At 43.2% G+C, this 144179-nt stretch overlaps 3 protein-coding genes, 1 non-coding gene and 1 pseudogene across 6 annotated transcripts; 1 reads left to right on the top strand and 4 right to left on the bottom strand.

Moving 5' to 3' along the window:
- The first annotated feature begins 6703 nt into the window (after window positions 1–6703).
- On the top strand, window positions 6704–22885 carry LOC118206514 (annotated as a pseudogene).
- Window positions 22886–26937: 4052 nt separating this feature from the next.
- On the bottom strand, window positions 26938–59318 carry ep400 (E1A binding protein p400). Of its 3 annotated transcripts, none has more exons than XM_035436196.1 (54): window positions 59124–59318; window positions 56765–58101; window positions 56283–56396; window positions 55932–56016; window positions 55509–55628; window positions 52838–53241; window positions 52441–52743; window positions 52156–52341; window positions 51497–51637; window positions 51305–51383; window positions 50634–50692; window positions 50467–50521; window positions 50231–50320; window positions 49421–49528; window positions 49075–49268; window positions 48805–48982; window positions 48578–48714; window positions 48039–48208; window positions 47684–47858; window positions 46897–47033; window positions 46561–46747; window positions 45104–45273; window positions 44404–44600; window positions 43109–43360; window positions 41304–41477; window positions 40846–41001; window positions 40181–40278; window positions 38950–39251; window positions 38579–38781; window positions 38202–38371; window positions 37241–37437; window positions 36603–36714; window positions 35917–36180; window positions 35278–35355; window positions 34830–34964; window positions 34683–34727; window positions 34418–34571; window positions 33783–34018; window positions 33500–33673; window positions 33189–33236; window positions 32916–33052; window positions 32717–32773; window positions 32487–32565; window positions 32193–32387; window positions 31957–32002; window positions 31729–31835; window positions 31031–31232; window positions 30448–30575; window positions 29777–30001; window positions 29055–29172; window positions 28839–28957; window positions 27851–27994; window positions 27661–27735; window positions 26938–27370 (listed from the first exon to the last, which is right to left on the bottom strand). In XM_035436196.1, exons 2-54 carry the CDS (start codon window positions 58067–58069, stop codon window positions 27062–27064), a joined length of 9333 nt encoding a protein of 3110 aa, XP_035292087.1. In that variant the 5' UTR covers window positions 58070–58101; window positions 59124–59318; the 3' UTR covers window positions 26938–27061. The 3 variants fall into 3 exon arrangements, with proteins under 3 accessions (XP_035292087.1, XP_035292088.1, XP_035292089.1); XM_035436197.1 differs by having other exon boundaries at window positions 33783–34015; XM_035436198.1 differs by having other exon boundaries at window positions 41313–41477.
- LOC118207151 lies at window positions 37748–37878 on the bottom strand. The gene has a single exon (XR_004761320.1). It is a non-coding gene; the product is annotated as a small nucleolar RNA SNORA49 (small nucleolar RNA).
- Window positions 59319–59740: 422 nt separating the features above from the next.
- Window positions 59741–63039, bottom strand: LOC118237471 (tRNA pseudouridine synthase A-like). Its single transcript, XM_035436199.1, has 6 exons — window positions 62883–63039; window positions 62008–62262; window positions 61734–61871; window positions 61450–61552; window positions 60653–61350; window positions 59741–60422 (listed from the first exon to the last, which is right to left on the bottom strand). The coding sequence occupies exons 2-6, from the start codon at window positions 62215–62217 to the stop codon at window positions 60390–60392; spliced, it is 1182 nt and encodes a 393-aa protein (XP_035292090.1). The 5' UTR covers window positions 62218–62262; window positions 62883–63039; the 3' UTR covers window positions 59741–60389.
- A 1626-nt stretch (window positions 63040–64665) lies between these two features.
- Window positions 64666–97814, bottom strand: ulk1a (unc-51 like autophagy activating kinase 1a). The gene is given in 29 exon segments (XM_035378550.1): window positions 64666–68419; window positions 68565–68700; window positions 68960–69117; window positions 69757–69875; window positions 70220–70398; window positions 71138–71325; window positions 71429–71554; window positions 72363–72478; window positions 73493–73686; window positions 74011–74306; window positions 74707–74778; window positions 76153–76307; window positions 76651–76776; window positions 78523–78612; window positions 78855–78915; window positions 79493–79646; window positions 80096–80184; window positions 80613–80663; window positions 80848–80930; window positions 83080–83138; window positions 86312–86413; window positions 86614–86687; window positions 88462–88635; window positions 91065–91101; window positions 91754–91786; window positions 96257–96298; window positions 96415–96453; window positions 96456–96509; window positions 97143–97814. Coding segments are annotated over 29 exon segments (3153 nt in total). The 5' UTR covers window positions 97233–97814; the 3' UTR covers window positions 64666–68363.
- Window positions 97815–144179: the final 46365 nt, after the last annotated feature.

Below are 144179 nucleotides of genomic sequence, written 5' to 3'. Positions count from 1 at the left end.
TTGTTATTCAAGTTTAAAAAAATTGAACTGTGGATGGTCATTCATGTTAATTCTATCTGAAATTGTAGCAATGTTAAAACAAATCTGGCATTTAAATACTTTTGTTGGGAACCTTCTTAAATGTATTTTACTTGTATAGTAAATAATGTTTGTTTTTTTGGATGAAATGTTTTTCTGTGGTTGGCAGAACTTAAAACGATTACATTTTTAAAGGCTGTTAAGGGAACATTCCTATCAATGTTTTATTAAAATCAAATGTAAATCTTATCCTAAAGTTCTTCCTATATTTAGTGTTGGTTGACATTCTTTTCCTGATGTAAGCTGTTTTTTTTCTTGTTTTTTCTCCCCCCCTGCAATAGATTGATGGCCTGTCCATGCTGTCCTGCCTCTCGCAGGGATAGGCTCCAGCATCCCCTGTGTCCCTGCTCCGGAATAAGTGGGTATAGATAATGGATGGATGGATGGATTAGCCTTGATTTTAGATGTAGTTAAAAAGATCAGAGACCACTTAAACTAAGTGAGCTTTTATTTGTCTATATAATCTGTCACAGCTCAGCTGCAAATCTTTTTTTTTTTTCTATAATTTGAAGGCAGATTGTAGTAGTTACAGTAAAGGAACCACGTGGCTCTTTACTGGCCGCACAAATAAGTCTTGTTCTCTTTGTGTTCCAAAGAGCTATAGTCAAAGCTATAGTCAGCAGTTTTCAGAATGATATTTAAATATTACTGTACCTATTGTTTTCAGGGGCTAGTTTATTAAGCCAAAATGGGAAACTAAAAAGGGAGTTTCTGATTTTCACAGGCCAGCCTATAACCCCCTAGACATTTATTTCGCTGCATTTTATTTTATTCTAGTGCAAAGGGGCTGACATAACTACTTAGAAGGAGGTTATATAGGTTTGTAAAGCTTCTGCCTATTTTGGTACTGGTACCAAATGGGTTTATGTACTCCGTATTTTCTTGCACTGTCCACTGTGTATCCAGTGACTTCTTTGGAAATGAGCATAGACTTACGGACTATTTTTCATTAGAGTCGCTGATCATGTACTCAATATGCCAGTCTAATTTAATGCACAATGTGGCTGTAGATATGTGTATCTGTTCATATCAGCTTTAAATAGCCAAATCTGTACCAGTGTCAAACATTCTTGTAAGGGCTTCTTGCAGAGGACTGTTCTAGAACCCCAGGCTTGCAGGCTGTCTTAGGGAACTTCGGCATTGGCGTGATTTGGCCATGGATCTTTCATTCTCGGCTTGCTGATTCATCCCCAGCATTCCTGGCTGACGAAGTCACCCCCTCCAGCAGTGGTGGTGTGCATGTTTAAGACTGAGTCCCCATGGGTTCCTTCCGCGTAGGCTGAGGCAGCGTGACGCTCCCACATAAACATCGGGTCTACACTGTGTGATCCTGCTCCAGGTCTTCTGGCATCTGTGTCATGCCTGAAGAAGTATGACTAACAAGTCAGTATGCCATAGATTTTCTCATGTGCCTTTGAAACAACGTGATGTTTCCTTTGTTGCATCTGGGTGTATATGCTTTAGTCCCTGGAAGCTGAGTTATATTTTGTAACCTCATATTGAAATGGTTCTAATTGTGTGGATGTTTTTTTTTTTACTCTCCCTTAAGTTATGGAGTTCTTCAGCAGTGGTAATAAATGCACAGGGGACAGGATATGACTGATTCTGACTTCCTGCGTATACTGGGTTACCTGATACAGTATTTGTCTTTGTGGAGACGTGTTGTCATGTAATGTTTCTACCCCCATAACCTTCCACAAATCAACTAGGAATACTTGGACTGGGGGGAAAAAAGACTGTGAAGGACCATGCATAACAATAATGTCAGATTCAGCCAGACTTTGTTTTTTGAGATTGCGGAAAAAACATTATTACTGAAACACTAAATTTTACTGCAATTTTAAATCTACTGTTACCCAATTGTCTCCATTTCCCATTAATTTTCTTTGTTGCACCGCTTAAATACATTGACAATACTTCCTTAATTTAAATGGCTTTCTTTTATAGAGTGTACATTCATCTAACTGAGGTATAATTGCTTGGTCGAGCAGCAGCAGTGCGAATGCCTCAGGAGCATACTGAATAGCCTAGAATACAGATAGCCTGAAAGCTTCTTCCTGGTTTTCTTTCTTTTTTTCCATTTTTTTTTTCATTTTAATCACTTTCGTTTACTGTCAGATACTCCAGTGGTAACTATAGAAAAGGATCAAAATATAAAATAAATACAATGATGAAATTAAATGCTCCTCATGCTATGAAACTTTTTCCTGGCTGTGCAACAAGGTTTGTTGCATCAATGCCAGAAAATAGGTCCATTCAAGGGCAATACTAGGCAGAAACAATCTTTTTAGTAATGCTGTGAGCATGCACTCTGGTGAGATTGACATGCTTACAGCACTGCAGGCTAATACAATCACTCAAGCTCATCACCAACCAAATTAAGTGAGATTGAGAAGATGCACTCTCTTTTTGTCCATTTAATACAGAACAAAATCACAGAAAATGCGGAACGGGGAATGAAAATGGGGAATCAATGAATGGAAGAAGAAAATTAATATCCAGTCTCCAAACTTCCTGTCAGTGTTGTTTAAAAAAAGCATTGTTTAAGAAGAAGAGAAAGATTCTGCTCTTGGTTCTGATAGTGGGTGGCTGCAGCTATGAAGCCGCAGAGAAGCAGAGGGAATAAAGAGCTAAACACTGCCACACACGACAGCACCGCCGCTGTAGCATGGCATTGACCCTGTACCCTGGGAAACTTCCAGGGAGACCAGAGCTGTCCTCCTTTGTGCATGCTATGAATGTGTATGGACAAAGTTAGCAGAGGCAGTCCAAACAACTGTGCGAATGAATAAATGAATCGCCACCTCTGTCCTTGGTCCATCCATTGGCAAGATTGATGAGTGTTAACTTTGCTGTCTCCCTTATCTGTTTGTTTACTCTGTTAATTCCCTTCTGCCTGACCAAGCATGGAATGACCCTTCAAATGTTTGCCCACACTAACAGTGTCCTGCAGCATTTACCATGCTGTCTGTTTATTTACATTTCAGAAATACTTTGAACAATAATTATGTTATAACCGAGTCTGTTTGAGTGTGTCTATCTGTTTTTTTAATTTTTCAGATCCCTAACTAGCTTTATGCAGTCCCTGGCTTGCTATCAAAGGCTTTAAAGTATTTGAACTGCACAGCAAGCTCTTCTATGTGATGCAGTGGGAGAATACCACCAGACATTCAGTAAAAATCACTCAGATTCTTTCTGATTTTCTGTAGAACTTAAATTTGTGTATACAACATATAGGTAATGTATTATTTGCTTGAAATGCAAACTTCACATCCCAATTTATAACCAATATCGTGCAAGTAGTTGTACCATAATTTAAGAAAACTAAGCAGTTCAACTTTGGAACATAGAATCATGAGCTTTAAAACTAACCATGAATCAGAAAGTTCTAGATGCAAAGAATATATTCGTAAACACCATGATTTGAATCAATAAACTATCATTCTAAGGTAAGAAATAAAAAAGGTGTATTTAGTAAAGTTAACTGAATGCCCATCTCACCATCACAACATTCTTTTTTATGGGAGGTTGGTAGTACAATACAGGAAAAAGATTATTTTGTAATATGAACTCAAACAAAAGTATCACTTCCCCCCCCCATATGTAATCTGTAAAAATCCATGCAGTACAATAAAATAGCTTGCCCACAGAAATATGAAGCAATGTAAATAAATTTTTCACTTACTTCAGAATCATTATTATTTGTCTTACAGAAAGTGTTTCTTCTTCAAGTAGTACAATTTAGAGCCGTTTTTGTACACTTATGTTGCCTAAAGTTCAAAATAATTCTATGTTTGGAATGGATTATTTTTAGCTACATCTTTGTTTAAACTAAAACATCCATGTAGACCTTCCTTTTGTAATGTACAGAGTGTGGGCCTTGGCAAATCTCAGATCTCCCAGTTACAGTTCTTTGTTGCTTTTCAGCTACTCTTGACTTTTATTTTACAGCATAACCCATATGTATGTGGTCTTTGTGGCCACATACTGTACCAATAATATCCTCCAATAATGGAACCTGTCTTCACTATCTTTTCCAGAAACAAACATTTTCACACAGTTATTAACAAACTCGTTGATATTTTGAAAGGAGTCAGAACCCACTGAGGATCTTTTGAGAACAAACTCATCACCGGAGATTATAAGCAAATAAGAAGTTAAGGAAGGCTGAACATTGAATGCATCCTCTGCACAATGTCTTATGTGATTTTCAAACATGCACAATTTAGCAGCAACAGTACATGTAGTGCTTGATTATCCTCTTTTGTAGTGTTGAACCTCTCTCACGGTTTATAATGGAATACTGGATTCGGATTCCTTCGGTACACATATAAACCTATAGAGTATACTGTACATACACACCTTTCCCGTGGATGATCCTGTTACAATCTTGAGTTTCCGGTGGCGATTAAAGGTTTCACACATAAGGTAGCAGAGAATAGTATTGAGTCACCTTATTTTATGCCAGTTTTATTTTTTTCCCATGGTCATTTGGTAAAATGACACAAACACATAGGTTCAGCTTCTTGCTATTGTGCTTGTGAATTACATTTAGTAGCACTACTCTTTATTTGGCTTTTTTTTTTGGTTTGTGCTCATTTTGTAGGTAACAACATGGCATTCTCAACTTCATAACCTTTCATCATATCACTAGAAGAACATAAAGCTGGAAAACTCTGAAGTGCACTCTGGTAGAAGATGTGCTATATAGAGCAGTGCTTGGCAGGCATTGATAATTGAAAGTCATTTTTCGAACCCTGGAGACTGCTACTTGCTCCATCTTTTATTTTTTAAAGCATTGCCTTTGCTTCAGTTCTGCCTTTTTACGATATCTGCTCTAACATGCCATTCCTCTTTTCTAGTCTTTAGTATCCCACTATTTTTCCAACTTTTTTATTCCCTCTGAAAAATGGCAATTGAATAATGGTGCTTGACAAAGTGTATGTAAATGCCATTATACAAGATAACGATTGATTGCCTGGGAACGATTAGTGTGGGTACAGCTGTAAGAAGGCCATACCCCAGACCAGGCTATCAAATTTAAAAGGTCATTGAGGGGCAGGAAATGGCTGACAGCTTTGCAAGGTTCCACAAATGATCAGACAGGGAGAAGAACACAGAGACATTTGTTCTGGGGGATCCCTATAGGGATGCAAAGGGCAAATGGAGGGAGTGAAGTAGCCCCGGGAAGGTAAATAAGGAATGCTTAATTAAGTTTAATGCTTAATTTCCTCCTCACTGTATCTCTTTAGCTGTGAGTGATTTATACCCCTGCGTCCAGTTTGGTTTTTCTGTTTGAATGCTTATGGATTTACATTTCCTTTAGCATTTGCACTGATGCCTGCGTGGACTTGGCTGAACAGCCTACTATGTCCTTCTCATGTGGGCTCTGTCTTCTCACTTGCTGTCTCTCTCCCTCTGTTGTTCTCTCTCACATACAGTTGCACGCACACTCATGCACACATACTCTGTGAGACAGATGGACAGAGCCTAAGATCTTGTGGGTTTTTATCCAGCACAAAAGGTTGCAAATCTCTCAGCTCATGAAGCATAATCTGCAAGCCTCTTATTAAGACGTCCTCCGGAGCAATGAAATGATACCGGAGACCATTTTAACGTGCAGTGCAAAAACACACCCCTGCCACTCTAATCTGCTGTATAAACACTGTAAGAAGCTGCAGATGCTCAAGAGAGTTTCTCTCATCACCATCAGACAGAGCATTCAGGCTTTCACATACTCAACCTTCATGAAGGTAATAATGTGGAAATTCTGTTCATACTACTGTTTCTTGCTTGTGACAACAGAATAATAACCCTGGCCTGTGGGCAAGTAAAACACTGGTCAGTCACAGCCTGGTACCTTAGAATCTTCTCCAAGCTCTACTGGTGTTTGTCACTTACTTACCTCACTGTCGTGTGGTGGAATTTGCCCAGTTATCACACGTTTGCAAGATTATTTATCCTTCACAGAACTGCAAAGTTTACATTAGACCAATAGTGTGAGGAAAATGGTTGAATTGGATTTTGTGGGATATGAGAATTATTCTATTTCTGAAGCCTTGGATGATGTTCTTTCGGCTACCGCAGTGGAATTCACACTCCCACTTCAATAATAGAGACCCTCCCTAGTTTACATTGGGGCTTTACCTTAAAGTGTTCACAGATTTAAGTAAAATAATGCGACAGTTGCACAATGCTTCTCTCCCAATACAGGATTGGTTGAGCAAATTTGGGTACCTCCCACCATATAATTAAAAAATAATAATGTTGCACCAAGAAGGGAATTTTTAGCATTTATAATTTTTTTTTTAGAGAATAAACAAGACCCCAAGTTTGTATTGCTGTAAATGGACCAAAACAAGCAGTCATATTAGACTGCAACATCCACCAGCCCTTTGGCTGGCTTGGGGCTTGCACCTTCAGCTTGAAGCTAGGTTTGGTTAGCACTTGTATGGGAGTTTTCTTGGGAGTTCCAGGTTGCTACTGGATGATGTGTGGGGCGAACATTCCTTTGGACCATTCAGAAATACAATGTAGTGCAGTGAAAGAGGCACAGATCTGTATGAGATACCATATTTCAGAATAGATATTAAACTGAGGTACTGACTGTAGTAGTAAAGGTCCCATGGCACTTATCAGGAAGAGCAGGATATTCTCCAGTGTGCTGAAAAATTCATAAATTGGCTCTCAATCTGGCCATCTAATCATCCACTGGTGTAATTAACTAAATAAATCCCTCCTTATCAACCCCAGTTGAAGTGCAATAAGAGTTCTGGTGATGATAGTCTTTCCAGGGTTTCACTGAGGTGGGTGCCACACCTTGGTGGTGATTGAGTTACACCTTAGCTGTAAAATGTTTTGAGATCCATAGAAGGTACAGATATAAATGCAACAAATCCTCACCGTAATCCGTCATATCTGGTCTGGGCTAGAGGAGAGTGCTGAAAACAGTGGGATTTGTGTGCACAAGGTTGAACTGGTGTTTGTTTATTTGCTGATCCTCAGATGAAGATACTCTTGTGCTGATGAAGACTCCTCGCTGCTCTCTGCCAGACGTCTCAGAGCCAGAATCACATTCAGGCCGGCGGAGACGTTCAGTGCCCTCCCAGACCAAGTGGAGCAGAAGACATCTGTCCTGGAGGTAGGCTCAAGTGCAAATCATGATGATGTACTGTATAGGTTTGCAAATGCCTGAACTCTTCATTGGCTACTGTGTGAATAAATAGGTTCACTCTGTGGGCCCTAAGTTCACAGTCAGTGCACAAATGTAAAACCCTTGCACTAAATCAATATGATGGCAAATATTAAGGCATGCCCAACTCAATTTCTGTAATATAGTGATTAGAGATGGTGCCGCACCTGTAGTGTAGTTTCAGAACAGCTTGGTTTCATTACGGCTAATTAGATCAGCTGTTTTTTTTTCTATTTAATGCCAGTGTCTTAATGCTACAGTGAACAGGAAATTTTGTTATGTCTGATTTCTTTGTCAGGAGCTACAGAGTCACCAAATGTGCATTCGTGGCACCTCGAACAAACCTCAAATGTTGTCAAAAGAAAATTGTTGGCAAATGATGTCAAAACAGTCTGTCAACCAGAGGAGAATGATGCAGTGTTGCTGTAGTTTATTTTTAGTATAATTTGTTAAAGCTGTATTACTTAACTACATTGCTTTTATTTACCAGGCTATGTAAGTAACATGGTACATTTCCACCACTTCACCTCTATTTCATTGACAAATGTGTGATGTTCTTCAGCCAAAGGTTGGCCCACCTTGGTAGCAGTAGAGACGTGCAGTTCTTTTTAGCTTGTTCATTATATGCTTACGGTATTGCCACATGCCACAGCATCCAATTATGTGCTCTTTTCAGTTGCACTGAAAGCTAAAATGCGTTTGGGTCATTTATGGGCATGGCATCCTTTTCTGTGTGGGAAGGGGTGCGCGTGGCTACAGAGCCTGTGGTTTGGGATCAGATTCACCAGAGTGTTTGTTGCTAGCAATGTTGAAAGAAGGTCAGACACAGTGAAGCAAAAAGACGACTATCCCTCAAGCTTTGGATGATATTCATTAGGCTAATGAGCACCGTCGGCTCATTCAAGAACCAGAGTTAACCTTAGAATTGCTTTTGCTCAGTGGCATCAGCTGAAGTTCACCAAGAGAATGAAAAGTGACACGGAGTTGACTTGTTTTCTGTTGGACCTGCAAGAAACATTACTTCTAGCTATCTAGCTTGCTACGTTAGTAGCTAAATGACTGAAGTCGAGTACTTGGAGTGAGTATTCAGGATTGAAGACCTCCTTGATTGTAAACACAAGGCTGAAAAATCTTGCATAGTACACCTTTAATATAATGGCACGACACACACAGTTTCACACATTTTATATCTTGAAAATCCTATCTGTAGAGAACACTTTGAAATACATAAGCACTGCAAGCCGCAGTAATTATCTCCTTGAATGTCATAAACGGTTTATGTTGCAATTTGCACTTCAAATTTTAGCAGGCTATCAAGAACATATTGATTGGCCTTAGCTACTCCCCTGGCCATTAAAAAAACTCAACGGACATTAATTTGAGCAACAAAATAAAGTGGAGCAGTGTTTTGTAATTGATACCGTAAAAAGATATTCCTTCTGAAGCCTTAAAATTGTTTATATGGGGACTCCCTTGTGACTAAGGTTACCATGAGCTCTACAGCATTGGTTTGAAACCGGGCTAAGTCATTAGGTGACTGACTTGTGACTGCAGTGCTTGGAGAGGCACAGCAGCAAATTTCAAATATGGGAGAAATAATTTTGTTTTTTTAAATAGAATGATATACATTCCTAAAGGTGGGATGCTTTTGTTACTAAAAGCCTCTGAAGGTGTGTAAATCATGGCTTTATGAAACAGCAGCTTTGTAAAAATCAGAAAGTAGTTAGCATATAAAATGTCTTAAAAATTAATTATAGAAATATATAATTAACCAGCCATTATTATTACTTATTAAATGGGATTACCATGCAAAATAAGATGAAATGAAGTTTGTGAATGTTTTTTTTATTCTTCACCATTAACTCATACATTTGGGAAAATATTCTAAAAAATACATCTGGATGGACTGAGAACATTCACTCCCAGTAGAAAATAATGAATTTTATTTTTTTTGGGTTAAAGACCAATTGAAAGCAGAAATTAATTTGCAGAGATTAGTGGTGAGACCACACCCTTCTTATGATATCATAAACCCTCACTACTTTCCGGTGTACCAAGTGAGTCTTATCCAGCTCATTGTCAATCTGAACATGTTTTTCGCCTTTATTGTAATTCAGACAAGAGCCAGAGTTTGTTAGCTGTCATGCACTTAACAGTGAGCAATTTCTCAAACAATAAAATCTTTGCTGACTCCCAGGAGTTAATTATATATTATACCAACATTTTGCGTTATCAGTACGCAGCAGTTGGCATTTCATTAAGTACTTTGTTTTGTCTGACATGACAAAAACCGCGGTGAAATAGCTTGGCTTTAGCCGAGTGACATGGAGCAGTCGAAGGCAGTGAGCCAAGATTTGGGGTCGGGACCTCTGCTGATTTGAATCACATTTACTGCTAAACAGCCTGCAGACATAAAGCAGACAACAGTTGAAGAGGGAAACTTATTGTGGTGCGGATTAGGAGAAATAAATGCAGGGACAAAAAAAAAAGTCTTTCGGAAGGAAAAGGCTTTTCTGCTTGTCTGAACATCCATGTTAGATGTTAGAAGTCCCTGGAGCTGAAACATGCACAAGCCCTGGGCTGGGATGATTAATTAGATAGTGAAGAAGAGTCAGCTGCTCACCTGTTCAGATATGGGCCCTTTACGTTGAATCCATTCATCAGGAAGGGATGAGACTTGAGAACTTAATTAATCTACATTACTCATCACTAATGAGGTCATTTCTTTTTATGGTTTAACTGTCAAAACAGAAATGTCAATTGTCCCACCGGAGGTTGGGTGTAAAACAAGCCGAACAGGTCAACTTCTAAATTTGGACAGTTATGCATCCACCTTTCAGAATGACACAATTAATTAGTTCCTGTTTACCACCCTTTTGCAACCTCAATCCTAGAGGAATATATCCTCACAAATGTAATCCTAGGCCTGTGAGCACAATGTGGACAGGTGGCTGTTGGGACATGATACTTAACTCTACGTTTCCTTGACTTTTACTACAAGCAATATAGGCAAACCTGCTATTTCATCCCTAAAACAGATTTCAAGGTACTTTTTTCAAGGGTGACATGCAATTATCCATCCATCCATCCATTATCTATACCTGCTTATTCCTGGTAAATGTCACGGGGGGTGCTGGAGCCTATCCCAGCGTGCATTGGGTGAGAGGCAGGAATACACCCTGGACAGGTCGCCAATCTATCACAGGAGGCACACACCATAAACTCACCATTCACTCACACACTCACACCTATGGGCAATTTAGAGTCTCCAATTAGCCTACTGGCCTGTCTTTGGGCTGTGGGAGGAAACCGGAGTGCCTGGAGGAAAGGGCATGGGGAGAACATGCAAACTCTGCACAGAAAGGCCCAGGCTGGAATTCGAACCCAGGACCTTATTGCTGTAAGATGACAGTGCTACCACCATGTCGCCCCCGACATACAATTATGTTGTCATTATATTAATTTAATGTTGGAGCTTCGTCCATTCGTACAGAATTTCTCCTGGGGTTATATTAGTATATATAGTATTTTCTCTGAAAATATTGTAGTGAAGGACAGACCAGGCGGATCACTGCTTTGAGCCATTGTGCTTGTTTATTAAGCAAATGCAGCTTCAAACATAAACATGGAGTTGTAGAACTGACCACAAACTCTGGCTGCACACCCTGTTTTTAAACACAGACTGCAGCATCTGCCTTATTTCTTAACCTCTACATCTTTGATTGTATTAAAGTGCAGTGAAAAAGTATTTTCCCCCATCCTTATTTCACATTTTCATTTATTTAAGGAAGAAAGTTTTCAAACACTCATATCACCCACGTGAAAAAGTAATTTAATAGCAGGTCACTCCACCTTTAGCAGGAATAAAGGCACTCAAATGCTTCCTATAATTTGATATCAGTCTTTCCCATCACTTCTTACGCCCACTCTTCTTCACAGAATTGCTTTAATTCAGACAAATTGGTAGGTTTCCGAACATGAGCTGCTCGTTTCAGGTCCTGCCACAGCAACTCAGTTGACTAGGTCACTCCAAAACTTTAATTTTGTTTCTTTTTTGCCATTAAGATGTGGATAATGTGGAGTTACGGACACTGACCTTAGCTGAGGCTAGAGAGGCCTGCAGTTCTTTGGGATCTTTTGTGAATTGGTTGATTGGGTAACTAAGGGATGAATTACTTTGTCATGTGGGTGATATGAGTGTTTGATAACTTTTTTCATTAAATAAATGAAATTATGATTTAACTGTTTTGTGTGACAAACCACAAAACAATTGTGAAAAATATGCAATAACAGAGGAAATCAGAAAAGGGGCAAATTCTTTTTCATAACACTGTAGCTTACACTAAGCAAGTGCTGTGTCATTGTTCACTCGGTTCTATAAAAGGGTATTGAAAGCTGAAGCTTTCACTCATTGGTCAGTGCTATAGCCAGTTATGCACATCACTGCACTGAGAATAGGAAGCTCTGCTCAGAAGGCCTTCTTCAGGCAACCTTTGACACGGTAGCAGTCAACATGCTTTTGCTGACCCTCGACAGCTAGAAGCCTGAGAACTAAGATTAAATGACAAAACTAAGATAAAACATTTGCGGTTCAGCTCTTTTTTTGTATTGTTAGTCAATTCTGTGGCAAATACAGGGCCAGTTTGGAATAATAAAACAAGAACCCAGTGGAGTCAGAGGGAATGACCAGTTAGTCATCCATAAAATAGGCCAGTCTGGGACTTAGACATTTTTTCTTGATGATAAAAATATTCTATAAATACCCTTTAATAAAAGCTGAAAATCTTAATTTTAACCACATTTTACAAATGTAAAAGTGTGGAGTACTGAGCCAAATCGAGAAAAAATATCACAAAATATTATGGAGCTCACTATGTACATACGTATATGTGCTTGTTCTCCCAGTGATTCACACTGTTCTGAGCAAAGATGGCAGAGAGGAGTTGAGAACTTAGGGACGCCCCCTTATGCACCCATAATCCTCAGAGATGTCCACCCCTGCCGGATTCTGTGAGATCTAAGGGCAACATTGAAGAATGTGTGTGGGGGACTGTGGAAAGAAGCTCACTGCAGAGTTTATATCTGCCACTTTTAAAAAGCACCATGACCTGTCAATCAAACCCCAGTCTCAAAGGGATAGGATGCCTTTTGCAATACAGCTTACTCTTCACTTAGAAGATTTAAAGCACACACGCACAGACACACACATAAATATGCATATCCATGCCCTCCTCAATGTCTGCCCAAAGACACTGAGTAGGACCTGTCAATCTCAGGACTGAGAGAAACTGTGGGAGGCTTGGAAACAATGGCTGCTATTTCATAACACACTGAAATGAAAGGGAGACCTTGAGTCATTGTTATCTTTGTAGTTGCCAGGTTACTAAAGCCCGTGTTCCTATAATCATGCATTCTGAGCATCTCTAATGTAAGAAGGATCGGTTAAATCTCTGTGTCACGTTTTGTTCCCATATAGAGGACAGTTTATGTTTCATGCATGGAACTTTGCAGAAAGATCCCCTAAATTAATTTAGCATTAATCTCCTGTTGATGTCAGGGGGCTGCAGTTGTCCTTGAGTGTATAAAGTTGAAATGTTATTTATTATTCTACCCCCAACTCACTTCTGTCTGAACAACCTTGAATCATAAGGGGCATGGAAGATGAGGATGAAATGGAAGTATTCCAATATTCCATATTTTGTGCAACACCATAAAAGCACAGATATGGAGCTGAATAAGTAATTCTAACTGCTTACCAGTAAAAGTCATTTATATAACATCCTTAGTTTGGTCATCACATCTTTTACATTGGATAATAAAACATTTATAAAAAATGATTTGAACATTTTTTATTAGGATGCATGCATTCCTGAGAGTCTCACCAGCTTGGCCGGGACACGGTGCGGGCCCTGATGTACTACGCCCTGAAGGTTTGGAGCGACGTTTCGCCCCTCAACTTCCACAAGGTGGCAGGCAGCGAGGCAGACATCCAGGTCGAGTTCACCAAGGCCGACCACAATGACGGGTACCCCTTCGATGGACCCGGGGGCACCGTGGCACACGCCTTCTACCCAGGAGACCGCTTCACTGCAGGGAACACACACTTTGATGATGATGAGGACTGGACCTTCAGATCACCAGGTTACCTTAAAAAAATTATTTAATAAGGGAAGTCGGAAAATGCATCCACCTTTCATTCGGAAAATAGATTATCTTTTAAAGTACCAACATGTGGGAAATAGGCTGGGTGGAAAATACAAGGCTTGTGTGTGATGGGGGCATTGTGTGTATTTGGGAATACCATCGCCAAATTCATTATTACTATTCATTTACATTGTTCTTGTCAAGTTTGACGATACTGATGAATTGACTTATTGAGTGAATTTATTTCTGCCATCTTTACAAGAGAGCAGTTTTTGTTTGACTGATGTATCACTGAATAAATGATTGCTGATAAAAAAAAGTTTGGATATTGTTCTAACCAGTTGTCTAGTTCTGAAACTAACCAATGTAATTGTCCAGGTATTGAATTTAAATACGAAACACCCAAAATGAAAACTGATCAAGCAGAGATATTTAATATTAATGGGGAACCTCACTGACCACACCCACATGTTCCCTGTTTGGGGTTAGCACAGTATGGGATAGCACACAGACACTGATGTATGCATATGATGACATATTTATTTTTTTCCAGTTTAGCAGCAATTCATGGAAATGTAACAGTCAGTCTTAAACCTGTTTTAGTAAACTTTCAGTGAGGTATTACATTTTAGACTATTTTTATGAAGTAGTGTCACTACAAATGAAAATGAATTATATCCAGTGCTTGTTACATCCTGCTTCGTATTTTACTGGTATTGAAAAAAAGACAGTTTCATATTCAAGATCACAAGTTTTTAATATCAAAATAAATCTGCTATAAGAGGTTAAGTAGATTTTCATCTGAGTTGGAAACAAAGAGAAAATAACATGTTTTCATTAAAATGCAAAGTTTGGTTCTTTCCCGAATACAAAGTATATGACCCATTTATGACTCTCTCCGTGTGTGTGTGTGTGGGTGTGTGTGTTTGTCTCTCCTTTCTCCTCCGAGCTTCCTCAGAACATGTACAAAAGAGCATGGGTTAATATATTAGGGCAGTTAAGTCAGGATAATTAAAAACTCTTTTAACTAAGACTCATATTTCATTCCTCATTATGGGGAAACATTCCAAAATGAAGCGCTCACTAATGCCCTTTAAAGTGCACATTTCAGTTATACATTTATTACTGATCCACCCGAATCCTGACACTTGTGGCTTTGTAATCTCTACTGATACTTCAGCTGGCCTGGTCTATGCTGTAAAAGAATAGCACCTTTTCGCAAATCTCTCTTTATCTGACAATATGTTATTCTTCCTGTTGTTCACCGACCAAAAAAACCCAGCTGTTTCCATGGGATGGGACAGGAAATCAGATTGGACAGCCTCCATCTGGCAGATTTAATAGGCACTGCCAGCACCTCCTCTAAAGTGTATATGTGGACTCATAGGCATTTGTCAATTCTAATTATAAATCTAATTCTGTTCTACTGCTGGAACCAAAAAAAAAGTTGTTTTGTGTTATAGACAACATGTTGAATTCAGATCACACTGCTGATAATGGCTGTTGCTTTATTTACTCAAGCAATATTTGATTTTACTTGTGCTTTGTTGAAATAAGAGGAAACAAACTAAATCAGCTCATTGCAAACCCATAATATTCACTTTGGCTGTCTGCAGAGGCAGTTTAACTGCTTATGTTTCGAATTGGTCATATATATTTTGAATTTGCCCAATCTGATCACCACTTTCCTGAGAAAATAGTGATAAAGCATTTCTGAAACTTGGGACAAGCATTGTTTTCTCTGAAAATAAATTGGCTGCCTTTAAAATAAATTGAACACTCATTTTCCTGACATTGCCTTAGTACTTAGTATTGCAGATGCCCATGGGATGGATCTGTTTGTGGTGGCCGTGCACAAGTTCAGTCACGCCATCAGCCTGGCGCACACCTCCACCATCGAGTCCATCATGCGGCCGTACTACCAGGGCCCGGTGGGAGATCCGCTAAAGTACAGCCTCCCCTACGAGGACAAGGTCAGTGTCTGGCAGCTCTATGGTAGGTGCAGCCTGTCCTCCTATTATATGAAGCATGCATGTGGGGATACTATACAGGGGTATGAAGCAACAGAGGTTCTATATTTTCGAATGGTGCAACATTGGTGCAACACAGTAAGAAATGCAAATGCGAACGTCTGTGTTCTGTGCTCTTTTAGGGGTTTTCAGCCATGAGTGGTTGAAACGGATTGTAAATGTGTCATCCATGTTCCACTGAGAATTTATTGCTCAAATTTGACAGATATCTGTCAGTTAGTTTCAAAGTTACAAATTGATGTAAAATGCGGCTGAATGATTATTATGTTATTTTGTGAATTGTCTTTTTTTTTAGTTTGTTGGAAAGCTAAGCAAAACTTGGCAGGCTGTTATGTGATGCTAGTTTTTTGCGATGTGAAGTTTAGTTATATGATATGAATTTATGAATTAATCAGTTACTATACATTTTCAGCATAAAAGTACATCTATGTATGCAAGTGATGTAACAAGTGAATACAGTTTAATCATAGATCACAGGAGGAAAAATATATTTAGTACAAATTGCACAGTACATACACAACTTTTATGAAGATAATATTTTTCCTGTTTGAGATTATTTAAATCCTCAGAAACCCAAGTCATCAGCCTGCTGGGTGGTGACTGCATTGTGTGAGAAAGCAAGCCACTTAAGGTGCAATACTAAACAGAAAAGAGTCATCAGTTGGAATTCATTGTCTTGATAGACAGGCAAGAGTAATCTCACTGGAATGTCGCATCTTTTTTTGACATTGTCAGCCCTACTGTAATTCATAACGTTGTGTAGAATATTCGGAATGTTTGGAACTCAGGTTTATTATGGATGTTTCAGCAGGATGGATGAAAAATATTGTGTCATTGTGTATGATAGTAGTGGATTTCATTTATATTGTATTACTGATTATCACAAAGTGCTTTACAGGAAAGGGCTGGAAACTCACCAGCACTAATAGGTAGCACACCCCTACGTGATTCACAACAGCCATTTTGCATCACACTCATCATTAATTAGCTCAGGTGAAGAGGGAGGGATTTATTTAGTTAATTAAACTGGTGGATGATTGCATAGCCAGATTGAAAGAGTCGAGGTTGAGAATTTGGCCAGGACAGCATGGGACCTCCGAATCTATGTATGGCCTTAGTACCTTTAATAACCAAGGGGAATTAACACATATTATTAAAAGACAGCACCTCCTGCAGGACAGTGCTCCCATCACAGCACTCAAGAGATTTATATTGCTTAGTCCAGAAGAAAGACTGACCCTTACTGGCTCCACTTCTAGCAGTGAGGTAGTTTCATAGAACGTCTTCCTTCCTACGTACTAGAAAAGACCAGATCTGAGCTTTAGCCATCCCTCATGTAGGAAATAGTCGCAAGACCATATCTGCTGGATTCGCAGTGGCATAGCTAAGTTGTGCGCTAAGTTTGTAAGGGCTATGCAGTTCTCCTATCAGACAAGAGGTACAGATGGAGTTCCATTTGTGACCCTCTCTAATGAAGATAAAGTGCCAGCTTTCATCACTCAAAAACAGTAAGCCCTATAGGGACTCTAAGTCCTTATCTACTCCATACATACAGCTGGGGCAACACCTTCCTCTGCTTGTCACAACACATGCACTCTTATAAAAAGAGTTTGTAATTACCCATAATTCCTTGTGGGATGCAGGCTTTCCTTTCCCTGAGAGCCATTTGTCTTTGCCTGATAGGCACAGGAAAGCTCAGATTCAGCTTGATCCATTTATATATCTCGGTTTTAGAATCAATTAAGGCATGTGTTTAATTGACTTTCCCAGTAGGGCCTCTAATATGCTTATCACTCTGTGCAGTTCCTCATTATAGGAAGCTGATATTGGTACATTAGTAGGCTGGAGCAATAGAAGGGCCTAGGGAGGTTCCTAGAGGAAATGGACCACATCCCAAAAAGTGCATCCTTAAATGGCTGTATTATTGAATTTTGGATCCTGTATGAGAGAGAGAGAAACACTGAAACAGTTTTGTTTTCTGTACTACAACCTGATGCCATCAATAGCACATTCATTTTCTTAAGATCTTACATGACACTTTAAAAAAATCTAGGGTGGCACACAGTCAGAGAATTAACACATTTTGCTAAGGAAACTAAACATCAGATTTACCTGAATACATTGTGAATGACCTTGCTTATGTATAGTATGCAAAATACATCCTGCAGCTCAGATTCCCCCATCTTACTGGACCTCCCTGAAAACAGGCCAATCGTCCCGTGAGTAAAAGCCCATGTTTGGATCCTTCCCAGCTCTACAGAGACACTACTGCACCCACACCTCTGCATGGCTCAATCCTGAGCATTAGATTAAGTGTGACAAAGGTCCCTTTAGATGGCTCAATTAATAAAAACGAATGAAAGTGCTTATTCACAACCGTGCACTGTCATCATATTTTTTCTGCTTTCTCCATCAGTATCCTCGCCAGTTCTAAATGAGTCATGAGCATGAGGAAAATGGAAGTTGAATTCAAAAAAGCCTTTGCTGAAAGTGATAAGAGTTCAAGAAAAGTGCGACTAGTTATATAAAATATATAAAATTTGCAGGCGCACACACACACACACAATTAAAGATTCATTTATAGCAATCCAGTTCCTGGAGATCTACCATCCTGTATTTTATTTTATTTCAACCCTAATTTGGCAAAACCTACCAATTAGCAGTTCAAGGAGAACTCCAGCTGTTGAATGAGGTGTGCTTTGTTAAGGTTAGAATGAAAACTGACAGGAAGGTAAATCTCCAGGAACAGGATTGAGCAGCCCCTACACAACAAGATAAAGATAAATGTCTAAGTATGTCTGTCTCCATCTCAGGCCGGCTGCTGATGCCACAGACAGACGCACCACTTGGATGCAGTGGCCCAAATTTGCGGAGAAGGCTTCTTTTTCAAAGGTAAAGAGTCCAGGGGGAAATCATGGGGCTGCGATCAATATTAATATCGGCTGTGCGCTTTGCACACATTACGCCCCCCTTCGCAGGGTTCCTAAGTATTGTGTCATTGCAGATGGAATCCTGTTCCGAAGCCGTCAGTGTAATGAATGCTGTTAAGTGTTCTGAAAATCAGGGAGAGGGGGAAAAACCCATAAACTGAAGTTGGAGTGTCACTGTTCATCTCAAATAATGTCGCTCCCAGGAACATGAAATGTGATGTCAGGGGTTTGTGGTGGAGGAAAGAGTCACGAGCCAAGTCCGTGTCACGATAACCAAAACATTACTGCACGAAACAGTAAAGCTTACACAACCGTCGACAAATTAGCATACACTGTCCATTCACACTCCAGGGAAATATGAATACTATAAAACAGCGCTACTCAACACCAGATCCTACGGGCTGCAGTGTCTGTAGTATTTACTCCAACCATCCACTACACCACCTGATTTCACTAATTATTTTACCACCTTGGGTCAGGAAGCAGTGGCAGGTGCTGAGCTGAAGACTGAGGGGGCAGAAAACGAATTATCGGTCTCAATCTTTTTCAGACATTTTCCCTGATTAACAATACGATTAATGCATGAAATACTCAATACCATCAGATATAGCCAGTTCTCCTGAATTAGGCTATTAGTTGAGTAATACAAAATTATTTTTGCATCATTGTACACATTTTATCAACATTTAAAATTGTGGATACATCATATACTGTTCGTTTTCCACAACCACACCATATTCATGACATCTGCAACGCAGATCTTGGAGCTGGAAAGCGCTACTATAACAAAATGGGATGTAATGTAATGTCCCATTACTAGGGAGCCATAGTGGATAGGGTTAAAAAAGTAATAAATGCACACTCCCAACCCAATAACTATGCTTACCTACTAGTGATAATTTGTGAAGCCAACCTTACCTAGTACCCGGAAGAAGAAAAGAAAAAAATGCCAAAACAGCAAATGAAAATCATCCAGATGTTATTATCTTATTCTGGCATGTGGTAATAATGAAGCAAAAATAATTTCAATATGCACTCAACAAACAAGCAAAACTCGCATTGCAAAATACCTTCTTGCCAGCTGACCACATTGCTTATAGTAATACTTTGGCCAAAACATACCACCAAGCAAGGTGACCATTTATTGTTCCTGGGTCCGTCAAGACAAGTGTCAGTCATCTGCAATCAATTAGTCTCACAATCAGGCTTTGAGAAAAACAGACAAGGGAGGAGGAAGACACACCAGTGTGCAAAAGGATGTAACAGAAGGCCTGCCTAACGAGGTCATTAACTACCCATTTCCTCTTGCGAGATAAACGACATGCCTAAATTGCTTTAAAAATAACACTGTATGTTTTTGTCCTGAAGTGATACATGGTTATTTTCGAGTTCATTTTCTCTTTTCCCTGTTATTTTCTTATATACAATTCAACACACCTTTGCTTCAGTCGTATTGTCTGTTACATGGTACAAAAAGGATCCCATACAAGAGAGAATTAATAGGAGCGTTTAAAGCTGAGAGAGGCAGTTCCCATAACATTTTAAATGAGTAAATACCCTGTTGTCAAGGCATTGAGAAAGTTATTGCACTTTTTAATTGTGTGACATTAAGAACTGTGGTTAGTCAACCAAGATAAAACTTGACATTGCCAAACTCTCCAGCTGTACCTTGACAGAACATGAGCAAAACCTCAGGATCACATCCCAGCAAAAGTGCCACCTCCTTAGCAGGAACCCCCAGGCTGTCTGCTTGGCTGATTCGCCCAATTGACGGGCCAGCCACTCTTGCCCAAGGCAGCCTGATGTGTGCTGGCCCCACATATTGTCTGTTTTCTCCCTGGTTACCTCAATCACAAGGGCAGCAAAACAAAAGACAGTTCCAACAACAAAAAAAGAACAGCACAGGACAAGAGCAAACACCCACGTGTTTGTTTTTCCCGCTCATCTTAGGGAAGTACTTCTGGCATCTGACCCGAGAGAAGCATCTGGTGTCTCTGTGGCCGGCCCAGATCCATCGGTTCTGGAGGGGCCTGCCAGCCAACCTGGACAGCGTGGACGCTGTGTATGAGCAGCCCGGGGATCACAAGATCGTCTTCTTTAAAAGGGTGGCATTGGCAGAATGTGGGCCTTTCACCTGGGTTTAGGGTACCGAGCAGATTTTGCGGATCAAATTCCTGCTGGTCCTGTGGACATTGCAATTTAGTCAGAGGCCACACTGCCCACACACAACAGTCGAGTATCAGGTCAATCTCAGCAGTGCAGCTCCGTTGGTCCCTGCATCAATACCCTGGGTCAGAGATAATGAGTCCAGATTTTATTTCTCCATGGCTGACAGGCTTTGAAAATGACAGAAAAATATCACGCTTTTAGTTAGTAATACTCTTTACTCATTGTCAAGCTGCAACCAGGCTTGTCTATCTGGGTCAGGATCCTTGCAGCCTTCTATCATGATTTTGCAACACCGACCCAGGTCAGCTCAGCCTGCTAGTATCAGTGCAACTGGTTGCAGCAGTGGAGTTACATGACTGTATAGCTTCTAAGACCACCAGAGATAATGTAAAACTATAATCAGGAAAAAATGAGCATGCTGTTGTCAGCAAATAGCCTGTGTGGGATTAAAGTGAGTTGTGTTATTACGTGATGGGAAAGCCCATTAACTTTAACTCATACTAGCCTGGTTTCAGATCTACAGTGGAACAGGGTTTAAGTAAAAGTGCATGTCTCTAACCTTTTCCTTGACCTGCATTATCAGTAGTCACGTCATGCTTGTTGTGCTTTGTACACTGACATGCATGACTAATCTTCAGGATGAAGTACTGGGTGTTCAAGGATAACAACATTGAGGAAGGCTACCCCCTGAACCAATCAGTGACTTCGGCCTGCTCCTAGAGGGTGTGGATGCTGCCTACATCTGGCTGCCCAGTGACAAGACCTATTTTCTTCAAGGGCATGATGTGGGCTACCCCAAGGAGAGGATGTTGAGGAAGGGAGTCACTCCACAGCTAGATGACGCCATGAGGTGGTCTGATGGTAAGTGCCTTATAGTCTGCACTGTAACTTTCTATCCACAAACAGAGCTACACAAAGCATTTGGAAGTCATTAAAGGCTTTGATGGGTTTGTTTCACTGATTCACTGACAAGTGTCAGGGATCCTATACAACACAATAGTCAGAATCCAGCCCTAGAGCTCCACAATGTTTGATAGTTTTCAGTTTTTCAGCATCAGTGATTCATTAAAGTTATTGATTGGCCAATGAATCCACACACCTTGTTCTCGAGACCTTTATTGGCCATCAATTGAAAGGAAACTAAAAATTCCAGCAAGACACTGCAGCCCTCCAGGCCTCGAATTTGACACCCCTACCATACAAGGCTTGTTTGGACAAGTTCCCTTTTTGGATTAAATTATTCCAAAGCCTTTGTAGCACTTGCACAGAACTCAACACAGCGATTGTTAGTTTTCCATCTGTCCCATCATTTGACTGTCTCTAGATGAAGGCATACTTTTACTGGGACATGGATGTAGAGTCCCTTTAGTACTTCCCTGGGGTGGGAACATTTGGTTCAGACATTGTCTTGCATGAGGTCAGGTTTAGGATTAGATGTAGTTTAATTAATTTTGTTGAATTAGAAGGGAAATGTTGCATTCTCTCCCTTGAGTTATGAAATAGACATCATTTCCAGGCAGGTCTTTGCTGTACCAGCAGGGTCACCACCTCTATGTAACATATGCAGATTTCTGAAAGGTTTGCACAGCAGGGGCCCCAGGCTCCTGGCCCCATTGGAGGACCCTGTTGCTCAGCCAACAACCAAAGTCCTAGTGCACCAAAAACAATCTAGAAATTGCTTTAAAAAGAGAACCCAGACATGTATTAGTCTAAATTATAAACTAAAGCACAAACTAACATCCAACCCCAAAGAAAACTCTCCTCAGCCTCCTACTGCGGGACTTGTTGGGCCACAGGCAGGTGGAGGCAATCAGGCAATTAGGTAATTAACTCCACCTGCGCTACCCAAGCAAGCAGAGGCAGGGAACGTAACATGTACATATGTGGACTAATGAAAAGCGTATCACTTTATTGTTATAAATTTCACAGCAGTGTAATATATTGCAGTATCTGAAAGCAGCAATAATTTGATATGTTTGCCTGCATATTGTGAAGCGTCGCAATATCTTGATAACACGTTTTGTCATTTTCTAAATTCAATTTCGTTAAGTGTTTTTCTCTCTACCTCTATTCCAGGCGCCTCCTACTTCTTCAAGGGGAAGGAGTACTGGAGGGTGGTGGGGAGTGACATGGAGGTGGAGTCAGGATACCCACGGCACATTAGCAAGGACTGGCTGCTGTGTGCTGATAGGCAGTCTGATTATCTGGCCCACAAACTTTTTTCAAGGCAAGTTCAGTGTCACTAAGCGAAAGACCTGAGAGGAAAAGAAGTCATTTGTGCATATTCGATTCCTGCAAACTCACGCAATAATAACTGCAACAAAACTATCGCATTATTCAGCTTTTTTTGGGGCCTGCACTTCACAGGTCAGAATAATTATATTGATATAATTATATAAAAAGATTTACTTGCAACAGTTAGTTGCAATCGCCTGAACCTCCCCAGAGTATGAGAGTCAATAGTGAAGCAATATTTACTGAAAATGACTTCAGATATTTATATTAAATTACGTCATATTTGCAAATTGATCGTATTTTGAAGGTAAAATAATTGCTGTGGTATGAATAACAATGTATAATTACAATAGACAATTTCACTGATTAAATCTTCAGCCATTCATGGGGGAAATGCTGTCAGTGTTTTTAAAAGCAAAATGTGGAATTCAATCCACTTCAACCAAAGTGATAATCAATCTTTCCTTCCAGTTCTATCATTTGAAACTTCACTATTCACAATGATTTAGTACAGTGATGAAAAATACAAATCCAGACAAATACACTACTCCGTGATATGAAAAATAAATCATTCTAGCCATTGTTGATCTGATCACTCTGAATGCTTTGACAGGACTTGGCAACACTTGTGTAAATAACCACTTTACTGAGCATGTCTAGATTCATTAAGGCAAAGTGCACAAGTGTTACCTGTGTCCACTCCATTCCCTGGGCTTCTGTGGTTTCCCCCTCAGAAAGCCAGGCCCACTCATACCCTCATCATGAAGTTCTACTAGAAAAGCCATTTCAATTAGAACACATACATTTTTTGTCCACCACCACTTCTCTTTTCGAAATGGTTGGAAATCGGCAATGTTTCGGTTTTATGTAACGTTCTTTTAGAATCACATTTCACATTTTACCTCCGGCTTATTGGTTACTACTTCATCTAAATTTAGAATGCGTAAGATGTTTTGATCCCTTCGTCTCTGAAATGCTTTAGTAAAGGGAATGCTCATCATTTGGATGACAGAAATAGCACTGCATTCATCAGAAACTGTACATACGGTACCAATAAATGTTTTGAAGGACAAGAGGACACCTACTGCAAACATTTAGAAAGCAGAAAAGATGTAATAAGTAGTCAGAGTTTTTATGCAGTAATTCTCTTCAGAACAACCCTTTGATATTTCTTGTAGGTTGAAATTGCAAAAAATGACATTGCTAAAAGCATTAATTCCATTAAAAAGAAGTCACTGAGTATACCATTAGTGTGATTAAATGCTATTTTGAAAGACCAGGAGGCATCCCACAATAACACTCAGCATTAGGAGCAAAGGGAATTTAGGGCTAAATAAGTATTCTTGTGCTATTATGCATAGGCAGCATATTGCAGGCATCTCATGTGGTTGCGCAAAATTAGTCTCTCCTTGTTGAAATAAAATGTAATGCACTGCTTAAAATAGAGCAAGACAGGTAGCCGACAGTGGTTACCCACATAAATACAGATAAGTCGACTCATTTATCTAGTCCCGTTTAATTATTCACCTCTGAAAGTCTGGAACACCTCAGTTTGACAAAAAACTGGCATTTCATGTGTCAATATGGGGATGTGTTTGGTTATAGACATTAAGAGTAAAAATACTGGTATAAAAAAATACAAAACTTGTATTTTTATTTATTTTTATTTTTCCATAGATTGCGTTGTTGCCGTTCTCGTTGTTAGTGTTAATCAGTTTAACCACCAGGGTCCAGGTTGAACTATGCGGTTGTTCCCTGTACTTGGACCGGTACTTCTCTCTAGGGGTTTCGTCATACTTGTTCCTGGTTATGGTTATACACTTTGTTGTACGTCGCTCTGGATAAGAGCGTCTGCCAAATGCCTGTAATGTAATGTAATGTAATAAAGGGTGTGCATACAGGACATTGGTCGAATGGAAGAACTGAGAACACGTGAAGCTGTTGTCCTACCTCACTGAAAAGCAGCACCAGCCCAGCTGTAAGACATGGAGGGCTGGATCGAGGAGTCGTGTCCTTTACTTGGTTGCACTGCTCTCGGGAGTGAATGAAAGTTTCTCTCCCCCCCCCCCACCCCCCCACCCCCCCACATTTTTCATTTCAACAAGGACTGTGCCACAGTGGATGAGCCTTAATCCATTCATCTCCAGGGGGAGAAAAGCTTTTGTAGAAATAAAATGAAATCAAGAATGTCTTCTTATGCTGCGTTAAATCCAAAGTCCGGAAAATACTACTGATTATATAGTCAGTAAAATGAATCTGTGCATGAGCACTACAGTGGTGATCTTATATATAAATGCTTAAATGCTTATAATAGGATAAAAGAACAGAAAATAGAGATTTTCTTACTGAAACATGCTTACTCTTGCAGTGCTTGATGGCATGGAAGGAAATTACACTAGTCTGTGTGAACAGATATTATCCAACGGTGTGTTTGTGCCATTTAATCACAGCACAGCAAGTTTTTCCTGTGTCAGTACACTTTCCATCCTCCATACAAATCTAACACTACCTGGAGCAAGTAACTATGCAATCTGTGCACCTGATTGCATGACTTCATTCACAAAAATCCCCAAACTATCTGAATTCCATATGAAGGGCACAGTCAAGTCTATTGACCTTCATAATAAAAAAAGAAAAAATATATAGAAAATAAAAAACTGGTTTTAATTCCCTGTTAACAACGATATATGAGTGCAGGAATGCCATGTCACACCGTGTATAAAAACAAACACTTTATTACAATTAGATTGGAAAAAGAATGAACACGACTACTTTACAAATACAAATGTCTTTTTCAATAGGTTATTTACACGTCTTTCAATACAGCGATAAAATACACGACGATAAACGGAACACTTGACTTTACTACCTGTTTTTACAGCATATTCATAACGTACAAAAGACACCAGTAACCATAATTGATAACAAAATGCGTCGTTTTATAACTGAAGCTTCTGAAGTAAAAAAGGAAAGGGAAAAAAAAAGGAATCTTCCACACTTTTTTTTCATTTATGGATTGTGATCACTGGGCAGTGGGCCTCAAAGGCCCATTTCAGAAAGGTGAGGGTAATTATTTTCATAAATTCCATACGGTAGCATCACAGTATAAAAGTACATTGTCTATTACTATTGTTCCATCTGTTCAAAGTCACTTTTTGAATGCTGATCCATCGCGACTGGATCTTTTTGCATTAGACAAACCAGCTAGAGACAGCCAGGGTTTTTAATAAACCAGGATGCAAGGGTATCTAGGAGCTGCTCACCAATTAAATTTGAGTGTGCTTCAATTACAGACTAGTTAGAAGATGAGTCCGGATACCTACCTCAACTACCTTTATCTGTGCTGTTCTGTGGAAGCTGTCAATGCCATCGCCCGACTGTTATGGCGGCAAAATGTTTCATAACCGACCATGATTAAGTAACTGAAAGGGACAATGAACCACTGTGACAAAAATAAAAAGTAAAAAATGAAAAATGAAATTACAATTTTAAAAAATCTGAACAAAAAGGCAAGATGAAGCCAGGGCTAGGAAAGCGAGCCTGGGGGTGAGGGGTGGGGGGGGGCGTAATAAAGACACAAGACTTCACATTTATTCCCTTCCCCAATTCCAAATTTGCCTATACCCCGCAGGTATCTGCAACCAAGACCACCCATGGACTTGCACGTTTTATATTACACTTTTCAAAAAGATGATCTTATTGGAAAGAAAGGTAGACACTGTCATTAATGCTGAGCGCAGCGAGTGGATGACCTCGAATGTGGTCAACTCCGAGGTGAGCTTGGCCTTCGGCACGAGGGGGGAAAAAATTTGCCATCGTGTAGATGCCGCCATTACAAAGACCTGCGGTTCTACTGCACTTCACTCTCGTCCTCCCCCCACTGTGAGGCCCTCCCCCCCCCTACCCACACACTCAGCCCTCCCTGCAGACACAGGCAGAACATTCTGGGTTCGCCCTTCACTTAAGGGTGCATTTCTGCTCGGGGACAGATGAACAGCACACAGGATAGAAGGGGCCCATTTCTTGCATTCGATTGACTGTGTATGTGTGTGTGTGTGTATGTGTGCGGGCAAGTCTGCATTTCCATGGCACCCGAAGATCAAATACACTGATTACAGAGAGGAATGTCCCCATTTCACTGTATTTCAGAGAAATACCTTGGTGAGCGTGTGTGTGTGTGTGACGTTGTGAGAGAGAGGGGATGAAAGACAGAAAGATAGAGAGAGATACACAAGCTCTGTGGCTGGAGGCTTCATGGTGGGGACCGCACCGCGCCGGTCGGCCTAGCTCCCCCCGCTGCCGCCGCTGGGCTTGGCGGGGGCTTTGACGCGCATGGCGGCCCCGGAGCGGGCCTGCGCCTTGCCCTGCTGCTGCACCGGCGAGTCGGCGGAGGCCGTCGCGGGCTGCTGCTGCGCCGGGCTGTGGGGGGGCGGGGTCTGGATCTGCGGGGAGGCGGCCGCCGCCGTCACCACCTGCTGCTGGATCAGCTTCTGCTGGACCACCTGGCCCGTCACCGTGGCGGGGGGGATCACCTGCAGCTGGGCGGAGGGCACCGTCTGAGACAGGGACACCGTCTGAGGCTGCGCTTGGATCTGCGGGCCACCAGGGGGGGCAAGAGGGCAGAGCGAGAGGAAGGAAGAACAAGGGGGATTTTTAAGATGGCTTTTGCATGTATACAATCTTTCCAACTTATCTCCTCAGCTATAACATAAGGAAAGGTAATAAAGTCAGAAAGACACCCCCCTTCCCTTCAGAGCAAACAAAGCCAGAGGTCAAGTGAGGCAGAATGTAGAGATATCGCGGTAAAGCAAGGGCGCTTTTTCGGAAGATTTTGGGATTTTTCTCGAAGGTTCCGGAAAATCCTTGCTGGGCGAACGCTTACCTGAGATGCAGACACTATCTGCTGGATATTGGCCACAGTGGGTTGCTGTTGCATTATCTGGGGAAGCTTCGCAACCTACAGGATAATTTTGGAATGACACTCAATATTAAAAAGAAAAGTTACACACATTCAGCTTCCCGATATCTGGCTTTGTCTCGGGCACGGCCGTCTCCCGGGGTTACGGGCCTACCTGGATCTGCTGGGCCCCCGCGGGCTTCTGCGCCTGGGCGATGGTGGTGGTGAAGAACTGGGTCTTGATGCCGGTGGCGTAGGTCACCTTCTGCTGCTGCTGGGCGGGCTGAGGGGTCTGCACCGTCACCTGCTGCGTGGCCAGCTGCAGCCCGACCGACAGGAAGCCAGGGGTCAGGCAAGAGTACGAGAGCAGCCATTTTCTCATACGGAAGGCCCTTTACACTCAATACTGGACATAGCTATCAACACATTTCACTTACATTACAGGGTACTGTTTTTACACTTATATACAGTGAGTTCATACAGCCTCATAATGGCTTCCTTGACTTTCATTGCCACAACTCTGGTTCTCATGTTGGCAAACGCCAATAACAGACTCCTATCGAAGGCTATCAAAAGCCTAGAATCAAGACCAGATGCTGAAAGCTCTCATATCTGCACTAAGAAAGCAATTTAATATATCTGACTAATCAGAAACACCTGTGACACCTTTTGTTCCAAGCATTATGCCCCAAAATGGGGGGACTACAAATAAAAAGTGCTGTAAATTTTCTGTGGAAAAATCGAAATGTGTAAAAAATACCCTTCAATAGAAGCTGAGACTATGCACTTCAACCATATGTGAATTATTTGATAATCTAAAATTGGGGAGTACAAAGCCAAATTAAGAAAAAAATAAATATGTCTTTGTCCCAAACATTATGGAGCCAAATGTATACATTTTTAAAATTATTTGGGGGTACAAAAGAAGACTAAACTGTTTGCAGTTTAGGGAAAGAACTAGACATTACCAGTAATGACAATACTTTCGAGAAAAGGCGAAAAACTAAATAAAAATAAGTAAGAAAGAAATGAACAGTTGGCACCAGATCATCCTGGCTTGAAAAGCCTTATGAAGGAACACCACAGCAGCTGTGGCTCTCCTGCAGAGGGCATGGGCCCTGGAGAGCAGCGGTCTTAGCGGAGAGCCCCCCCACCACCCCCACCTTCTGCTGCACGGTGGCCGCGCCCTGCTGAGGCTGCACGGCTTTCTGCTGCGCAGCTGCAGCCGCCTGCTGCTTCTTCATCTGCAGCAGCTGCTGGACCTGCATCTGAGTCACCACTCCTGTGGGAGGGGGAGGGGAGAGAGACAGAGAGACGGGTCAGGGGCGGGAGCACTGTGGGGCGGAGGGGCGGGGCCAAACGAGCGTTCGGGGGCCCACCTGCTTTCTGCGCCTGCGCGATGGCCATGGTGACGGGGGTGGAGAGCACCGGCACCCCCGGGGGCTTGGTGAGCGGGATCTGCGGCGGGGCAGGCTGGGTCTGACCCGGCACTCGCGCCTGGGACAGGAAGACGAGGAGCGTCAGTGTCATCCAGTCACAAACAATTACTTACAGCTTTACTGACATTACACACTTACTTATACTTACTTTACTGACATTACAGACTTACTTACACTTACTTTACTGACATTACAGACTTACTTCACTGACATTGCTAACTTACTTTACTAACATTACAAATTTACGCATACTTAAACTGACATTTTACATATACTTTACACACATTACAAACTTACTTATACTTCATTTACTAACATTACAAACTTCACTGATGCTACAAACTTACTTTTACATACTTTACTTTATTGCAAATTTACTTACTTTAGCTTTAGAAATTACTAACACTCACTTCTAGTAACTTTACAAACATAAAATCACTTAGTTACTTTAAAATGACAAATTACAAACTTTACTTAGAGTAACCTAGCTAACATTACACATTTACTCAGTTACTTTGCTAGCATTACAAATGACTAACATTCACTTGTAGTAACTTTACTAACATTGGCGATAGTTGTTCATGCCGAATGCATTTCTGTGGCTAAGGTCAGCAGGCACGGCTCAATGGAGCGGTTGGTAGCGCCAGCCTCCAGTCACTCACCAGTCGCGCCACCGGCAGGTTGGCCACGGTGGTGCCCGCCAGCACGGCCCTGGGGGCGGCCACGGCGGTCAGCTGGGGGTTGGGCTGCGCCGCCTGGGCGGGCTGCACCTGAGCGGCCTGCTGCTGCTGCGGCTGCTGCGCCCCCTGCTGGCTCTGCTGCTGCGTGGCCGCTGCCACGGCCGCCGCCACCTGCTGCTGCTGGAGCTGCAGCTTCTGCTTCTGCAGCTTGATCAGGTCATGGAAACACAGCGACCGCGGTCAGGCCGAGCAGAACGCGAACGCTACCGACCGCGCCGGCCTTCCCCACACGTATGACAACCGAGAACCCTGGAGGTTGACCGCTTGAACGAGCGCTCAAATCAAATCTTGCATCAAAATCCCTGGAACTCTATCCTCCCTGAGGACTCTTGTACATGTACACACACACACACACACACACACATACACTCCACACAAAAACAATTCAAATGGCATTAGTGCCGGCCTATGGAAAAAAAAAAACAAAAGAACCGGGCGCAAAGTCAATTTTCCACAAGTACCGCAACGTGCGTGCCATCGGCACTTCCTGCCCACCGGTTCCCTCTGAACGACGCAGACGGGCGTGGCTACGGCCGCCTCCGCAGACACGCGATAAACGGAAAAGCTCCGCCGCTTCCTTCAGGAGGGCCTACCTGCGGGGGTTTGCCCACGGCTTTGATCTGCGCGGGGGTGGCCTGCTGCTGCTGCTGCAGCTGCTGCTGCTGCTGCTGGCGAAACATCAGGTGGGCCGGCGTCATGGGCTTCCCCACCATTCCAGGGGCTGTGGAGAAACGCAGCGGGTGAACAAACCTCTCTCCGTATCCAACATCCTCGAGTGAACGGAAAGCTACATGCACAAAGAACACAAGCCTGAAAGCAAAGAATATCGAATTGAACTGAAGCGTCTGGTATGTTTTACAGTAAATGCAGCCAGCAGTCAAGAAGGCCAGACCGCCAAGCAAGACGTCACCGCAATATAGGACTTAATTAAAATGAATTAAAACAGGCTTCAAGTCTTAGTCCTGAATGCAAAAATACCCGCTTTGTAACAGACACACAAAACAGACAGAGGCAACCGTCACCACCTCATAATATCAAAGTAAAGTCTGTTATATCCGTTGGGGAGGGGCTCTCTTCATTGAAAGCTCATAGAAACAGAGCTTTGGCCAACCGGAGCAAAGCGGAGATGATCAGAAGCGGCGAGCTGCGAACGGCGGGCCCTGTCCACGCGCGTACCTGCCGTGACCTGCGTGACCAGGGGCCGCGTCTGCGTCTGGACCGGAGTCAGGCTCGTGGGCACCACCATGGAGGCCGTCGCCGGGGTGACCACCCTCATGCCCTGGCCCGTTGCTATGGCGACCACCTCGGCGGGGGCGGCGGCGGCGGGCACCGTCCTCTGCTGGGCGTGCACGACCTGCGCCCCGGCGGCCCCCGTGGTCTGTCCGGGACGGGGGACAAGAGAACATTTAGGAGACTCCAGCTATAATGACAAACTGCGCTCATTCTAGAAAAGCAAAGTTAAGCTGAAGTAACATGATTTAAAATAAATAAAGAATACGACTGAACAGGCTGAAACTTTAACTGCAGCGCTGCAGGATTCAATTACACTTAACGATTCTGGAGTTCTTCAAGAAACTCATCTGTATGGATTTTCCTCCTTCATCAAAGCTCAAATATAAATTCAGATGTTCGCCCTGTGAAGAGCGTTTCGCGGTTAAGCTTTGAGAATCTTCAAATCAATAGCGCTGGTTTACAAAAAATCTATATAAAGCCCAAAGAAAAGACGTGTGCGTGTGTGTGTGTGTGGTGTGCGTGTGTGTGTACATGTGCGTGTTTTGTACGTGTGTGTGTGCGCGTAAGCGTGTTTTTGTACATGTGCGGGTGTGGTGTGTGTGTGTGTGTGTTTGCGTGCGTTTGTGTGTACATGCGCTTACCGTCAGGGCCCCGGGGATGACGGGCGAGGCCAGGCGCTTGTTGGCCTGGAAGGGGCTGGGAGGGACCCCGGCCACTGTGTTGACCACCACGTTCCCACCGACCGTGGCTACGGAGGAGAGGAGAGCAGCATGTGGTGAGTCCGACCCTAACCCTAACCCTGACCCCAACCCTAACCCTCCCCTAACCCGCAGGGTGCCCCCAGAGCCAGGGGCTGCCCCGTCACTCACCGGTCTGTATGCTGGTCCCCACCACGGCCGTCTTCATGGCGCCCGTCTGAGGGAGAAAAGGCGGCACAGGGGAATGAGCCGGGCGCACTTCCTTCGTTCAGACACACTCTTACGACGCTGTGCCGATGGCTTTAACGCGCTTGTGTAAAAGGGCTTTGAGCTTCAGACTGATAGGGCTGCTAAGTAAATAAACCCGAAGAGGCAGAGGCAGGGGGGAGGGGGGTGCGGAGCCTCACCAGGACGGCGGGGTTGGTGACGGCGGCGGCCCCGGCGACGGCCTGGGCCTGCGGGACTCCCTGGGGCTGCGCCTGGCCGGCCGCCGCGGGCTGCGACTGCTGCTGCTGGGGCGTGGCCGGCTGGGCCTGGGGGGTCCCCGGCTGCGGCTGCTGCTGCTGGGCCAGCTGCTGCGCCCTCTGCTGCTCCGCCAGGGCCTGGGGAGGGGGGCAGAAACATTGGAGTTAAACACCCCTCTGTTACCTCGGCAACCGCTAACCAATCGCTGACGTGGTGCTCGGTGCGTCTCCACCTGCCTTTTTCTCCTTGGCGATTCTCTCGGCGCGCTGGGACGCCACCTGGATGGGAGGGAGCGGCTTGTCGTAGCTGATCCCGCTGCAGGGGATGAGAAAAGAGCGCTGGTTCAGATAAGGCCCACAATCCATTTTATTTATTTTTTTTACAATGGAAAACTTCACCACAAAAAAGGGACCAAAAATAAGCTCGAAGAATCACGTCCTCTGCTGATCTAAGAAGCTGAGCTTACCTCTCCGCCAGGACGGAGGCGTGTTTCGGGTTCTTCTGGAATGGATTCATACCCAGCCTGGCAACAAAAACAGAAAAACACGCTTGGTAAATGCATGGCCATTCCCCGCTGACCAATGGAGTTATTGGAAATGGAAATGCTGCTGCCCCTAGTGGACGGATGACGCATGTATCGTGCGAGCAGGGGCCCCTGTGCTTACAGTGGTTTGATGGGTGGACTCCTCTTGCTGGCGATGATCTTCATCAGCTCGAAGCGGCTGTTGTAGAGCTGGATGTGGGTGGAGTTGTCGTCCTGGGTGTAGATCTGGCAGGTGCGTAGCGGCCGGCTGTTTTTGGACTGTTACGGAAGGACGTGCATGAAATGAGAGCTCAGAAATGACAGAGTCCGAGACATTGAGCTAAAAGGACTTCTCATGGATCTTTGATACAGGTAAAGCAGTGAAACGGGAGACTGAAGAGACAGCGAGACATACCTTGTAGATGCTTTTGGTCTTCTTCTTCGGGTTCGCTTCATACACCAACTGCAACAGAAAGACGAATAAGCATCAAGAAACACAAATTAACAAAAATAAAATAGAAAGAACATGCCAAGGTGAACTAAAGAAAAATGAATGCACATATGATTTATTGAGTTTCTCCAGGGCTCCAGTAAGACTAGGAAAGAGCAAACAAGGAAGGTGACCCATGGGAGGTGACCCATGGGAGGTGACCCAGGGGAGGTGACCCAGGGGAGGCTCCACGACAGCCTCCCGTGCCCCTCGCCCTCTGCCCTCCGCATGCTCACCTTGCCCTCTTCCCGCGGGATGATGACGTTCTCGTATCGGTTGCGGCACTGCTTGGGCGAGCGGTAGATGCGGCTGCAGGAGTTGACCACGTCGCTGACCAGGTCCCAGTTTGGCGTGTGTGCGGGAGACACGATGGTGAGGTTCAGGGGCAGCTCCAGCAGCTGCTTCACCGCCTGAGAGGGGTAGAGGGAGTGGTTTTAGGGACGTTTCTAAGGGGTGATGAAACAGGCGGTGATGACGCACTTCAGAAGGCGGCCTGAGGGGGCGTGGCCAGAGCCTCACCTGCAGCAGGGCCCAGTCCTCGCTGATGAGCCACTCCGGGTTGTCCTGCCCCGCCTCCATGGCGGGCTTGACCAGCGAGGGGAGGGGCTTGGCGAAGGGCGCCTGCTGCTTCAGGGAGATGTTCTTCTTCTGGTCCTTTCCGTCGCGGCGCACCTTCAGCATGCTGGCCTTGTCAAAGAGGGAGCGTGGCGGGATGACCGTCTCCCCGTGCCCCTTCTTCTTCTTCCTGCCTGCTGCTGCGTGAACACACAGACACGCACACACACACACACAACATACATAAACACACACACACACACACACATACATGTACACACACCACGTAGAAAAAAAACATGAATTGAGCACACGCAGACAAAACGGTGACAGAGAGCCATTAACACACCTAAGCACTCGTAAACCGCAAATAGCCAGCTCAGAATGCCTGTAATAATCACTGCCCTTACCATTAAACGCCCAACAGTAAATCTGCAACAGCTGGTCACAAAAAATGAACAGGGGCTTCCAAATACAAGCTATTAAAATAATATAAAAATACAGGAGGGATCACGGTGAAAATTGGCCCATTAAGGCTTCCCTAATGTGCTCCTTTTTGATTATAAATGCACATCGGGGTACTGGAGCGGCAGCCGTACCAGATGGATCCATTTTGAGCCGCTTGTGCTCCTTGCGGACGTAGACGGGCGGGAGCTTGGACTCGGGCATGGGCACCGTGTCGTACATCAGGCAGATGACCGAGTCGATGTAGATGTCGTTGTCGTCCTGCGGGGGCGTCGGCGGGGTCCACACCTGCGCCCCGGAGCGAGGTCAAGAGCGTGTTAAAAACGCGTACGGGGGGAACGCGTGTACACTTCCAGGGTGGAGGAGCAAGAGTCGAAGGCCAATTAAAGGTTCACCTACCGGCATTATTTCCGTTTGGCCGTCTTCGCCATCAAAGACGTACTCCTGAAAAACGAAAAAAAAAAACGGTTTGATACCTTTTCTCCTGATCCTATGAACAAAAACACAAGGACTGTTAATGAGCTGTGTGAAGGAGAGACGCATTACCATGTTGTAAGCGTCTTCTCTGGTGTAGGTGAAGAGATCCTCCTCCTCCTCCAGAATCAGACGCTCCTCCTCCTCGGCCTTGAGCTTCTGCAGATGCTGAATCTCCCAGCATTTCTTTGCGCAGTCGATCCGCTCCTGCGGATCACAAATCAGTCCCAAACGTGCTTTAGCCGTCTCGCTTTTCACGGCCAAACCGCGTTCAGCGCTGCGAGAGAATCTCATAAAGTCCCACAATTCCCCGAGCAACTGAACTCTCAGACAGGCTGTTCTCAAATATCTCTACAAATTAAACCCTCGTGGCTTTCAACACATCTTCAATCTTTCTGATATCCCGAGCGATTTCACCACCAATGTATTTACCCCCATCATCTCATGCACCTCACGTAACCCTTGAATAAACAAAATGGCCGCCCACACAAGACGTCGGATGCAATGCATATCTTCTTACCAGTGCGGCCTTTTCTTCATCCTCACTCACATGCAGATACTCCAGGTACTGCAGGGCGTATTTCTCAATAGGAGTCAACTGGTTATGAAAGGGGAAAAAATAATAAAAGCCACGCATCATTAGTGTGCTGGAGGCATCTCACACACACACACACACACACACACACACACCGCGTTTCCGCCGAAACTGAGCGAGCAGCAAAATCCCACGTCGCCGAGCTTGTTATCGGTCGGCAGGGCAGCGTGATGGTTATGGAACAGGGATTGTAATGGGTCTTGTAAGGTCGCGGGTTCGATTCCCAGTTGGGGCGCTACCATTGTACCCTTCAAACAAGGCAACAAACCTGAATCGCTTCAGTTAAATATTGATGAGCCGCACGTATAAATGCAATCTGTAACATCTGCTGAATGCCTCAAGGTAATGTAATGTTCCCAGGGTGGGAAATCAACACCGACCACCAGCCAAATGCTGGTAAAACTCATCTGTGGCTGCTAAGTTTGTCTACCAGCCACTTTGGCAGGTAACCACCCATCATTTGGAGGTTCTCTTCTATTCCAAACATCTAGCTGTCTGGTAAGAGTGAAATTGGCTGGTGAATTTTTAGTTGTTGAATAGTTAGTTTCCCGCCTGGAATGTTACCTGCTCCATCACAGCTGCCAGCTCCTCCATTTGGGATGTCTCCGCTTGACCTCTGACCTCCTCCTCTAGGTCCTCCTCGTCCTCCGCGTGGCCCGCCTCTTCCTCCAGGGCGTCCTGGCTGATGCTGTTGAGGGCCTGGATGTACGGACGGGCCACTCGGGGGGAGATGGTCTCGGAGGGCGAGGGTTCCTGGTGCAGGACCACAAACTCCTCCACCTTCTCCCCGGAGCCCGACTCCACCTCGAACAGGTCCTGGATGGTCCGCTGGAAGCACACAAGCCGCAGTCAGGCTACGGGCGCGGCTCCCATAAGCTCCACTCACTCGCAGGTCCGACAGTCAGAGCAATTGAGGGTGAACGTCTGACAAAAAAAAACCTAATTGCTAATTGCTTCATTAATTAAAACCCATCTGTCACCGCCATAAGGAAAGTCAGGATTACAGAACGCTGCGAGCCACCTGCCCACGGCCAGCAGGCCAGCTGAATGCAAGAGGGGAGAGAACGAGCTGTTCCTGTATCCCCCACGTCAATGCCGGTGTCCAAAACTGAACTCAGGTCCCGGAGCGAGGGAGGGGAACGTGCCTATCCATCCCAGGACATGCAGTTTTAGCACACCAAACTGGATGCAGTGTAGTGCGTGGTATGTAAAGCAGAGGCTGTGACTGGGTTGGGGGCGTGTTAGCGTACCTGTGTCAGGAAAGCCAGGGTGTAGTCTGTGCCCTGAGCAGCCACCTCTCGGATCAGGTCCTTGGTCCCGTTCTTCAGCAGCTTCTCCTCTATGGAGTTTCCACTCTCCAACCTGAGCGAAAAGGAGGGAGCACCGCACCATTGTTAATTCTCTATTATTCTTCCCGATTTGGAAAAGCTCCTTCTTAATTAAGACGCTTCCCATGACTGCAGGCTACCACCCCTCCCCCCCGTCAATTAGGGCCGTTCAGTCATCCGCTGCCCTTCATATTTAGCATTCTACCGGCTGAGCTGCCCGGTTACCACGGCTGCGGGCTGTGCGGCTAACGCGTCAGACCCTAACAGACCGCAAGTATCCAACTGACCAGAGGGGGCACTACTGAGCAATGAGGTAGGGGATACCCTGCTAACTGAAATCCTGCCTTCCCAGTGGGAGGCATGGATAACACCACATCAGTCAAGACAGGAATTATGACGGCAGTGACACACTGGACTCTGCCTGAATACCCAGTACGTGATCTTAAAAGATTTAAATCCAAAGGATTTATGGGAGGAAATCACTTCATATCTGAATCTTACATTCTAAAAAACTATTTGAACCAAAGCACAGAAAGAAATAGCCCTGTGCATGGCGTTACCTGTAGATGTGGATGTCTTTGGAGCGCCCGATCTTGTCGCACCACTCCTGGGTGCGGGCGTCCATGCTGGGGTTGAGGTCGGTGTCGTAGAAGACGATGGTGTCGGCGTCGAAGACGTGGCCCACGGCCGAGCCGCAGCGGTTGGTGAGGATGGAGCAGAAAACCTGCCGGTTCCTGTTGAAGCGCTTCATTTCCTCCTAATACAGCGAAGGGGGGGGGGGGGGGGGGGGGACAGAGCCGCGCACTTCAGCAATTCAGACTACGGTATTATACACCACAGTTGCATTGATTCAGTGCTTGTCCTTCATGCTACGCTCGCTGCATTCATTCTTTTACCATCGGCACGATTCGCTCAGATGCATCACTGAGCTAGGATGAGGGAAACAAAGGAGGAAGGAAAAACAGCAAGAGAAAGTTTACAAGTGCCTTCATGAGCTTGGATACAAGTTCATGAACAAGGAGACAGTACAGAGGAGGAGATGGAGATGGAGAGGGGAGAGGGCGCCCCCTGTTGGCTTCTCTTTAGGCCCCAAGTGGAACACAGGTGTCCACTGAGGAGGGAAGAGAGCCCAATACTCTATCCCCTTTAAGCCAGAGTGCTTCACTGCAGCAGAAGATACTGGTGTTAGATGGGGAAAGCGAAATACAGTGTTCGGGAAAGCAGTATGCGGAGTGTTAGGTAAAGCAGTATGCTGAGTGTTAGGTAAAGCAGTATGCTGAGTGTTAGGTAAAGCAGTATGCTGAGTGTTCGGGAAAGCAGTATGCTGAGTGTTAGGTAAAGCAGTATGCTGAGTGTTAGGTAAAGCAGAATGCTGAGTGTTCGGGAAAGCAGTATGCTGAGTGTTAGGTAAAGCAGCATGCTGAGTGTTAGGTAAAGCAGAATGCTGCGTGTTTGGGAAAGTAGAACGATGAACGGTAGGGAGAGCAGAGCTGTGGGCTCAGGAGGCTTGGGAGCAGGTACCTGTCGCTCCTCCAAAGGCAGGTTCTCGTGCACTCGTACGTAGGGGAGCTGGTGGTGGTCCAGGAACATCTCCAGGATGTCCAGCATCCTCACCATCTGGGTGAAGATGAGGACGCGCCGATTCTCTGACTTGAGCTTGTGCAGCAGCACAGCCAGGGCCTCCAGTTTACCTGGAAACGCACACACGTCATTCCACACACATATACCACACACACACACATGGCCCTATCTCCTCAAGCAGTAACAGGGACTCCAGCTTACCTGGGAAAGCACACACGTCATTCAACACACACACACACACATACATATACAACACACACACACTGCCCTATCTCCTCAAGCACAGTCCCAGGGCTGCCCAGGCCCGCCCAGCTCACCTGAGTCCATCTCCAGCAGCTGCAGGTCTGGGAACTGGAGCAGGCGGCTCGAGGCCAGGCGGCGGATCTCGCTGACGTGGGGGGCCGAGGCCCGCTGGAGCCGCAGTCTGAACGCCTTCTGCTCCAGGCTGAACTGAGGCGCGGGATTGGCCGCGTACAGCTGGGGAGGAGGGGCCACCGCAGCAGGGACCACGCAGGAGAACCTGGAGGGGAGAAGGATGCAGCAGGCAGCGGGGTTACCAAGGAAACCAGAGACGTTTGCACTTCTAAAGCGGCACTCAGGCTTCTTTTGACATCCCACTTGTGTCACACCCCTCCCACTGAGGCAACCCAAAAGCAGCGCGGAAAATGGGCGGCCGCGCCCCCGTTACCTCTTAGCCAATTGTTCCGCGGCCTCTTGCTGTTGCCGGGCGGAGATCAGGGCGGAGCGCAGGTGGGAGGTCGAGGAGACGCACGCGCGGCGGGCCCTCAGGCAGCTGTCCCTCCCCACCCACCTCCACCCGCCGGGTCCCAGGGCGGAGGAGGGGAGGGGCGGCCTGTCGCCCTCGGAGACGCCGCAGGCCTGCAGCAGGTCGGTCCCGTACAGCACCCCCCGGGCGCAGCGCCGCTCGTTGGCGGCGAAGAGCCGATTCAGGCGCTCCTTGGTGAGGCGGTTCCTCTCCTCGGACGACTCCTACACACACAGCGAGAGGACATTCAGAGTGCATCAGAACACACACAGCAGTCCTGAGGACTCCTACACACACAGCGAGAGGACATTCAGAGTGCATCAGAACACACACAGCAGTCCTGAGGACTCCTGCACGCACAGCGAGAGGATATTTAGAGTGCATCAGAACACACAGCAGTCCTGAGGACTCCTACACACACAGCGAGAGGACATTCAGAGTGCATCAGAACACACACAGCAGTCCTGAGGACTCCTGCACACACAGTGAGAGGACATTCAGAGTGCATCAGAACACACACAGCAGTCCTGAGGACTCCTACACACACAGCGAGAGGACATTCAGAGTGCATCAGAACACACACAGCAGTCCTGAGGACTCCTACACACACAGCGAGAGGACATTCAGAGTGCATCAGAACACACACAGCAGTCCTGAGGACTCCTACACACACAGCGAGAGGACATTCAGAGTGCATCAGAACACACAGCAGGCCTGAGGACTCCTACACACACAGCGAGAGGACATTCAGAGTGCATCAGAACACACACAGCAGTACTGAGGACTCCTACACACACAGCGAGAGGACATTCAGAGTGCATCAGAACACACACAGCAGTCCTGAGGACTCCTGCACACACAGTGAGAGGACATTCAGAGTGCATCATAATACACGCAGCGGCCCGCCAAGGGCAATAATCACTTTCTTCACGCTGCTGAAAGATGCAATATAGATATGCTAAACTGAGAAAAATGCAGGCTTTCCATTTTCATCTATCAGATACAACCACCAGTGCATTTTAAAGAGCCATGGCAGAAAATCCATATAACCGGTACGCTTGCTTGGAGTCTGGAAATATCGGCTTAGAATACGCAAAGCGGCAAAAGATCGGTGTTTTAAGAAACCTGGGAGGCAGGTGCGGATGCACAGTACCTGTGGGACGACGGCAGGTGTTGGCGTGGGCTTGGCGTTGGTGCCCTGGTCTGCAGAGACCGCAGTCGTGACAGTGGCTTTTGCTACAACCCCAGGGGCTTGAAGAGGAAGGGACAATACTTTAGAAGAAAACAGGTTTTAAAACAGTCAGCTTGTCACAGAGTATGCACCACTCAAGGCATATAGGTACACGTTTTCCATTTAGACTTAATTGCCTTGTACCAATCATTTTATTTATTTTAGTTTCATTACATCTTTGGAGTTCGTAACATTTAGCTTTATTGGATAGTCTCTGTCTGAGATTACAGCAGAGAACTCAAATATTGATGGTAAGAGGAGTGCCAGACAACCAGCCAGCACTCGAGCTGGGTTCACTTCATCTGCTTGTCAATATCAGAACACCCAATGCACCGCTGGCCTTAGAGTAAGGAGAAAAGGGGCTCATTTCGTCCACTCTAACTGAGAGGCATGCATGAGAAGACACAACTGAGTGGCTTTGGAAGAACAGACAGTTCACCCAACATAACATCGCATCGCTTGCAAACACTGAAAACTACACTGTCTGCAGTAAAAACTGTTAAGCAGCATCAATAGCGTGAATTTGCGGTGTTGAGTTTTGACAGGGCGTGCCCCGTTGCAGACGGCCGACCTCCTGGGTCACTAACCTTGCGGGGCGGAGGAGGTGGCCGGGGGCAGGGCGCCGGGCGTGGCCGCCGTATTCGGGACGGGCAGGGTCTGGGGGGGCACCGTCTGCATCACCATGGAGCTCGGGGGCTTGAGGATCTGCTGGCCGGGAGCCGACACGATCTGCAGGATGTTGCCTGTACAGTGCGCACGACACACCACAGACAGACACGCAGAGACACAATTAAACAGCTACTTGTCACAAGGAAACTCGCCTTTCCATCGATTAATCACGCGTGAAGCGGAACGAGTTCACCGACTAAAGTCAAAGAGAGTCAATGAAATAAACACTATCGAGCAATATGCTTAGTTTAGCACAGTAAATTCCCTGTATGAACTCTGGCACTGTTCAGACATACTGGCTGGGTGAAACTAAGAGTGTAAGAGTGCAGGAGGAGGAAAGAGTGAAGAGGGTGCGGTGGATCTGGGGGTACATTACCGAGTGTACCTTGGAGCTGCAAGGGCTGGCCGGTGGTGAGCTGGCGCAGCTGGCTGGGGGACAGGGTGAACTTGTTGCCCTGGAACTGCAGCGTGACGGGCGTCTCTGGCTGGGAGATGCGGTTCTGGCTCCCCGCGATGGAGGCCAGCTGGGCGATCTTCACCACGTCGCCACCTTCAGCGGGGGGGGAGGAAACACACACACACACCGGTCACGTGGGGGCACGCGGCGAGGGGAGAGGAGAGCCGCTCTCTCACGCACACGCACACATACAAGCACACACACCGACCCGCGTTTCAGTTAGTGGAGGGGGTGAGAGAGCAGCCAGACATGCAGAGTCAGAGGGTGGGTTATACAGGAGGCAAGATGCTCTCCGAAAGAAGAGGACAGTATCAGTACCTACCCTCTACCCACCCCTGAAAGGAATAGGGTGAAAAAAATAAATAAAAAGCAAAAAAATGAAGAAAAAAATAAAATAAATAATAATAATAATAATAATAAAATAATAAATAAAAGCATCACTTCAGGTGAGTCAGAACCCTGCAATAAACAGATCTTCAGTTAGCGCAGTGAATTGCACTTAACTGCGTTTTCAACAATGCACGATTACCATGGTTACACAGTGGCCTTGTAAATGATTTAGGGAAACCAGATTTGCAATGCATGGCTCACACTGTAATCATAGGTCAATTCCGGTTCTCAAAATGAGTCTGATTTCTGTCATGTGACTTGTGCTTTTGAACAGGGTTCCTTTCCCTGTTTCTCATACAGTACGGACGGGGGGAGTGGTCTCGGGTCGAGGGAGTGGCACATCCAACGTGCTGGGCAGTGCACACGGCTCTCCGTTCAAACAACCAACAATTGGGGAGGGAAACGCCACAAGACAAGTGGGTGGGAGGGCGGGGGGGGGAGAAAAAAATCTTTAAAAAGAGACATTACAGAGCTTGATCCTGCTTGATCCTCAGGAAAAGAACAAAGCTTGAGGATTAGTATCCTTACGGGAGAAACGGTCTGAGAGAAAAGACAGGTGAGTAAATGAACACAACGGAAATGAGAAAAAGGTTTAACAGCAGACCTGGAATCTGTGGACACATGCAGAACTCAGAGGAGTGAGAGGGTAGGGCTGTCGGCAGGATGCTGCTCAAGTGGTTCTGGTACTGGTCCCTTTGGGCTTTTGGCCCCATCACAACCTTCACTGTCAAACTTAAATGGTGCTTTAGAGCATGAGAAAGGCCTTGACAAGCCTTTCTACTGAAGGAAGGCATGTTTGCTAGGCAAATTCATCACTATGCTCTGTATTACCATCCGAAAATAAAGACAATACACAAATAGCACAGTGTTCCCAATCTATTTCAATAACACTAAGGGTACATTTCAAATTTAAGGAAAAAAATATTTTATATCTGTGCAGGCACCACATGCTTTTTCAGCAAATACCAGTCTCCAAAGACTTTTGGCAGTGGGCTTGGAGTGTACGCCAATGAGCTAGTCAATGTATTGGCAAACTGGCATCACTAGGAAATTGCATAAAGCTAGCGACTTAACGATATGCCACTGACTCATTGTACAACCTTTGGAATGAACCCAGATCCAGAAACAGATAAACGCAATTTCCATCACTTGTCAAGATGGTAATACTGTCCAGAAATTTGGAGAATGGGGGAACCCTGCTGGAACCAAATGGCAAACCAGACCGAAACCAGACCAGACCCACCTCAGCAGCGTCCCGGAGAAAGCCCAGCTTTTTCCCCGTTCCGGTTGCGGTTTGTGCCAGGAGTGGGAGGTGTGGAGGGGAGGCCACTTACTAGGCAAGCGTGCCTGGGCCTGGGGGGTAAGCACCAGCCTCTGTGGCAGCAGGCTGGGCTGGACGGCGTGGGCGGAGCCCTGGGGGGGCGCCTGCGTGGGCCTGGGCACCTGCACGGCGGCGGGCGCGGCTAGCCGGGGCGTGGCGCCCCCCGCGGCCCCGCCCAGCCCCAGGCCGGCCGCGGCGGACGGGGTCATGGCGGTGCTGCTCGCAGGAGGGGCAGCCTGGGCTTTCTGTAAGGCCATCCCAGCCACTGCGAAGGACAAGGGGGAGGGTTGGGGAGGGGGGGTTGGCTTGCTGTTAGGTTTTTGCCAGGGTATCCACCCTCTATTGTGCTCTTAAAGCCTTAACTGGGCTGGGTTTAGTTTCATTTGTCTGGTTACATTTGGTTCAATCGCGCGATGCCGCAGGTAAGACCGTAAGACGTTCTCCACCCTGTGTGAGTTTAATTCTCCACAGATCAGGACAGACCCACAGGGTAACTAAAGTGGTTGTCATATGCACTTTTAGGAATAATCAGAAGAAAACACTCTCCTTATGGCGCCACTGCCAAACAGAAAAGAAGCATTAAACACAAAGTTCTGCAGATAAAACAGGAAAAAATTACGTAAAAACATTCTGCCAAAGAAACGATTTTAGTAACAATGGAAAGTATATATTCTGGAAAACAAAAGAAAAAAATGAGTAATACAAGCTTACGGTCTGCTACAAAAAAGGATCAGTAAATTTGCCAAAACATACAGAATCCGGAGCAGTTGTTCTTCCCTATAAAAAAAAGCAGCTCTCTCTTACAAAGTAGTCTGCCAGTGAAGCCCTCAACAAAAAAAATCAATGAGTCACTTAATGGAGACAAACATTGAATGATACAAAATGTACAATGTTTACCATGAAATAAAAGCACAGAAAAAAACACAGCCATCAGTATAGAAAAGGAGATAGCAGAGGTTTAGGGAAAACTACAAGGTATCGTCATTATTGAAGAGCGTGCACATTTCAACTGACGCAGAAGAATGATGACATTAAACTGCAGTTTGGGGTGCAATCAACTTCAAATGGATCTACGCAGATCCGTGCTGTAATAATAGCAAGAGCTTCTCTCTCTCTCAGAGTGGAGTTTTCCTCTGCACCAAGGCATACCTCTAAACTCTCATTATCAAGATTAATCTGTGGGGGCGGGGTTTCCAGGGAGCACAGCACACTGGCGGCGTTAAAGCAAATCTGTGAGTGAATTCGCAAAAACCACGGCCCGTAAAAACCAGCAGGGGCATGCGAGGGGTCATGCGGGAGCTTCCTTACCCTGCGTGGCGGTGGTGGAGGTGGTGGTGGCGGTGGTCAGGACGGGGGACTTGCCGCGGGCCTGCGCCGGCTGGGACGCCGTGGCGGTGGTGGCGGCGGACGCCGTGGTCGGCGTGGGAGTGCGCTGGGCCAGGGTGCTGGACAGCGGAACCGTTCTGCCCTCCGGCTTGGTGCCGTACTGCACGGGCTGGAACAGCCTGCCGGGCCACAAACACACAGTGACACAGTGATCAAGCCACGGCACTCACGCGCGTACAGGCAATGCCTGCATAAATCAGACTTCCACTGCTAATGCAGCTTTGCCTTGAGCGACCCACCTAACATATTTACAACATATACAGCAATACATGCACGCACACATACATACATACACACACACTGACCTCTGTAACATTTATGACAAAGAAATCTTTTTTTCTTGATTTGGTTACGTACTCCATAATTTTAGATTTAACAGAACAATTCACATGTGGCTAAGATTATAAATCGAAAATTGTGGAGTAGAGCCAAATCAAAAAAAATGTATGTCTTGGTCCCAAACATTATGGCGCTCACAGTATATAAACACACATGCACACATACACTGTATACAGCACCATATACAAGCAGGTTGAGACAAAGAGCTACACAGCAGACATTTCACTCAATTGAGAAGATGGAGGACAGGTGCGGAGCTGGGGGAGGAGGGGGGTGTTCAGACCTCATGGGCTTGATCTTGCACTGCTTTGGCCTGGCCGGGGGGTCAGGAGCTCCGTGGATCTCCTCCATCAGCTGCCGGGACAGCTTGAGTTTGGGCACCGCCTCCTCCGTCTCGTAGCGCGTCAGCCTGGTCTCGTTACTGACCAGGTCGAATATGGACAGGTCCACCGTCTGGGGAAGAGATCAAACGGAACATTCAGCACGAAACCAAGATCAAACTGAAACTCTGATGTCAAAGAAAACTGAACAGGAGAACATTAAAGGGCTCTTTCTCGTATCCAGGTTACGCCAAGTGTCTTACTTTACACTGGCTGTGGAGTAACAGATACGCCAAATGAAAAACAACACAAAACCGTTCTTCAAAAAAAATCAGCACCCTGCTATTCTTACCTTAGCTATTTAGTAATGGGGATGTTCATTCAGGGACACGGACACAATTGCATGGTACATTAATGTGATGCATGCTAAACGAGCCTAATATTAACTACTACCAACTACACTGCATGTACTAAAAAAAAAAAAAAAAAAAAAAAAAAAAAGTTAGAAACTTAAAACTAATTTTATAAAAACGCCATGGATTATATCAAAATATACTATACTGTAATTGTCCTGCTGAATGCATTTATTTGTTTTTTTGCCAATTAACATGCCTATGTGGCTTCACCGGTGGACTGAACAATCTTACATTCTTACCCTGGGGGCACTGCTGTGCTTTCCTTTCCCTGAAAAAATTCTACTTTGAAGTCGGATGAAAAAACCAATAACTGGAAAAATGCACTTTAAAAGTTTTTAAGTTATCTTCAGCTCAACGATCAGTAAAAAGAAAAAGAGAAAAAAAAAAAAACTTCAGATGGTGCTAAAAACGTCCACACAAAAAGGTCTCGGCAAAAAAAAAGAACAATCGCACAGAATATCCTATTCTATGTAACAGACAACAGAGAGACAGAGTGAAAGGTGCATTCCATAATCAACCAGCATGTCCGTCATCACCGAGGAGGCGGACCACAAAGACTGATCGATTTGTGTGGAGACACCGAAATAACACGATGGACAGCTATGGATTCCGGTTGACAGCAAAAGTAAAGTAAAAGCACAAGAAAGAAACTTGAAATGGAAAAATATTGACATTTAAACAAAAGAAAGAGAAAAAAGAAAAACATTCCACTGAACAGCGAGCATGTCGTTAAAATTCAGGCGCAACAGGCCGAGTTAAGAGACTGCAAATGAGGACAACCCCAGTGGGACTCCTGACTGAAAAACTGGTAACACGAATTAATGTTAAAAACATTTAGGCTATGTCAGGTCTAATCAAAATCCACGGGTGGCCATGCCAGAGAAATAAACTTGTACAATACTAAATCTCAATTTAAACCGAAAACCCAGTTGACTTGACCTCCTTACAGAAATGAAAAGCCAAGGTGGGAGATGCTAAGAATTTTGGGTGGCTCCGCCCCTTACCTTCCACGGGTCCCGCTGGAGGGCGCCCAGCACCAGGGAGGCGGCGGTGTACTCCAGGGCCTGGGACACGTACGTGCTCTGGGCCTCCCGGGCCTGGAGCAGCTCCGGGTGGTTACAGATGCGCTGCAGCTGCATCAGGACCTGCAGCACGCTCACAAAGTGGCCCGTCTTCAGGGCCTCTTGGGCTCTGGCGGGAGAGAGGCAGCGCATTGGACACTCAAACGGGCAAGCAGAGCCAATGGCGGCAGCAGGCAGCTACAGCCCGGGAGCCTCAGAGGAGTTTTGCTCCTCCTGAGCTTGACTGTAAGGTTAGATAAATTAATTCAGAATATTCACCCTGGCTGCGTCATGACGTCCTCGTACAGGCTCTTCTGTCGGTTGGACAGACGGCACTTGAGGATGTGCTCGTACTTCTTGGGGAGCTGCTTCTCCACGTCCCGTTTGGAGCGCCTCAGGATGAAGGGCTGGATCATCTGCGGAGGAGAGCGGGAACGAGAGGATTCACTGATCTGAGAACAGCCTCTCACCGTCACTTTCAGAGGAGCACGGAACTATTCTTCTCATCTGGCGCGCAATGACGCAATGACAATATCACACATTCAGGAAGAGCACAACCCGCGCTCCTGCATAATTCACACTTCCAAGAAATAACACGCACATCAAGGAGTGACCAAGAGCAGATGTCTGTGAAAGTGCAAGTGAATGCCAGTGTAGAGCCAAAGATTACACTAGCAATCTTAGCATCAGAAGTGCCACTGGACACAAACACCAAAACAAAGTGCCATAAACTGAGAGTGGCATTAATATCATAACTGATCAGAACAAGTCTGTATCATGAAATGCCCCCCCATTGCAATTCATCATGAAGAGGGACATACAGGCACTATTCACAATATGTAAGACCTCCTAACCTTTTGATGCTTTTCAAATGGAAAAGTCAGAGTAGACCTAAAAACATCATACACCATGTAGGAGGGCACATGCTAGTACACCTCAGTGAAGGAGGGAACAGGCTAGTACACCTCAGTGAAGAATGAAACAGGCTAGTACACCTCAGTGAAGGAGGGAACAGGCTAGTACACCTCCGTGAAAGACAGTCTGGAGTGTGAGCAGATTGACCCACCCTATGCAGGCGGATGACCAGCTTGTGACAGTAGTCCTGGTTCTGGTCAGTGCCGGCCTTGACGGGGAAGTCCAGATATGGTCGCGTGATACCGGGGAGCAGGAAGTGGATCATGGTCCACAGCTCCTTCAGCGTGTTCTGCAGTGGCGTGTTGATCAGAAGGAGCCTCTGCTGACTGGAAAAAGGTTCAACACACTGTTAGTTCAAACTGAAACTTGGTTTTAAGTTTGATGATGCATAACCACAGAAACAGGATGCTGGTGTTATTCCATCATCATGTGGGCATTGGGCCTCCTACAGCCTTGCAGTCAGTGAGCAGAGGCTTCTTTGAATGGCAGGGACCTGCTCCACGCACCTCTTAAGGGAAAATATGGCATCCCAGTGCTTCTCCGTCATGTTCTTAATGAGCTGCACCTCGTCCAGCACCAGGTGCTTCCACCTCCTCTTGAGGAACTCCCTCTGGTCCTTCAGCAGCAGCTTGTAAGAGGTCACGCACACGTGGAAGCTGTTGGGCTCCGACCACCACTGTGGGCAAAGAGGCACAGTATGAATTAGAGGCACAGCAGACTTGACCACAGCAAGACAAGCAAGGTCAGAACAGGTCTTTGGCCTGCTCACGCCATATTCCAAACCGGCTCTGATTCACGATGGCCAATGTACACACGCTATCACAGTCATTATTGGTGCACATAAGCTACAGCTGGATGTTAATCTTCTTCAATGCGATTAAGTTTTCTTGTAAATGAACCTGTGTCAGGGCAGACTAAACCGCAGACAGGCAATTCCTTGCGTTAAAAGCATAAATGAACCGAACAACTTGTGTATCTATGTCATGGATCAGAAACAACACCAACAGCAACAACAGTACCACTAAGGAACACCCGAAATAGCTACCTTTCTCTTAAACCTGCGCTCCTTCTTGCTTCCGAGATAAAGGAGGATCTTCAGCCCGGGGCACCAGCGCTTGAACTCCATCTCCCAGCTCAGCATTTTGCAAGTCCGCACAACCACCAAATGGGGACCCCAGATTCCTACAGCAAAGAAAACAGGTTCCAGTACCGATAACCGTTTGGATTAATGGTGGAAGCAGGACATTCCTCCACATTGTAAAGCCTACCCACCTTCCTGACAGGCCAAGTGGGCCAGAAATGCCACGGTCTGCACGGTCTTCCCCAGACCCGTCTCGTCGGCCAGGATGCCGTTCAGGTGCTTCTTGTGGAGGTTGACCAGCCAGTCCACGCCGATCTGCTGGTACTCCCGCAGCGCGCCGTGCAGCAGGAAGGGGGCGGGGCTGCGCGCCTGAGGGACAGAGATGTGGGCGGAGTCAGCCACACAAATACCGTACAGTAGCGTTCTACCCGCGACCCCGGGATCGGAGCCGAGAGACTGACCGCGTTGATGGTCCTGGAGCTGCCTTTGGGCAGGATCAGCTCGGTCGCCGCGGCCACCTCGGCGATGTCCCTCTTGGGCTTGCCGTCGGCCCCGGGGGAGGTGACCTTCTCCGCCCCGCGATACTGCTCCACGCTGAGCAGGGAGTCGATCAGCACCGCCTCGTGCGGGCTGTCCAGCGGGGACTCCTCCATCTCTGTGTGTGGCCAGGGAAGCCCAGAAATTAGTCTCACAGACAGGTAACTGGCTTCTGTTCTCAGTTATACCGCACTTCCCTGCTGGTGTTTTTAGTGTAGTGATTCTCACTACGAGTGACCCTCCTACGGGTAAATGGCAGCGGCCGCTCACCTTCGTCTTTGTCCTCGTCGTCGCTCTGGGAGCTGGGCTGGGGCCACTCAAAGTGCTCCGCGTAGGCACCGGCGTACTGCTTCTTCAGCGCGTCCAACGGCATTTCCGCTGCAAGGCAAGGCAGGATAGGGGGTGAAGAAAACTCCTACATTCACTACGCAAATGCCATGTTGCAGTGCCGTGAAAAAGTATTTTCCCTCTTCCAGACTGCTGGTATGATGTTCTGACTATGATAAGCTGCGTTTGCTTAAATGGCAAACATAATGACATAATGGGACCCATGTCCTCCAAAAAGTTATATTGTTGACTCCTTTCACCATAGAACACTATCCCAAAAGGCTTGGGGATCATCCAGGAGCTTTTTTGTAAATGTGAGCATTGATGTTTCACTTGTTTAGCAGTAGTTGCCGCTTTGCTACTCTCCCATGAATCCCATTTCTGCCCAGTCTCTTCCTTATTATGGAGTAATGAACACTGACCTTCGCAGAGATTAGAGAGGCCTGCAGTTCTTTGGACATTTAGATTTAACAGCGCTGGCTGCCTGGCTCAATCAGATTCAATCAACAGAATCTAATTATCAAGTAAATTTGGTTAATTGGTTGATTGAGTAACTAAAGAGGCAATTACTTCAAGGGTGATGTGGGTGCTTGCTAACTTCTTTCATTAAATAAATAATTTAATATAAATAAAATGCATTTTCTGTTTACTGAGGATCCCTTTGTCTCAAGATCTGAAACCATTCAGAGTGATAAATATGAAATAATAGAGGAAATCAGGAAGGGGGCAAATACGCTTTACTCTATGGTGTACCTTCTTTAGTGAGATCAGCCAGCTCTGCCTGCTGGTCTCCCACTGCCTCCATGGCCTCCTGCTCCTCTATGGTGCTCTCCTCGTCCTCGGCTACAACCCAGGGAACATCACCGGTCACAACTTGCCAGTGTCAATGTAAACCCCTCCCCCAGCCACAGTAAAGGGCACTCCTCATGATGAGCAACCCCCCCTCGCCCCCCTCCAAACTAAGACAAGGACACATTTGCTGCATGTACCTTCTTCATCCGTTACTGAAGAACTTGCTTTCCGCTTTCTGCTGGTAGATGACTCCTGTTAAACAAAGTTCATGAAATTACCCACATATGCAGGGAATGTTTAAATTTAAATATGTATCTCACAGAAAGAACAGATTCTGCATGCAGGTGAGAAAGAAGGCTCTTACAGCGCGGGCTTCGTCTTCAGGCTTCTCCCCGGGGGTCTGTGCCGATTTCACGCTTTGTCCTGCAACACGTTTAATCAATAACTCATTACGACCCAACCAGGGGCTGCTCTTAAAGGCTCTGCCTTACCCATAACTGCTTTTCAGAAAACCTGCTCACAATACCAGATCGCTGTACTTAATTAACCTTCCATTTACCAGCTCTACCCCACATATGCAGTCTGGTCCAACTGGGTATTCCAGTCACAGATGATTGAAGTTTACCAAGATAGCGGGGGGGAGGTCGAGAGGGATATTATGTAATCTGCATTATGTTCGGTCTGTCTGTTCCCTTTTATTTGTTGAACAAAAACAATCTGATTGCAAAAAAAGTTTAGCAAGCTAGCAACTCAACGTACTGGCTTTTCTCTGCAAATAATGCAATGACCACTTCTCCCTCAGTGGCCATGATGCTTCGTCTTGCAGTGTTCATCTATGTCTGACTGATTGAATGATTGATTGATTGATTGATTGATTGATTCATTCATTCATTCATTTTTGAACAATCCAATATTTTCATTTTGTGTGATGATAATCAAATTAATGGTGAATTACATTTTACTGTCTGTAAACAGATTTTCATTGACTCCATAAAGAAAAACCGAAAGTTATCAAAGCAATAATAATGAAAATACCTTTATTTGTCGCTCTTTGCAGGCTGAGAGTTTTCCGCCTTTTCTCATAAATTTCAAACCGGAGTTTAATCTCAACAACCTGGAGAAGGAATGTAGGAACGTCTCATTCAAGAATGGACTATTAAACAAACGTCAGTCAAAGTAGAGCTGCTAAACTACTGATGTATACCCTGTGGGGGAAAGGTGGAGTACCTGCTCGATGTTGGACCAGAAAAACTCCACCTCCCGGGCGATGGTGCTGGCGATGTGTCGCAGTCGCACCTCTTCCTCTTTCTTGGCCCTTTCCTCCACCTGCCTCTGCTCGTCATGGTAACGGGCACAAGTGCGCACCAGCTGGGGAGACAAACAATCAGCCGGCCGCTTCCCATATACTCCCCATCCTGCAGGCCCACTATTAGCTGGAGCGAGTGTCACCCTCTGGAAATGAATCTGGATCTGCATCATTAGCAACCAGTTATTGCAGGTTTTCGCTTCATTTTACAACAGAACAGAAATGACTGCAGTCCATGAATGCACTTCCATTTACCTTTGGTCTCGCCTTCCATCAGAAACTAAATTTATGCTAAAGAAACACTTTAATATGGTCAACATATTAAGCAAATTTTTATTAACAACCATCTTTGTATCAAGCTGGATATTTAATAGATAAACTGCATGTTAACAGCAAATTTCCACCTAGTTATTGACCCTCAAACCAGTCCAGGGGTCACCCTGTCTCTCTACCAATGCCAATCTCATTCTGAACGTTTTATTACTTTATTCTGGCCTGTCAGCAGACTGGATGATTGACACGAGGGGTGAGTTTATGAGGGTTTGTTTTGACATTCTTTCACTGGGACGCAACCCCCCACCTTCTTGGCCGCGGCCATCTTCCACCTCCTCTCCTGGGCAAAGTCAGCTGCCATCCACTGCATCTCCTCCAGCAGGTAGTCCCACTGGGACTTTGGCCTGGAAGCCTCCAGCAGCTTGGGCAGCCGGCTGGCCGTCCACTGCCCCTCCTTCCGGAGCTCGGCGATGCGCTGGTGCACCTGGTTCTCCTGGGGACGACAGTCACGGTTAAGGACGAGGCCCGTGGCGGGTGGGCGTGCGCTAAGACCACCTCCCCCCCCCCAAACGTGCCCATCGGCGCGCCTCACCAGCTTGGCCTGCTCGGCCTGCTTGTCCTGCGCGCTCTCCTGCGTGGGCTGTGCGGACGCGGCCTGGCCCAGGCCCGACATCTTGAGCAGGGGGTTGGCGTTGGCCCCGCTCAGCTTGGGCTGGGCGGCCGGGGTGGCGCTGGAGGCCGCCGGGCGGCCCGGGCCCACGGGGTGGGAGACGGGGTGCGAGGAGGCGGGCGCGGCCACGGGGGCGGGGGACATGGAGGAAGGCGGGAGGGAGTTGGCCACCAGCCTCTGGCAGGGCTGGGAGAGCTCGGCTCCGGGGCGCACGAGGGCCACGGTCTGGAGTGCAGAAGAAAAGAGGTTCAGGGGCCAAACCGGTGGCGCACAGCGCTGATGTACAGGTACTGAGACTCACAGGGAGAGGGGCGCTCACCGCCTGTCCCGCCTGCAGGGTGGGCTGTGGCTGCTGCTGCTGCAGCTGCTGGGCCTGGATCTGGATGTGGAGGCCCGACTGCATCTGCTGCTGCAGCTGGGCCTGCAGCTGCGTGTGGGGGTTCCCCGCGGCCAGCAAGGGCGCCCCGGCCTTGGCCTGGGCCTGGAGCTGGGCGGCCGGCTGGGCCTGCGCCTCCACCAGCTGCTGCTGCTGCTGCTGGGAGAGGGCGAGGGGCAGCCCCGCCATGGGCAGGCCGCCGGGGGGCAGGCGCCCGGGCAGCTGGGGCGGCGGCGTGTGCAGGCTGGCCGCGTTCTGCACAGGCGGCCCCTTGGACGGGTCGTACTGCTGCTGGTTCTGCTTCTGCCCCGCGATCTGGACGGCCTGCGGGGTGGGGGGCATTCCTCCTGCGAGGAGGGGGGGGGCAGGGGGGGTGAGGTATTCGACCGAACAGAAGGAGAACGGGCAGAAGAGGGAAGAGGAACGAGAGAGAAAGAGAATAAAGAATGATGCGCGACACGTCGGACGGCGCGCCGCTGCCCGGCTCCTCCCCGCCTCTACCGCGAGGGTACGGACCCTCCCCTACGAGCAAGGCCCAGTCGCACGCTGCGAACCAGGCCTGTTCTCATGGAGGGAGAAAAATGCGTAAGTGAGTAAGACGGGGCTCCTCGGCGATACTCCCACGCTACTGCAGCCGAGTTCAAGAGACGGCTGCAGGAGAACAACATGGAGAAGAGGTGAGACAGTGCTTTACTCGAGCCTGGCGCTTCCGTGCCGAGGCCCTTTGCTAGTCTACATCAGCGTCTGCCCCCACCTTACCGCTGCCGGATACAAAACAAATGTGTCTTCAATCGTTTCGTAAGGAAACAATTATCCAGAAGAGCATTGTGGAGAAAAATAACGATAATAATGAGGGCTATAAACTCCTAAGGACTGATGAATATGCAGTTTATCTGGATTTATGGTATGAGCTTTATGCTACTTTCGGTTGCAACGTAAGCATCGATCATCTATGCTGTCAAGCAATGGCAACTGTGACAAAACCCTGGAGTAGAAGAATCAGGACTTTCAGTCATCTTTTCCAAAGTAAAATGCAAATATCCAGTGCCCTGCTTAGGAGTTCTTTTTTGTGCAAATCAGCTTTTCTCCACCAGTTAATTATGCAGTGAAGAATGCGTTTGAATAATAGTCTACTACAGGGGCAGAGAAGTAGTTTATGAAAATTTTCTCACAAGAAATGACTAATGACTAAAGTACATAAGAAATGACAAATGATAGTACCTAATATAATCTGTATGTCCATTAAATAATAGCACAATCATTTAGTTAATGAATAATAACCCAAAAGAAAACATCCATCATAAAATGTTAAGGGTATGCGGTTAGATACCGAACAGAATCATGCATGGGAACACATCAGCAGAACACAAAACAAAAACACATATTGGAATAAAATAAAAGAAAAAAAAAGAAAAGAAAAGAAAAATAGAAAAAAGGGAAAAGGAGGAAAGGAAATGTGGCACAGTCACAAAAACACCACATGATTAGCATGCATGGAGGAGCAGTGTCATTCTTGCTGGAAAATTGCATTTAGGTCCTTCTGTAAGGATTTGAGGAGCACAAAACAGAGATTTGCGAAGCGGATGGAAGAGCAGAGCAGACATGGGGTTTAGCAGGCAGCAGGCCTGAGCAGAGCTGTGCAGACTCAGAAGCGCCTCCCTCAACACTCGCTGCCGACACCTCTGACCTGAACGCCTACGCGAAACCGCCTCGGACCGTCGCGCGACCGCAAACCCGGGGCCGAGACCCCCCCCGCCCCACCCCCACGGTCCCTGACACCGGTGAGGGAAAGAAACCGAGTCAGAATGGACTGGAATGCGATGGAGACGGACCATGGCGGGGGGGGAGATAAACCAACAGAAGATGAAGGATGAGCACAACACCACGCCACAAGACTGGCCTGCAGGACGGCAGAAGGGAGGGTGGGATGCGTCCAGGGTCCTTGGTCCACACAATGTCATGGGTTGGAAGGAAAGGGGAGGGGCGACGAGAAGGGAAGAGAGTCGGAAATGCGGGGAGGTGAGCATGAAGATGGGGGCTGGAACAAGAACGAAGAAGTGGGCCGACGAGCCAGCAAACGTGCCCCCTCCATCTGAAAGCGCTCTCTTTCCGGGCGATTTCCCTCGGCCGCTCGTCCTGATCGTGTGTGCGCGTCGCCGAGAGACGCTCACGTCGCGGGAGAGTCCGTCCAAACAAAGAAGGTGAGAAAACGCCAAAATAAGACGTAAAGGATGAAGCGGATGATCGGTAAAACAGAAAATGGGGGGGAAAAAATCCTAAAAACATGAGCTTCGTCCCTTTTAAAAAAGCTACTCCTTCTCCTTCTCTTCTGACTTGAGTTTCTTCGTTCCCCCGAGTCCCCTTTCTGAACAGAACGAGGGCAGTCAGAGCTCATGCATTCTGACCCTAAGCCTGGACTCGTGGCTGCCTCCCGGCGACTGGATGACGTCGATGCTCTCCGAGGGGCGTAACCGCCATTGGTCGTAAAAAACAAAAAGAAAAAAAACTTGAAAAAACCCCCCGGCATTCTGTTAACGTCTGATTCGATATAGGGTCGAAATACTTCCAGCGGCATCGAACAGAACACAGAACTGCCTCGTAGTAGCAATCCTACCTTGCGCAGTCGGCATAAGCTGTTGGAGAGGAACCCCAGGTGATCCTAAAGGAGCTACGCCAGGATGCTGGAAAATCATCCCGTGGCGACCAACGTCAATCCGGGGCCTCTTAGCCTGATCTGGGATTTAAAACACACAATACCCTCATAACGCAAAACACTGGGCAACAGAGCAAATGACCTTTCTTCTGCACACCATTCAGAGCTCCCCCTTTCCACGGACCGTGACCTTCCACACAGAAGCGCTAGTAGGAGATGCCGAATATCTAAAAGCAGAAGCAGTTTAAAGGACGAGAAGGAGAAAATAAACCGAAAAGAGACAAAAACCAGAAACGGGGAAGGAAAGAAAAAAAAAAATAAATAAATAAATAAAAAATAAAAATAAAATAAAAAAGCCACCAGACTCCACCGCCGTCGCCCTACCTGCTTGCGCCAAAGCCTGCTGCCTTTTCATTACTTCTATGTCCACTGGTTTTGTGATGCTCGTAGCGGATGTTCCCTGGTGTCCCTGCAAAACAAAGGTTAACCATAAAGGAAATGAGACAGCAGAACACATTTCATACACCTAGACATGTTGACCAAAGCTCGGGGCTCCAACCTGAACAGAGAACATAAAGAGCATTTAAAAAACGGGGGGAAAAGTCCAATAACTACATTTTCCAAAATGGTTCCAAATATTTTAAATAACACATAGACTCCCTTCACAAGACACAATCCTGTCTATTGGAGGGAAGCACAAATGGGTCACAGGGCTATACCGTCTTTGGAACTCACCTGGAATTGTTGCTGTTGTTGAGCAGAGAAAGCTGCAGACACGTTCGGAGGGAGCTGCGTTGCTATGGCAACCGGCGTTCCCGCTTGACCATCTTTCCCAGTCACCACCTTGACCTAGGTTTTTCCCACACGGAGCCATTAGACACCAAGACAAACACACATTCTCCATCATGGATAAAGTTTTTGAACAGCAGAAGAATAATTACGCCACGGTCACATTGCAAATCATTACTCTAGGGGCGACTTAGATTTGCAATTAACACATTCACTCAACCTTTAAACGGTAAAATAGCCATCTCCCACCTATGACTACCAACCACAATGCTGATCAGAAGCAATATCCATTACACTGCACACTATCCAATTCTCTGGAGCGTGTCATTCCATTTTCTAATTTACATGTTATTCAGAACAATAGAATAATTGGCTCCCAGAGCATAATGAGTATGGTAACAGCTGCGAAATAATACTCGGTCCATTACCTCGTCGTTGATGACCTCAGATTGCTCCTCTTCCTCTTCTTCCTCGAGGTCCAGGTCATTCTGTCTTAGGTATGTAAAGAGTGGCACACAGGGCTTCTTCTTGAAGGCCAGATAGTCCATCATGTTGCCTTGGAGGTGCTGCAGGAAGAAGAGCTCTATAAGGTACTCCTTGAAGACGTCTTTAAGGCCCTCCATTTTCTTGTTGTGGTGTTCCAGGCACTGTTTCCTCAGCTGGGCCACCTCTGGATTAGAGGGCGCGATTTCCTCGAGCTTCTTGGGCTGCTGTTTCTTGATGGCGCCGACCACTGTGCCCGTGGGGGTAAGAGGAGGATTGGAGAGCCCCTGGGGTGGATTGGTGCGGGACGGACTGGAGGGCGGCATGGCGCTGGGTATGCCAAAAGAGGCAACGGCGGCTGCCCCGACGCTGGACACCATGCCTTGGGAGGGAATCATGGGGCGTGCCAGCTGACCCTGGATGATGCTGCTGATCTGAGGGGGCAGGTTGGAGGTGGTGATGTGGCCCGGGCTCCCCAGGGTGGGCAAGGCCGGTCCGCTGCCCACCGGGCTCTGGGGACCCAGGTGGTGGATGGTGCTGCCGGTCTGGGAGTGGGGCTGGGACAGCCTGCGCTCGCGCACAGAACCCGGGACGCCGGGGGACGTCAGCTGCACCTGGCTAACCGTGGTGGGAGCCAGCTGGGCCAGACCCGCGGCGTCCTGGTAAACGAAGTAGCTGCCGCCGGTGGGGCTGCCCAGGTTGATCTGCCTCACCGGCATGCTGGACTCCACAAAACGCGTGGGGCTCTGCCCGCACACGGCCAGCCCCGCCCCAGAGGCCCCCGGCCGCTGCATCCCCTGAAGGGCCACGGGGCTGTGCTGCGTGGGGCTCTGGGGCTGCATGGGCTGCGGCAGGGGGGAGGTCACCTGGATGTAGGGGGAGGAGGAGGTGGGCTCTAAACGCCACTGAGAGGCTGGGTGCTGGAAGCCTGGAGAAGCTGGGTTCTGCAAGGGCAGAGGGGTGAGGGTTATTTGCTGGTTGCCTGTCACCATCTGGCCGACATTCTGAAGGGTGATGTTCATGTTCTGGCCAGTAACGGGAGTGCGGCTCATGATTAGGTAGTTGGGGGACTGTGGAGCAGAGGGGCTGGCAGCAGGGGCGAAGGATGGTGCTGGGGACTGGGGCAGGTTGACTGGCCCGGGCTGCTGCTGAGCCACTGCTGGGGTCTGCTCCTCAGCCTCTGATCCTGTGAAGGACTTGGATCTCTGAAGTTGCCTCTGCACGTTCTGGGGTCCACTTCCATGGTGCATTGTGAACCCCAGTTGTTAAATCAAACAATCACCTGTACAGGAGACAGTATCGTGTCAAATTACAACTACATAAAATATATGGCTCTTGTCAGATTTTAGCGAAGCCTGCCAGCAGCAAATGCAACTACGGCTCAGTCCGTGATGCAAGATATTGGGCAAAAATACGTTAATACAGTCTAAATGCATTTATATTGCATGACCATGTCGTTAAATGACTTAAATGCGGCTCAGAACAGCTATATAATGCAAACTCAAATTTGGTTAGCTATTGTGTTATGGTGACAGAATTCAAACAAATCGCAGAACAGTCGCTAGCTAATGTCAGAAATAACGTAAACCCCGACAGGCAAAAATAAAGATAACTATGACCATTTAACGACAGCCGCATCACAACAAACTATATAACTATATATAGTAATACTATATTACATAAACAATTAAATATTAAAACAATAAATTAACTGGTCATGCAGACAGCTTTGTTAGAGGTATCTGCTCCCGCTTACTAACATGCTAACGTTGCTATCCAACTCATTGTTAGTTAGCCATCATACAACACACCGATTAAAACACTAGGCTAGGGGAACTAGCTAGCTACAATGCAGCGAACTCGTGGATATCTAGCTTGTTTCCGCTTAAACTGGTAAGGTTATTCAATAAATAGTTAGGCAACTAACTTCTTAATTACTAGGCTACCCTGAACACCAAGCCTATGCTGCCGGTTAATCAGAGCAAACGTTGGCTAGCTAGCTACTCTCGTTCTCGTCTTCGGAAAGGGATCGCAAGGCCTAGGCTCATAACGTATCCTACTTGCTAATTAGTAAACTGACGCTAAACATCGATTCGAATGCCAAATCAAAGAGAAAATAGTTCATGCAGATTTTAGTTAACCAGAATTGTAAACTAGTTTGGTCGGTTCCTTCATGAGTTATTACGACGGTGTATTCAAAACACTAGCTAGCTAAGATTCGAACCTAGACAAGACACGCCGCTCCGCTATTCCATTGCGCCCGACAATACCAAAACACAACACAGTACGTTCACACTCACTTACAGGATATGCAGGTCCCACAGCCGCAGCATCCACCACAGGACGTTCCTCAAACCCCTGGAGACAAATTACAGTATGCTTCTGCACTATTATAGCAGTGCTAGACCTGATAATTATATTTAATGCTTGGGAGATATTGCATTTGGAAACATGGCGGCCGCCACCATTTTTTTCTTTCAATTCTTTCAAGAACCGGAAGTAGTTTCATGTTTGTACAGTGGAAACGCCCATTGAAAAGAGTGACTTCATTAATGGCCAACCATATTCATTGAATTCATTACAATGAAACGTAGCCAGACGGGGTGTGGGGGCAATTAGGATTTGGTTCCTCTGTTCATTATGGAGAACCCGTTCAAAAGCGTATCTTGTTTTATGAATACGACTAGGCTTCGTTAATGAGGAATACAACTGCATTAAAGAAAAATCTATTTAAAAAAAACCTGTAATTCTAAATACGAACACATTTATAAACGTATCTGCACAATTGTATGATTATTAAGAGCATTAAACCGTTAAAGAGAAAGGCAAATTACAATGTTCTCAGATAACCAAACGTGAAATATTGTGAAATTACTCATTTGTGTCTTTCTTAATGAAAACACTGAGAAGACATAGAACCATTCTTTTAAATGAAAATACTTACATGTTTATTTAAATGCTTGTACGGAAAAACTGTTCTTCCATAAATTCACACCATTACCACTTATTAATATGTTCTATAATGCAAGCCCAGGCTACTTAGACTAAAGAGCTTTTCAAAATCATATAAACAGCACGAGAAAGTTTTTTTTTTTTATCCCCACCAAAGCCCCTTACAAAAAATAAATATGAATGGACAAAAAGTATTACATTTAATGCAAAAGCATCATACGCAAAAAGCTCAGAAAGATGAACAGAAAATAAAAGATGCAACCTTTGGACCATGTCTAACTTTTTGCATTTTTACATCCACAATGCATATGGAGGAATTTGACTGAGTGTTGTCAGCAGCATGAAGTCACATTTGGTAATCATATACGTTCTGATGTTATGCCATTTCCTTCTACCTCCAGCAGAGTCAAGAACCATGTTTTAATACCATAACTGTAAATAACAGATCCCTCTTTGTCAAAATGATAAAACAATCACTCTTCACATGAATAAAGCACCTGAGTATTACTAAAAACATTTTTTATGAGCAGGTATGGAGAACTAATTCTTCCACAGCAAACAGCAAGCCAATGCCTTCTTCGGGAGCAAAAGGTGTCTGTCCACAGTTTCATTGGACATTTAGTCTGATCCATTTCCATCTTCATCATCATCCTTGAAGAAAGACAAAAAATATTGCACAAAATTATGTATATCCATAAATCAGTACATCTTGACAAATGCAGTTAGTTAATTCACTGTATACATTTAAACTGAGCACAAACCAAAGTAAAACACTTCAGTAAGGGACTTGCTAAGAACATAAAAGGTGCAAAAATGAACTAAGGTTGAGACCTGAAGTCCTTGGGTTGGCACCTGAAAGGAAAACTACAGGTCCCACTCACCTGTGTCAAGTCTCTGTTACCCTGAGGCTCTGTCACAGTGGCCTCAAAGTCATGGATGCCCAAAGTTTTCATCCAGCTCAACATGGACTTCTCCTCTTGCTCTGTATCCACGATGGTAGGATAGATGTGCTCCTCCTTGAATGCAGCAATTAGCTCCTCCTCGTTGGTCCAGTCCAGGGGCTCATGGACTCCGTCATCCCCAAAGCGCTTGTTGTACTTCTCAAAGTGCACCTTCTCCAGAACCAGGCCCAGACCTGGAGCCTTCGGAATGTCCACTTTCTCTTCACCCCAGCTCCTCTCCTGAATGGACTCCTTAGCGTAGCCCTTCACTACGGCGATCACCAAGCCAATCATCTTACGGATCTGATGCATCATGAAGCTCTGTCCCTTCACCTTGATGACGGCAAACTCCATACCCTGCCGCTGAAAGGGCTCCTCACAGACCATGTCCATGATGCAGCGGCGGGCGCTGGGGTCCCGTGGGCCCTTCTGGGAGGTAAAGTTGTGGAAGTTGTGAGTGCCCTTGTAACACGAGAACAGCCGGTTTACCCTCTGCAAGGTTTCCTTATCCAGACAATAGCTTCCATCTTCATGGTCTAGCTCTTTGGGGGCAAAGGCAATAGTCGGAAGCATGTAAGAGTATGTCCTGGCGTCACACTTGTTCTTGGAGTTGAAGCCACCAGTTACTCGTTTAAGCCCTGGAAACACATGCACTCGTTTGCAAGAGAATTCTCTGCAATATTCTCCAGACACACAACTTCATAAAATATCCAACATTCAAACATGAATAATCTCACCCAACACCCTGATTTGTGATGGTAGATGGCTGTTGATTTTGTCCAAAATGTCATCTATTAGCCAGAGCTTAAGTGACACAACTTGGCCTGCTGCAGACACTCCCTGGAAAGAGAGACCATGGTGAGAAACTACCTTCTGAAGATAAACAAACAAAAAAATCGAAGTTACAAGTTATAAGAATCAAATATTTAATATCTTCGCAGAAATTGCACAACTATTACATAACATTGCATGCTCCGATTGCCAGGTTTCTGTTTGTGCCGCTGAATGGTACGTGCAGTACCTTGTCAGTTCTTGCACATCTCTGAAAGGACATTTTCTTCATCTCAGCTCCATGATTCTCGGGAATACACCCAGCCTTGACCAAGGCCATGACTAACTCATCTTCGATAGTTTTGAACTGGGTTGATCCAACATTTCTCTACAAGGACACATGTCCACATACAAAGGCAGGCAAGAGAAATAAAAATATGAGATTAAAGCTCCTCACATTGCAATGCGACAATAATTTATCTTAAAAATAAATGAGATGAAATTGCTCAAAAACATGTGCCCACCTGCATGCCATAATAGCCTTTGCCAGAGTATGCAAGGAGCAGTACCACTTTCCTCTTGGGAAATTTCCTAACGTCTGGCTCATCTGGGTTAGCTTTCAGCTTCTTCCCTATGTGTTCAACATCCCCCCAGTTCCCGTTACCCTCAGCTTCTCGCTTTAGCGTCTCGTCCGTATCGGCCGGTGGTTTGATCACAAGCTGCCCTTCGTTCATCTTGCTGGTCGTCACACGGCAGCGCAGTCAAGCTAACGCCAGCAGCTACATTTTCCAGACCACATAACATAGATTAATTACCATAGTCTATACCGTGTAACCACCAGTAGTGCTGCAGCTACTCATATTCTGCAATTTCATCAACTAGCCTTGGGTTCAACGGTTCAACCTTGAAAGATATTTTTGTAATATTCGTTAAATATGAATCCCCCCCATAATGTAAAAATTGCAGATACAGTATCGATAACGGTCTTCTTAGACCAACACAGACATAGCTAGATGCTAGCTAACGTATCCATAATATTTACGGATAGTCGGGCACAATGGGGACATTATTTCCACTCTTTCGCCATAGCCAACGGCACAAAAATACATCAAGTCGTGGGACATCAACAAGCCAGCTGGTTTATATTTACTAATTTAGCTCTCTTGAGCACTTCCACCAGATTCGTCTCTATAACGTTAACCGGCTATACACGCTTCCTTTCCTTCCCCTCCTAACTCTCGACATACATTATTTCTTGTAGCTACTAGCTTCTTGAATTAGTAATTCACCTGGCTTTTGCAAGCTGTGTATGTAGATAGGAAACCCATTACACTACGGAAAAAGCAACATATGCTATTGATATATTCAATGAGGTAAGACTCAAAAGATGGATAGTTACCGAGCAATCTCCTGGAGCATTTCACTCAATCCACGTGAAAAGTTTTCTTCATGAACTCTAACCTCTCTTAGTTCTTTTTTTAAAAGAACTATCGCGATGATAATAACGGCAGGGACGAGAGAACGCGAGAAGTTGTGTCGATGGTAGTAGATGGAAGCAATGAAGCTTGAACAACGTTTATAAAAACACTTATTGGAATGAAAGTGAAACCATCACTATTTGATGTGTTAATAATTTTTTATTAATGCGGCCCAGTTTCCATGGTTATGTTTTCGATGGTCAAATTAAGAAAACAATGCATAATAACTATGTCAGTGTAAAACAGTAAACTCGATTTGTTGTTCAATTGAAGAGAAAAAATCAAATGTTAAATCGCAGTGTTGTTACTACCACATCAGAACGGCGCAATTCACAAGACTTGGGGGTAGGTCAGGGGTTAAGTGTTACATGGCTACATTTATTCATACATTCATTGATGTTTTTGAACACTGCGACGTCCACTCGTTGCTGATGCTCTGCCAAGGTTGAGACATTGCTAAAATGAGAGCCATGTTTGTTGAGGTTTGATATGACTGCAGTTAAGTACTATACTTTTCATATTGTGTGCATAGAGGAGCAGAAGCTTTAAAGATCTGTGCTCAGAAGTACAGGGGTAAAGGGGTCCCAGACATAGTACAAGTTTATTTATTTAAAAAAGGGAAATGTACCAGATTTCACCATTTCTGCAGCTAATTTTCATATGGAGTTCCAGGGCAGGTTGCAAGCACTTAGCATCATGCAGCACATAGCAACACATTGAGCAGATAGTGCACATGTAGCAGTGCATAGCACCACATAAAGTGCAAGCAGCATACTGTAGCATACACAGCTCAACGCACAGCATACAGCAGACATCTCACATCACATCTAACAAACGTGGAGCACTGCCAACACAACATCCGAGATAGTAACCACACTGGTCAAGAGCATACAGAAGGTGAGGAAGGCCTCTGGTACCGATGCCAGGTACTGTGTCACTCCCTTCATGAAGATGATGGGCCTGCGTGCTCTGGGCCTGACTGCAGCATATAGGCTAGCTGGGATGGGGGATCCCAATATACAGTATATTGGGCACTGATGGACGTCCAGGGTGGGATTGCCCAGGGATGGGCTGACCTAATAGAGTTATAAGGTCATCATGGTGTTTTTAAGATCTAGTCAAACTATAACAGGGGTGGCCCGACCCTGGACCCAGAAACAATCAGGACTAGTGTTACGCACACATCTCTGAGCAATAGACAAAAAGACACAGCTTGGATATATTCTCATATGTGTCTAGATCAGGGTCTATCTGAAACAAACAGTGTTCTCAGGAGAATTCAGGACCTCCTCCAGGACAGCTTTATGGTGCACTTTGTAAAGTGTAGAAGACTGGCAAGAGAGAAGTGGGGGGTGGATCACTGGAAAGAACTGATCATCTAGTGCACCCCCCCCCCCCCCCCCCCAAGGTCACCCATGCCTGCAAACTATAAACAGCAGCATATCTACATTTTATTATAAAAATGCCTGTTTTTTTTGTTGTTTTTTTTTATGGTGCTTGTATGAGTTAAAATGGGGGACCAACAATGTTTGGTTGGCACTGTATATGATGCAAAATTTCAAGAGGTATAGGAAATGGTTTGGGATTATAAGTGATGTCTTTTTTCGTAATAGTTTGAATTTTCTTGATAGAAGATTTGTAAAATCCAATAAGACAATACTTTTATAGCAGTTGGTTTTTAATATAGAAAGACATGTGCTTCACTCAAATTTCAAACCTTTATTTATGTTGCACTTTCAAAGCAAAAAGTTACAGCACACATTTAAAATACGTGTTTTTTAGTTTTGTATTGTTTGTCAGTAATATGTTACAATGTTCTGGCAGCATGTGAACAGTTGCAGAACATGAAAGTCAGTATTCTAAGAGATGGGGTGATTATCCTAATGCATTTCTTATAGTGTATCTATAAAGCAATAAATACTAATTTACAGACTATTTACAGTACAAGCAATAAAGAAAGGTTAAGGTAAAATATACACTCAATGGCCAAATTTTTTAAAATATTTATAAGCACAAAAGCAAAATTTTCAAGTAGTATGAAAATATATACATTGGTTTTGGTGAACTGTAAACCATTTACAGAGAAGCATGTGTGACTGTCCATAATTACATTCATTTACATACAGCAACAGTGAAGAGGAAGATAATTTTGGGGATGCTACTGCTAACTGGTGCAAAGCAATGAACTGGAGCATCAGTTGGCAAATTCATACTCCCCTTAAACACAAGCTGACCCAAGCTTTCATTCAAAAACATTTGAAACCACAGCAGCTTTCCCTCCTGCTACACCACCTTTGCTTTGATACTGCTTGATGTATATCTTTGTTTGTGGACATATTTAATTTCTTTAAGATTTGTGTAGCCCAGAGATTCTGGTTCGCATCACCACACCAGACTTGCACACAAACACACCTGTATTTCATTTTGCATGTTTAATTTGAACTATGTAGCAACAACCAACCGCAATCACTCTTCTCACATACATTCCCAGTCCTACAAAAACATCCATCCAATTTTGGCTGCAGTTAACTGAAAAACAAAAACACATCAACCATTAAAACACTCAATACAGGTACAAATACATGTCATTTATATATTTAAAAAAAACAAAAATTTTTCAGTGTACATTTTGTTTTGTTGACTTTGAAAAGGTGCCTTTTTGTGTTTTTCCTCCATACAGCTTATTTTGAATTTTTCTGTCAAGATATAGGCAACAATCAGGTCAATAAAAATAACAGGCAAAAGAGTCAAAGACAAGTAAAAGCACTCTTGCTTAATTAAAAAAAAGCCTTCTAAGAATGGAGGAAAAAAATTCTAAAACTAATTTTTGTAAGAGCATACAAAATGAAAATCAGATGAGCTCCATCTAAGTATACTTGTTTCTTTAAGTCTTATTCATACAGTACTGATTCATTCACTAGTAGTAGTGCAACGATAAATGCAGAGTGCTCTTTGCTACCCAGTGTGCCAGCCAGGCCGCGTGGCTGTTTGGGCACAGCAGGCCCGGGCTCACTCGGGTAAAGTCTCTGCCAGTCCCGGTCTCCAGCGTGCATATGGGGAGGGGTCGGGGGACATGGCGCATACCGCACTGGGCTACATAGTCCACTGAGCCAAAAGTCGACTCGTGTTGCAATCCCCAAGGCTGCTGTCAAACTGGAAACCACACCCCCTTCATACAGGAGCCCGCCCAGATTGTAGGTAGTGTCGACTGATAGGTGTCAGGAGTTGGCATCGCGAGCAAGAGCAGTCATTCTGACAAACAAAAGGAAAGTCTGTCTCCATGGAAACTTCCTGAGATATGGTCCAAGACTACAACAGCCATTTCCAGTGAGTCCCCCACTGAATGATCAAGTTTCAATGTCCATAGTGCTCACGTCTCTGGCAGTGGTAGTATCTGGACTACTCATTGACATTATGCAATAAATAAGAAATGGAATTAAAATATTTCAACCGATTGAAGACAACCTAGGATTGTCCATGAGTCAGGTTCCAGACTTTGGTTCAAACATAGCCTTTGTGGCACAAGGTCGTTAAGGGATTCTGACCCCTAACTGTTTTGTTGCCTGCTCTACACACGACCACTTCCTGTGTAAAAATTTCTTATTGAATTAAAAAGTGGAAAAATGCAAACATAGGAAAGCAAAAGATAAGCAACTTTGTGTTGGATAACACAGGATCCTCCCCCTTTGATTAGCCTCAGACACACTTTCTGCAACTGTCGGGCAGAGAGCAGTTCACTTGGTGGCCGGCCTGAGGAAACATATTGAGGAAATGGAGTTGTTACCCTTTAAACATACACAATTTTGCGAAATATAAAAATATTAAAGTGCTCCTCTGTTCAAACGTGGCATAGGGAGTAAGAACACTAAACCAACAAAAAAGGCCTCTTCCTTTGTTTTGTCTTCAGATATTCAGCTGGTCATTCATGTAGGTTTGTGACCCTTCTCTTTCAACACATTTTTCTGCTAAATATTCTAATATTGAAATGCATACATTCAAGCCTGTATCTGCAGAACTCACCAGATCACTCCTATTCAAGATTTACAGGGAACAGTGGCCTTGCAGTTAAACGTATTTTGAATGTCATGGTTACTTGGACAAGGTAGGCAAGTCCAGTGTCTATTGGTCACAAAGTTTTTTTGTGACTTTTCCTTGTAAGAAGAATTATATTTACTTTGAGATTTGTTGGTGACTGATTTATCTTAAAACAACAGGGTGCTACATATGCTACTGGGGCCAATAAGTGTACATAAGCACTTATTGCAGTTGGTACAAGATGCAGGGATGTAACAAATAAATGTGTAGAAAGGAACACCGACGGAGTGGTGAAAAAAGAAAACGCTCACAATATCCATACTGGGTTTTCAGCAGTTCATGTGTGTTTTCAGCATCACAGCCGTTACACAATACTTTGGTCTAAAATTGGGATTTTTGACCCCAGTCATTCAAACTCCAACTCCATAAATTAATATATATGTATATATAAATATTTTTTAACATACTGGTTGTCTACAGCCATATGGCATGTGTCTATATTCTGCTGGACTCTATTACGCAGTAAGCGTACCTCTTCATTCTCCCAAGTTACAAGAGTCAAATTACTTTGAATAGAAGAGTGCAAGTCATTTCTTCAATACCATGCACTCAGAGGTATGTTAAAAGAAAAAGGGAAACTCAAACTTGGCCTTGCTACACTGGAAATTAATACGGGTGAATGGAGTTATGTGCTCTTGTAAGTGAACCAGGGACATGGTCTATTGCCTATTTACAGTGGGCCATTTTGTCAAGCACTTCTCCATCCTCGCCCAGACCCTTGCCATTTAACCACTGCAAAGGTGCAGTGGTCTTCAAACGGCATTCATGGTACAACTTAAAAACTGATCCACCTCCTGTTCTCCAAAATCCTCTTCCGTTAACACACACACAAACACGGGCCTTGAGTTCACATGGATTTCACTCAAATCAGACCTCTTCAAAGAGCTGAATCACAAATGCACTGAGAAAGCAGATGCTCCGGCATGTTTGGCAGCTCGGCTCCCAAAGGCAGGGGTCAAATGATTGATAGGAGCGGAGATGAAAAACGATGAGCAAATGCAAAAGGTAACCATCGGCGGATCATGAAATCTTTGAGGATTCTCAGAGCAGAAGCCTGGATTATCCCACAAGGGCACTGACAAGACAACTTTTCAGTGCCAACCACAGAAGTTTCAGCCTTGGTCCTCCCCCCTCCAGAAGCTTGAAGATTCAAAAGTGTCAAAGGTCTGAAGTGTATGGAAGTGTAGAGGTCTGACGTGAAGGCAGGAGAGGTTCTGAGACAGCAGAAGGAGGGGGGTGCCGAGGCTGAGGTTCTGACCCAGGGGGCAGGACGCTCCACTGACGGCTTGGCCTCAGCCCTCCAGTCCTCAAGCGCACAATCCGGACTGCAGGGCAGACAGCCGACGCTCAATACACAGCTTACCTGCAGAGACACACACGGCTCATTTAATCAGAGAAGGCTGGGAGACGTCAAACATCTAACACTATCGGCAGCAGAGAGACGCGATCGATTCATTAGTACGCTACAGGCTACACAGCGACAAAAGCTCAGAACCGGCGATACTCACACTTGCTGATGTTGCTGATATCCGCCTGCTCGGTGATGATGAGGGACAGGCCCTCCATCAGCAGCAGGGCTTTGTGGTAGCGCTGGATGGAGGCTTCGCCGTGGTGGAACATCTCGTCCAGCGCTGCAGACTGCACCTGAATGTGTAACGTGTGAGAGAGCTTTGAGCAAGAGCTGGGATACACACTACTCTGCTCCACAGTGCACAGTGTACTTAGAAACACCGAGAATATAAACAATGCAAATCGACCTCATCAGACATGCTGAGTAAAGTTAGACCCTTGATTTACAGAACTTGGGAAGGGAAGAGAGAGACAGAGAGAGACAGAGGGAGAGAGGGGAAGCGGGAGAGAGAGAGATTCTGGTTCACATGCAGTAACAGTAACAGAACCCTACCATCTGCACAGTGTGGCTGTACACCAGCTTCTCGGCAGTGACGCTATTCATGCGGTCCATCAGGCGCTGCTTGTGGAGGAAGAAGCGCTGCAGCCGGACATTCAGGCAGCGGCACGAGGTCACACTGGATTTGTAGAGCTCGTTGAGCTTCTTTATCACTGCACACAGGACAGAGATCACAACACAGTCAGGAGAGAGGTCACAGCAAGTCAGGAGAGAGGTCACAGCAAGTCAGGAGAGAAAAATCGCAGCAAAGTCATGAGAGAGAAATCACAGCACAGTCAGGAGAGAGATTATCACAGCACAGTCAGGAGGGAGAAATCACTGCACAGTCAGGATAGAGAAATCACAGCACAGTCTGGAGAGAAAAATCACAGCACAGTCAGGCAAGAGAAATCCCAGCACAGTCAGGAGATGGTGATGACAGCACAGTCAGCAGGTAGAGGTCATGGGGCAGCCAGATGACAGACACAATTTACAGTCAGTAGAACAGTACCCAGCAAGACAGAGATCACAGCAGCGTATATTCAACAGCAGGAAATCACAGCACATTCAGTGAAGAGATCAGAGGGCAGACTATAACAGTCAGGGAAGATGGGTATAATTATAGCCTGCAGGCCGAGTGTGGTTGAAGTGTTATATCAGTGACATCATATCTACCATGTTTTAAACACCCCACTGCATTCAATCAAAATTTCCACACATTTTCCTGAACTCGCTTTAAATCAATGGTATAATTTATACATAGACGTGGGGTGCATAGGGGCTTGTCTGAGGAGGTTTTTCCAGGTGCTGACCTTGTTTGACAGAGGAGGAGGGAAAGAGCTTGCCCTGCTTTATGCCTTCCATTGCGTTGTGCAGCGCAGAAGACAGGAGCTCAGCCGTCTTCATGTACAGGACCAGCTGCTCCGCATAGCTGAGACACACACAGACACGCCTGACGTCAGACACACAGATACAGGAACAGGCACGATGTCTCTCACACACACTCTGCAGGTACCGACTCTGAAGTCCGAGCAACAAAAACAGCATTGAACAGAGGAGGGCAGTGGTCGTGGTCATGCACTGGAAGCTTTCATTCACTTTGAGTACAAACCAAGCCTGAGAAATAACTCCAGTAAATCACAGGTACAGTAAATCTTGCACGCAGCAAATTGTCAGTACTGCAAATCCTGAGTGTAGGTTGACATGACTGCCTCCCAGGATCAGGAAGTGTAAAGGAAGCTGGAGAAGACGTGGCCATCTGGCTCCGCCCCTCACCTCCACTCTCGGCTCAGGAGGCTGATCTGGTCGGCCACCGGGCTCTGCGGCTGCAGGAAGGAGGCGTCGGGGGCCTCGCTGGTGTCCATCCCGCTGCCCTTGGAGACGGCGATCTCCATGACGCAGTGGACGAAGGCCAGCGTGAAGCGCAGGCTCCTCAGCATCTCCGTGTGGTCCTGCTGTGATTGACAGAGGTAAACACATAAGAAGGTAAACACATAACACCATGCCAGAGATTCTACAGGTCCATAACATACTCTGCTCCATATCTATAACATCGCCTCCCCCCACTGCTGATGCCTAAGCAATGTGAAACATCTCATGAACATTTATGAAGGGGCAGGGCCAAGTACGCTACTGCGGCAATGAAAATTGTACACTGCAAAACAACATAGCACTGCAGACTCCTGTAAACAAGTGTAACCTCCTGTCGACTGGAAGTAGAGGAAAGAAGGAATGTAAGAGCTGGCCATCTTGGTTAGTCAATATCAGTGATGTTCATTCCTGGTCCCGGACAGCTGCATGGTCTGCTGCTTTCTGTTGCTCAGCACTTAATTGATCAAATAAAGCAGTCAATTACAAAGTTAACTCACCTCACCTGGTTTCTTGGGTCTGAATGGGTTGCTGACACAATGGCAAAAACAAAAACCAGCAGACCCTAAAGCTCTCCAGGACCAGGAATGAAGATCACTGGTCAAGATAATTTTTGTCTACATTTTCACACCAAGGCTAGAACCCATACCCTGTTCTACTGCCCTCTGTCCCACACTAAATTATGACGTGTCTTAAACAGCCTGATTACGGTGACTGATACCATGGTGCCAGGCGTGATTTCAATACAGATCTTGCGCAAAACAAAGCAAGACACTTAAACAACCTTAGATGATTTTAAAGCGGGAAGAATCTGTCTCCCCTCACCTCCATCAATGTCTCTTCTGGCAGCTCGGGGGCCTCGAAGGTGACCACCCCTTCCAGGTTGGCAGTCACCGGGTCAGAGAAGCCAAAGCGTGGACTGGAAGGACCCTCGCAGCCTTCCGCACACATGCCCGTCATGACCTGGCGACCAGTGAAGGACCCCGCCGAGCTGACTGAGCTGGAGGAGCCTACTGCAGGAGACAAACGGGGGAATTCAGCTACACTCTCAAAGCATTTTTACATAAAGACGCTAAAATAAGTAACAAACAGGCTCACCACTTGAATTCATCCTACCTGAAAACATTCTGGTACGAGTGGTTTGAGGTGGCGTGGTCCCACTAGGCGGGGAACCAATAGTGAAGACCACAGGGACTGGGCTGCCTGAACCAACTGCCATTCCACCTCCACCACCAGGGGGTGCTGTAGGAAGTGAAATGTTACTGAGACCAGGATGGATGAGGGATGACTGGAGTCTATGGTCAAAAGGGAACTTCTTCAGTCATTGCCGTTGGTATTTCGCTGTTGGCAGCCTTTCATGGGTTTTAATGAACGTAATAAAACATCTGACATCAGAGTCAGCTCATAGAACAACCCCGCCATCCCTCTAATAAATTCAATTCAATGAGACTCATTAGCGTGACACATATAAATAAATAAATGCATAATCCCAGTCAAACTGATTTTAAAAATTACCACTGAAATGTTGAGTTTGGTTCATTGTTTACCATTTTCACAATATATAGAATTTTGGGAATAATTTGTTTCCTGTTGAGCTACTGTGTGTGCGAAGCAAACTCCTGAAACGTTTGGGATAAGGAGAAGCCAAAACGCAATTCTGAAAGAATCCCCAAAAATCACTAAATCAGCCTTTGACCCTGGTGGCCATTATCTTCCAATCTGACTAAAGCCATTCATCACATTAGGGTCAAGCTCATGGTTATTAATTGCATCATCCTGCTCTCATTTCAGCTCTGGCTTGAACAACAATAACAAAAAAAAAAAAAAAAAAAACTGCATATTTGCTAATTATTGCCAATTCTAAAAGCAGGTTAAACAAACAGTGACCTGTATAGATTAGGGGCGTTATCTAATCTGCTAAAGTAGCGCTGGGTGTTCTCACGGCGCAGAGCGCAGACGTGCTCGTAATGCAGAAAGCAGGGGGGGGGAGGGGGGGTCGTGGGACGCTCGCGTGACCTAGCCGCGCCGGGCCCCCCCCCCCCCCCGTTACCTGTGGTGTCCATGGGCTTCTCGGTGTTCAGGCTCTCGTTGCTTCCTCCTTCCGCCAGCTGGGGACCGAAGGCGGCCTTCAGCAGCATGTCCGACAGGCGCCCGGTGCTCAGCGACCTGGGGAGGGGGGCGGGAAACGGGGACAGCTGCAGAGGCCCGGACACACCCGCCAGACAGACTGCCGGATGTCTACGGGCCTCCTCACAAAGGTATTCTGTGCACCGACAATAAGCCTCCCAATGGGCTTCTGAAGAGAGCCTGTCATGGTACTGAAAGGTCGGGGTTGTATATTTATAATGCAGCAGGATGTGGGGGTAGGGGGATAAGTTTGGCTGTCAGGGTCAGCCATGCCATACCGTAGCCAAGAACAAAACCAAGTTCTATTGATCATGTTTCTGCCAGATCTACTCAAGGCTGAGTCAGTGGCCATGGTGCGCTTTATTTTATGCGCATTGTTTTTCTGCATATACTACAGAAAATGCGTGGGGTGTCTTTCCCCTGGACCTTCCTTTCTCTCCCAGAGGGGGATGTCAGAAGCAAAAACAAGTTTTCTGACATCTCCATGGTGCAGCATTTGCATCTGAGAGCCTCACCGCAGCACCTCTGCTTCACAGGCCACCCCTTCCTCTGGGCCTTTCCTTCCTCTTGATGACAGAGCACAATTGTCAGAAAGCAGCTGGAGGTCTAGCTCCATCCCCATTCTCATGCGCAGAGAACGCAGAGGGGTCTAACACAGGGCCTTCCCAACCTCCCACGTTCGCCAGCTTTCCGGCAAGACGGAGCGCTGAACGCTGAAATTCGCTCACAGTAGCGGATGTCTTTCAGGTAACACCCCTGGATTTGAACATCTGCCTTTTTCCTTTCCCAGTGGGACACTTCACTTGACAAAGATTCCCTTGCCCTAAATATGGTCTTTGTGGTGCAGTTAATACATTTATGTGGGGAGCATTCAATGATATGTGGGATATTCTTCCTTTATACATGATGAGATAACTTAAAATAACTAAACTAATGTGTAATATCAAGATCAGTTTATAGTTTTTAAAAATATATTTTAACTCATATAGGAATGTTATGCAAGTACAATAGGAAAGGTATAGGCTTTCCTTGCTGGGAGAGGCTGGCTCTTACCTTCCAAAAGAGCCCTTGTTCTTCTCCGTCGGTACGTTGCAGGGGCCGGGCTGGGCCCCGGGCAGCAGCTCCAGCTCCTTCAGGTCCGGGAGCGTCTGGTTGCGGCTCGGCGTCAGAACCAGACCCTGCTGCGTCAGCAGCGTGACCAGGTTCTGGGTGCTGGCCGGCTTAGGGAACTCGAACGGAGGCATGTCCTTGAGAAGAGGAGAGGAAACGTGAGCGCGGGCAGCCCGCCGCAGAGGCGAGGGAACCGAAGCATGGTCCCACTTTAATTAAACACCTCGACCTGCTGTCTGAAAACCACACGCCGTGCTACGCTCACCCGAGAGCAAACGAAAGAAGCCATTTTACGTGCCTCAATATTTAATAAGGTCTGACCCAACTGCCTCGACGCACAAGACCGGAGCGCAAAAGTACTTTCGGTGAAGTAAAAAGAAGAACATGGGGTCCAAAGAAACGCGTATGAGGTCTGAATGAGACCTGAATGCCCAAAGACGCGGCAGCGACTGGGGACGCACCTTGGTGGGGGATCCCAGGATGGTGGGGAGGGGGCTCCTCTGCATGAACTCGGACAGCTTGGGGGACGAGTGGAGGGGGCGGCCGGGCACGCCCGCAGGGGGGACCTGCAGGGGCTGGCTGCAGGGCCGCGGAGCCGCCGCTGCCGCCGCGTCCCAGGGCTGCTTGCGGATCTTCTGCCGGCAGCCGTGCGCGACCTCCGCCAGGCAGGGGTCGCTGTGCAGCCGGGAGCCCAGGCCCGGCCGGGTGAGGAGGGGCTCCGGGACCGAGCCGCGCCTCAGAGCGCCGCGGGCCGCCCCTGCAACCACACCCACCGGGGGAGGGGGATTAACGCCGCTGCAGGTAGGAAACTTTCAGGCTGTGGAAACTTTCGTTGTTTTCTGTTCCCACACAGGCAACGGGGTCACTACGTGATAACGAAGCTAGCCAAGCCAAGCCAAGCAGGGCGAGATCCCGCTGGCACCGCTCATGAGAAACGGGAGGAAAAGCCCCCGGCACAGCAGATATAAACATCGCTTCACACGACCGCGGCGCTCCACCGCTGGCTTGCCCACGCTAAGCCAGAGTGAATGGAGAGAGCGTGCTACGCGCCGCGCGACTCCACCCTCAGGCAAGCTACTACAGAGCTCCTAATGCAAAGCTAACGCAGCAACGTGACAGGGAAACCCAACCACCACCTCCCTCCAGCCCCGGCTCACCTGCTCCCTGCAGCCGGCCCGTCGCCGTGCCCTGCGGACAGGGCTGACCTGGCGTCTCCGGGATCGTCCCCACTGAGAGAGAGAGAGGGAGAGAGAGATAGACAGACAGAGAGAGAGACAGAGAAGGAGGGAGAGAGAGAGAGAGAGCGACCGTGTGATCAACAGCCCCAGGTGTTCAATTAGCGCACCCACTCCCGCTACCCCCAACTCACAGACGCACACCTCGCCCTGTGGCACAGTGAGGTGGCCCCTTCCCCACCTGCCACGATGATGAATGGGTACAGTGCTCTGGCAGGAACAGGCCCCTAACCCACCGGCTCCACACCCACTGTTGCCATCAATCACGCCCGCCCCCGTTTCAACGTTTTTCCCCCCCACTCCGGAGAAGAATTTGTTGGCATATCTCGAGAGTAACGAACGATCCGACGGAGCAAAACATGTTCCGCTCGCCGACATTCCTGGGTTTCGGTTTGAGGCATGTTGCTGAATTGGGCTGTCTTCAGCCCCTGCATCGCAGCGAGCCTTGTAGCCAACGAAAGGCTTCTCGGCCAGGTAGAGTCACGTGATAATGTTCCAGGGAAACGTGATTTGTCTGAAAGGCATGCTCTGGCGAAGCACACGATGCTTGAGCACCACTGATTAATGCAGGTACGCGTAGTGTACAAGTAACTGGCCAATAAAATTACGTCATTTACAACCTTTGCAACCCATACAACTATTACAGTGTTTTTTTTAAATAAGTTTTGGGTCACTGTGTTTCGACAAGTTAGCACACATGCCATAAACAGAAGATTTTAAGATCTTGGTACAAAATATCAAAAGGCAACAGCCAGTGGAACATACATTTTTACACTGCAAAAACCAAAAGAATAAGGCAACCTTAACAAGCATTTTAGTTTTATATTTAGACTTAAAATCTTATGTCTATTACTTTTTTACTTAAGACACAAAAAATTGCAGATGGAGTGGGACAGTTTGACTCATTTCATGATTTCCCAATGGAGAAAGTGAGACACTTTTACTTGTCAAACAAAAAGTAATTTAAAACTAGCTAATATTTTCTACTTGACAGAAATAAATAAGACTTCGTAAGACTTTTTTTTGCAGTGTATATGCACATATTCCCTGTTCCCTGAGTAAAGCAGTTTGGTCGCAATAATGAATTTGGAAATAAACATGGCATTCCCCAGTTGTGAAACCTCGAATTCCAAAACAGAAGCATATCAATTTTATGATAACGCCAAGTAGACTCCAGTCAACCTGTTTCACTTTAACATTTAAGATTATTCCCCAAGAGGCTGGCGTGAGATCCGGTAATCTCCGGCTTCGCTTGTGGCTTTATGAAAGTATTCATTTCTTTATCCTGCTCTTTCCTTGAGAAACGTAAACAGAGCACGACAATACACGGCAAGAGGCCGGTTCATGCAGAGTCCGGGAAAGTCCTACCTTGAGGGGAGGGCTGGTAGGGTCTGCACCCGCCCACCGAGTGCCTGCGGACGACGACGCCCGCCCCTTGGTCTCCTGGGAAGGGGGGCGAGGCGCCACTCTTCGCGAAGACCGGGAAGCCGCTGCTGCAGCACCTACGTAGCCCAGGCGCAGTCCTGCGATGGACAAGGGTGGGGTCAGCGTTTCACACGGGAGGTCACGCGGGTGCCCAACCAATCACGTTCTAGCTCAGTTAAGGCTTGGGCGGTTTCAGCATAAATTATGGAAATTCAGCAACTGAGGTCATGTGGGTACCCAAAAAATTGCAGATGGAGTGAGGCAGTTGGACTCATTTCACGATTTACCAATGGAGGTGAGACAATTTTACTTGTCTCAAACAAAAAGTAATTTAAAACAAGCTAATATTTTGTACTTGACAGAAAGAAATAAGACTTAAGTGCTTGAGGAAGAGGATGAGGAAGAGTGCACGTGCATGCGTGTGCACATGCGTGCACTGACCTGGGCGACCCCTGCTGGCTGGGGGACTGCAGGTTCTGCTCCATGCGCTGGTAGTTGTGGATCTGAGTGGGGACGGGTACGGCAACAGACTGGCCATAGTTACTGGCGGAGAAATCGGGGGTCCTCCTGCAGGCAGCAAGCGAGAGAGAAATACGATGACGCCAAGTCTCATTACATGACCCCTACGAGGTTTGACAATGGACAGTAACCAAGGTCTGTGCATGTCACACTCAGCTATTAAAATGATTTAATTGTTTGGCCAAGAAATTATCTGTTGACATTGCTGTTTGTTTGTAGCAGTTTGTCACCTTTGCTCAGGCAATGGAGTCTAAATTCATACCAATAAAACACCTTGAAATGAAAGGTGAAATTTATAGAGAGAAAGAGAAGGGAAGAGCATCTCACAACTCCCACGGACACATGGAATGTAAATTAGAGACTGACATTTCTCAATTAATTCCAGTTAATGCTTTCTCTTTACGGAGAACCTTCACTTCCTCTGGGACACAGTCTACCCACGTCACATCACTGAGGGTCCAGCTTTCCTCAGGCTTTGTGAAATTTGATACCCATGACACTCAGAGTCAAACCAGACAGGAAGTTGGAGGGGCTGACCTCACCCCAGTCTTTCAAAACACCGTTATTTACCATTTAGTGCCTGTTTTGGAATTCCCAGCTGTATCTGTAAGCACGACCCATTTCTTCAGCCCCTTCCTTCAATTAGGGTGACCACAAACAAGCACGAACATCCTTCCAAACACACGCTCAGCCAGATTCTATGTTTATTTACTCTGCAGTCTACCAATTGGGCTGTGCAGTTCCCCACTGTAGAGACAGTACAGTGCAATTGCATGCAGCTGTAATTAGACATGCTGTAGGCATCCGCGTTCTCGCTCTAGCGTGAGCTGAATCTCACTGTAGCTGCGTTGGTGAACATAACTTTCACAAGCCATCTGCACCGAGGACCCGCGGTAACCCACACAGTGCGGTTCATTTACCGAACACTTACAACGAGCATCATGCTCATATGAGCCTCTTCGGTTCTCAGACATGTGAGGGAATTAAAGAGAGTGAGGTAGGTAGGAGATCTGTGTTTACTGATCCTGCAGGGGAAATTTCTCATTTACCTCTCAAGCCCATGTTATTAAAACTGACAAATAAAGTATGAAACCCCTATTTTCCCTGTGCAAGAGTATTAAAACAACGAGAGCTGAAGCACATCTCATTAAGTCTCCCATAATAAACAGAAATGGAATAAAATACAGGTCTTTTTATTTTCATGTTTGGCTTGAGGGTTTTGAAAGTTTTACTTCATTTCAACACATTTTATTTTAACAGTTTTATTACAAAAAAATAATAATCTCATCTCCCCTCTCCTTGTTTGGACTCGGTAATGAGCTTTTTCTGTTTTTCTCGATGTAGAACTACAGATTATGACAACACCAAAAATATAAGCCTGATTCCAACCATCTCCAAACGTGCCACATAATCTAACACCCCTGGAAGGAACTGTAATTCCAACAAAAACTATTAAACAACAAGCGGAAATGAAGGTCTGATCAGACTGCTTAACACATCAGTCTTATTTTGCTTCATAAATAGAAAGATAAGCTCTCCACTGTGAAACCTGGAAGTAGCAGCAAGGTGCTAAGGTTGAAGCCCTGGCCTTTATTAAGAGGTCTGACTCAGACCACCAGGATAACGGATTATCCGATTAGAGGATCGTGTCCTCACCCAAAAGCCAGGAAGGGGACAGGAGAGGAAACGGATGAAATGCTGCCACAGGAAAGGTCACGCCTGGCACAGAAGGACAGCTGTTCCATACCCAACCCCCCACCAAACCCCGCTGTTCCCCACCCCCTCTGTTCTTACCCTGCTGGGCTGGGAATGCCACTGAAGGAAGGAGAGGGGGGCGGGGTCTTGCCCTGACTCCCCACGCCACCAGAAGCCATCAGAGAGCTCCTGCTCACATTGAGAAAGACAAAAAAAAATACGTATATAAAGCGTCAACAGTGCAATACTGATCTTCATAAGACTAGGGCAGGGTAGTAATCCTGCAGTCCTGGCACATGATACAATACACATCTCCCTAAAATATAGAATTCATACTCATGTTATGTCCCAAAGGCCCTTTGAATAGCGCAATCGGGTTGAATCCATGTGGGCTCTTGTGTCTTTAAGGGGCTGTTCCCTGACCCACTCACCCGCTGTACATCAGGCTATCCTGCACTGGCTTCCCAACCGGGGGCTCGCAGGCCAGCTCACCTTAAAGAGAGAAAGAAAATAAGTAAATAAACTACACATACAACTACGCCAAATCTGTATCGTTTATCTGTATCTACATTTTACTACTGCTAACCCTGTACAGGCAGGCAGCTAGGAGGCACTCTGAAAAAATAATTGTTATTGATTAATATGGCCTGACACAGAAATCTTTGAAGATTTCAGAGCGTGTCCATTAATCTGTTTTGTGTACAGGAAAACGCACACACTAGCTCGGTATTGGGTTTGAGTAAAAATCCTTTGATGCCGCTGCAGGGACTTGTAAGGACTACAGCTGCATCGATCACAATACTGTGGTGAGCACAATGAATAGCGAAATCACGCACATAATCCCTGCAGCACGTGTAGGAGCATTGTGGCTTGCACACAGGACCCAATGGCTCACTTCAGAAACCTGACAACAAACACTGTACGACGTAGCGCTGTGACCACCCAGAAAGGAAGTACGTTATGGAACAGCACCTCTCGTAGTCACACGGTAGGTCTGCGCAACAGTGCGTTTGTTCGGCGTGTGACGCGCAATCGAAACTATCGGGGCGCGTGAGTCGTGGCGGCTTACTGGGGAACTGGGCGGGCACCATGACGAAGTCGTCCGCGTCGCTGGACGAGTTCTTGCTGCTACTGTTCCCCGCAGAGTCCTTCAGGTAGCCCGGGGAATCCTGGGTAGGCGATGTCGGCGCCTTGCCCCGGAGCTGCTGAATCTCTCCGACTGACTATTAAGTTAAAGGGGGGGGGGGGTAGTAGGTGAGGGAGGGATGGAGCAGGGGCAACAACAGCATTGTCAATCTGACTGTATTTCCACCTTCTTTCAACAATGAGAAAACAGGCGGTTGGGCCTGAGTCACTGTGGTCTGGAGGCTCTCGCCTGTAGCCGTTATCTCTGCGGCTGATGTTGAGTAAGCACAGCCTCCTAATGGCACGATCATAATCTGAGCTTAGACCTTATCACCGCAACTTAAACAATAAACAGAGCAGCAAGGCAGCTGTTTTAAATAAACAGCTCCACGTCACAGCAGGGCCGCGGACAGTTAATCTATAACAGCGGGGAAAGAGCTGAACGCACGAGCCACCGCTGTGTTCAGACATGAACACGCGCTCGCACCCACACAGCCAGGTGTGAGGCTGGAGGGGGGGGGGGGGGCTCTGAAAGAGGGGTACCCACCGGAGGGGAGGCCAGGTGGGAGGTGGAGGAGCTGCTGCAGGAGCTAGCTGATCCGGAGCTGGGATATGAGGGCATAGGCACAGGAACAGCTGTGGAAGAGAACACAGACACAGACACAGGCACACAGACACAGACAGACAGACACACAGGCACACGCATAGCAATGCATCAGAATTCAACGACACCTAGTCCTACTCATGCTCCAGCAATCAAAGGGTGAACAATATGCAGCCAATAAATGCTGTTCTAATGGCAAAGACCTCTCTGTGGACTGTTATGCAACTGGACAGAAGGGGCAAAGATAGTGAAGCCATTGAGTGTTCTGGGTCACAAGGTAACAAACCTGCCTGAACGAACAAAAAAAAAAAAAAATTGTACCGTTTCAGTAACTTCCAGCTGTATAAACAAACTATAAATAAAGTAAAGATGGAGCAGATTTGGCTGCCTGCTGGGTTATCAAAGTCGACACGTGAAGGCATTTTTTGTGGTTAACACAAACACTGGTCCTTTCACTCACATTTTTTCACCGTCGAACTTGCCTCGAGGAAAGGGTGTCGGAAAAACTCATCTGGAATTTAAAAAAGGGACGACAAGGTAGACAACAAGAACCAGTAAGTCAAACACAAATTCTGCTTTTACGTGGTCAGGAAAAATATACTTAAAGGAACTAAGGACTGAATGCAGGACAGTAGATCATAAGTAATACAATGGGGAGAACTGTAATGAGACGGCGCTCGTGCGCCCGCACTGACCGAAGTCCATTCGGTCTTTGTGGTTACGCTGCAGAAGGCCCTGGAGCAGACGTCGCAGGTGGTTGGACGTCTCCCGGGGAATGCTGGGAAAAGCAAACACTCAATTATCTACATGACTACATAATGTCAATACGCAATATGAAAAAGCAATAAAGCCCGCTTTGTCTAAATGTCAGAGAGTACATTTGTGGCTAATGAAGGCTCTCACAACCCGGGAGCACTAATTACACCATAATTGAAAAATGATTTATGAAGCAATACCCAAAAACTCTCATGTGCATCAAAACACATACACACACACAGCACGCACACAGGCTATGGAACAGCTTAAAAACCATTCTAGTGCTATTTAAATAATAATGCCATTAATGTCCTATTAGTGATGGTGTGTATTCGGGGTAATTATTCGCCTAAACCACAGAAACACAAATATGAACACACATTTCTTCACACAAGTAATGGAAACACATGCACATGCACACAGGGTATATAACTGTCTAAAAACTATCCCAGAACCATTTTAATAATGAAGATAAGAATCCGACTGATGTCCCATTAGTGGCAGAGTTTATTCAGGGTAATTCTTGACATAAACTACCCAAACACACAAATAGGTACACACATTTTCTCACACAATCAATGGATGTATAGACACACACACACACACACACACACACACACACACAAATTCATGCGCATGCACACACAAGCAATAAGCCCAATCTTTAAAAATATCTCCGGTGAAGGAAAGGAACAGCGGTTACAGCTGTCCAGTCCATAAGGCAACACAAAAGAAAAGGCAATGATCATTCTCACTTTCTGCAGCCTGCGGCCAGCTGGGTCTAGAAAACAGCCACACACACAGAGAGCCTCCCGTGCAGCAGGTGCTGTGTCATGTCTAAAGGAGCGCGCTTGTGCATGTGTGTTCACAGGAGTATGTGTGTGTGTGTGTGTGTGTGTGCTAAAGAAGGGAACTGACTGACATTGAGAGTCTCACTGCTAGCATATGGGCCTGTGCTATGTGGGTCAGATGAGAAGCGACAGTAGCACAGGGCCTCGAAAGATCCGTTATAAATAGAGCGGATAAGCGAACACCATGTCCTGGCTCGCATAAACAAACATTTCCAACTAACTATCTAGGGGCATTTCAGACATCGCTTAAACTGCTAATACTCGCCAGGTACCCGTCCTTAAGAAAAAAAGAGATAACAAAAGGCAACATTCACTCTGAGAAACTATATGGCTTTAGGTTGGTTCACACATTTTTGAATAAGCTTTGAGCTTAAGAAGTTGTAATCATAACATCTTAGTCGTATGTCATGGAGACGTCTAGTTTTTGCGAACACTAGCAGTAGCGTCAACAACAGGTGTGTTGGTCCTCTCACACACGTGTGCTCAGGCTTACTTGAGCGAGGTTGCAGTGATCAGGGGAAGCCAATGATCGTTTCTAAGTGACCGTTTCTCATCTGAATAAACGCTCGTGTCAACAGGAGCTCCAGCAGGCAGGTGGCGTGTGGCCGCGTGCCAAGAACAGGACAGGGCGCCCCGCGTCACTGGTGATATCACGCACTCAAATCTGCCTCCTCTGGCTCGACACCGAATATAAATAAATTACTGAGTGTCTGCCATTCTTGGCGGAGGTTGGGGGCCGAGGGCGGGAGCGGGGGAGGAGGAGGGGTCTGCCTGGGATCCGTTTCCAGCTCTGAGAACTCCACAGGCTCGGCAGGAGGAGTCACACAAAGTAGCAGGGGCATGTGTGTGTGTGCGCGCGCGTGCGTGTGTGCGAATGTGTCTGAGTGTGTGTGTGCGCGTGCATGCGTGTGTGTGTGTGTGTGTGTGTGTGTGTCTGTACACGTGTGTCTTTGTCTGTGTGTGTATGTGTGTGTTCATAAGTGCATGTGAATGTGTGTGTGTGTGTGTGTGCGTGCGTGCACGAGTGTGTGCGCTTGAGTGTGTGTGTGCGCGCGTGCGTGCGCGAGATGTGCATTCGCGTCGGCTTTGTTTCCCTCGAGGTGAGCCGAGGCAGGGCTGCACAAAGCCACGCGTCAGAGATAAGAAGCGCGGACGACCGCGAGCGGCGGATCGTCAGGCGGGAGCGACGCCATTGATCACACGAGGGCACACGGAGGCTTTCAGAGAGATAAAGAGAGGAAAGGCAGGGAGGGCGAGCAGAAGAGAGGGAAGATGGAGGAGGAGGAGGAGGAGGAGGAGGGAGGGAGATGCAGAACTTACTTGGGGCTGAGGTTTTTGTTTTTCTCGTAGAACAGCCGGAGATCCTGTGGGCTACTAGCCTGTGGGACACCAAACAAGACATTAACATTATTACAGGCAGAAATACAACTTCTCCACAAGACAGACAACACATTGTGCATTCCAAATATCCTGCTCCCAGGCCAATGCCAAGCGGAAGCATTAGTTAATTCACAATGAATACACGATTAATCCATTTGTTCATAGTTAATTCATTTTAACGCACAGTAATTAAATTGCCATAATATACTCTCACTCTGGAATTACTTTTTTCATTTATTGTTTCCTCAAGCAGAACCAAATAAGCATGTTTTGATTAGCTTGATCGATATAAAAATACCTCCTTCATAATAACAGACAGATAAGCATGCCGGCAAAGTAGAGCTAGTAAGCCGTTTTCCTGGCTCAGACCCTGGGTCAATGAGTTCTTTTCCTACAATGACCCAGATTCACAGTCAGACTGTGAAAAGTGTAGTTAGATTTTGAAAATCCACTGCTAGTCGCAAACATATTTGCTTTTGTGAGTTTTGCAGAAAATCTGCGTGTCCATGAAATTCTCGCTACATTTCTCTATACATATCGTAAGTTATCCCTGATAGCCAAAGTTTGCGGGCACACGCGTGCGCGCACACACAGACACACACACCACACACACCACACAAACCACAGACACACACAAAACTCTTTGGCAAAAAGGGCACTGCAAATTCATCATGCACAGTCTTCAGCTCTACTTTGATAGCTTCTGGCACAGATTTGCAAGGAATACTTAAGCAGATGAGCCCTCAGAGGAACACATTTGCACAGGAAGCTCTGACGGTTATTTCGCTACAAAGCTGTATTATTAAAGTTTGGGCCTATTTGCGCATGAGATCTCTCATTGCAGCCACTCCTCGATCACACTAATATCCCTGCCAAGAGCAGGGCCAAGTTACATAACTTAAATCATATCACTTAATATTCTACTCAATCCTAAGAAAGGGCTCCAAAACAAAGACTCCCGTGTATATCGAATAAAGTTAACTGTCAAACTTTTCAGAAGACCAGGTAACGTAATGCTGTCAACAGCTGGCTTGTGGGAGACAGAGGAGGGAGTGGTTAATGAACTCCTTCCGTGGTCAAAGCCCCATGTTGAAATTTGGCAGGGTCTGCCATCAGTGTTTGGGCTCTGAGCTGACACACAGCCAGGAAAACATCTCCATGACAACGGTTTTGCAATCCTGTTTATGGCAATCTCGCAGACACCGGGGCTGGTCGTTTCTTCAGCGCAGACGTTTGTAAACAAGGTCCTCCATCACAGACAAACGCATTAGTCTTTTATCTTGGAATAAGGAGGCATGTGGGCCAAACATTGCGGGTTCACGTCCATGTCAAACGTCTGAGGGAACAGGTGTAGGGGAGACATTCAAAAGGAGATCACAAGCTGTTTTTTTTTTTTTTTCAAGGATGTTTTGTAATGAGGACCGAGACATCCTGTCTCTAAAAATGTCTCAGCTGTTAAATGGAAACACCGAAGCTTCATGGCTGTTTTAACACGAACAATGAGCCAAATAAAGCCGCAGCGACTGCGCAAAGAACTGGCAGTCATTAAAAGTATTCCTTTAATTTGTTATACGAGAGAATTGGGGATTAAATTTCCCTCTTCATGGGAACACATATTCACGTGAGCAGGTGGGGCTGACAATTTGACAATAGCACGCTAATCAAAGAGGAGGTTGCGGGGGGAGAACAGCGCAGATTAAAATAAAGACATTTGACCGGCTTGACATTAAAGCCTCAGACACCACAAGCGCGGAGACATTAAGAGGCACCGGTGCCTGATTCTCCGGGGCACTGCCAGCACTGCCGTCATCAGTGAACTGCCTAGGCTTGTCGCAGCGTTCGGTTTAACCGGTGGCATATGGCGTACAAGCCTACACTGGTACAGTTCTCTACAAAACGGTCAGTGCAGGGATTTAGTAATTCATTTTTAAATGAAAAGAAAAAAAAGGTGCATTGGCAGAGCAATGCTGTCATTATTAAATGAATAATAGCACATTATATTATATTCATATAATACTGAAAATTGTCCGAAAGTCAGTTCTCCCCAATCCGGTGAGTTATAAATAATTATTTTTTGCATCACAACATTTTACCAACATTATTTAAAATGGATACTGTTCATTCTCCATACTCACACTAAGAATATTGATGGAAAATGTGCAGATGTTGTCATTTAAGCAATCTTAAAGGGCAGGTTTTGTTAAATAATCTTTTTTGCAGTTTGTGCTGAAAGCCAACATGGTATCTGAGTGGTGTATATTTCTTTGTTAAGTGTGCTTACTGATTAAAACTAAATTTCCCAAATTAAATGTATCGTTTAACCTTCCTAACATGATGTGAAGAAAGAAGCTGTGTGCTTCCCTGCCAGTTGATTATTCTGATTGTTAGCTTGTTCATCACAGAAAATTGATGAAACCAGGTTGAGATCAATCAGTGATCAACAGTGTATTAGAAGGAAGTAAGATCGGTCTCAAAATACTAACACTGCGAAAAGTCTAGAACTGCTTTTCAACTCTTCAAATATAAGAATCACTTTCACTGCATTTCAAATCATGAGATATTAACAGCTGAGGGTTTTTATCAAAAGATCAACACTGCATGCCCAGGCAGACAATAATGCTATTCACCTAACAGAAACCCAGTATAAATGTCTGGAACTTCAAAAGAGATTAAACAAATCTCAACAGGGAGATTTCACAATGACAAGCTCAAGAATAAGACATCTCTTCAAACCTGCCATCTCCATCACCCTTGGTGGCATACTGGTTCATATTTAATTTATGTTTATATATAATTAAAGAGAAAACCCACAAGCACAGTGGACTTGGGACAGCATTTAAAAAGGCACAAAACTGCTATATGCAATACATATCTACCAAAACAAGTATTGGGATTATAATGTGTTGTTTGTTCTGGCTAAAATGCAAGTTTTCAGAGAGTACTACATGTACTTCAGAACCACATCATGACCCAATGTGTACATGACATGTTTTTTTTCTGTGCACTAAAAAATATGACAACAACACTAAAACAGCATTATCTGACCTGACTGACAGACAGGTAAAACTGTGTCCTTTAGGCTTATCTGCACAAACACACAAGCACATCAAAAACCAGCCGTGCATCAGGGTTTGTTTGTGTGCACACATCCGCATTTGTTCCATGTGCTCACCTGAAAGGGGGCCTTCCCGGTCAAGCACTGGTACACAATGGTTCCTATGCTCCACAGGTCAGCTTTGGCATCATAGCTTTGGGACATGATCACCTCAGGTGCCTGAGGGAGGGGAGGGGAAGGGTGAGGATGTGACACAAGCCAACAGAGCTGGACTTTAAAGCTTTGCAGCATAGCCTAGTTCTATAGGTCGAGTTAACCCCATTCAGCTGGAAATGGGCTTAGATTACAAAAGACAGGAGGCCAGGCCGATCTACTTTAAATCAAACCCGCAAATTAAAGTGGCACAGGAGAGTGCTTACCATGTACATGGGAGAGCCACACAGTGTGGCAGCCATCATGTTGTTCTGTAGATAGCGTGCAAATCCAAAGTCAGCTGAGGATAGAAATGACAGACAGTCATAAACCACGAGGTGCATTGCAGGTTACACATTCAACAGAGACTGTTCTACAAGGCACATCAAATAACTCGCTGGTATCACATTTTATGCCCCTGTAATAAGAAACTTTCTAGTTCAAATTCTACCTGGGGCATTGCTGAGGTGAACTTCAATTGCCTCCACATATATACATCAATTTGAATAAACAGAGGATACATAAATACGCTAGCTATGCAAGTCGCCCCAGATAAACCGGCCTGAAGAGTACATAAATAATGTACCAAGGCTGGCTTCTGTGCAAGAGGGTGTGTTTATTCTGATTTCTGGCTGACATTTTCCCAGGAATCAGGTCCTCGGAATGACTCCATGATCTCAGCAGAGAATAAGGAACTGGAAGGTTGTTTTAGCCGCGATAAATTCCTGTCTGGATGTGGACCTTCTCCAAACTGCTAGGGTAGCACAGCTGAATTCCAAATGGGGTGCTCCTTGTCCTTCAGGGTCACGCTCAGTGCCACGCCGAAATTCTAGCCCAAAAAACAAACGACAAACAAGCACCCACTGCCAAGTACAGGCGGGACAGGCAGAGAATTTGCCTTCAGCCTGTATTTACCTTGAACCCGTTTCTCATCGTTTGGCATGATGCAAGCCAATTTGAATGCGGCCACTCATTATCAGCTGCCTTGGCTTTTAACTTCAGGGCATTTAACACGGTTGCACTGCCTTTTACGCTCTGCAGATGAAATCATTTTACACACAATTAACTAACCCACTGTCTCTAGTGTAAACAAATGATTCAGTGTGCAACCCGCGTGCTGTTATTGGTCTTTAATGATTTTATGTGAAGTGCACCAAAGTGACACCACCACATAGCACATTCAAGTCAAAAGGAATCTGTGGCCGACCAGTGATCCTTACTCACGGTTGCTATTCGTGAAAAACAGGTTTAAGATAATGTGTTCAAAGGCACGTTCCCTAACCCCTCTTCCCCTATATGGAACTAAGCCCCACCCAGCACCTGCCAAGTTCACCTGCAATAACACCGAGACGGAGAACATTATCTACGCCTGGGAGATGGGAATCGCTCCAACATCCACGTAGGAGGAGACCGGTTTCATTTAAAAAACAAGGGAAGGGCCACCCAAACACGCTCTCTGTAATTATGTTGTCTGCTTAAGTCTGGCCGCCCACCCTGCACAATCCAAATTCCCTAAGAGCCAGGAGATGGCAATGCTGAAGTGAAATATGAGGACCTGGCTCCCGGAGGAACCCTTGGAACTGAAGAAGCCAGCACACCTTGCCTTTCTCCACGAATAATGGCTGATGGGATTACTCCGTTCGCAGAATCATTATGTTCAGCTGAAAAAGCCTCCTGCCCACTTAAGCATCTCGCTTCACAGTGGGACTTAATGGTCACTGTGCATGAATATTAACATCAATTATCTCTCTGTGCATGAAGTACAACATAACTTTCGATTTTAATCTGTAGTAGTAGGTCATTTATAGAACACTTCCCTTAATTTCCCATGCAAATACACCCCAGGAGAACAAAGCCAGGCTTCTGAAAGCTTAAAAGATTTAATGTGGTTATGCAACAAATTCTCACATAAGTTGGTTTAATCTCCCTATTGGGTAGTTAATTTCCATCAGCAAATAGGCACAGGAATACACACACACACCAGGACACACGCACATATGCGCACACATGCACATGCACATGCACATGCACATGCACACACGAACGGAAACACAGACACAGGTGTGAACACACACCTATCTTGATGCGGGTGTTGTTGGGGTTGGATTTCCGGCTCCCGGAGTAAGACAGCAGGATATTCTGGGGTTTGAGGTCCCGGTGGATGATGCCTTTAGCGTGCAGAACCCTCATGGCACCAGCAATCTGCTGCAGGAAGACCCGGATGGTATCCTCACTCAACGTGCCTTTCGCTGGGGGATGGGGCGCACGGAGTCATGTCAGAATGGCCAAAGACCGTCAACCATGTTCCAAAATGAACCCCAAGTCCATTCACACATTCTCCTTATCACCTACACCCATTTCACCAAATATCACCACGTCACCAAAACAGTCACAAGACACACGGTTTATTTAGTGAATATGAACATCTAACATGTGAAACACATTGAAATTTCAAAAAAAGAGGTCACTAACTACAAGTCTACAGAGAAATCCTGTTCACAAAACAATCCCATGCAAAATTGTTATTTGTCATCCTAGCAGACCGATTCGCATGTTTTCTGGCCATGTTTGCCAGTAGAAGGCATAACCACCATACCAGCCTACTAGTGGCTATATGTGGGGATGTAAAGCACACGATTTAATGCAAGGAAAATCTGCACTGGTTGGACACCCCCCCCCCGCCCCCCCCCAACTGTCAAGCTAACCCACTGCCTGCTTGGTGGTTTATGATCCTCACACCCCCACCACCAAACACTACACCTCCACACTCGAAGATGCTGTTCTGTCGCACTGTCAGGTGAAATCTCATCCCCATGTTTACTTCTAAAGAGGTCTTCTCAGAAATGGAAATAAACCAGGCACAGACAGAGTGAGAGAGAGAGAGAGAGACAGAGTGAGAGACAGAGTGAGAGAGAGAGAGAGAGAGAGAGAGAGAGAGAGAGAGAGAGAGAGAGAGAGCAAGCATGTGTGTGTGACAGCAAAAGATTACTCAGACTTTCAGAACTCACTAACCCCAAGCCGAGTTTAGGCAGTGCAGGCTTTAAATAGAAGGGCGCCAGTTATGAGGTGTTTCATGAGTGGAAAAATAAATTCTCCCACAGGCAGTGGGAGCGAGAGTAACCTCCAATGTCCCCAGCACCTGTCTTGACACAGTCTCTTTTTCTGGTACTGTTTATACTGCGGGTGTGTTCTCACTCTAAACGCCACACAGCATGTATGCATCACCCATTAAGACCAAATGTGATCACATCCCCAAATGGTGCCCCACTTCCCTGTCACTCGGACCGAACCCTGAACTTCCTCCTACAGCCCCTCCCTAACTGCTTAAAAGTACACTCGGCATCTGTACAGGGAAACTGTTCCTCATCTTCTGAGAATACCAGTTGACAAATCCTTTCTGGAAGTTTCTCCAGGTTTCATCAGGGCTGGTACCAAGAAGATTTGGCCGGTTTCTGAGTATCGTTTAAACAGTAAATCTAATTTCACGCCGCCTCAGAACACTGAAACCAAACGCAATGCTTCCATGAACCAAAAAAGAAATGGCAAAACTTATTTCCAGTGTTGACACAGAGCTCGAATGAGGAATTCTGCACGAGGCTGGAAATAGCATTTAGGATATTAATCATTAGCCCCATCTTCATGGTGTAGGACAACAAGTACCCCTTAAACCAGGTCTGAGAATGAAGACCTACGGTAAACAGTTCAATAATTCAGCCTCACACATTGATTAAAGAGGCAATATTCTCTGAGTGAATGCGCAACACATTAAAACACATTGTTACTCAAGTTAAGGCGGGGGTGCCTATGGGTCAGGTGCAATGTCCCCTGAATTATCACCACCCTTTCTCCACAAAATAAAAAGTACCTCAGCTTAAACAAACATATTTTCAGAAGCTGTGTTTTTCCACAAGTGAAAAGGCGGACCGTACGAACAGAAGGCCATTACAGGACACACTCTAAAAAGAGGAATGAAGTCAGGGTTCTGCTATGAGCGAGCTGCCAGTTCTCAGGCCATCTAGTTGAGTAGGTAGTGCCATGCTAGCGGCATGGGAGAAGCTAGCAATGCAGCACAATGAGGTCAGGGCTCTGGCCTGTAAATTTTATGTAGCCTCACTGATCCAAACCAGGTAGCTTTACCCAGTAAGGATGTTTCCCATCCACTCTGTGCAAGTGGAGAAAGTGGAAGGGGAAGCATCATTTCCTGTCTGGCTGGGGACAGTGACAAAGCACATAAATTTACAGCGGTGTTGACACTTCGCAAGGAGACACCACATTTCCCTGCTTTCCTGATTCAAGCAACGCTTTCAAGACATTTTACTCCCTTTGTAATTTTAACTTAATCCATGGATTAATGCCAAATTAGGTTACACAAACATTCAAGACACAACTCCCACAAGGGGAAGAGTGGCAAAACAATTGGAGGCTGTGTTACAGGGTCTTCACTGGAAGGAACAGGACATCACACAGGTTAAATAACCACAAGCCTGTTACACAAATAAACTTCCCACAAGTTCCTATTTAACAAACCCTTTCTTTCAGACACCCCTGTATTCCTTTTCATTACACTACATGTAGAGATATGAGACCTTAAAAAGTCATTTGAGTTTTTCCCAAGCCTTCTTGTGCAAAGGCTCCCAGAGAAAAAAAGTGGTCTTAATACATGAAACAGCCGACTTACAGTGAAGGTAGTCCGCCAGGTCTCCCCCGTTGCAGTACTGAGAAAGAATAAAAGGAATAGCATTAAGAAAAATAAAGTCTTCAAGACAAACAGAATGAACTGGTGAATAATTAATCAAGCAAAGCATCAAAAGCCAGACACACAGCCAAGAATTCCTCACACCATGTGATAAATAATGGATCACAGTGACCACCATCTAGGAGGGAAAAGAGCCTGCAGCCTCGTTTACTGACATCACACAAGTTTGTTCACCACTTTGCGGCTATACTGGGCTCCTGCCCCGTCGCTTGCTTCTGACAAACTACAACACTGAAAGAAGAAATGGGGGAACTTCCTATGACACCAAGACAAAGGAGGGGACAGCCAACAAAGCCTGCAGCCATTCCACTGATCTACACTTTTCCACCTGTGTGATATAGGCGAGGGCAGATGTTGAACTCCTTTGAAATAAATATTATATTCATGGACACAGCACATACGATCCCTAACATGGATACTGTGTAACGTCCCCCTTGGTCCATTCCACATAATGTGACTCATACAATCCTCCACAGCCCAGTTATTAAGTGATATCTAACACTAGGCTTAGAAAGCGTTCCAAATCAGGGTTTTGTTTGCAGTGTTTTCCAGGAACACTCCATAGAGGGGAAGTTCGACTGCAGTCTTCTGCGACACGTAAACTCACTTACCTCCATGACAAGGTACACACAACTTGCCATCTCCTGGAAAGGAAGACAGAGAATGAGTCAGGCATGGGTGGAGTACATCCATCAAAGTTAGCAAGACAGTACATCCTATTCTCAAGTAGGAAAAGGCACCATTGCATGACAAAGGACTTTTATTTAAGAATCTCAGGAGGGTGGAGCCATCAGTGCAAGCACAGAACTCCCAAAAACAATAACAACAGCTGGACGCCAACAAGCCTACCATTTTCTGCAACGTGGGTGTGTTTTTTTTTATGACTGAACTGAGCAACCTTGTGTGCCCACTTTGAAATCAAACGTGCACAAACAAGCATCCATCTGCACTACTGTCCAATGAACAGTAAACAGAACGATTCGAGCAGAAGTCTGGGAATCTGACACAGCATAACCCCCACCTTACCGCGCTCCCACCTTTCAGCCTAGGGCAGTGCAGATGTTACCAAACCAAAATACACTAAATCCCTATGAAACCCGTGTGGCTCAGCTTCTGTCAGCCGGGGTCTGTTTGGGTCACGCAGGGTCACAATGGGGGAAGGGGGGGCTCGAGGCCTCATTAGCAGCTGGTAGCCTGAACACAATGAAGTGAGCAAGCAACAGAGCTTTTCCACCTCCCTCATCCAATTCACTTAACCATCCTAAATGGACAATGGGGTTAAGGTCTTGTGTTAATGAATTTAAAAAAATATATATATATATATGTATAAGGTTGCTCACAATACAGCCTGCACTCGATAAGCCACAATGGGCCTGTATTGTAACCACAATCTCTCAACAAATAATAAAAGCCTTCAAAATTTCAGCTCAAGAGTTTATTCTTTGTAATGAATGGTACCACTTTGAAAAAAAATGAACGTTTAAGTAGACTTATTTATCATGCGAGGGGAACACAGCCTGTTCTTCTTTTAATAAAGAGAGTGCCTCCAACCAAATATGTCTGGACACAAGCCCAAGAGCTGTTAATGAGTTACAGGGAACGACTGCAAAGCAGAGGCAGCCAACGGGCAGGATGCTTTAATGAGAACATCCTGGCTTTGTTGGACACCTTCTCCATAACAGACAACTTCTCAATAAAAGCATAGTTACAGAAATTTAAATTCAAATTCAAGAAAAACAAAAAATCCAAAAGAGGAACCCATTTTCATTAAATTTATGCTATTAGATCCAAGAGCCCGCAAGCAAGAGATAATAAGAAATGTCACAGACAACACAACCGCATCTCTCTCTCATACAGTCCTTTATTTGCAAACATGTTGACGTGAAACAACCCAAAACCACAAGAAAAGGACAGCCCATTTGAAAGGCTATCTTTTTACCAAGCAACAGATGATGCATAATTCTCAGGGTGGCCAATCCGGTGGGGAGGGCTGTCTGTTCCCAGGGTAAACCTGCTGACTAAGCAATATTTTCATTTTCCACTGCCATTGTGCAGATAGCGGCGCAGCGGCAGCCAGCCATCTGTTTCACTCTGTGACACCGGGCAGACTCGTTCACTCCCAACTGCCTGCCGGTGGTTTCAACTTACAACTACAAACTGGGGACTAGCAGAGGCCTCACAATTTGCATACATATTAAAATGCATAGGTCTGTGTCACGCAACATGCCTGAAAATGATGAAAAGCCTGCGAGAACAAAGCCTCATGAACGGTAAATCAATAGCAATTTAGAACTAGCTTCCTACACTGAAGTATATACAACCAAATCAAAGATGAAGTACAGCACACTGAAGACCTAGTCTACATAATTATAGACAAACAGAGACAAACAGCAAGTCCAGACTTCTTTCCCCTTTCAAAATGTTTCATTGCCCAAAAACACCTTATCAGAAAACAACCTCAGCTACTATTAAATATTCTTAAACATAACAAAAACAAACCACTTATAGAAGTCCAAAAGTTTTTTTATTATTCGCTTAGCCTGATCTTGTTGAACTAGCACTGGAGACTGGCCAAATCCACCAAACAAGGGGGTAAAAAAGGAAAGCTAGGTGAGTTGGGTCAGACCTCCGTTGCCCCAGGGGTCAATCGCTTCAGGAAGAGTGCTCGGTACCCTGGGCTTTCATATTCACAAGTGTGCAGACCTTTGAACGAACCGTTGTAGCTTAGCCCCCGGACAAGTGGTGCGTGGCAAATCGCCCGGGGGTACTGCGCTTTGTGATTCCCAGCTAATCCATGAAAACACAGCTGACCCCTGTCAGTCCTCTCAAGGTCTTGTGTACACACACAGACAAATCAAGCTGACAAGATTTTTAACCCTCCTGACAGGCAAGTCAGGTGATTTTCCAAATAAAATGTGAGCGGCCAGTCCTTGATAATTAGCTTACACCAGTGGCATATTTTTAAAGGCCAAAGGACACTTCAGGGAGGTCACAGAGGGATCAAAAAATAAACATATGTGATGAAAGCTTTTCACCTTTAGTGACAAATGTATTTTAAAAAACCACCAAGCATGAGAAAGCCCCCTGTATCCAATATAATACAGAATATGTTAATCATGGATATGGAAATAAACTTTTTTTCAAAAGGTAGAACCAGATCCTGAGTTACAGCCTGACAGTGTAATTACCTTCTCCTCTTTCTGTTAAGAAACAGAAATTTCAGCAAGTGTATAACCACGTAGCCCTGAGGCATGGGGCAACTCCCTTGCATCTGGTCATGTGCACTGGTGTCTCCTTGTGGGAGAGCACGAGGGTCGGCCATGCTCCGGACAGGTGGGGCCATTATGTTTGCTCACTGCCCCCTATTGTGAATAACCGCAGGAGGCTGTCAGCTCCATGGCGACGCAGCACGGAGCAGCTGTCATGGGCCCGGCAAGCCACCTGACACAAACGCATCACCTGAACTTCCTGTCTCCGTCTCCGAGGCTCTCGTGACTGTATCGGCCACTCCTGCCCCACCCTACCCAGCTGCCCTTCCCTCATCATGTTACCAGAGCAGCCTCATGTACCTTACCTAGAGGCCAACTGTAGACAGGGAGCGCTGTAATTCCAAGAGCTATGAAAATTAGCGGGCATCGCGCCATAACACGCCCTAAACGAACAGAGACCTTTTTTTTTTTTTTTTGTTTCTTTTTCTTTCTTTGCATGGGTCTGCCCCTTACGTGCGGAGTGGGCCCAATCCGTCCATAACGACTGCCAGAGAAGCGCTGTGAATGTGCAGACTGTTTGTTTTCCTCTTAGCATTTTGCAGACAAGACAGACCGGTACGCTTCCCATGAGGGAATCCGCTGAAATTAAACTGCAACAACTTTCTGACTTTTTTAAAGCTGTAATCAGACCAAGGAAAAAGTTTTTTTTTTTTTAATACATAAAAAATTGGGGTATGTCAGAGTAGCAGTAGCATTTTTGCCGCTTCCATTTATTTGCATTGTGAAGCATACTATGATAAATTCTTTGTAAAATACATTATAAATAAATAAAAACAAATTAATAAAAATGTAATGCAATCTGATTTGAACTCTACCAAGTTTTGGCTAAACATGCTGTCAGACAGAATTAACAGAAGTGAATCTGTGCTGTGGTACCTTGTGGCAAAGAATGAACTAATGATATGGCCTATTCTTACAGACCTTAATGGTGTTGAGGTCACTGATAGTAATAGTCACATCCTGTTCCAGGGTGTGGATGCATCACACCATCCCAGTAATTAGCCCACAGAGGTGAGGTTAACCAAATGTCTCCCAGATGTTTTTCACATACACTTTTAAACAGTTAGTCACATTGTAAATGGCATCAGTCCTAGCAACTCAATGAACTCTTTTTTTTTTTTTTTTAATGCACCTTTAAAATAATTTTAAAATGTTTGGTATATATATAGTGTAATCTTGAAATAAGCAACAAGACAGAGGAACTGATCTCCAAGAACGATATGGTTTAATATTTTGCCTCTTGAAAATTGTACGCATATCCGAATAACTTGTATCAATAAATCAAAACCAAACAAAATCACGTAACAAAATTCAAATAACAAATGACAATACAGTATTTCCATATCTGTGATCAACCAGCTGCATTTCAATGGAATTACTAGGGAAAAAAACAGACAGCTGCTACTCAGAAAGACACGCGAAGCATTATATACCACGCACCACCGTTCTGAACCAATGAGATCGCTCGCACATGGAATGTCAACAGGGAAACACGTGATGGCAGAGAGCCACAGCAGCAAAACTGGCGAAAGAGAGTCAGGCGGGCAGGGTGCTTCGCATGCGAAAAACAACTTGACCCGGTTTTCATACTGCAACGCTAAATCCATTCTCTAACGCGGCCATGGCCTACACAGTCATTGTACCCATTACGAGCTACATAATATAGGTCACACTGGGAATCTGTCAGTATAGCTAATGTTTTTCAACGCTGATACAGTGAAGTAGCAGACTAGACAACTAGTGCTGGGATATTTCAAGTAATCAGTCATGCTGCACTGCAGAACTCAAGAAATATCAAGTCCACAAACTGCTTATCGTGCACATATAAATATATAGTAAACATACCTGGAAGTCCAGTAACCCAACGATATTATCATGTTTCAATTCCTTAAAAAGAGAGAACATGCACATGTAAGTCAAGGATGTTTTTGGACAGGGGTATGGAAACAATGGTAGCACACGGTGGTTTAAACATTATGAATGGGTTGAGTAATCATACTTACCTTTAATATTTTTATTTCTTTTCCTAATAGCGTCCTGTGATTTTTGCCAGGTTTTTCTTGTTAATGCACTTAACAGCCACTTCCCAGTCGTGTTTCTGATGGGGAAAACAATTGGAAAAAAATACGTAGCCCAATCTATGAATATATATGGACACGAGTCCTCTCATGGTTGAGCAAACATAAGCTAATTACATACAAATAAAACATTTTACAATGATCTTTCCTTCCCCTTGTTGAATGTGGTTTTATTTTCTGTGTGGCACATGAGTCAAAGAATGTGTTCACTAACTGTAGTTAATTTCTGCTTCAGTACACCAGAAACCATTTGCCCATAGGTTATGCATATTAGACAGAGCTTTACACTGTTGTTAGCTATGCGTTAGTTGGTTAAGGTTTGTTTTGTTTTTATTCCCACATCCCCATCGTCTAGCTAACAATAACATAGCATAATAATAGCAACCGATTCCTAGGCCTCTCCTGTTAAGGTCGTATTCTAATGAAACTTAACCGGTTAGCTCGGAGCCCCTTTCTGCACTGAAAAGTGTTTTGTTGATACAAGTGACGAAAATCCAGATATCTTGGTAAGTAAAACGAATATTTAAAAAAAAGTAAATTGAACGCACCGTAATAATACAAAATATGCAGCGTTATAACAAGCTGATGAAGCTAGTAATGTCATCTATGTTCATTAGCGCTAGCTGGTTAGCTAGCTACAGATGATCTCTTACCTCCTTATGTCTGCCTTTGAACACCACCGCGAATGCGCCATGTCCTATTAAATCTTTCCGACTGAACTCGAATTTCCCCACAGTCTCCATCTCCACAATTTTGAACTGACACGAAATATCGGATGAAATCAGGATCTTGGGCTTTTTTCTGTGCCTGGACCCCACTCGCCTCCGTTAAAGTCCAGAGACCAAGAAAGTTGCCATGTACCTTCGCACCCCATGGGCTGCCTTTCACTGAAAACACAACCCTCTTCTCCCATGTTAGTCCGCTTGAAATAAAAGGAGTCTATCACCTTTTATTCATGTCTTCGCATGACATTACATTTCACCGCGACACGTGAAAACAAATACGACTCGAAACTACAAATTACAAAATAACTCTTAAGGTCTACCTTAAGGACAACTGACTCATTTTTGTTTGTATACAGGAGGAAGTGTCAACTGTTTCATGGTCCTAAAATTATGTATTTTTCGGAAAAAATAGTCTTCTGTTGCCAGTTTTCAAGCTTCTTCTATAACTCCTGTGATGAAGTTGGTTGTCGTCCACCTGATGCCCTTAAAGGCTGAAGCGAAGAGAGAAATCGTCTGTAGCTAGCTAGCTACGTCTAAAACAAAGAGCCCTCAAAGCTATTCGTAGCTGAAAGAGAGTGAGCATGCGCGTCTTTCTTCCAAGTTGATGTCGAAGGAAGTGTGCTTAACACTCATAGAGCGTGGAGTTCAGTGTTAGCTCTGGGCATGTAAACGTTGCGTAATAATATAAAAATATACAGCGAGGGGAGATCTTTAGCCAACAATAAGACAAAATTAATGCATAATTATATGTCGAAATTAACTGGGAATTTGAAAAAAGTATACAATGTTAAAATGATGAGCTAACTTTAGACTAATTTCAAATTCGTCGGCCCACCGATGAAACTGACAAGAAACTTTCATCAGAAAGTGCAAACTCAGTTCTTTAAAGGAAATTATTTGAACTTCTTGTCAGTTTATCCCATTACACTCCAATTCGCACTTTAAATATTTTTGAAAGCATCTCTTTATTTGGGGGTAACTGTTAAGTGGCAAATATTAATAAATAATAAAGTAGTAACACATTTAATTATTACTGTAGTTTTAAAACAGACACGTACTCTACACACCTCTGTGCAGCTGTTACAGTAATTGTATAGCCTTATATTGGTCTTTCCAGAATTACATTGTGGGTTTATCAAACAATACGATTTAAAGTAGTCTTTAAAGACTTCATTTTATACTCAGTTTGGATGCTCAATGTATTCTGAATGAATTTATGTGGCTGTGTTTTACTGGAATAATTAAAGAAGTTACTTAATGCATGAGAAGGAGGTGACATCCAATGGTTCTTCTGTGGAAAAACCACAGGAGATTAATTATGTGCTCATAAAATCCTAATTAAAATACTACCACCCCCCATCCTTCCCATTGTCCCCTCATAAACCATACTATGATTCAAGTTAATTTTGTTATGAAGGCATGCATGGAAAAGTCTGAGAAAGTGTCACAGTGTTCACATGGTGTCTCAAATATAAACAATCAGAGGGAATGATGTGATTTTCTGCCACATCAAGCTTTTATGAGACACATTGCTGCCTACTGTACAGTGTACAATGTCTAGGGTGTGAAATATGAGACATCTCTTTTTATTTCAATGATGCAGAAGATGTGACTGTAATACTTAAACGATTAACCATACCCAATTTGCATATTGCCACAGTAGCTGGCTGTCCAATGTCTTCAGGCACCTGGCAGCCACTCTCTGCAAACCAGCTCTTCTCCACCCTCAACCCCCAATGGTCAGACCCAAGCAGACTCATGGGTTGTTTTTGCTCAAGGGACTGAAAACCCACATTATGTGACTACACCTGACTTAAATGCTTTTTTAATGAACCCTTTAATCCCTTTATTTTGCAGCCATCTTGACACCTGCATTGATTTTATTCTATAACTTTACCTATCTGTAGCTTCAGTGATGATTTGCTTACCATGTTAAATGCCCCTTTTGGCTAAAAGCCTCTGCAAATTGTACCAGACCATGGGTTGATTATTGTCATTCATTTTTTTATAATCAGTAGCACATTATAGACAAAATGCCAAGCCCCATTCCGAATCCAACATGATCATCTGCCAGGGAAGTAAACCAAAATACAGCAATCATAATGTTTGGGACATATTCATGTTACGTAAATGAAAGTAGTCATGTTTAGTACTTTGTCGCATATACTTTTGTGTGCAATGACTGTGGGCACTGAGTGTATTTATGTATGCATGCCACAAATAATTTCAGTACTATTAAGGTAGCTATCATGTGATATCAACTAGGATCAGCCCCTTCAGTCTGATGTTTGTAACATCATTGTTAGTCTCATTCTTGCCTATTAGACTATCCTTCGCTAAACCCAAACAAAAATCTTAAACACATATTTTTTAGACTAAAAGACAAAACAATTGAACTGTCTGGTCACATTAAATTGTCTTATTTAATCTCATTTATTGGCTTGTGTACATGTGAATATAATACAAATATTATTGCCTTGTGCTCTTCTCCAGTTGAAATAGCATGTTACATGAAACCTTGAACACATTGTTTCCACATGGTGTTGGGAATAAATGACTGTCCTGCGATTCAACAACTACATTCCAACAAAGCAGGGGCACTACAATATGGCATTTGGTTTCTTACTATTTTCATTACTAGGAAGAGAAAAAACAGAACAATTTTGTTACAGGACACAAGGATCTTATATAAATGCAAATGAAAAAGGTTGCAATAAAACAAAGACTATTCATATTGTAAAGACTGATTCCATAGAGAGACCAGATGTATCTGGGATAATGTTTATGCTTCTGTATTGAGCAATAGAGCAAGTCATCAGACCAGAATACTCAAATGTCATTTTCTGGCCTGAACAGAGCCCGTGGTTACCAATTTCAGTGTAATGTATCCTGTACCGAGAGAAAGGACTCTCTGCTATAATAAGTAGCCAATAAGACCATGGGAAGGCTTACAGAACAAAATATAAACAAATGATATCTCTTGCCACAAAGCTTTCACATACTGAAGCAAAGCAATAGGCATGTGTGTTACAGGGTTTCAAAAGGGCATGAAGGCTTTTCTTTGAATTTAGATTATTTTCATATTTAGTTCCCCTCCTTGCAAAAAGCTATATATTAAGAAATATATTTCCATAAAATCACAGACAAACCCTGCGTCAAGGCTATCTCAGAATCTTTTCATCTTTGTTGGATGACTCAATGCAGAATAAACAAGCTTGCATACCTTGAACAGCTCATTATTTAATTCAAATTAATTAGAATATTAATTATCGTATTCACATGCATTCCAAATAAAATGAGCGACAAGGAGTGGAGAAAGAGACAAGGGCAGACCTCTTGACACATTATTAGTCATGTTGAGCAGTTTTGATTCACATTCTTGCACCCAGAACGATGGATAAAACTTTGGACAGCTGACCAGAATGTACCTGTACATATGGGGCAATGCCCTAATCAAGCCTGTACCCTACAGATCCATACAATGACAGGTTCAAACAGCTACAGTATGAAACAGGACAGCACTTTGCACTATATGTTGAAGGCCCAAAGGGAACATTAGAATAACAAGCAGAGGAGAAATATACTGTAGGTGTATGATAAAAGGAAGAAGCCAATGGAGTGAAGAACCAGGATGGGAATGAAGGAACAAAGGAGAGAACGGTCTTCTCTGCTTCAAGTTGGCATTGCTGGCATTGCTGTGTTCCCAGTAAACATGCTGATAGACCTGATTTACATTCATCCTTGTGGAAATACTCATGGAAGACATCACATCACTTTTTTGCAGTCCCTTTGCAAAGCACTTCTGGTTCACTAAAAACCACACAGCTGACAGGCTTCCCCAGCCAGGGTTGCTCACAGAATTTATTTACATGATAAGCCCCACACCTCGTTACTTGAGCTTGTTAATGGCAAAACAACACATGAAACTACTTTGTCGTGCTGCACACTGAACAACTAACAAAAATGCTAATTCATTTTTTTTTGCAGGGATTGTTACTTTTCTGCTGAAAACAAGGACTGTGGTCTTCAATGGAAATGTCAACGTCATGTTAAGATGAAAAAGAAATAATAGGCTGCAATGGATATAATAAAATTTCAGTCCAATCCAGGACAAAAACTCACCATCGACATCTGCAAATTCAGCGCTATTTACTGAGAGTGGAAACAAAAGCACTGTGTTGGGGTTTCCTGGGAGTGAAGCACATTACTCAAAAACAATCTATAAATACACATTTTGGGTTAATATTGTTTGCTAGTGTTCTCAGTGGTATATCAAAATGAGTATCACTCTCCTGAACATCACTGGAATGATTACTCCCTGGGGTGCAAAACATCAAAATGTCAATCAAAGGAACAGAACAGCCTTGCCACAATGCCTTGACTCAATCCTTATCAGATCTGACATGTCATTATTCTTAGACAATGTCCATTATAATTCCCAGAAATCTCTGGTAGCAGCCATATATCGGTGAGGATCTATCTATGACAGGCTGAGGAGTCTCGAGCTCCTGACTCATGCTTCCCTACATTATTTCTTATCCTATACAGTACAGACCAAAGGTATTAGGCCACCAGTAGTTTTTTTTTTTTCACAGTTTTTTCACAAGTGTACTACACTGAGGGAGGGGCATGAGCTTCCGGTTATATCCTCTTAGTGGTCTTGTGCAGCTACATATTATTGAAGAGAAATAATGGTGTCCTGACGTAACTATAGAAACTAAAGGAGATGATATGTGGCTATATGGCAAATATATGGTCTAAAAGGATGTGTATCTGCAATAAAACACTTGCTATGTGTTGTTAACAAGAAGGAAATACTTCAGTGGGCCAAACGTAATCAACACTGGATCAGAAAGATTGGGAAAAGGGAGATGCACATGCATTAGTTCATGCACAAGAAAGCTAAGAAAAGCTCAAGAGTTGATTCTTCAGGTCACATTTGCATTTAGAGTCAACATGAGGAACAAAGAAGTGTCAAAGCCAGTAAAGCAGGCCACTATGAGGCTGAAAAAGCATACTTTAAATGGTTGAACAGATCAAGAACCCTCTCCAGGATGGAGGCATAGCGGTTTCAAAAATTCTCCTAAAGAGAAGACTACACCAGCATAACCCCACGGCAAGATGGGGGGTTCACCGCAAGGGTTTACTGCAAGATGCAAACTACTGATAAGTTTCAAGAACAGAACGGCAGGTTAGAGTGTTCTTAAACATACATTTAAAAAATTGTAAAATTCTGGGGCAAAGTCCTATGGAGAGATGAGTTGAGTAAGCACATTCACTTATGCATAGAAGAGTTTTCTTCTGTTATCCGTGAGTTAACAGCTCTGTAGGGACCCCAGATGCATTGCTGTTGTTAGCAGGAAAGGGTAAGGGGCCTCGTTCCATGATGTCATCTCATTTAGCCTAACTGCTGGCTTGTATTTGACCCCTGTACTGTGTAATACTGCATGCACACATACAAGCAGACATGCACATATGCACACACACACACACACACACGCAGTCATCCCGTTCATAGATCATCCTTCAAATGCTGTCCGTAGATAAAGGGCTTGTTACCAAACCATAGCTCATGATTGTGAAAACACAGATGTTTCTCCTCAGTACATTAATGGAGTGTTTGTTTTCTGGCATATTGTGTAATTAGTGTTCATTGAAGTACATTATTTGTGTGGAAATGGTAATGTTTGTTCATAACAGCTAATTTCCCAACACAATAAAGCTAGTTGTTACTCCCATTAATGTCCAGTAACAATGGAATGGAAAGAAACACAATGACAACCCAAAAAAAAGAAATAAAAAACTGGCAAAGAGCTTCAGGAATGCTGTGCTTTTACCATTTCTGAATGAAAATATATTTTACCTTCACCAAAGTACACCATGAACAATACAAAAATATTGCTTTGATTATTTTTCATTAAAAATTTTGATCCATCCATCCATGATCTATATCGTGGGCAGGATCGCAGGGGGTGCTGGAACCTATCACAGTGTGCATTGGGCAAGAGGCCAGAATACACAGGCTGCCAATCTATTACAGTGTACACACACCATGAACTCACCATTCACTCACATACTCATACCTATTGGCAATTTAGAGTCTCCAATTAGCCCATCTCCATGTCTTTGGACTGTTGGAGGAAACCGGATTACCCGGAGGAAACCCATGTGGACATGGGGAGAACATGCAAACTCCACCCACCAATTATAATTCCCAGAAACTGGTCAAAATATGTGGCTACTTTTTCTTCATTTTCTTCTTTTGATTTCAGTTCTGCACGCTAGCTACCTAATGATATTATGATAGCTGCTTTTAACTAATGTTACAATCTTCACTGCTGCTAGCTAGCTCAACATAACGTAGTTTAGTGTTTAACATGGCTAGTAAGCTAAAATAGTGCTAAAACAATTCTAATTGTAGTGTCGTCATTCAGACTAATTTAATTTAATTTCATCTGTATGTTGCCTGTCAGTATTCTTTGAACCTGGAATGACAACAATACATTTCAAGTCAAGCAATAGATGAACTTTCAGAGAAAGTAAAGAGAGGGCTGATTAGATTTCAGGTGCAGGATTAGATTTCAGAATCAAATTAGATTAAATTACTCTGAATGACAGGACTACAATTATAATTCTTTTAGCACTATTTCAGCTTTCTATCCATTAAAAGGACATAACCAATGTTATGGTGAGCAGGCTAGCTCACTACTCCACTCTGAAAATGGTAAGAACAGCCAAAGTACAATGACCTTAAATTCACTAATAGGCCTGAGTCCTTCTGGAGCGATGCCTTTCGTCAGTAACCTTTATAAAGGTAACATCCCAGGCTGGAAAATCGTTGAGCATTGTGGGATTCCAAAATTGCTTGAAGAAGGAGATGTAGTCATGGTAAATGACAAACTTCCAATCGCAGACCTCCTTTGAAGGAAAACAATGCTTTAACACTACATTCTTCATGACATAATGAAAATACTGCAGAAGTTCAAGCTGGAGAGGGCACCAAAATTTCATGTGTAAGGGAACATGTAGAAAGAGCCATCCAAAGAGTGGAAGCATACCGCATATTTGAAGGTACTGTACCCATAGACCTGGCAGGCTCAGTTGATCAGCTTTGGACCGTGTGCACTCTACTGACAAATTTTGTGGGGGGCTTTATTTTAAGACGATTTCCTACATGTTTTGGTGTAATCTGAACTGTAGTTGAACTGTAACTTTGATCTCTGAGCTTTCAGTCGATAATTTGATCATTGTCTCATTGACAGTATATTAGGATTGGGTTGCAAAATCTTTTCTAATGTTAATAGGTGTTCTCTGAAACCTCCAATAGGCATCCCATAATAAATAATACAAATATAATCATAAATTAAATAAATAAAATGTTATGTGTTGAAAGACGGATGTTAGAAAGACAATGCTTTTCCATGGCTGTTATTCCTGAACTGCCGGCCTAACTGTGTTTCATTCTGAATGGATATAGCGATGTACAAAATAAATGTGTTGTTTTTTCTCCATTCATCTTAAGGCTTATCTAAAAAGAATAATTTTAAAATGTCCTCCTCTCTGGGATTTAATTAATAAACTGCATTTATATTGTATGAATGTTTGTATGTATGTATGTATGTTCATCCATGTAAATGAGCTGAAACCATTTAACGGTGTTGTGGGGTAAATTGCCACAACCACCACCGCTGTGCACCCCAAATGGGTGGTGCATGCCAGCTATTTTGCCAACATGGTTAACACTCAAGTTAAGTGGAAGTGCAGGGTTTTATTTTGCCTGAGGGATGATTTGATGGCTACATTGATAGAGTCAGAGTGTGAGGCAATGCTTCATTTAGCACATTGGATGGGAAATTATTTAATGTCTAGATTGACGATAAGACATTGGAATTTATCCGTGACACTGGGGCCACCCACACAAGACACCTAGAAGACGTGTCGTGTGGAACGATGGGTAATGCAACCTGTGTATATTTGTCAAATGCTACATGTTTTCACTAAATACTTTTACATGCTTTGTGAAGGAAATTCACACTAAATAAAACTCCTGTATCACATATTGAAAAATATAAAAGAAATTGAAAGTGAACAAGGTACCAGGATAAAGGTTTGTGGTTTCTGTACTGTATTGTACCCACGGATAAATGTATAAAGGTAAGCAGGAGATTACGCATTCCAGAGTTTAAAATGCAGAGGACACCACTACAATAGATACAAAAGACATTGCATCAAAAGTCGTTAAGTAGGTAAAAGCAATAAAAAAAAGTCATAAAATGTTTTCACAGACACAAAAAACACAAGCTAAAATGCCTTTTACACAAGCTAAAATGCATATGTCTATAATGTCCAATGCTATCTCTTGTTTACCAGTGCAATAGCTGCAGGTTCAAAAGCATTTCTGTATCAGACTGACATAGTATTCATTTTTCGCTTTGAGGAGGAACCTACCGTGTTTCCTCGTAGAAAAATGGAGTGTGGTTAACTCCTGGTTGGGGAATGAACATGTTATAATGAGTAATTAGGTGGAAATCTAACCCACAGTCAAAAAGGAAACGGAAACAAACAAAAGGAAATAACAGGAGTGTTTCACTATTCAATTGTTTCTCAGGCAATTTTTTCCATTTTCCCCCATTTGGGTGGGGTGATCTCTAAAAAGACATTCTTTTATCAAAATATGGACCCAGATCCCACGGTGGGAAATGACACTGTGTTTCTTTCCTCTACTGGGTTCAACAGCTTGTTTCTCTAAGCAAGGGCATTCTGAACAACACACCTGTTACACTGATTAAGAAGACCTTCGGTGAGACGACAGAAGAACTAAGCCCCGATATTTTCCAGCAAATTGCTTTATATCTGGAAGGGGGATGTACTTCAAATGTCGTAAACAGTCTAATATGTCTTTTATTCGGTTGGCAAATTGGCTGTTTGCAGGGCAACATGTTTTTATTAGTTGCCAGAGTTTGTGCTTCAGAGCCCTGGGGTCTCATTTATAAAATGTCCATACACACAGATTTAAATCCTAAATTCACTAGATTTTGTTTTGTGTGAAAATCCACATTGAGATTCATAAAACTTGAAACTGATATGAAAATGTTCTTACGCATTTGCAAACTCCAGAGTATGAGTGCAAACTTTTCCTTGTGGCTATGCAGCTGTCCTGCAGGCTCAACACATTTATTTCTTTCAGACGTGAGAGCATTTGGCAGTCCCCACTCATTAGACCACACATGCATCAAATTTGTTTTTGTGAGATGTCATCAACTAGGCTATTGCGGCACTTTCTGTTAACATTGTCAAGTGTGCAAACCTTATTATAAAATAAACATCCAAATAATAATAATAATGATAATATAAGAAGAAGAAGAAGAAGAAGAAGAAGAAGAAGAAGAAGAAGAAGAAGAAGAAGAAGAAGAATTGGAAGAAGAAGAAGAAGAAGAAGAAGAATTGAAGAAGAAGAAGAAGAAGAAGAAGAAGAAGAATTGGAAGAAGAAGAAGAAGAAGAAGAAGAAGAAGAATGAAGAAGAAGAAGAAGAAGAAGAAGAAGAATTGGAAGAAGAAGAAGAAGAAGAAGAAGAAGAAGAAGAAGAAGAATTGGAAGAAGAAGAAGAAGAAGAAGAATTGGAAGAAGAAGAAGAAGAAGAAGAAGAAGAAGAAGAATGAAGAAGAAGAAGAAGAAGAAGAAGAATGAAGAAGAAGAAGAAGAAGAAGAAGAAGAAGAAGAAGAAGAAGAATGAAGAAGAAGAAGAAGAAGAAGAAGAAGAAGAATGAAGAAGAAGAAGAAGAAGAAGAAGAATGAAGAAGAAGAAGAAGAAGAAGAAGAAGAAGAAGAAGAAGAAGAAGAAGAAGAAGAAGAATAATAATAATAAGAAGAAGAAGAAGAAGAAGAATGCCTTGTTTTAAAACCAAAAATTAATGTGCAATTTAAATATTCATGTGATAATGATTTATATACAGAAATGCTGTTAATGAGAACTCCATTGAAATAAAATAATTTTAACAAATATTAAGCTATGTAATACTGAAATGTATAACATTTAACATATCAATGTACAACATGCTGTAAAATGGCTATATATTGATTTTATATCATGTGAAAATGGTTTCATGGAGTATATAGCAGAAAACCCAACCATAGAAAGATATTTGAGGGTGTTCACTGGGTAGAGTTGATAAGCTTGTTCATGTCCGCACAATTTTAGGATTTATGATTTATAATCGGATCATTCTTAGGAAGGATTTAGGAACACTAATCTGTGCATATGGACATTTTATAAATCTTTCATACTGTATATGAACATCTCCGGAAACAATCGTGCACTCACATTTAGGATGAATCCCAAGAGGCCCCTGGTGTTCTGCATTACCTGAATTGTGACTTCCAGTGTTTCATGAAGCCTTGACGCTATGTTATGTTTGACAGAAAAAATATAGTAGATATTGGACTTACACAAAATGCTCTCTCTTTTACACTGTGCCCTGTTACAGCTGGCTGGGGAATGGTGGGTTTATTGAGAAGAATAAAGTTCCTCGTAAAAAAAAAAAAAAAAAAAAAAAAAAAAAAAAAAAAAAAAAAAAAACACTTGATTTGAAATTATACCACACTTGGGGTCTTGGGAAATGTAAGCAGAGGGTTGCAAACCTCAGATCAAACTTTGCAGGCATTGATGTGCAATGAAAGGGATAGCATTCATTTCAGGGTAGACCTTTTCCCTTTAAAATAACCTGCTGGGAACAGCATACATACTTTATTGGAGACCTAATAATCCCTGTCTTCATGCACTTCCTCTGCACTCCAAGTTCTGCTGCATTTTTTGGGGGGGCCGTGGCTAGATTTCAAAATATTATTCAGACAATAAAATTATTCTCAAATGGATAATTTCACCCTTTTAATATAACATCAGTAAAAAGAGATTTGTTAAACCTAGCCAACGTGAACCAAGAAAGTCATTGATGTGGAGAGGGACTTACTAAAATATAACAAAATAATTAAACTCAGCAGCAAGCTCGTTACTGTGAATCTGTGTTGCATTTAGTTGAAGGACTGCACAGTTGAGGTCTACAATACATCACTCTCAAGCCCCACCATTTTTACATTACAGGCATTTAGCAGATGTTCTTATCCAGAGCGACCTACACAACTTTTTACATAGCATTTATATTGCATCCATTTATACAGCTGGTAATATACTGAAGCAATGCAGATTAAGTACCTCGCTCAAAGGTACAACAGCAGTGCCCCATCCAGGAATCGAACTTGTGACCTTTAGGTTTCAAGACCAGCAGATGATCCTTTGGTGGCTGATGCTCTCTGAATTTAAGGCCAGTATTTTTGAACATGGCAGCTATAAACATGAAAGAGGAGCATCTGTTCATCTGATTACATTTTATTGAACTTGCAGACTAGGCGTAATACTGTATTGATATTGACTTACTGACAGATTTACTGCTAAGATAGGGTGACCTACTAGCAGAGATACTGATAGATGTGAACACCAGAAAGGTTAGCACAGTGTGCCTGGTTTGTCGAAGGGTTATGCTTTGTTGCAGTAGGTCTTAGTGAAATTGATCTGGATATCTGTCTTACTGCCTACTCACTGTTAAAAATCTGCTGGTAGTTCACAGTAAAAATCACTCTGCTTTTCATTTCCACATCCATCTTTGTCATCAGCAAACAAAATAGAACCTTCAATTTGAAATCATTCAACAGTAACTGTTACCATAGTTACATTATCCTTGTTTAATGTACATCTGGCCACTAGTGGCCGCACTTGTATGTCCAAGTTCCTAATCAGTCCATTATTGAAGATGGTGGTTGCACAAGGGACATATGCTTTTTTTAAAAAGAGGAATTTGTCCTTATCAGTGAGTCCTTTCATCTTCAGATTGAAAATAACCTTTTTGAAACAGGATGTGGATGTCATCAGTCATCCACAATATAGAAGGCTTTTTTCATGGCAAGACTAGTAATTATTTTCAACACGAAGCTGAATGCCAGGTAGTAGGTCTAAGGGAGAGTTTAGAGATATAGTACTGAAAGAAGTATAAGTCATTTGATAGCAGGGTAAAGTAGCAGAAATGTTATTGTTATATGAATGCGCAAAAACACCTATCAATTAATGGATAAAGGAAAATTATTGGAAGTCCTGGATGTGGAGGTGAATCAAGAGCTCTCACAGATTAACACACTGGTGTTCCAGTCAGGGTGCATTCTCAGGCGTAGAGAAACAGTTCAAATAAGGATAATGCACAGTGCACCGTTCAGATGGCTCTGTGTTTTTCATATGGCAGGAGAGAACTGAATGCTGCTCCCAGCAATGAATTAGCAAGCAAAATTACCACTGCAGCTACAGCTATAATGACTTTATCGCTGTTCTTCATAAATGCTGACATACAAACCCAACATTTTATTGATGTTATGGCCTGTCCTAAATATAAACAAACTTTGAGAATGGGTGTGATTCCTCATTAGTAATTAGTCATTTGCGGACTTCTGAAAAAACATGAAATTCAAAGCCAATGACAGGTTTGCTAACATTTTTTTAGCTGGCTTGCTCATGAGGACAGCAAAAAATAGCCAGTGAAATCAGTGTTACACTACTTCAGTAATTCATATACTCATCAATATAAGTAGCCGTGGTGGAATAAACTTGATATAAATATACTCCAGGGGCCTAACACCACTTTCATAGCATTTCATCAGGACTGCATCACACCCCGTTACAACTTATTTCCACAGATTGCACTGGTCGTCATGGTGTATCCATTTTGATTAAGACTGACCTAATCAGTTCCCTCCTGCATGTCCTAAAAATGTCCTTGTAGGGATTACCTGGCAACAGGATGCATAATGTTAGGACCACTGAGCCAAGGCCCATTGTTAACTGTAAATTAAATGTTATTTTAGCTTTGTATGGTGCTTCATGCAGAATGGCTACTTGTTTCCGTTTCTGCATAAAATAAAAAATAAAAAACTTGATATGTAATTATTTGCCTCTTTTGTTAGTGTACCCCTGACAGTTCCATTCGCAGAGCTGTGCTGCTTAGATCCAGTTCCAAGTGCAATCAAAAAAACCCCTAGGACTTGAAAATGAAGTCCTCCTGGGGGGGAGGGGGGGGGGGGGGTGTCCATATCTAGCATTTATAGATCCGTCTTGTAAGAGCCAGTTGTCTAATGTCTAACTAAACACTTTCCTTTGACTTCCAGAACTTTAAAATGAATTATTATTATTATTAAGCTCCTGTTAGAGGTAAACAAACAGTCATGTTTTGGTTTTTAACCCTCACATGTACATTACCCTCAATTTAGTATGGATAGTTATTCTTAAAGATTTAAATTCTTTTGATAGCTATGTTGTGCCATCATTACTTTATTTACAACCTTTAGGAAATGTATGATGTCATGATGTGTTAAATGAGTCAGGATGCTTTCCAGACAGATTATTACAGTTTTTTCATTATTACAGCATCTCATTTTTGTTCATCAAATATTGCACAATTTAGTTTTCTCTTTAATTGCTAGGTGGAGTTGGAAATTATCCACACCAGGTGAAAACAAAGTTCCAGTCTGGTGCATGCCTTTAGTTCAAAATGAGGAAAATATAAAAGATCGATTTTTGTTATAATTTTATTTTAAATAACGCATGTACAAGAGTGGTATAGTTATAGCAGCCAATCCCCCTGCTCATCCTGCTGTTATTTCATGAACCCGACATTCCTGATAACCAGAGGTACTGAATCAGCATGTTCTGAGCTGTCAGGACTAGAATCTCATTTGCTCCATGTCATTTAGACCATGTAGGTGTCACACAATTATTTTCTGGGGTGATAGGGGAAGAAAGTTCTGTTTCTAGCATTGTTCTCTTCCAATTGAGTGTGCGACAGATAACAGGGTCTAGTGTAGGCCTTAAAAGGTTTTGCACAAAATATGTTGAACATATATGTTTGAAGGATTATCTTCCATCACAGTCAGACTCCTCATAGGGGCTGTTTGGAGAGTTAGCCAGGAATGCTAATTTTTTTATCTTTATCACATTTATTTTGTTCCTGGGCTACATGTCTTTGTACTGTAGGAGGAAACTGGAGTAGCCGGTATTCAACATTGGACCATATTTTCATTGAAAGAATATGTACAAGTACAGTGGGCTGCCAAGTGTCTCATCCTGCTAATACACTGGACTTCAGTGACATGCCCAAGTTAGGAAAATACCAATTCCTTTCATTATCTCATTGCACAAAAGTGACTTCTCTGGTCAACCTGATTTTTCATGAGAAAAAAATAAATAAATCAAAGCTTCTTTTATTGCATAACTATGAGTAAAAAAACAAAATCAAGACAGAAATAACTAGTTTGCAATAGTTAATCTACATGCAATACATTTGAAAATATTTACAATAAAGTTCAGAACAGATTAACTTTATTCAGATGATTTAACTAATGAAAATAGTGTTTGCACTGGTAAGGTATAAATCTAATTCAACTGCCACTTGTTAGCCTGCTTGTCATTTGGAAACATGAGCTTTCCTTATGAACAAAAGGCACATGAATATGAACATAGTGCTAAAGTATTCTGAAGAACCATGACTTAGAATTGTAATTTGAGTGAAAAAAAGAAAAAAAAGTGTTCAGTTTGCACAAAATTGTAATGTTAATGTTTAGATTATTTTTATTTTGCTGTGTTCACAGTTTCAGTTACTCTACAGTGTATAAACATTTGGAAAAAACTGCTATGATATATCAACACATTTATCTGATGTGCTTCTGTGAAATGGATGTGGAGTAGACATGCTCACTTAAATTTAATTTCCCCATAATATTACAAATCCAAGTCAATTTCTTTCAGTGTACTCCAAGCTCTTCTGGATATTTGGCATCTGAGCTAAGAAACTACAGTTTCTCAACACACACAGACACACACGCACACTTACACACACACACAAACACATGCAAACACACGCACATACACACACGCACACACAAACACACGCTCATAGGGATTCCGGTTGTAAACCTGACACTACCAGGATGAGAGAAACTCATCAGTAGGATTGAGGAAAACGGGAGTAGGTTGAGACAGACAGAACTGTAAATAGTGGGATTTTTTATGAACCTATCATTGAACAAAGCAGCAGGATGGAAACCTATGCTGTCCCAAATGATAATGAAAGGGCTAGTGAAAGGGTTGTCCTGGGCTGGATGGTTGTCTCTGCTCTGGGGAGATGAGTGTTGCAGAAAGAAAGTAAGGAGTCAGGCTGTGTTGTATGGAGGACCCCATGTTGATTGATAGTTGCACATATAGTGACATTTGCCCTGTGTAAGCATGGACATCCACAATGGCACAGTGGCCAATAAGCTTACCTGCCCCATGTGTAATAGATAGTATGCTAAAGTACACTTTAGTATACTACAGTATACCTTTGAATATTTGAAGTGGAAGTTTATATTATTATACAGTTATACTTCATGTATGATGAAACATACTTTTCATATGGGGTGGCCTCTTTATTTCTGCTAAAGTTCTGATTACTGAAAGAACATTTCCAGCAAGTAATGTTTGCATCGGTGAGGAACTAATGTGGTTAAATGATCAATTAAATGAAGCATTTCCTTACAAACAAAAAAGAGATTTTATTGATGAAGATTTTGCTTAATGAGGAGAATTGCATTTGGTTTTTTGCAAAAGGGTAATCTGAGGATGCAATTATGAGTAAAAACAAGCAAAACCTTCTTGTAGTTTTACAGACAGAATGCTTATGCTGATACAAAGGATTCAGGTTTTGAATACTATGTCCATAGGTCTAGTTTATATGTGTAAACAATTGAAAAAAACACTGTACGAATCCTACAGGAGGTATCTGTTTTTTCAGTACCTATTCAGTTCACCCTTCAGCAATAAATTTCACCTAAGATACAAAGTATTTGCATCCTATGCCAGCAAGCATTTAAATAAAAACTAAGAGGCTAATTGGCACAAACTCCATTACCCACAGCCCTTGACATGGTCAAGGACTGTCTATTCAGAGGGACTTACAATGAAACAAAATGTAAGTGCATCCATTAGAGGTATGTGAGCAATATTCCTGAGGTCTGACATATTCCTGGCATAGTAAACACCTGTTATGAATACAGGCATAGAATGCTTTGCAATTTGTGAAATGCAACATCTGAGAAGCTGCACTAAGACTAAAGCACAGCTGCATTCACTCTTACACACACACACACACACACGCACAGGAGGACAGAGCAATGCTGTGCTTTGTTGGTTGCGATAAGAGCCTTTTAGTGGGGTAAGCCTCAGATCTGACACTCCTGCATTCAGTCAAAGTCAAACACGCTTGTGGGCCCCCCCTGATCCTCTGGTGTCAGGCAAGGTTAGGCCCAGGAGAGACCTCCCCAACTGTGGGGAGGTGAGCCCCCATGCTGTCTGTCAGGCATGGCAGCCCAATTAGCACTTTGCCCCAAGCCACACATTGAGCAGTATCTCATCCACTGCTTCACTCCATTATACCCCTGTACAGCAGAGAGACAAAGCAACCTAGCAGGGTGCACACATACTTACATACACACACACACACATACACACACATATATTGGATGCATAATACACAAAGTAACAGATTTATACACAGAATTTTACAATACATAGACAAACAAACATAATTAGGGAGAAACACACAGAGAAGCACCTTCACAGACACACAAAGAAATACAGAAGAAAGCACATAATAACAAAAACTCATGGAAACAGTCCACAAACAGAGTGACATAGAGGGGCACAAAGAAAGCAAATAGAAAAGATTTTAGATGTGACATGAAAGATTCATTTGAAGGATAGCAGGGAGAGTGGGGAGAAGAGCTGGAAGATAGCCAGGAGAGAAGCTGGGAAAGACGAAAAAGCAGAACAAATATTTTTAACCGGTCGGCTGGAATTACACAGAGCCAGTGAAACGTGGGTTTGTGACCGACGGCCAGTGTAACCAGAGCAGCGCTGAGTGGACAAGACAAGCCCAGGATGAAAGTGCTTTAGCACCTTCCTTGCCCTAGGCCAGGTTTACAACATGCATTCGCTTGTATTTATTACAGTGGCCTGCCAAAGGGATCGGTGCCATATGCTCCATAAACCTCACACATTCCAGCTCAAGGGTAAATCTGAACCGAGCTCAGAGATAAGAGGCGCTCTCATACATGGTCACAGGTCAGCATGCTTCTCACTTGATTGCCCCAACGCGCCTCACTGTTACTAACCTGAACACAACGACCCCAGTAGCTTCTGTTTTTTTTTTTTTTTTGTTTTTTTTTTTGTTTTTTTTCACAGCAGTAGAGGATGATGGTGGTTTGTTTGCGCTACATACAAAATAGGCCTCCCAGATTCCACGCTTCCTGTTTTACATACATTATGAGATGCGCATAGCTTTTGTACTTTTTTCCACTGGGAAGACCACAATTTGCCGGCATGGGCACCTTTTCCGTTCAAAAAATGCAGCGATTACGAATTACAAACATAGCCCTGACCTTTTGACCTGTCACTCACAAAGTACCCCCCTGGATGGTGTGAATTTTTTGTATTGTTTATTTATTATTTTTAGCGTGATCATCATCATCTTCATTAACAAGACTAGGTCAAAACCTAGTATATGGTTGGACCTAACACACGTGATCCGGCCGACCAATGGTGTAACTTCATCACTCACTCAGTCACTCAGTCACAGGCATTCATGTTTGTAGTGCTGGGCCCGCTGTTGCGGTCCAGCCAAACAGGGCATCCAAATTAAAAAAAGGAATCACCCCATACACAGCCCTCACAAAGGGTTTCAGCTTGCTCGTCATCAGAGAGATTGCCCATAATTAATCTGAGCCTTTCCCTGACTGCATGTGTGTGTCACTTAATGGCCAAACAAACAGTTCTGTTGTGTAAACAGAAGCAGTGGAGGATGGCGGACATCCAGGTTCTTTCCCAGAAATTTCTCTGGCACCTCCAGCAGCAAGCTAGCGACTACTTGTGCAGGCAGTTGGAGGGTAAAATTAATGGTTTTCAACAGAGTGATCAAATTAATTACTTAATTTAATCTAGCAAGACAAATAGTCTTGCCCCTTCATCTGTAATAAAGATGCGTATTTATTATATTGTATGACATCTGAGAGGTTCAGTAAGTGTGCCACAGTTAGCTTGATAACAAGAATAAAAATGCAGCATACAGTGCCCTTTTCCATTATTTGTAGGTATTACGGTATGAAAGGTATTATATTGCTGTTAAAATAATGCGTGAGTATGACTGCATGCAGAAATTATGGTATGGAAACATTGTCAAAATGGTGGGTGGGGGGCTGGTACCCTTTTTTGAACCCCTATCCCCCAAAATTCCTGTGCACATCCCCACATTCACATGGGTGTAGCTTTTGTACTTTTTAAAAAGTACATTGTTGTAAATTAGGAACCACAGAACCAAACAGGAGTTTACTGACTCCTATTTGGTAATTCAAAGCGACACTTCTTCCAACCATTATGCCACTACTTCCAGAGATAAACATTGAATTCACCACTTATTCTGGAAACAGTAAAACTCAATTCCAACTAACAGTTCAAGTAATTTAATTTCACTTGCTCTGCAATACTGTTTGCAACAGACTTATAGTGAGCTCAAAAGAGAAAACAAAGACACTGAGAACAAATCACAGAAAGACACTGAAAAGTTCTGGGAAAACCTTCAAGCCACATTCATGGTATAACTGTCAGGGAAAGCTGAGACATGCTGCATGAAATTAAATACAAGAGTCTCACAAAACGCATTAAAACTTTGTGGCTCATATACATTATCATGTGGGGCCATGGGTTTAAACTGACTTTTCTAACTTGTAGTTACTCAGCAATTAAACCTGTAACAAGGCTTACAAAATATATTTAACAATTTTGGGTAGCTGATTGGGAAGGGTTTTTTCATACATGTTAATGTATCAAAAACCATCCTCCAGTTGTAAACCTCCTCTGTAAAGCAGGTTGACATTTAGGCACCTGTTGTCATTTATGTTTTATGCCAGTAAGTTAAATGAAACACATGTATATGTATGTTTTGTAGAAGCCAGTCCCACTTTACAGATGGTGTAGTAATGTTTGTTGAGTGTTGCTTCGTATTCCATTTGTGTTAGTGTTAATACACAGTAAAACGTTCAGTGTTAAATCAACTCTTACAGAGTACATGGTCCCTATTGGACTCATGTAATGTGTTAAACTGGAAATTTTGCTGTATATGCATAGGTGATTTTAATTTCAAGGCATGCAAGAGAGCACACAACTTTTATTCTTGTTTCATTTTTGAACATTGTTTAGTTAACTTAATTTCTCTTTTTTTTCTGCTCAGATAACCACGTTGCTCTACTGTGTCTAGCAAATAATTCACCCCATGATATGTATCCACTAAGTTAAACAAAGCTATTGAGTTCAGTGATGAGTAATCCATGGGAAAATGAAGGGTACTACCAAAACAAATGAACGATGAATGACTGTGCACTGGAAATATGGATGCTAACCTTTTGCAAGAAGCACATTTCTTTCGAGCAGTGAGAAAAGCTGTTGCTACTGTAGCAGGTAAAAATAAATCATCATGTCAGCACCGGCAACATAATGTACCGTTACAAAGGGAAACAAATTATACTGTTCCCAGAATCAACTTCCTGCTCCAACTTTTCAGCCACATTGTTTTCCGTTACATATCGATGATCATTTATTTAAAAAATGTCCTATGTGGTTACCAGCAAAATGCAGCTCAAAGCCTTGTTTTGATAAACTGCCATCCTTTCTTAGTTGAACCTCTTTCTTAGTTCATTAAAGGTAAATAGCAGAGCTCCTGTCTTACTGTCTGTGCTATGACTTTAGGGTGCAAAAGGGGGAAGGTGAATGGATCGTCAAAAGTAATATATGGATGCCAGTGCCATCGTACTGTTTACTATCTAATTATTTGAATTGACTAACCACAGTACTGCCTGTTGTTCTGTTGTTGCAATAGCTGGTTGCAGACAGGAGTTTTTTTTTTTTTTTTTTAATTGATGCTCACCTGTAGCTCCCAATAGAAATACTCTGATCTGCAGTCTTTAAGATGAAACCGTCTTGAGTAACTGAGCATTTCTATTTAAAGCACATTTTGTTTTAAAACAGCACTTGTCAGGCGACCTGACATTTTAAAAAAATGCAATTACATTTATGAATGACAATTGTGTAAACTGGAATTAGTTTGATTAATTTTCTCCTTGGGTTAAGAGCTTGGGTTTCTGTCTGATTTAATTTTTAGGCCTTGAATTGATTGTTCTGGTATTTTGTTTTCTATAGATACCTTGTGGAATACAAACCTTGCTATGAATTGCTACGTATGTACTTGTTTTCCCTTCAGATCAGTCTATTAAGTTTCAATAAGTAATTCCATTTGAATATGTCATCTGTGTGTAACTGACTACACTGTGCAGTGCACCCTGGGATGCCTGGGTGTATGAGCAGCACTACATAAAAATTAGTGATTGATTGAATATATAGCAGCACCCTATGTTTCAAATGAACATGCAATAAGACAAAGTAGAAACAAACACACCGTATTTTTGTTTGAATTAAAAAACACTTTTGATAGATTGAACAGAAATAAAAAATACATCACCTATCAATGTCATAAGATTTCCAGTGTTACCTAAAAAAGGCCATAAAAAGGCCCAAAGGTACCATTCCTGAAGTGCACTGCTGCCTTTCTTACTGTTTTTTATTTATTTTATCACACTTCATATTGCTTCCAGTAACTCTGAAACTACACTTTCAACACAACCTAATAGGGATTCCCATTAGACAAATAAACATAAGCTTTCAGAAAAACAAACCCCAGAATCAATTGGGCTTTAATTTATCTTCTTGGTTGTGTACTTGTACCCTTCAGGACAATCTTGTACCAGCACAGAACAAACAGCTCAAGGAAAAGCCTGTGTGACGCGAGAGACAAATGTGCTCTGCATCAGAAATCTGTGATAGAACTAATGTGTTTATTTTATTGGTTTTACGAAAAGCCACATTACATTTCAATACTCTTCTAGTTTTTTGTGATAAATCTACATACTTGGGGGGAGTGTTTCCTTCCTTCATCCTACCTTCATGTACTACGTAATGTACTTCCCTAAAAGCACATCCTCAGCATTTGGTGTGAACTGCAGTGTAGCTGTATGAGGTTATCCAACTCTCACAAGCATTAAAATTACCCTTGTCTTAAGAAAATGACAACATTAGATCATCAAGCCAAATGTATTTATAATGTATTTACTGTGCAGTTACGGTTCACGGTTTACTGTGCAGCGGGGTTACAAGAGCTTCTGGGGGAGGTGCAGTGATGAATTGTTTCAGTATAGTTCATGGGCATTTGCACTTAAAACCTCTCAAATGTGTCAGTTTGCACACCCCTTGAAAAGTAAAAATAAAGAAATAAATGTTTTAAGATGAAAAACCGCAACCTGGGTCTTACTTTTTTTTCCATAAAGTGACTTTTGAAAGAAAATAAAAAAACAAGCCCAGAGTCACTTGTTATGAGTTGGAAAAAATGGCAACACTGACTCCATCAAATGCAGCTACAACAGGAGCTTAAGTGGGGCTTAAGATTAAACCAGTCTGCAATCTTCTTAAACCGCATGCCGTGATTTCATATGGGATTTGGGGCTGCAGGTGTAATTTTGAAGTTACATTGCAATGCATTCATCTAGCAGACACTCTTATCCAGAGTGACTTACAATAAAGTGTCTGAAAGGAGCAGGACTACGGTTTTATAACAGCACAGTTTCATTGCCTTTGCAGACACTGTCTCCATCAGCTATAATGCCTATTATCAAAAAATTTTTTTTTTTTTTTGATGGGATTAGACATGCTTGTCTTCATTAGGACACGGAAACGGGAGGGTCTGGCTGTAAGACAGGCCTTGATGATGAATACAGTGGCAATAATTTATGGTCCTTAAATGTTCTCCGCTTTCGAGAAACTGCTGACTTTTCTGTACTGTCCTTCATCTGAAGTCTCTAATGTAAGGGAGCAAGGGAGAAATGACATAGCAGTACACCTCGTCTAAAACCAGTGCCAGGAAAAGGGAAGAAACAAAATTCTTGATTGCTGAATAAGTCATCTCCTGGCTCCTGGGACATCTTTGCTCAGTTAGAGGAGTGACATCATATTGTTTTGACATCCAGTATTTAGTGCATGTCAGCTTCCCTCTGGTCTGTACCTCTCTGCTGTTGTCTCTCTGTTTCCTTGTGTTTCACGCCCAAAAGTAAAACTTTCATCTGGGACACCCAGGACACTGGGCTTGGGTGCTGTAAATGTCGCCCGCATATCCAGGATTAAGATCTGCACTTGTGGTTTTCTCTCTGGCCCTGCCAGCCACGATGACTGGACTGCTTTTTCTACCTTTTATTTCTGTTCTTTGTTCTGTTTGCCATTTGGGTCCCAGGGCCAGTTCTTTGTGTAGCTCAGTGCTTCCTAAACCTTTTTGGTCAGGCCCCCATTTGGTGACAGACCCCATACACACTCACACACATATGTGGGAAAAGGTTGAACAAAATCCTTTGCAGAAAACAAACATTACACATGACACAGAGGGAGCAAAAGAGCTCGACACCACAGATAAGGTCCACTGAGAATCTAGGCACAGTCCATGTCAAGAGCGTCCCTTCAAACTCAGCTGGTCGGAGGGTGTGTTCCCCTTAAGGCTTAGTTCATAGCGACTTCAAAGTCAGTCTCCTGAAGTGTGTTGTATGGCACAAATGTTTAACACCATCAGAAAAGATGAGGACAGATTCTGCTAAAGCTAATTAAAATGTGAATACATTAATATATGTAATAAATGTGACTGCACAGATTAATTCCACAGAGAAAGAGCCAGGGTATGGCATTATAAGACTGTAGTTTCACAAAATCTTGCTATGGCCTTCACCCCTCATCTGAACCTGGTTTCTACATACTCAATAGGCATAATTTCAAACTCAGAAATATAATATCCTATAAATGAGGTTTCTCTAAAGCTATGTGTTTTTTGAAATTATTATTATTCAATTATTAAATTAAATAAAAAAATAAAATAAAAAAATACACAAATCAAATTCATTTATTTAAAAATTGTATGTAACGCTCCTGCATATTCCAGGTATTGGTCTTTTGAGAATCAACTCTCTAGCAGCATCAAGTGGCAAAAGCTGGGAACTGCAGTTGGAGACAGGTCTCTTCAGTTCTAATCCAGCTCACAGGCAATTAGCTGCAAGGGAACATGAACTCTCAAGAGGGGATAGAAGAGATGCTGAGAAGAGGTGCAAACACCATTACATTGCCTGTGCCTATCTCAACATCTTTATTTAGTGCTGTATAGAATAAAAAAAAATTATCTGTGGTAGTAATAGAGTTTTTACACACGCTACATGGATTTAGGGAACGGAAGCCATGGAAAATAGATGTTTCAAGAGAACAAAAACCACTTACCCACCCCTCCCTCCTGTATCCCCCTCAACACCCCTCCCTCCTGTATCCCCCTCAACAAAGGTGTATAACAGAGGACAAGAAAACATGGAAGGGGAATGCACAGCAAATCCACATGCTTGATTCACTGAACCAGCTCCGAGGAATCTTTCCAGAGGTTAAGAGACTATATTTGAATATTTGAATGAAACAGGCAGGCAGTTTAGTTGATGAGAACACCATTCAATCAGTTATGCTGAGGGGCAGGGAGGGGTGGGGGAGGGTGGATAAGGAGAGAATGTCAGTACACAGTGCCTTCCTTTATGAAGGCCTTGGACAGTGAGTGTCAGGAGATTTATTTTTTACAGAATTTAATGAAATGCAATAGAACTACAATCAGGGAAAATGATGGGAAAGGAAAAGTCCAGTGAAGATTATCAAACTAATTAAGAGAACATATAAAAGAGTAACACAGACAAAGGGTGGGTGAATCTTTTCTATCAGTGCCTTGTTTTGAGGGAGATAGGAATCATTTGTGAGGAGAGACACAAACTGCTGTCAGGACAGTCACGTTTAATTTAGGGGCCAAAAATAAGTACGCAAACAAACAAACAAGCGAAAACACAGCTGATTTAAAAACGGACCTGCATTAACATCCGCAGCTGAAAAGAATAGCTGCACGACTGAAATATTTTAAGGTTCTCGATTTTCTGCCCCCTTTCAATTTTCTACTTGCCGTGCTTCTCTGAGGCATCCTGGGAAAATATATGGACCTGCTGGGCCTGGAACCAGGGTTTTTATGGCTCTGCGTTTGTAGATGGAGCACAAGGATGAGACTGCAGCCCTCTGGGGGAAGATAAAGTGACATAGCTGTGAACCCGCTGTCGGATCACCCTGGTCCCATCTTCTTTGTGTGTACACATTTACTGGTTAACAAAGAATATCAGCACACTACCAGGAGTGCTTGAGCTATGCATCGGTATGCATTCAGATTCTCTCTCTCTCTCTCTCTCTCTCTCTCTCTCTCTCTCATTTGGACATTTGGATTAGTCTTGATTGCTTTTATTTTGAAGAGTGTTGTCAATCTTAAGAAAGCAGTTCCTGAAATTTTTCTGATCTACATATCTCTTGCATTTAGTCTATTTCATCATGTCCACTCAATCACCCCATATACATATACATATAATATCACCTCATATATATAGTATGAAAATGCACTCAAAGTACTGCTGGCATGAGCTGCAGGTTCCTGTTCAATGGTGCACAGCGACAGCAGTTTCCATAGCTGCGGTGGAAAAGACATCTAGATTTATTTCCCCCCCACAGCCAGTGTAACCCTTTCAACGCCACTAATGCTCAGCTGGATTTATTATGAGATTCGGGTCTCATCTGGATTGCTGATGCCACATGCCTATTTTTTCACACAAAAGAAGAACAGTTCAGACAGCACGCGGCTGCTTATTCCTGTGATCTTTATTTATATCCCGCTCCATGTTTCAACATTCATTTTATGAATAATTTATTCATTAAACAAATAAAGTTGTAAAAATGTTTCAATCACTAGTTTTAAAAAAAATGCATAAGACCTTCCAGAAAGCACGCCTACAGACAACTCCAAATAGCTCACCTGCAGGCATTGACTAATGGTGGTTTAATTCAAATCTCCAACAACCCACCCTCGCCCTATCTGCAAAAACACTTTTGAATTCTTGAAACGCATAGCCATATAAAATTAAATCCATTATGCTACCCACGCTGAATTTATGAATCTCTCTGTCGGGGTGTATTGTGAGTGATACGTAGAAGAACCCAAGAAAATTCTCATAAGTGCACTGTTGGTGCATGACTCTCCCTGGGTAGCCTGACAGACTGCAAAAAATTGCATGAGCTTTGAACATCGGTTGAAAGCCACAGAGAGTATTAGGGATTCATTAAGGGGATAGCCTGGAATGGAACACAGATTACTTTGAACAACTTCACCAGTCGACAATGTTTACTTTCCGAGGTACACTCCTCAGGCAGTGCTCTCACAGGAAATTGTGAATGAGGGGGAGGTGGGAGATGTGAGCGGAGCCAAAACTGGATCAGAATTTAGGGAGAAAACAGGTAATTTTCCACTTCAAAAATACAGATCAGATCAGTAATCCTGACCAAGAAATCAATGGAGGTCTAGGCTCTGCTGCAATCATCCTAACCTTCTGCTGTAATCCTCTTTGAGGCGTTAGGTAGGAGAGATATCTATGTGCTTGGCCTCTCCAGTCCCATATAAACAGTATATGGTGAACAACCAATAGAATATGTGTGCCCTTTCAACAGTTGCAGTCATAAGCCCTGGCATGTACTATGTTGCTAGGACAATTTCAATGTGAATAAATGGTGCACAACGAATAAGCTTGCTATGCTTCTGGAATTTTATAATTTTTCTGTGACACCTTGGGCTACATGGCTTGCGAGAGATCCAGCGATGTCTTTTCATTCTAATCAAGGGCAGGGAAACACAGAGGCTCTCTTTTTCATTTTTGTTTTTCTCAATTAATTCCTCAGAGTTGTCTTTGATGAACTCATGGGAACTACAGTGAATATTGCAGTTTGCCACTCTAAGCCAGGGATGTCAGACACCAGCCTTGAAGGGCCACAGTGGCTGCTGCTTTTTGATGTGATTAATTTTAGTCATTGATTGGCTGAAGAGTCCACACACCTTGTTTTGAAGGCCTTGATTGGGTTCTGATAGAAAAGAAGCCACAAATACCTACAGACACGGCAGTCCTCCAGGACTGGAATTTGATACTCCTGCTCTAAGCCATTCGAGTCATCCGTTCCACTTTGTAGTTACTCACTAATCTCAGCTTAATTAACCTATTTTTATTAGGCAGGGGAAATAAATACCACTGTCTCAAATGGCACCTATGTGGGTATGGCAACAAGCTTTGTTGATGACCAGTTTCTCAGGTTGATCACAACAGGAGGGTATTAATAACTTCACTGGAGGAAGGGAAGGAGTTAGGTCGGGATTCATGGGAGAGAGTAGTGTATTGATGCAGAAAAAACCAAAACATAAATAAATTAAAACTTTTTGATCCATACTGAGTTGGAAAAATGTATGACGAAGTGTCTGGCCTTTATGACTGTGAACCCAGACAGTGCTATCTAATGGCAGTATGTATCTTAGTGTTCCAAAAGAAAAATAGGTTTTATACTTGTGATATTTCACTTTGGCAAATTCCTGTGCTACTGCACAGGGAATACAATGCTTTTTTATGTCTACAAGGTATTTTACCAAAAATACACTGCATTTTCATGACAGAAGTCATAGTACCTACAGCCACAAAAGAGGAATTAATCCATACATTTCAAATCGCATATGTTCCATATATTCTTTTACCCCTAAGACAACAGAGACTATGCAAGACATACTTAGGTGTTTTAATATTGCCCCTGTGTTGAAAGAGTATAATGAAATTTTGCACAATCCATAGTACATGAAGAGATTTGGCAATACCTCAACTTTTCAAAGGACAACATGAAGGATGAAATTGCCTTCTTTACAGGCTGTGGGCATAGTGAAAAAAATGTTGCTTCATTTTGCCATTAATTTTTTGTTAAAAACACAATTGCTTTCAGTTGTATTTTTGGACAGTGAATATCAAAGCCATGGTAATTTTTAATAGCTTATGCATTTTGCCAACCACTGATATAGTTGATATTTGCTGTAGGAATTGAGGAAAAACAATCAAGCAAAATGAAAACCAGAATGGAAACTGTAATGTATTTTTAATACAAATTTCTCTATGTTAGGAGTAAGAGAGGCATTATGAAAGGTGTCCTTAGAGATGCATGTACATTTCTTCCTTTTTTCCCTTATTAGTTCCTGCAGCACCATGAAGGCCTTGCTTGTTGTCTTCTATCAGTGAATGTGAAACTTTAAATAATATATATTTTTTTAATGTTACAAATTTTTCACAATTTTGCCTGTCTTGTATCATAGCTGCCTTTTGTGTTCTAGCCAAAGCATTTAGAGTGTAGGCAAAGGAAATCTTACAAGATTCATGTTTCTGTTGACCTGGCCTTAAAAGGATGAGTTGAAATGAAAGATGGGCTGTATTTCCTCACTAAAAAAAATTAATTGAAAAGTTCATGGAGCTTTGGTGAAAGCTAGGGTGAAAAGAGAGACAGAAGGAAAATCAGCATTCAATATGGAAAAGTGACTTTCTTCAAAAATAAATGAATGATGATCCTTTATTTATAAAATGACGGTGGTAACGGGAAATTCACCTAATAACAGTGAGGAGTCTTTTATTATTCATTTCTGTGTAGCCATTTTTTTTTATTATTGATTCCGCAGCTTCCTGCTCTAGTGAATTTTATTTTATAAATAAATTCTGAAGATCAGTCATTTAAATTGTAAACAGCCGTGGTAACCCTACAGGCTTCACATGCTGAACAGCAGAATAATTTAGGTTGGTCTTGGTCTGTAGCCATGTCCTATAGCACTGTGGTGCATCGGATTTACTTGATCAAGAGAAAAGAAGGCTCCCTCCTGGCCCACCATCACCACTTCCAGCAGCAGCCTTGTTTTCCCTGGAGGTCTCCCACTCAAACCAAGCCCCGTTCCTCTAATCTTCAGCCACCCAACAGAGCACCGCTCCACACCAGTGTGATATTAATAAGATTAGTGATTTCAATCTTCAAATGACCATCTCACGACTTTTAAAAACAAGAATTATGAATTCTGAATACAATTTGAGTCATTATCAACATGCATTTGCCTTGCACCCTTTTTCTTACACGGCCATTGATTTTGAAGCAATTAGAGCTTAACATGAGTCTGACGTGTTTTGAAGTTATGAAACACTACTGAAATATGAGTTCTGAACTAATTTATAAGTAACGCACATGTGAAAATCAATGTGCAAATTTGTTATTTTTTTAGCAAAGGTTATAGCATGTCACTCAAATGGGGGCTGTTTCCAGTGCAGTACAGTGCGTTTTCTTACTTTGAATCATTCAGCTGTGCAAATGCCGCCTGTGACGGCAACCTATTAAAGCTATGCAATGAAAGCAAGCGAAAACCCATTTTAACAGGAAGTAAAAACAGACTAAATCCAAATGTTCTGTAATGCCTCACTGCAAGTATTAATCTACAAGCTCTACATGAAAAGCAGAGCTCAATTTCAGGGTAGAGAACTGTTTCTAGATACAAACTTTGTGGCATTTTATCTTTGCTGTAATACACTATCCCTTCTAAATCATCCCTTTAATTGCTCTACAAACGATAATAATAAAGCATTGTGCAACCCACACACAAACTTAACTGAACTGTTCTGATCTTTTGATGTGTACAGTAACATTATAGTCCAAAATAACTTCTCCTGTTTACTTTTGAATTAAATCATAATTGCCGGTTATTTCAGATTATCCAGACTTTCCAACAATCCTGAAATAAGGCCATGATCATGCTTTAATATAAACTGCATGATAAATAAATCTAATTGGGTGACACAAAGGCAACTATTGTATTGTTTTGTGCCCAATTAAGATTTGCTGTGCAGAACACACCTCTTCTAAAATGCTGATAAAATAATGAATACTTTTAACAATAAAAACTTCAGACACTTCATTAGCATTACAATTGTAATAATATTTTACTCTGCATCAAGTACATTGCATGTGTGTAATGTCTCATGAGAGAGATTTTCATTGGGTTTGTGCAGTACTGTGTAATTTAATACCTTAGGTAAAATATCCCAACATGGCACACCGCCCTAATATAGTTTAACATAAACTTTGAAATCTAATGGGAATATGTGGTTGCATGAGCTAATATGAAATTTTCCAGAAAGAAAAACACTTAAAAAATTTTGTCAGCCATTACAAAGTATAAACACATTACAATTATTCTGTAAACATGATTATTCTTGGACGAATGATATATGAAAATACAAACCGATAAAATCGATATGTTTTTCCAATTCATCATACTAGTAGAAAAATATTAGGCTTCTTTATCATGATGTGTTATTGTTATCCTTTGCAATGGCTTAAGCTGTAGCAACAAAGGTTGCACTATTATGACTGGTGCTCACCCCTACTTTTTGTCCTTTTAATAAAGGAAAGCGATTGGACCTGTCGTCAGTACTATTGTGCCTGGAGAAAACTGACTCTCCCGACTGAATCTGCCAATCAAAACGACACCAGCCAGGTTAGCTGTAGTCTGACCCATGTTATAATTTCTGCATTTTCCCATGCCAGGGATCACACAAAAAGTAGTCATTTATTTAAAAGGAATATGGATAATGGAAAGGTTTTATTATAACTGGAGTGTGGCAGGCATGAGCTGCTCTGAAGGGTACAGTCAGGGTGAGTAAGGCCTCACTAAAAGAGAGTGCATTGCAATTAAAATGATTAAGGTATGAAATAAGTGGGGCCTCGGTCGGCCTATCATAGCCCCTGGGGTGATGAGCTGTCACTTTTCGAGGTCAAAGTTCAATGTGCAGCCATGACCCTCTTTAACCCACATGTAGCCCTCTTTCCTGACCCCAATTCCTCTTACACATGAATTGAAATATGAAAAGACAGCACGCATTATTATTTTTTGTTCCAAACCGAGTAAATTGTGCTTTTCTCTTTTTGGATTTTAAATAAGATTTCAGCAAAGTTGTATAATCCAGTCCAATGTGGCTGCACATAATTTTTGTTTTATTCAATTTGAGGACAGGTTCTTCTCTACACAGAAATCCCCAAATCTCTCCTCAGCAAGAGCTCTGAAAATGTAGAATTTCACATGTCTATTTCACTTTGATTCACATTAGAGCTGCTTTGCACACACTGAACCTGAATCCTCTTTGAGAGAACAGTGTGGTGATGGCTTAACTGAAGTGGGCACCGCAACAATGGCTATAGGACTAAGCCAAAGCCTTGTTAGAAGTCACACAATGTAAAAAAAGTCCTGTCCATACTTAATTTTTGAAGACTGCACTGCATACAGAACAAGTGCGATTTAAATCCTGACAGCAGTCCTTTCTTGGCATGGACAGCTACATGTTCTTATTCCTCCAATCTCTCTACTCATTCCACTGCTGGAATAAATTAAATCTATTCAGACTTATGTGTAATTGTAATTGTGAGATCGTCAACAAAGAAATGGTTACTTCAACAAGTTGCCTGTCACTTACACAGTGAAAATATTTTCCGAAATGCTTTATAGAGGGTCTGGTTAGCATCAGTCTCCCACACATCGATCACACTGGACCTTCATCATATTCTCTCGAAGAATACTGAAATATCGAGAATGTTTCTGAGGAGAGCAATACCAAGCCCCTGTGCAGACATGTGGAGCTCAAGCAAGGACATGCGGAGATTTGATCCAGTCAGATCTGGAGGAAGCCCAGGATGTGTAGCGTGTCTGGAAATCTATGCTGACATTTTCCTTGACAGCAGCATGCCAACACAGTCTGCTACAATACCTGCTTAATAAGGTAGGCCCCTGAACTCTCTTTCCACCGGACCTAATCCTACGCATTATTAATACCTGCCAATGAAAACATCCAAGCGCATACACAAGCACATAACACAGAAGCACACACACACACACGAAGAAGTTTAGCGTTAGTTTTGTCTTTTTATTGCTCTTAAATAGATGGAGCTTTCTCCCCAAGTTGAACATATTGGCTAATTATGTTGGAAAGGATTACTTGTCTCAGAATCTTTTTATGTGGTGTGATCTAGGACGAGTTAGATATGCCTTATAGCAGGAGAACCTGTTAATATTGCCGAAGTGCTGTCTGTATAATGAACAGTGACAGACTGTGATGTATGTTGCATAATCAGTATGGACATACTCACACTCAGTACACATGCATGAATATATAAGCATACATTACAAGCACAAACTCTTAAACTCAGCATTTTACACCTTAGGCTCTTAAAATGCATATCAACTGCTTGTCAAAATAATTTTACCAGGGTGATGGCAGAGTTTGGGCCAGAGTATGGCACCCCTAGAGGGAACAAGGGAATGTGGGGATTTGCTTCCAAAAATAAACACTCCAAGGCAAAAACCGCTCCACACAATGCTTCATGCACAGCAAAAAGCATAGTGTTAATTTAACTCCAGCAGTGTCAAAGATAGATCAACTATATCAGAATGAATTGCACTATAGCTGAGTGTTGAGATAACATTGAAGCACTGGGAGCAATGCTCACATAGGAATCAGACACAAAAATCTCAGTATTTTTATTTAATTCATGTGAAGGTATGAAGGAATGTGTCATTTTAAAGTCATTTGTGGTGGTGAAGGTCAGTTTTCCCCTTTCACCATGAAGCACTTTGAGACTGTGAAAGAGTACACCAAAAATAAATTTCAGTCCGGACAACTCATGAATTTTGATGAAATATATTAAAAGTCCAGGAAGCTGTAATCTGTGAATTCTTTGCGGATATGTCGTTTTAAAACTTTTTTGCATTTTCAAATGGCTGGGAAATATTTTTAAATGATTCTTTCTTGGCCTGATTTAACATATAGATGCACACACACAAACATAATTTTCATTGAAGTAGCACAGTTCTATCTATGATCTCTGTCTCTCTCATCTCTGTCTCACACATGTCACTTCTGCACTTGTGTCCTACAAGATAATGTTCTCTACCTGCGTCTCATTGTCAGGAAGTCACATGGGGTAACGTGCCTCAAACTCACAGGACCGACTGTGAACCCATGCTTTCACCTCAGTGTAGGCAGTGCATTTTAGCACGGTGGCTTTGAGTCATGTGAATTATCCCCAACCACTAATGAGTCCACATTCAGAGCTGAAGCAGACCAAAGGAGGCAACCGGTTTCTTTAATTACTCATTCAATCTCCTAATCCCTTTTATAGACTTCCCAAGAACTCTGATAATTACAATCTCATAAGTCAAATTTAACCCCAGACCATCTCCAATTAACCCCACTTCGATCAGATCAGAAAAAGGGAAAGCCAATGTTCCTCTGCAGCCTACAGTCAATAGAGACAACAGCATTCTCTCTCTGGAGAAATGGGAATAAATCACAGCCAAGACCTTCTTTAAACTTAGCCTCTTAACTTTTAGTCCTCTTAAAATCCATATCTGCTTGTCAAAAGAATTTCAGTGGGGCGGGTTTGAAGAAAAATCAGCTTAAGCACATGGTATGAGCCTGAATGACACACCCCTACAGGGGACACGAGAGTGCCAGAATTTGTTTCCTTTCACTTCTCTCCCTCCTCTCCAAAGACTCACTAACACACACCCTCTCTCCTTGATACAGTTAATTTATTATATTTGTCATGTTCCCTGATACATCACCATTTTTGGTGATGCAAGGTTGCATTTCAAGGTGGTTTAGGCTTTGTCCCTGGCCTTGCGTTCTCAGTTGGTAAATTTCATATTGGGGATGGTAGGCTTGACAATGCTGTCAGTGAAATCCTCGCTTTCGGTTCATACGCTGCCATTTTACCTCTTCTGCAGTTTGAATGCGCACCTCCTTGTAACTTGTTGGAATGAAACTTTTAACACCCGTGTTAAAAGTTTCCACATAATAAAGTTACGTTTTTTTTCTTCTTTAAATAAAGTTATAAAATGTCAACAACTTGAAAGTTCATGGAGGGGCCACTGTTGGAGATTGGTATAAAGACATGCCCGTTGGTTTGGAAGTTACGGGAGGAATTCATAACAATGCAAAAATGCCCAAAACTGCAGAAAATATCACTGCTTTCCAATACTTGGCTGTTGGCCTTATAAAGTAACTTCGGTTGACATTGGTTCTCAGACTGCGTTAATTTATTAAGTCAGCTTCATAGTTCTAGTGTCAGTCATCAATCTGTGAAGTCCTGTGGCATTGTAGATCATACCTAAAAGACTGGTAATGTTCTGCAGCACCTTTTCTCAACTATTTCCAGAACACATCTGCCAAAACCCAGTTCCCACTGGATTACTTTCTAGCTGCAACATCACTATGCAGTTATTATAATTCTCTAATAACTGCAGTGGCCAGTAATGAATGAATGAATGAGAATCAACAGAAATGATACAATGGCCATTTTTAACACAAATAAAATCTTAATTTACCACATTGTTGGATCACTCCAATTATTCCAGATGGCTGTTATGGAGGCACAATGTCAGGACCCAAAATTGCCTTTAATATAAAAATATGATGTGAGTTTATTCATGATTCCTGTCAGGACTTGTGAGCCCGTCTCAAATCGCCCCCCTTTGCCACCCAAATTCCCAATTATACACCTGCCTGAGGCCCTCTGATGGATCAATACGGCCAGCACCATGCCTCAGGCCCACCCAAGACAGAGGCACAAAGGAGGCCCACCCACGACAGAGGCAAAAAGGAACCCTTGTGCTGCCTGGGAGCAGCATCCCAAGCCGTTCCCTATCTTTTGTTTCAAAGGGTGACTTCCAGGAAACACACAATGTGCTAAATAAAACATATTGTCAGCTAGACTGCTGCTCTATCCTACTACTGAATTTGGTACTGAAGCTACCCTGCACATTGATTTCGTGTACTCCATAGGTTTTGTTCTGTCATTTCCTACAATGATACAAATGAAAAATATGAAGCATTTTGCCTTTTAGAAGCCTTGCACTGAAGGCCAGAGTCAGATTACATACATCTCACGAGAACATACCAGCATGTAGAGAACAGCTTTCAATAAATATGGTTTAGTTCAGGGCTGCACAACCTGGAGTTGTTCCTGGAGGTGCACCATCCTGTAAGTTTTCATTTCTTCAGGAAGCTTACGAGAATATACCCCCCAGATCAAATAGTGACAGGAAAAAAATTAGCAAAACAGTTTATAAGCATTTGACTTCAACCCGCTGAATGCAATAAAATAAATACAACTAAACAAGGGCATAAAATGTCACAGTAAACAGCTGCAGAGTTTTTTCATTTATTTAGTTTTTTCATTTGGATAAATTAGGGCCGGAAGCATGACTAGCGAAGGGTCCTGTGGTACCACAGCACTTGTCCCATCTGAAAACCCACTATCTCTTTCTCAGGCAGCCTGCCCAGCTCATCCTTATCTTCTGCCATCACAGAGGATTAGGCCCTGCAGGTAAGAACCAGAAAAATCAATCCAAATAATCCCCTTCAATGACAACAGGATTTCTCCATTTTGAGGGTGCATTAGAAGGTGCCTTCACTCCAAAGGAATGCATGCTCTGAGGGATTTGTTTTTAACATGACTCTCTCTGCTCAACCTTCTTGCATTCATGGGAGTTGGTACTGGCATGACAAGTACATATAATTACATTATAGATAATTGTATCTGTTTGTTTGATTATTTTACCCCAGTACTTCATCTCACCCTGCAATGGCATTAAAGATCAGGACCACATCCCATGTGACAGCACGCTGGCACAAAGTCTTCAAACCAAAGTGGGTTTGGCAGAGGGAGTCAGTCCCCTGTAATGCTTTAATTAAGGTGCAAGGCCATTCTCCATAGAGGTTTTCAGTGATCACTTTAATGCACAGCAATTTGTCTGTATTCTAATGGGGCTGATGGAGTGTGCATCAGTCAAGTTGTGTCATCATTGCAAAATGGATGCACAGCATTCACCTGGCAAAAAATAGCCTCATGGGCGGGATTTATCATTTATTTTGAGACAAGTGTGTTGGATATGCATATCCCCATCAGTATCGTCAGTTTCCATCAGCACCAGTCACCATCACAACCATAAGCACCATTGGTTACGGTCTCAACCAATCAGCAAGGCCATGTGCACTGAAATGTTCACTTCTCACTCTGCCCATCCACATATCTGCAATATAACTATTCCTCAAGGGATACTTGCAATTTGTCCTGTTTGGTTTTAATTCATTCAGCTTGATATTATCTTGCTATCCCTCCTTCATTTAGAATGAATGGGAAAATCCCATCATCCCCCTAGAGACCTGTAGCACCATTTTACAGTTTAAGCTCTGGTGCCTAAATGCGTCAAAGCCTGGTGCTTTAGTTTTGAAATGACATAACTTAATGCATATTCTGGATGTGTCTGTTTGTAATTATCTGAAACATGTTCATATATTATGAGCAGCTTTGATTGGTTTGGAATTAAACATATGGCATAGTCAACTGAGTATTAGAAAAGTGCAATAGAAAGTTGGTATATCTACATTTCATGCACCTTGTGCAAATGTTTTAAATATGTCAGACACAAAAAAAATTTGCACACAGTGCAACACATATAGGTTAATCTATTAACATACATACCTGCACTATTAGTGTAATACAAATCATGAGTGAGAGCAATACGGGCACCATATTCCATTTTATGTACATTATACTGTCTCCAGTTATCATAAAAAAATCTGTTAATTCTTTGTCCTCACCTGCTCTTTTCGCTCATGAATATGTCTGATGATATATCCCCCCAATGCAATGTCGACTGAAGTATTCATTTCAACTGGAGCGATCAAAGAAAGTGTTTTCATCATGGCCCTGTTCCAGTTTTTTTCAATATTACACAAAGTCTTCAAGGCTGAAAATCTGCCAATGAATCCACAGCTGTCTGCTCCATGTCTGCTATGCAATCCTAATAAGAAAATTTCAGGTGGGAAATTTGTATTCATTGTCTTTGTGTGTTTTTTTTCATTAGACATGTTTACTGTTAGAAAGAAAAGCTCCTACCCAACAGAGTTTCCATTGTGCCACCTTAAATATTTGGTTGTGTTTCAAACTCGGACATTGACCTTATTCATAAAAAGAAATGAGCTTTTAAATTAGTATTTCTGTTCATTTTTAATGTACTTGTTTATAATTGTACATTATATTTTAAACATGCAACTAGAATCTGACCACATTTTTGCTGGAAAGAAGGCTACACATTGCAGATGCTAGGCTAAGCTAATATACTTGTCATTTATTACCAGGGGCAGTTCCTCAGATGAATGAAGATATACTCACCTTCAAATTTTCCAGTGGAGCATCCTAGAGTTTCAACACAGCTGACAAACTCTGTTCTCAGAAACAATGACAAACACCCTAGTAAGCCCTTACTAGTTAATCGAATGTTTCACGCCAAATTCATGGACATTATGCTCTCAAATGAATTAGAAATACAAGAGTTAGAGTTATACATTAGTAAATTTTACTTGTTTAACTTGTTTTATGACAAGACATAGCTTTAAATAGTTAAATGAGAAAGAGTTCTTGTATTCTGATACAAGTTGTATTAAAGCTTAACCATGATGACAGTTAAGCTTGGAATTACTTTTTGGTTGCAATTTTTAGCAATCTCAAATAAATGTTCCTCTGAAACAGGATGAAAGGGAAAGACACCCCATGGTTTTCAAAGGACCTTGCAAACTCCTTACGTCAGAGAAACTTTCCCTGAGCAAAAGCTCATTAAACCAATTTTGTTAATGACTGGCTAAACTTTTGAAATTTATGAAATAAATTGAATTCTCTCATTTGGAAACAAAGTTGTAATTTTACAACAAAAAAAACTAAACAAAAAACAAACAAACAAACAAACAAAAACAGTAACCAATTCTCATAATCTTCCTCATCAGATCTTGGTATATAATTTGAAGGTTTTAGGTATAATTGACATTGTTTGTCATTTTAATACACATACATCTTTGGGTCCTTTGATCAGTGTCACTATAGACATTAACAATACTAAGCAGTAACAATACACTGTAAGGCAATAAATAACCAATGAGGTAACATCAACAGTATTATGAAAATCTATGAACGTAATCTTAGCGAAGTTTTGAACTAGTCACTAGTCTTTCCCATAAATCTAAATTGCAGATGTCACTTCTGTCACTGTTCCCATTGAAACACTAGCCAGTTGAGCAGTCATTGTGACTGAAGCTCCTGCCATCCATGTCCCAATAATGAACACTCTTTCAAAGTCACTTACAGTAGAACCTTTCCTCTTGATCCAAAATCAAAGTCAACTGGGCCTGCTCAGCATTTTTAGACATGCCACAGAACATGATACTACGTTAATTGTTTAATTGTATAATGCAGTACACCTGTACGAAAAAATCGCGTTATGTTTCTCCACTCATTTATTCTGGTTTTTCCTGTAATTTAAATACCACTGTCCTTAGGAAAAGTGCTGTAAAACTTCAATTAACAAAAACATCTAGACATGTAGACATGCGTATGAAAAACCTGGCTATATTTGGTTGAAAAGTGACATAGTCAGGCAATATCCAGGTAAAACCTGAGCTAAAACATCTCTCAACTTAGATTTCCACCCCTCTAGACACCTAGATGCGGGCTTTTGCTAACTGGGAAGAGATAAAACAATTATAAAAAGACAATACACCCTGACGAAAAGGATGAGTTTAAAGGCCAAGGGGAAAATACGGGCTTTCAACTGTGATTTAAAAGTGTCAATACAGTGGGCAGACCAAACATGAAGAGGTAAACTCTTCCACAGCTTTGAAATACCATATTTCTTTAAAATAGAACCCAGGGGAAGCATGTACAGGGAGAAAAGGATCAGACCTAAAATAGACCCTTGGGGTACCCCACACGTGAGAGTTGCGGAAGATGAAAAATTACCAATCCAGTCTGAAAAGGTTCTCTTGCTCAGGTAGGAAGTAAACCATTTTACAGCAGTATCCTGAATGCCAGTCCCATGTTCAAGACGCTCAAGTAGGAAGTTGTGGTCCACTGTGTCAACCGCAGCACTGAAGTCCTAGAAAGCTAATAAAAGATCATTGGTCACTTTCAGGAGAGCAGATTGTGTACTATGTTGAGCTCTGAAACCAGACTGAAATAAAACAATTGTTCTATTAATGTCATTGAACTTCAAAAGTAGACATGAACAAAACCAGGCTTTTACTTATTTGTGCCTTCAAAAATAACCACACAATGACTATTTTTTCCAATAAAAATATTTGTGCTCAGACAAGGAACAAAATATATCTTATGAAGGCTGACCTCATGGCCAAAACATCATTATTTACGACTAAAAACATAGCACATTATTGTATCTGCACTCACTATTTAGGTGTGGTTATTTGTGGTTTAGGTGTGGTTATTTAGGAGTTATTTGATTTGCTTCAACACTTCAGTGTATCAGTCATGAATATGGTGGAGATTACACCTTACAGCTGTGGCACAGTAAGCAGTACAAACTGCCCTCAGTATTTTGTTCCTAGTGGATCTACCCCTCAATTTGTTTTCAGCCCTCAGTGGAAGACATTTTGGTACATGAAGACAGAATGGAATTTAGGGAATGCTCCTCTGATACTGATTTAATGAAACCCAATGCCTTATGATTAATAACCAGCTAAGGATCAATTAATGTCTGCTCAAAAGATGAAGCTGTCAAAAAAATACAGTCCCTACTTCATCTGTGAAAATAACAAAAATACTGTATTAACAGGTATGGCCAATTTTAATTAAACTTTTGAGTCAAGAAAAGAAACTTTGTGTCAAGAAATGCATTTTTATTACACATTATAAACAGATAATTCACCATTAAGGCACATTTTTCTCTGTGAATGTTTATTATTTTATAGTTATTGAGTTCACTGACTTTTCAGCTTTTTTTATCTTTCCTGCACAACAACAGCTTGTTTGATGACTCACATGTACTTCAATTGATGGTCTTGGTACAAGTCTTACTGTTTTGATGACTCCTTCTCCACAGAAAAAAATAACATTTTCTAGGAGACACAACTTTCAACATCTGCTTTCATTGCCCTGTGAAATACTTCTGTCGTACAAGTTGAAAAGAGCAATGCACACACAATGAGTAAGTCCTGTTATCAGTAGCAAGACTTCTCATATCAAAGCTGTGCTTTGAATGGATCTGTGGTTTGTTACCGCACCTCCTCTGCAGCCCACGTGACTGAACTCTCACTGTAGCTCAGTGTTTTCAAATCCCTGTGTTGAATGCCATAACCTACAAGGTTCAAACAGGGATAAGAGAGATCAAAAGGCTACCTGGAGCTCTGATTCAGTGTGATATCAATTATGGGCTGACAGCCTACTGGGCACATACTTTTATATTTTGTTTTATTGATACATTTGCTTCATTCTGTCATACACTGGTTCTGAACCCCAGGACAGAGGTGGCATGCGAAGAAGAACATGGAATCTCCATAGCACTAGCCTAAAATTTGTGAATACAAACCAATGGAATGGTCAATTAAGGGAAACCTGGAGATTAGGTGGTACCAGCCCAACGGGAATTGTTGAGTTCAGCTCACACAGAGTTTTGGCCCTATTGAGGAACAGAGGGAACACCAGCTCAGAACTAGCCTATGTGAGAGAACATGTTTATATCCAGACTGTCTGCTTCGATACCCCTTATGACTCTTTTAATCTGTAAAGCCTGGGCAATAAGCAGCAAAACAATCCAAATGAAAAGTGAATGAAACCTTCCTGTCATTTGTGCATCACTCCAAACCAGCTTACTCATTCTTCAACAGATTAAATAGCTTGTATTCAGCAGCGATAGGCACCTCTAGTGTCTCATCCGTCAATTCCATTCTATTAAATTCAATAATACTTTATGTATCCCACAGGGCAATTAAGTTAGAAAAAAGAACATGCTGGCGCAGACATAAAATACTGTAAGACAAATGAAATTTGTATGGAAAACACAATCATACATCAATATAAAAGACCCAAGTGACATGTTAAGAGTTTTAAGACATGTAAGATAAAAGATTAAAAGAACAGAGACTATAAGATCAGATCCTTGAAGTACTTACATTCCTCCACCCAACTGTTCCAGAGCCAGTGGGGAAAATGAAATGAGACAAAAAATAACATCCAGCATCCAGCAACCCCACAGTGTGACTGGGACTCTTACTTTTTTAACCTTATTCATACATGGTCAATATAGGCCTTGGTAACTGCACACTACCATTGTAGAAGTCTCAAATATGACCTGGTTTCAGTTTTTATTCTGCTTGTTCTCAACTGGAACACTCCTGCAATAAATAGTTTTCCTAATCCACAGAGAAAACAATATAAAAGAGGAAGGAAAACTTTGTTCAACACTCGAGCTTGGCTCTTCAACTCCTTGGCTCTTCAAATTCCTAACAAAATTACTTTTTACACCTCCCCTCTCAAAAGAGTCGGTTCCTATGGGTTGGGGTTAAATTGGACCTACGGGCTACTGAAAAAAACTGCAGGAGGCCTCTGCAGTTTTCACCTATTGATAAAAGAAACACCACATATTATCATCAAGTTAATTGCCTCTTAGCAAATTTAGTTATAAACATTATTTGAAAAATGTGAATGTCCCCAAAACATAATTTTCAATGCTTCCAAGTAACAATGAACATTTAATTAATTTGCCATATTGAACTGGTGGACCAACTAAATGGCATAATAGACACATTATTGGCTTCTTGCATACAGAAAGTGCAACATCATTTCACTTACCACAAAGAGGGATCTATTTGTGTTATTGCTGTCATTGTCTTTCTACCTTGTGGTCAATGGTCATTAAATAAAATATGAAGATTAGAACACGACGCAAAAATAGGTAAAGAAAAACAGGATTATGGGAGAGTGATTTTATTTCAGTTCTGTTCACTACTGTCACTTCAAGTTAATTATATATACTGCATAAAGCCTTTTTTTATACTTTTTTACAAAATATTATCTCCTGAAAATAAAAGAGAGGGGCTCTTTTGTTGAGAGCTATTCTATTCTGAGACAAAGCTCGTTCAATTTCTGGGTGTGAAAAGCACACATAAAATGGATTCTGAGCCTGTATAGAATCAATGTGCATGTGTGTGAAAGAGTGAGATTGAGAGAGAGAGAGAGACTGCCACTGCCACTTGCCACAAACTGAGGGACAGTAATAACACATCAGAAATTACAAAATCTTTTTTTTTTTTTTTTTTTTAATACATTTTTGTATAGTTTTCTTCATTATTGTTAAATTTTATATTCACTGTTTCATCAAATTTACACTTGACATTACACCTGCTAACATACACAAATACTACGCACACACACATATTTGTACTCCGTTCATATGTTTATTGTTTGATGTAGCTACGCTTTGGCATTATGTATATATATGTACGTCATGCCAATAAAGCTTATTTTAATTTAATTGAATTGAGAGAGAGAGAGAGAGAGAGAGGCTAAGCTGTCTGAAAGCCTTCAGCTTTGAAGAGCTGTACGAGTAAGAGGTAAACACTGGCAGATCCATTAACCGATGTTCACGTCAAATACATACATATCCATCCTCTCACACATGTACACTCCTTCACTTGAATTCCCCTCCAACCACCCACTCATCTGCATGCACACACACACGAGCAAGCACACACACACACACACACACACACACACACACACACACTTGTTATTTAAGATGAGTGTGCTAAAGATAGACAGAAGCATGTCAAATTACCAAGCACTTCAAAAAATACAGTTCCATCACAACATCCATTCTAATTTGATAACATAAAACACACATGAATAGGATGACATTCATGCTTTTTATGTTTAGAGTTTCAATCAGTTTGGAAAAAGAGACGGGATAGCTGCACTAAAGCCAACATCTTTTAAAATATTAAATTCGCCAGCATCAATTAGACATTGAACTTTATGGGCTCTAAATAAAGAGATGTGTAATCGCTAGGCTCCCTACTTGTTCTCATTTGGTTATAAATCGCTCCTTGTGGAAACATTTTCTACAGTCAGTCTCGGACTTTAGCTGAAGGTTTAAACTTATTCTGCATGAGCCAAGGTGAAAATATATCTGAACTGTTATCTTTTCAGAACCAATGTGTCCTATTTATTTTAATTAGATTCAACCTTTAACAAAGAAGCCATTTTAATATTTAAATATTTTTTGTGACAGAAGCTTGTGAGAAACTAATTGAAGAAAGTAAAGGAGAAAATGGCTCAGGGGTGTTACCACAGATACGGTGAGATTCCCACATTCCTTCTTGAACTTTTGAAGGTGCTAAATTACATAAAATTATTAAGCAAAAGTTTATATATAACGCTGACTTAATAGATAAGAATGCATACTCTTACTTCAATAGCTTTCAGTCTAATTATAACTGAACAACAACAATAATAATAGTTGCTGATACACAATTTCAGCAAATGGGTTTGTACACACCCATGCCTACAATAATTGTCAGGCTTTGGTGTGATGGCCACTCAAGAAATGGAAGCATGCATTATTAAAAGAACAAGACAGAGACTTTACTAACAAACCATTCACAGAAAATATTTGCATGGAAAACATTTCATTTCAACAGCCAATAGAACTGGTAATACTGCAAATTGATTTCTCAGACCCACATAGGTCTTAATTGCACTAAAATAACAAGCCAAGCAGGTTGTGTCCATTTCAAGGCAATAGGTGAACATGAGACAAACGTGATATTTTTGTCAGATAATTTATTTGAATGTATTCATGTAGATGTGGAGAATATCTGTATCACATCTCCTATGAGGGAATGTCAACCATTTTAACCATGCATTTCTCCTTAATCAGGAGGACAGCTACTCTTCTGCAGATAGAAGAACAATTTAGGGTGGAATTCGTTGATGACTTTGTGTCCAGAAAATGCAGATGTGTGGATGCGTAAAAGGCACAAATGCTTGCACAGGGCTCTCACACCATTCACTCACACATTCTTACCTCAGACAATTTAGACTCCAATTAATCTAATCTGCATGTTTTAGTACTGTGAGTGGAAACCCATGCAGACATGAGGAGAACATGAAGAACATGCTCCACACAGAAAGACCCTTGGGAGGCATTTGCACTCCTTCTTGCTGTGACACAACTGCGCTACTCACTGCATCACCATGCCATCCATTCAATAAACCGGAATAGGAAAATAATCTGTTCAAACTAATCATTCCATGAACCGAGATTGAGCCATATTATGTTTATTATGTTTACTTAAATAACCACAAAACCGACTAAGCTCTCGATTTTTTAAAAGAAAGGTATGAACTCTGATGGTATGAACTCTGATACAGTGTTATCTCAGAAAGGGGCAAATACCCAGATATATTCACAGTTAACGGCACTGCCAGGACTGAAAAACACCGTTGATTGAATTCTGAGCAAAATCTGACAAACTGTGGTGTGTGGCCATACAGTTGGACTGCCACAAAGTGTTTGAATGGTGCAACTGGGAAATGCAGTTGCATTAATTTAGAATTCTAATTAGGGGGTATCACAGAATTACAATAAAACACACAGACATGGGACAGATATCAAGCTAACAATTGGATATTCCTGGGACATTTTTCTGTGTCTTTGTCAGAACGTGTTGAGAACAATAAAAGCATTATAAGATTGTCTGGAGAACATTATCATCATAATGCTATCTCAGAACCACATGAGAATCAACGTGGAATGTCCTCAAATGTACTTTAATGTTTGCTGGGTGTACGGTATCAGAGAACAGTAAAAAGACCCCTCATACTTATTGTGGATTTATGTTTAAAAAAAAATGATACCCTGCTACTGTCCCCAATGTCTACCGAATCACCTGCTGATTTTCAATCCACAGGAAACACTCGGAAGGAACAGGACTGTTAAAAAATAAAAAGAAAATTGTGTGCATGCCCTTAGAGAAATTTGATATACTGCAATGTTTTGTAAATATGTGGACTTTTCGGAAATGTGATCATATCTTTCACAGCAGGGTAATATATTGCAATATCTTAATATGGAATTAATTTGTATACTTGCAAATGTAGTATGAAATATTGCATTCATATTGCATATTTGATATCTGCCTCCTGTAGTTATCACTTCCTGCAACGTTCCTGCTGAGGTATTATGCTGGCTTTAAAGCCCTGAACAGACTGAGTGACATGAATGTGGTTTGACTGGGGTCTGTTGGACAACATCTGGCTAAAAAGTTAATTGGCCATGGTTGCCTGTAGAAGGGGAGGGACAAGTCACGGGTTTGGGTTCACATGAGAGAGACCTGACAATGGTATTAAGAACGGGGGCAAAATGGCCAACATCAAACATCCCAAATCTAATTTGCACTTTAAAGAGGCGTTGTTTTTCACATGCACACTAAGCCACACAGATGTAGGTACTTTATAAATATTTTTTACATCAGGCTGAACATATATGCACTTTTATTTTGGGTATGTTGTTTAACTAATATATGAATTCATATATGATATTTAAAGTATAAAGTATTTAATAGAAAGCAATTTTGTTAATCAATTTACAATAGAGTGCATTTATTGCTTTTCGGTATTGGATGCATAACGTACAGTGCCATACGCAAACATTCTGGTCTTGTGAAAACCTAGCTAGCCTCGTCCGCTAGTTTGGGTCCAGCAGTGGTTGCATGGTTCTGTTGGTGGGGAGGGAATTACGTCAGTTCAAAACGATGAAAATTGTCTTTGAACAGAGAGTTGTCCAAATCACGTGCGTGTTCAAGCCAGTAGTCACTCAACTGCTTTGCTATCTTGAATATTGGATATAAATTCATGACTGCCTGACAGTTTCGGAGACAACCATGACAGGCTAAAATTGTATGCTGAAGGAGGGAGTTTTTGTTTATTGTGCAGTAACAATGGCTTAATATATTGCAGCCATAACCCACAAATGCAAATATAGACATATGGCAGAACAACAGCGCAGCATAAAATTTTAATCAGCACCTTCACTCACAAACTTGTTGACTGTCTTGCACTGGGAGTGATAAATTCATATCAACGAGTGTTTGATTTATGGTCTAAAGGAGCTGAATGTCAAGAATACCATGGAAAGAAAAGTGTGATCATTTTTCAGCAGTCTAGGCGTAATTGTCAAGCGCTAGCCCTAACACAAAGACTTAATTTAGGAAATTTCCGGATGCCAGGCAGTAGTGCAACTGTGGTGCAGTTGCAAAAGAGGATAGTCTGATAGGAATAAATGAACTGTGGGTGTGGCAGGGTTTTGGTTTCATTATTGGCAATTAAATCACTGCATTTCTTTCCCTTTAAAAACAATGCGTTTGCGCCACAGTCAGTCAACTGCTAATTTCACCATGGCTGAAGAGTTAGCACGTCTACGAACCATTTCTTGTGATATCAAAACGTGAACGTAATAGTTTTAATTTTCATATTTATTTTCCCCCCTTCAACAAAATGTATTTACCCATTTATATGCCAGTGCTAAAAGCTATAATAAATGATCCCCTTGAACAACAGGAGCAGGAGGCAGCTGGCAGAGACACCCTCCAGTCAGGCTCTTAGTTGTGGTGCTGCTTCTGCTATTTCAACTTGGCAGGTATCACACCTGTGAACCGGAGGACAAGACTGCATATTTAGTTTTAAATTAATATACCTTTTTTGTTGCTTTGCTGTCATTGTTTAATACCATTAAACCAAAAAGTCACTGCTTCACAGAAGTTCATTCATTTCAGACACGTACTTGATAAGATGAATGTACACTCACTAGAGAAACAGTTCCACAGCCAACCAGTCCCTGCTTTCATGTGCATTCTGTACCTCTGTAATCATAACAATAATCATGCGCAGCTCTGCCTCTCCTCATGAAAGTCCTGTAATGTGTCCTCTGTGAGGTCTATGTCACATCCGAGGCATACGGCTATGTAACGTAGAGTACAGCACTCCACACAAAATCCACTAACTTTCTGAGAGCTGTATTGCTATGTACTACCCGACCCGCATTTGAAAATGCATTTTTATAACATTTTCAAAGGTTTGCTGAATAATTGATCTAGCCATGCCACATGCACAATTAAAAGTAAGTTTCCGGTGTGTTCTGGACTCAATGTCTGGAATAATTAAGCAGGATTTTAACAAATGCATATCTTACACTTTTGATGGGTGTAGGGCTAGTCTCCAACCTTCCTTCTGTCTCTCATTCAAGCAGCTTACGCTATTGACTCCATACAGACATCTTGCCTAAATAGCCGGCATTCGACTGCATAACTGAACACAGCTTACATTTCAAGTAGTCACTGAAATAACAAAATATTTCTTGTATTTGTGTTATATGTTCATGCATTCGTATGTGCGGCACGTTCATAACACCACCAAAACAGGCCACTGTTTGAGTCAGACCCTGGTCTGGCAAATGCATTATTCAGTACTTAAAAATTGCACAGTTCTGAGTGTGTCTATTGACACACTCCCTATGTACATTTGCATTGTCACCAAGACAGGGACTTTAGTGTGAAAACCCCATATAAGGCAAGGGTGAGATAATTAATTATTTGGCATATGAAAAACATATTTAATCTCTACTAACAAGCAAAATTACATTTATATATTTCTATTTATACACTGTTGATATTGACACAGCTATTGTGATTAATCAAGTGATTACATTGAAAGACATTTCCTTTTTGTTGTATGAAATTGTCTTAAAAGCTCCATCCTAATTATTAAGACCCCCACTGATAATGAAACCGTACTCCATGATTCTAGGGACAGTGAGGCATATTGAACCGGTGCTTCTCAATAAGTTGACAAAATGACACAAGAGCATCCATTAGCTAACTGAGGAAGAGAACAGAAGAAGCCTTGCAATCAA

This window comes from Anguilla anguilla, chromosome 10 (genome assembly GCF_013347855.1).
Source record: "Anguilla anguilla isolate fAngAng1 chromosome 10, fAngAng1.pri, whole genome shotgun sequence".
Taxonomy (NCBI): domain Eukaryota; kingdom Metazoa; phylum Chordata; class Actinopteri; order Anguilliformes; family Anguillidae; genus Anguilla; species Anguilla anguilla.
The sequence above is the reverse complement of the archived record's forward strand: the minus strand, read 5'-3'. Positions and strand labels throughout refer to the sequence as shown.

Excerpts from the sequence above, each read along its gene's own strand:
- ep400 (XM_035436196.1), bottom strand. The coding sequence starts at position 58,069 with ATGCACCATGGAAGTGGACCCCAGAACGTGCAGAGGCAACTTCAGAGA. Across the intron at positions 40,279-40,845 it reads CACCTCCTCCGCCCCGCAAG|CCCCTGGGGTTGTAGCAAAA; the intron begins GTTAGTGACCCA and ends TTCCTCTTCAAG. Across the intron at positions 30,576-31,030 it reads GGTCACGCAGGTCACGGCAG|CCCCTGGAATGGTGGGGAAG; the intron begins GTACGCGCGTGG and ends GTTTCTCCACAG.
- LOC118237471 (XM_035436199.1), bottom strand. The coding sequence starts at position 62,217 with ATGAACGAAGGGCAGCTTGTGATCAAACCACCGGCCGATACGGACGAG. Across the intron at positions 61,872-62,007 it reads AAGGCTATTATGGCATGCAG|AGAAATGTTGGATCAACCCA; the intron begins GTGGGCACATGT and ends GTGTCCTTGTAG. Across the intron at positions 60,423-60,652 it reads GTAACAGAGACTTGACACAG|GATGATGATGAAGATGGAAA; the intron begins GTGAGTGGGACC and ends TCTTTCTTCAAG.